Below are 144179 nucleotides of genomic sequence, written 5' to 3'. Positions count from 1 at the left end.
AAAAGAAAGGGAATTACATCTAAACCAACAACATGCTTAACCCAGAAAATTACATGATTTACCCACGACATCTTCTAAGCACTCGACCTGCTATGGAGTCCATAACATAAAGCCTTCATCTTCATGTTGGTTCTCCACAGAAAACCTGCATGGTACTTGAGGTGATTGGGGAGAGGCTTCAAATCTGGAGTGGGAGCTTGCAAAACAAAGGGTAAAGGCCTCTTGTTAGAAACTGGTAATGCAATATAAAGAATGTTACCTGACTACTGTAACTGTGGAATATCATTCAACGCTACAACAGTTTCCTGCAAATCAAAACTCAAGCCTAACTTCTCATTCTCTTTCTCCAGATGCTTACTAATGGCAACTTCCAATTCATCTTTTCCATCAAGTTCAAAAACTTCCTATTTTAAAGAATCAATCACATCAATAGAATAAGTAGGATTATCATCACCAGGATATTTCATGGCATCATAAATGTTAAACTTAACAATTTGAACATCAAATTCCATTGCAAGTGTGCGACTATGAACATCTATCTTAGTCTTGGATGTCTTTAAGAATGGTCTTTCTTACAAAGTAGGAGCAGTTTGGTCAACAATTTCCATATCAAGCACATAGAAATCAACAAGAAAAATCAAATCATTAAATTGCACAAGAACATCCTCAACTACACCCTTAAGATAGGCATTATATCTATCAGCCAATTGAATCACATCACCAGTTTTATTCAAAGGTCCAAGTTTCAAAGAAGCATATATTGAATATGGCATGACATTAATCGAAGCTCCTAAATCTATCATGGCCTTCTCAAATCTGGTGTGACATAACATACAAGGGATAGTAAACATACCTAGATCTTTGCATTTCACAGGGAATTTTCTTTGAATAACTACAAAAATATTCTCCCCTACTCTCACCTTCTCACATCCTTTAAGTTTCTGTTTCCTCTTAATTGTGCACAGTTCTTTCAGGAATTTAGCATAACGAGGCACTTGTTTAATAACATCTAAAAGTGGAATATTTACCTCACATCTACGGAAAGTCTCATATAAATCTTAATTTTGCTCATCTATTCGAGAATCTGTTAAAGCATGAGGAAAAGGAGGAACTAGTTTATAATAAAAAAGAGGTGGAAACTTACGCTTAGGTATGTTATCATCATTGGGAACATTCCTGTCTGCAGTGATGTTTTTTCCTTTTCTTGCTCCAACAATATAGGGGCTGCCTTTATCGGAATCTCAACTTCTTTACCACTTCTCAAAACGACTGCACTTGCATTTTCTCTTGAATTTATTACTGTTTGAGAGGGTAATTTCCCCAAAGTTTGTGCCTCTAGCCGACTAATTTAGTTGCCATTTGGCCCTTCTGATTGTCCAAACTTTGAATACTGGCCCTTGCCTCTTGTTGAAATTGCAAAGTATTAGTGGCTAGAGACTTAACAATATCTTCTAAAGACCTACCAGAATTGGAAGTTTGACCCGATTGTTGTCTAGGGGGATATGACTGCTTAAATGGCTGGTTGGGTGATTTTGAGTTGTAGGCTGATTAACTTGTGGATTCCCATAGCTAAGGTTGGGATGATCATATTTTCTTTGTAGTTGTCCAGGAAAACCACCCGCCGCATTCACTTGCTCAATGGGCTCCTCTTGAAGAGTTGGGCACATATCAGTTGGATGCCCTACTACTGAACAAAACCCACAAGCCTTCATCATTTGTGTTTTACCTACAACCATTTGATGAACAAAAGAAGTTAGACTCACAATTCGTTGTTCAAGGGAGGAAATATTTACCTCATTAACATTCTTAGATGGAAGGTCAAGCCTAGTGCCAAATTGTTGAGAATTGGTCGCCATATTTTCAATCAAGTTTCTCACGGCCTCGGGAGTTTTATCCACCAAAGCTCCTCCACTAGAAACATCAATCATGCTCCTATCAGTGGGTAGAAGGTCCTCATAGAAATATTGGATAAGAAGCTGCTTGCTAATCTGATGATGGGGGCAACTTGCACATAATTTCTTGATACGTTCCCAATATTTGTGTAGGGACTCTCCGTTATGCTGCCTTACACCACAAATTTATTTCTGAATGTTGGCCACCTTTGAAGTTGGAAAATATTTCTCCAAAAATAATCTCTTCATCTCGTTCCATGTGGTAATACACCTGAAGGGTAGATAATAGAGCCAATCCGTAGGGACTGCAAGCTCTTGCAAAGTTCAATTTCAAGCCATGACTTCCTTCCCCTCTAAATCAGATTCACTATAAAATGGGAAATCAAGAGCTAGATCGTTCTCTTCAGAATTCATCTGAGTTTCTCTCCTAAACCTACGCAAAATTCTCTCTATTTCTGGATCACACTTTAAATCACCTTGATTTGAAGATCGAGATACAATCATAAAATATCAAGGGAACTGTTATAAAACATGAAAAACAAATCAGGAAAAATTTAGAATAATGAAAACAAATAAAAATTTCTACGCTAAAACACACACAAAAAAACGAAATAAGGATCACAAGAAGCACAAAAATCAACACGAATCACTCCCCGGCAACGACCAAAAATAAAACCTATATTCCTAAAAATATAAGTAGCAGTGCGTGCAAGGATCGTTCCCTTGAAGAGTGATTAGTCTAATTTTATGCTCCGTAAACAAGGATGGGGGGGGGGGGGGGGAGGGGGAGTATAACGAAAACACTTTTAAGAAAAACAACTAAAAAACAATTCAAATTCAAGGATCGAAGTCAATCAAAAGAACAAACCTTGGTCTAAGTCAACATCCTCCATTGGAATTTCACAACTGATCATCGATGCAAACTTATATCAATTCACACTTGAGTATTCACCATTAAAACTATCTTCCTATCTCTCCTTAGTTGTAGTTAATTAGAAAACAAACGACCCAATTAACCCTAACTACTAAACAACCCAAGACAAGCAATAAAGGTTTAATCTAGCAGCAACCTTAAGAATTAGAGAGATCAATGAAACTAAACGACACATACACAAGTGGCTGCATTTAATTTAGTCCAGCGTTCTTCTTAATATCTAATAATTCCTAACGTAGCAAATCATCAAATCTCAATTGCTTCACAAGTTAGAGGGATCAAACAATTACAAATTTGACATAACTCAACAGTAGATTGCAATGAGTAATAAACTAGTAGGCCTCCTAGTGATTAAACGAGACAATCATGAAAAAAATTTACAGAAGAACATCTGATACTCAAAACATAAATTGAACGATGAAAACAAATAAGATCTCACAGTTTTATTGATTCCGATGGCTTTAGTTTCCTTTGACCAAGTCTGAAAGTTTAGCCATGCAGGGTCATGAGGAAAATTGAAGGAAAAACTAGAGAAAATAGGAGGAAAAGATGGAGAAGGGAAAAGGGAGTGTGGTTGGGGGGGGGTCTCTCCTTCTCTTCCTTTTTTCTTAAGGTTTAGGGTTTTCCTCTTTTAATTCCCCTCTTTTTTCCCGTTCCAGGACATCACAGTGCACGTGCCGTGACTTCAAGCCAAATTTTGACATGGATGAAACCATTATCTCTCAAAATTCAAAACATAAAAGTTGTAAAAAGTTTTATTGTAGTTACATGTAAACTTGAATTATCTCAACTAGAGATCGGATAAGAGAGTTATGCCCAGATTATGAAGCAAATTTGAAACTATCCAGAATCACCCAATTAACTTCATTTTAAATTTAACTCCTCCATTTGCATCCTAAATCAAAATATGAGAATAATTAGTATATTTAGGCACCAAATAATTATAAGAGCCTAAGCATTAAGGGAGAAAAAAATGACATTTTGCATTCTCATCACTTGGTTATGTGGTTGAAGGGAAGTTCATATGCCGATTAAAAAAGTTCTTATATGGGCTTAAACAATCTCATCAGTCTGTTTTGATAAGTTTAACCAAACACTACTACGTTTTGGATTTCGGCGGTGTTTCGTAGATCATTCGGTATTTTTTAAAGATACCTTCAAAGGAAAAGTGTTGTGTATGTTGTTGATATTTGTTGAATTTATGGACAAGTGAAATACTATTTTGACTTGTTGTGATAAGAGTGCATGAACCTTTATTCATAATAGAGGAAGGTAGTAGAGTCCAATTATAATTAAACTACCTTTGTCCCAATTACACCCAAACTCTAACACTTAAAGATAAGTCCTAGCATAATAAATAACCAATATAAATAGAAGATTAACATAACTTAAACTCCTCTATGAGTCCTGCTTCCACAATAATTGTGGCTCTGTTAGACTTCTTATTGTGTAAGATTTCTTATACCAACTCACGTGATCATGGTGGGTCCCATATGTTATGGGCTTGGGTCCATCTTCCAACTCGCTTGAATATGTGGACCTTCCTTGATCTTATGGGCCTGGGCCATCTTCCAACACACTTGGATATGTGGGCCTTCCTTGGTTGTGTAGGCTTGGGTCCATCTTCCAACATCCCCCTCAAGCTGGAGGTGAGAGAACATCATGAACTCCCAGCTTGCTGCAAGTGATGTATAGGATTTTCTCGTATAAAATGGCAGTCTTCCAACACTCCCCCTCATGTTGGTGCCCTCTTCCACGAGGCCCAACTGGCATAAGACAAGTGAGTGTAAAATCACTCCAAGCTGTATGACATCGCTCCATACTCCAGTCATAACCCATGCTGGATGTAGGGCACACTCCTATCATTCTCAGGTAGTGACACTCCCATATTTCGCAGGTAGTGGGTCTATACACAATGCTCAAAAGTGTAATAAAACTCCTCCATCACCGTGTCCCTCCACAAGATAATGACTCTCAAGTGGTAGGACTAATAAATGCCAATTGAGGGGGGTAACATATATGTAGTAATAAACTCCTCCATCATGGTGTCCCAACTCGGGCGGAGACTCTGATAGGCAGAAATGGGTGATAAATGCCTATCATAAAAATGCTGAACAAGAAAGACGAGTTCCTCGTTTAAAGGTAAATTATAAGCCACTTAATGCGACGGAAGAAATCAAAGCACTAACAGCGGTAAGTTAGCCAGAACTGAAGAACCGCATTTGTTTCTGTTATAAATCAATTTTGTTCACATGATCGTGAAAGACACGCCACTCATCCTTCTTCAAATAAGTAGCATAACTCTGGAAATTCAAAACCTGGTTAAACAGAAGAGTTTCTAACGTGTGCTTAATTTGTTGAACTTTCAGGACTTGATCTACGCAGCAGTAGACAACCCATCAAACGCAGTCGAATGGGCCTTGGCAGAGATGATGAACGAGCCGGACATGCTTCGCAAAGCGGTGGAGGAAGTAGACCGGGTGGTGGGGAAAGACAGGCTGGTTCAAGAGTCAGACTTCCCACTGCTGAACTACGTGAAGGCCTGTGCTCGGGAAGCATTCCGTCTTCACCCTATTGCCCCCTTCAACCTTCCGCACGTCTCCACATGCGACACCACCGTCGCCGGCTACTTCATACCCAAGGGTACCCACGTTCTGCTGAGCCGAATAGGCCTAGGAAGGAACCCCAAGGTTTGGGATGACCCGCTCAAGTTCAGGCCGGAGCGTCACATGGGTTCCGCCGTGGTGGACCTGCTAGAGACGGAGCTCCGGTTCATCTCCTTCAGCACCGGCTGCAGAGGTTGCATGGGTGCGCCCCTCGGCACTGCCATGACCGTCATGCTTCTGGCCAGACTTCTCCAAGGCTTCAACTGGAGCGTGCCGGTCGACTTGTCAAGCATTGATCTCTCGGAGTCCCCGAATCATCTCTTCCTGGCCAAGGCTCTGCTGGCTCAAACTAAACCTCGGCTGGCTGCACACCTCTATACACCCCACTAGAGTGGGTGGGAGCATTTCATTTTGACGATTTTTAACTACGTATATATATATATACATATATATATATATATACATATATATACATATATATATATATATACATATATATATATACATATATATATATATATACATATATACACATATACATATATACATATACATATATATATAATTAGATTAATTGTCTCTTTCTTTGCTTGCATTGGTGGAGAGTAAGAGGATGAACTTCTCTCGGGGGAAATGCGAAGTGATTTTTTTATTTTTGGCAATTATGCTCATTTAATTATGTTTATTTCACTGAAAATTTTAATAAATGTAGAACTTATAAGGATGAATCGTCGATTTGTGTTGGTGAAATTAAACTAAGTCATAGCATCCCACATAAGCGGTCAAAGCTTACATGTCACTTTTGACTGTACATATGTGCAATTGATCGGTCAAAGTTGGGTATTTGTGATATTAAGTTGAAAAGTTGGTTATTTGTGTTATTATTTTAAAATAATTGGGTAGTACAGTAAAATTCCCTAATTGGAATTAAATTACAAGTCTCATAAACCAATATGAGTTATTTCTTTCAAAGAACTCAAAAAAGATTTATTGAACAATCCTCATTCCCCTCCCCTTCCCCGCCATTGACTTGTTTGAGATTTGTTAGTATGTGTACTAACAATGGGACTAATCTCCATTCCATGTGAAGTATAAATGTGACCCATTTATATGGAAATATAATTTCCATCAATGCTCTTGCTGCAACTAAAGTACCAAGTCAATGCTTGTCGTAGGAAAAGTTCACTTAAAAGGAAGAGGTAACACTATTTGAAGTGGGTAAAATGAGGTGCCATGCTTTCTTGGAAATAAGAAAAGGTTTTACTACATGAATGGCTGAAGAGTTTGAGTACCAAAGACCTAAATTGGTTGTCCCACGTAGATAATAAAAAATTCTTTTACTACCACTAAGTGAGATTCTCTATGATTGGATTGATATCTAGCACATTGGTATACTAAGACCATTATATCTGATCTATGAAAGGTCAAGTAGGGATTCTATCATGCATCCATACAATTTTTTATCTATGGCCCTACGTGAGTTTTCCGAGTAAAGTTTCAAGGATGAACGCATGGGTTTGTAAATTTACTTAAGATTTTCAATGTTGAATCTCTAAAGCAATCCCTTTGTGTTTTGGGCTGAATTATGAATGTGCCATTTTCAGTTTGTGTTACTTGAAGTCCAAGGAAGAATGTGAGTTCACCCATTAAACTCATTTCAAACTCATTCTTCCTTACATTAGAAAATTCTTCATAATGAGAGGGATTTGAAGAAAAAAATATGAAATCATTCACATAAATTTGAATGATACTCAAGTCTTGCTCATGATTCTTACTGAATAGAGTCTTATCTTTGCCTCCTCTACTATAGTCATTCTTTTCTAAGAATTTACTTAGTCTTTCATACCACGCTCTTGGAGCTTTCTTTAACCTAGATAATGCTTTATTCAATTTGTATACATGGTCAGGCTTACTCACATCTTCAAATCCTTTGGAATAACCCTTAGAGACCCATTTAAGGGCCATTTTTAATCTTAACTTTGCAAATGTGGGCATAGTGATCCAATTCACTGCAATAGTATCATCTAATATGAGAAATGTGAAATAACTTATTTTTCTTTATTATGTTCTTCCCAACTTTCCTCTTGGTTGTGGATTTGAGAGACAATGTTTTGACTTGCTTCTCTAAGTCTAAGCTCTTATTCTCAAAAGCAAGCCCATTACATGATAGCTTGTCTATCAATCAACTTTGTCTTGAGGTATTAGTTATGTGGCTTTCATTTGTCCCCTTCAAGACAATTTGCTCTTCCTTGAGCTTTGCAATCTCATGTAATTAATCATTATATTTATTTATATTTATTTAGACTATGAATAGATTTTTCCAAAAGTAATTCAAGTTCATGTTCATAGCCTAAGTCGCTTGGCTCTTCGAAAATTGTAGACTCGTGATCAATTTCTTCAAAAGCCATGAATCCTACATCACTTTCTTCTTCTTCCGATTGGTTAGACTCTTCCTCCATGGCATCCCAAGAAGATATCCAAACTTTCTTCTTGTTTTTCTTTATATATTTGCTTCAGGATGGGGTTCTTTTTTTTTATAATTTAGGACACTTGTTCCTTCTATGTCCTGGTTTACCACACTCAAAGCAAACATCATTTTTATTTTGAAATTTGGAATTTTGAGCTCCGAATTGGCCCTTTTAAGGTTTTTCTTTTTACAACAGACTCCTTGAAGATATATAATGATAAAACTTATTTCATATGAGCTCTCTTCACAACAAATACTTCCTGCACATGTTTTGGTCCTAAGTCCAATTTCTTCTTCTTAGGTTGCTCTTCCTCTTCATCTTTAGGTTCCATCTCCTATGTGATAAGAATTCCATGTAGATTTATGGTTCTAAAGTTAGCATTCTCACGAATGGTTATCTTCCTCATGTCCCATGACTTTGGAAATGCCTTAAGAAGCTTGTCATTTTGCCTATACAAGGAAATTTCTTCTCCTAATATATTCAACTCATTTATAATATGAGTGAACTTTGAGTTCATCTCTGCTATTGACTCACCCAGTTTCATTTTGAATTCATCATATTGGGCTATCAGAATGTTGATCCTAGAGTTTTTTAGTCTAGTGGTTCCTATGTGTGACCTCAAGTTTTTCCCAAATTTTATTAGTGGTCTTACATGTCCACCTTATTGAACTCATTTGGTCCTAAGGCACATAAAAAGAGATTTATGGCCTTGGAGTTTGTTTGGATTTGCTCCTTGTGTTCCCTAGTTAAATCATTAAATACCTTTGCAACTGAGATGACATTTTCAAGCTTTTTTTGCTCAAATGGTCCATTCTTGGTTACAAGTCAAATGTCTCAATCCATGAATTGAAGAAAGAACTTTATTCTTACGATAGAATATCCACAATTGTTTCCATTAAATAGCGGTGGATGGTTGGAAGTTTGTCCTTGGAGAAGGAGCATTTACTCTTGAGATCCTATTTATTGTTTTTCAAAATCAAGGACATTTTGAGTTCAATTAAGTTGTTAGCCCACTCTGATACGAATTGTTGGCCCAGGTGGCATCTCAAGAGGAGGGTGGATTGCGTTCTTCTATTATGATCCTAGGTTAAGTGTTTGGCTTTCCACTACCTAGCAAGTCGGTCTTTTGGGTAGTATTGGCTAGGTCCTTAACATTGATCTTAGCTTGGGATGCTATAAGATGAAGAGTCTAGCCACTTGAAAGAAGAAGAAAACAATGCTGGACTCATGGCAATTGAAGACAATGATGATGAGTCTACCACTTCCGAAGAAGTTTGTCTCCAAGCCAAGGCATAGAAAAATGTTTGGATTTTGGATAGCAGTTGCTCGAGGCATATGACCAGTGATATGAAGAAGTTTGTTGAAATCAATCCCAAAGATGGAGGTTATGTAACTTTTGGAGACAATAACAAAGGTACCATAAAAGGAATTGGTAAAATCGGTACTTCGACCTCTTTCTTATCCTATGTGTATTATGTAGAAGGGTTGATGCATGACTTAGCATTAGTCAATTCTATTAAATGGGAAATAGTCTCATTTTAATAGGACAAATGCTTAGTAAAGAACTAAAATTATGAACTAGTTCTAGGGGGAAAACGAAATAGGAATTTCTATGGAGTTAACATACTTAAGTTTTCCTCAAATAATGTCATTTGTTTGGGTGCAAAGTAATGGCATTAAAGACTTGGACATATAGGAATATATTAGTTGAAAAAATTAGTTAAAAATAACCTAGTAAGAGGACTACCAGATCAAAAAATTGTAAGAGAGAACTTTGTGATGCTTGCCAACTTGGAAAGCAACACAAAACTTCTTTCATATCTAAAAACAAAGTTTAAAGCTCTCATCATCTTTAACTAATCCACATGGATTTAGTTGGACCTACTCAAACCTTATGCCTAAACAAGAAGATGACTATTCAAGGTTCACATGGGAAGATTTCCTAGCTCATAAGTATGATGTTTTTCCAACCTTCACTAAACTAAGTTAAAAAGTTCAAAAATAGCAAAACTATAACATTGTCAAAATTAGGAGTGACAATGGAGAAGAATTTCAAAATGCACATTTCATGGAATATTGCACAAAGCATGGTATAGACCAAAGATTTTCAGGTCCTTGAACTCAAAAAAATGATGTGGTTGAGAGAAGAAATCGAAACTTAATTGAAATGGCTAGAGCTATGCTTTATGTATACAACATTTCACATAGGTTTTGGGCTGAAGCTGTAAACGCCACATGCTATATCATTAATCGACTTAGCTTATGGCCACTTCTAAAAAAAATGTCCATAAGAGTTGTATACGGGGACTCTTCCCAACATTTCATATTTCAGAACCCTTGGATGTAAAGTATTCAAATTGAAAAAACCAAAGCAAAAATTAGGGAAATTTGATTCTAGATCTGATATAGGAATTTTCTTGGGTTATTCTTCTGATAGCAAGACTTGCAAAGTTTATAATAAGACATCTATGAGAGTAGAGGAGTCGGTTCATCTTGAGTTTGATGAATTCGATTCGCTAAATCCTACTCCAACTCCAAATTCTGATGATGAAGAAGGAAACCCCTTCAAATCATCCCCGACATCTCAAAATCAATACCAAAATATGGAAGAGAACCCAATTAACCTGAATAACCAAGAAGAGATACCTATGGAGCCAAAGAACTATAAGTTCACGGCTAATCATCCTCTAGAACAAATCATTGGTGACCCTTAAGGATTTAAATGGTGTTGGAAGATGGGCTCAAGCCCACAAGCTCAAGACAAGAAGCCCACACGTCAAAGGAGTGGCATATGTGTAAAATATGGTACTTTCCATAAAGATGGCATAGAAGTGTAAATATGTGTTCCTTTTATGTCTTTTGTTTTATCAAGTTGTAGCCCTAAGGGTATTGTAAAACTATAAATAAAGGCATTGGCTAAGAGGTAGGGCATTGAAGCACTCTCCTCTCTTTTCACAAATTCGTCCAGCCCTCATATTTCTTTTTGACGCAACCCTCTTCTCCCTTAATCCAAACTCTCTTCTTCCACGTTCTTCTTCTTCTCTTCTCCTTCTCTCTTCTTCTTCTTCTTCTTTCTTGTTGATCTAAAGTTCCTTTCATGAGATCCTAAATTCTACATGGTGTTAGAGCAAGGAGTTTAGGATCTCTTCATGGAGTTATTATGAAATCTGTTCAAGAAGTTGTAAAAGGAGTTGAGTCATAAAGAGATAAGTTCATCATCTTCTTACTTACATTTTTTTTTGTTTCCTTTTCTTATTTACATACTCCTTTTACTGTTTTTCTTTACTTCTTGAATTTTGAGTCACATCAAGTCAAGATAAATCTTTATATGTTGTAAAGATTTATTTCTATGACTAAATTGATGTTATAATCTTGACTCCTTGTAAATCAATTACAAGAGTGATCAAGATCATTTGCTGTTTGGTTCTTATTAAGATTGATGAGTGAAATTCAATTACCTTTTTGTAATTTGGATCCATCTCATTTGAGGTAGAATTCTAGCACATGTTGCTGTATCTTCTCCTACTTAAGGTTGCCCATGGGTTTGTGTTATGCCAACAGCCATTTACCCTTTGTAGTTCCGTTTTTTTTTAACTTCAACAATTGAATTTTTTCTTACGTTGAAGTCTCCCATGAGTTGAAGATAAATCTCTTCCAAGTGTCTTGGTTTGTCGTTAAATCTTTTCTAAATTTTTGTCTATTGCTCGTTTGTGTTGGAGTTTGGATTAAGGCCTAATCGGTTGCATCTATTTTCTTCTCTTTGTTCTTATGAATACAAGAGAAGTTGAGTGATGGTTGGATGTTATTATCACTTTCTAAAGGCACAAATTTGTTGATAATTTGGTGCTTTCCCGTGTGAAAGAAATTGGTTCTTGTTCTCTTTTGTTGGTGATTGATTTGGTCTACGGGTTCTTCAAATTACATAGAGTAATTGTTCTTTGAAGAAGGCCTTTTTCCCTTGACCTCCATATTTTACTTGCCTCATTATGGAGATTGGATACAATAGTAATAAGAGTGATATACTCCGTATTACTACAATTCCACTTAGAGGTATCTCCAATTACATGAGCTGGTCACAATCGGTTCGGAGGGTTCTTATTACTCGTGACCTCTTGAGCCACGTTGTTAACTTTTCTCCGATTGATGAAGAAGATGTGTCCTACCACAAGTGGGTTAAGGATGATAACATGGTGATAAGTTGGCTCATTAATAGCATGGAAGAGCAGGTGGCCAACAATGCGGTCCACTTGGAAACCGCCAAGAACATATGGGACACGTGTGCCAAGCTTTACTCAAGCACTGCTTCATTACAAAAAATATATGATGTCTTTCAAAACATGCTGCATAGGAAACATGGAGATAATATTCATGAATTTTTGGCCCGGTTTCGCGGTCTTCTTCAAGAATGGAAACTAGCTCAGCCATATTCCACTGATATTGCCGTTCAAGAACGACAAAGAGAAGCTTTGGCAGCAGCCATTTGCTTATCGAATATTAAACCATACCTTGAGGTGGCCAAAACTCAACTTCTAAGTTCTTCTGCTCTTCCATCATTTGATGATATTAGTGCTACGTTACTTAGGATACCAGATCCATCCCCTCCTTCTCCTATTGATTCTCCATCGGTGATGTTCTCTGGCAATCGGGGAACATCTTCCTCATTCCGAGGATGGGGCAGAAATATGAGAGGGGGTCGAACTATGAGAGGGGCTGAAAATAGAGGTGGTAGAACGGGTCAGAATTCTTTCCGTACTGAGACTCAACTTTGCACTTATTGTGGCCGTCAGAACTACCTTGTGGCATCATGCTGGAAACTTCATGGCAAGCCTGATTGGGCCACAGCTAACCCAGTCTCAGTTAACGTTGAGAAAATTGAAGATAAGGCTGAATCATCATCCGGAAATGTGACTCTTACGGTTGAGGACTATGCTGTATTTCAGAAAATTAAGTCCTTCATGGAATCATCTATTCCCTCATCATCTATTGCTGCCACTACTATTGCCTCAGGTATGCTTTCTTCCTCATCTTCCTCTTCCTCTTGGATCATCGACTCCGGGGCCTCCGAACATCTATCAGGTAACAAACACTTGTTGCAGTCCTTATCTCCTTGTTATCTTCATAAATTCGTTACTATTGCTGATGGTACCCAAACCAAGGTCCTTGGCAAAGGTTCCTCCTCTCTTACTTCATCTATTCCCCTTCAAGATGTTTTGTTTGTTCCTCAGTTTCTTTTAAATTTGCTCTCGGTTAGCCAATTGACCAAACAATTAAATTGCTCTATCACCTTCTCACCGTCTTCTTGTGTCTTTCAGGATCTCACTACGAAGCGGGTGATTGGTGGCGGCCATGAAAAGGGGGGGTTTGTACTACTTCACTCTTCCACCATTAGCTGCATTATCTTCCACTACATCCGAGGCCCAACTTTGGCACAACCGACTTGGTCATCCGTCTACCCCTTCACTTCGTTCTTTGGTTCCATCTTTAAAAGGACTTTCTAATATTAGTTGTGAGGTTTGTCAATTAAGTAAACATGTCAGGAGTACATATTCTCCTCGTCTCACAACTCCAAGTACTGCTCCATTTGAGCTAATACATTCTGATGTATGGGGCCCTTTATGTGTCTCAAATATTTCCCAAGTTAAATATTTTGTCATTTTTGTTGATGATTTTACTCGACTGACTTGGTTATATCTATTTAAAGAGCGTTCCGAAATTCTTCCTTTGTTTAAAAATTTTCATGCTATGGTCTTGACACAATTTGGGAAGAAAATTCAAACCCTTAGATCTGATAATGCTAAGGAATACATGTCTCATGACTTCAAATCATTTTGTGAGAGTAATGGGCTTATTCATCAAACATCACGTGCCTATACTCCTCAACAAAATGGTGTTGCTGAAAGGAAGAATTGTCATCTTCTTGAAGTTGCTCGGGGCTTCCTCTACTCCATGAAGGTACCCTATTTCTATTGACCTCATGCTATACTTACAGCATGCTTTCTCATTAATAGGTTACCTTCATCAATCCTTCATCATAAAACTCCTTACTCTGTGTTATTTAGTGGTGAAGATTCTTTTTCTCTTCCTTTGAAAGTGTTTGGATGTACATGTTTTGTTCATGTTACATCTCCACATAAAAATAAACTTGATCCTCGGTCTATGAAGTGCATTTTTTTGGGATACTCTCGCACCCAGAAAGGTTATGTCTGTTACAATCCTACCCTTCGGAGGATGTTTATCTCTAGGGATGTGACTTTCTTTGAGGACACTCCCTTCTACTCCTCCCATGATGCTCCTCCAGGATAGACTTGTCCTTCTTCTACTCCTTGTCCGCTTGTGCCGTTCAATCTTGAAGTGGATCCATCCCCTGATACACCGGCCGTACCTTCACCTGTGGAGTTGTCGGATCCACCCGAGGTAAGTCCTTCTTCTCCTATGTATGAGCCTGAATTTGATACTCGGCCTATTGCTTTAAGAAAAGAACGTCGCTCCTGTACTACTTCGCATCCTATCTCAAATTTCCTGTCTCACCATCGCTTGTCTTCTGAGAGTTTTCAGTTTCTTGCGTCCCTTTCTTCTACTTCCGTTCCGTAGTCGTATCAGGAGGCCTTGAGACATCCAGGATGGAAGGCGGCTATGGATGAAGAAATGCACGCCTTATATGAAAACCAAACCTGGTCCTTAACATCACTCCCGAAAGGTAAAAGACCTGTTGGTTGTCGATGGGTTTTTTCAGTGAAACATAATCCGGATGGATCGGTTGCTCGTCTTAAAGCTCGACTGGTTGCTAAGGGCTATACACAGTGCTATGGGATAGATTATGAGGAGACCTTCTCTCCTGTTGCAAAATTGAATTTGGTACGCATCATCTTATCTATTGCTGCTAACTCCTCATGGCCCGTCTATCAGTTGGATGTTAAAAATGCTTTTTTAAATGGTGATATCAGTGAGGAAATTTATATGGTTCAACCACCTGGTTATGTGGTTGAGGGGGAGTCAGTATGCCGGTTAAAAAAGTCTTTATATGGGCTTAAGCAGTCCCCTCGGGCATGGTTTGATAAATTTAGTCAAACACTCCTACGGTTTGGTTTTCATCGGTGCTCAGTTGATCATTCCGTATATTATAAAGATACGGTCAAAGGGAAAATATTATTGGCCGTATATGTGGATGATATTATCTTAACCGGTGATGATGCTTTAAGCATACAAGAGGTGAAACAGATGATATGTCAGGAATTCAAGACTAAAGACTTTGGTATGCTTAAATATTTTTTGGGTATAGAAGTTCTTCAATCCAAACATGGGATAATATTGTCTCAAAGGAAATATGTCTTGGATCTCCTTGAAGAAACAGGAATGAAGGGTTGTAGACCAGTTGACACACCTATGCATACGAATGTAAAATTATGTGCCACAAATGAAGAAGATATTGATATTGGCAAATACCAAAGACTCGTTGGAAAACTGATTTATCTCACGGTAACTAGGCCAGACATATCATATGCTGTAAGTGTGGTGAGTCAATTCATGCACAAACCACAAATTACCCATTGGTAAGCTTTAGAGAGAATATTACGTTATCTAAAAGGAGCTCCAGGAAGAGGATTGCTGTATAAAAAACTTGGGCACTTCAACATAGAAGGCTTCTCAGATGTAGATTGGGCTGGATCTCCTGATGATAGAAAATCTACATTAGGATATTGTACTTTGGTTGGGGGAAACTTGGTTACATGGAAAAGTAAGAAGCAAAATGTGGTTGCAAGATCTAGCGCCGAAGCAGAATACAGAGCTATGGCCTATACCGTTAGTGAACTTTTATGGATTAGGACCCTTCTTACCGAACTAGGTTTTTATAAAAAAGGGTCCATGAATCTTCATTGTGATAATCAAGCAGCCATTCATATCAATTCAAATTCAGTTTTTCATGAAAGAACTAAACACATTGAGGTGGATTGTCATTTTATACGGGAGAAGTTTCAAGCAGGAATAATCTATCTCAAACATGTGTCATCTCAAGAGCAAGTGGCTGATATTCTCACTAAACCCGTTACATCTAAAATCCTATCGTTTATATGTGGCAAGATGGGTATGTATGATGTCTTTTCTCCTCCAGCTTGAGGGGGAGTGTTGGAAGATGGGCTCAAGCCCACAAGCTCAAGACAAGAAGCCCACACGTCAAAGGAGTGGCATATGTGTAAAATATGGTACTTTCCATAAAGATGGCATAGAAGTGTAAATATGTGTTCCTTTTATGTCTTTTGTTTTATCAAGTTGTAGCCCTAAGGGTATTGTAAAACTATAAATAAAGGCATTGGCTAAGAGGTAGGGCATTGAAGCACTCTCCTCTCTTTCCACAAATTTGTCCAGCCCTCATATTTCTTTTTGACGCGACCCTCTTCTCCCTTAATCCAAACTCTCTTCTTCCACGTTCTTCTTCTTCTCTTCTCCTTCTCTCTTCTTCTTCTTCTTCTTTCTTGTTGATCTAAAGTTCCTTTCATGAGATCCTAAATTCTACAAATGGGTACATACAAGAAGAGGTATATATTGAACAACTTGAAGGATTTAAAGCTGTGAGTAAGCTTGACCATGTATAGAAATTGCATAAAGCAATGGTTAAAGGAAGCTCCAAGAGCGTGGTGTGAAATATTAGAATTCTTAGAAAAGAATGGTTATAAGAGAGGAAGCATAGTTAAGACACCATTAAAAAATAACCATGATTAAAACTTGATTATTGTTCAAATCTATGGGGATGATATCATATTTGGTCATACAATTCCCTCTCAATGTCAACAATTTATTATTGTAATGAAGAATGAGTTTGAAATGAGTTTAATGGGTTAACTCATATTTTTCCTTTAACTTCAAGTAATGCAAATTGAAAATAACACATTTATAAATCAGTCCAAATACACTAAGTGTTGGTCGTAGGTTGTCTCCCACATTGATTTTGATGATAAAAAAATTTAATTGTAACTTGCAAATCTAGTATTTCAAACACTTAATTTTCAAGAGCATCTCAAGGTCTAAAACTTCAAAGGAAAAAGGAAGACCTCAAGCAAAATTGAAGAACAACTCTGGAAGAAGCATCCACAAGGAAGAAGACAATAAGAAGACTTGTGTTCAAACATCAAGGCATACATTTAAACCTAATAAATTTATGTAAAAGAGTATTCTAACTTCTAGTCCTTAAGTACTTGTGATCGGAGCTTTAGGATTTAATTTGCATATAGACATGTTTAGAATCATCATACATATTAGTTAAAAACATGTTAAAACACTTACAGAGAAATTCCCATGCTTTGTGAGATATATTTTTATCTGACATTTGAATGATCAATCTGTCGTTGACTATGATGGATCATCCAGAACTATGGATGCCAGAAATATAAAGCATGATCGATCAACCATAGCCACTTACCATTGATCTATCAATCAATAGTCTGTTTTTTGCCAATGGGAAATTAACAACTAGTTCGAGTTGGGGAAGCTATAATACTCCACCAAACCTTGAGTAAAGAAGTGAATGATTATTAATTGGCATATTCTCAAGCCTCAAAGCTTTACGTTTCAAATTGCCACCAAAAGTGTTTTAGAGTGAAAGAGAGAGCGAGTCATACCTTTGAAAATATTCTCTCTCTTTCAATCATCCTTGCGTGCATCATAGTATAAGCTCCTTGATCATTCCACAACATGCTACAAGGAGGAGGTAGAGTGAAACTCAAGGAGGAGCGTCTCTTCAAGTAAGTGTGTAAACTTTTCCTTTTCTTTTAGGAATTTATGAAAGGTTCATCTAGAACTTGTGAATATAGATAGACATGCATAGCTAGAGATAGAATCTAGTAGCAATCTCTTGGGAAGATTGGTTGGTGTAAAAATCGTGTATAGAGCTACATGTGGCAAATGAGAGCCGTAATCTACTTGTATTTTGCAAGCTATTAGAGTGTAATAGAGGAAATTTTACCAAGCAAGGGTTCTTGGGAGATGGCTACCTCTAGGGGAACATCAAGAACAAAAAATCTGTTTGTCCTATGGTGTGTGCATGCTTATGCTTATATAGAATTATTTTTATGCATCATATTTTGATTACATGCACAAATCATTTTTAATTTGAAGATGTTAAGCACCTAGCCAATACTACCCAAATGACCGGCCTGGTAGGTAGCGAAAAGCTAAACACTTAACCTAGGATTATAACATCACACACCCCTTGGAGAAAGAGTTTGCCCTCAAACTCTTACAAGCCGACGCTCAATAAGCACCTCTGTTACGAGCCGACGTCCACGACGGCCTACTCTAGCGACACTACTAGGTTGCCCCCTTCAAGAATTCGAACTCACAACGTAAGTAGTGGCTCTGATACCAAATATTAAGCACCTAGCTAATACTAACCAAAAGACCGGCCTGGTAGGTAGCGGAAAGCCAAACACTTAACCCAGGATCATAACAATCAAGCTGAGTAAAAGCATGATTAAAAGAACGATTAAAGCATCATTAAAAGCATGATTAAAAACATGATTAAAAACATGATTAAAGACAAAATCAAATGAGACCAAATTGGAATGGACCAGGCACAAAGTAAAAAATAAGTAAAAAAGATAAATAAAAGACAAAAAAAGTAAAAGATAAAAAAAGTTGATTTTTTTAAAGAATGAAATAATAAAGATAAAAATAAGAAGTTAATTGAGAAATATCTCAGAAATGGCACAGAAGGATCAACTAGAAGAAATAGATGATGAAGATGATCCCTTAATAAAACAAGAATTATTTGAGAAATATCTTTGTAGAATTCATAAAAAAATCAAACAAGAGAAAAAATTAACAATTAAACCTTATTCTCTTAAAGAAGTTATGAATCACATGGAAAAAGATAACCATACCATAACCATACCATAACCATAAAGAATTTATGAATCGTATTAAAAAACAAGATAAATTTTTATAAAAATATTAAAATGGCAATGAAGAAGAATTTTTTCTCCACTCCATTACTCATGTCCTCAATAAAAAATGACACATAAAAATTCATGTAGTAATAAATGAAGATTATGTACTTCATAATTTACTAGCCTTAGTGGATAGTGGTGCAAATCTTAACTGCATACAGGAAGGATTAATTCCCACAAAATATTTTGAGAAACCATCTCAAGGGTCTTCATAATGCAAGTGGACAAAGAATGAAAGTAAATTTAAACTAAATAATGTTGTAATTTGCAGCGATGAAAATTGCATAGTAGTGGACTTCTTACTTGTTAAGAATTTAGCTCGACAGGTCATTCTAGGGACTCCTTTCCTTAGAAAAATCATGCCAATTACAAGCAACACCAGCAGAGGAATAGAAGGACGTATTAAAGATGTTTCGATATTCTTCCCTTTTGATTCTGGCCCTCTGACTAGTTTCTTCAATGAACTCAAAATTATATCTTTAAAAAAATCAAATCAATTATTTACAAGAAAAAAATTGTTATATGTCAATTGAACAAAGGTTAGCAACTTCTGAGATTAAAGATTAGATAGAATTAATAAAAAAACAATTTACTTCTGAAATTTGAAGTGATATTCCTATAGCTTTTTGAAATAGAAAGAAACATATTGTTTCTTTACCATATGTTGACAATTTTGATGAAAACAATTTTCCAACTAAAACTCGACCAAGTCAAATGAAGGAGTATCTAGTATCAAGGAAGAATATGAGTTCACCCATTAAACTCATTTCTAACTCATTCTTCATCACTAACAAATTGTTGACATTGAGAGGGGATTGTATGACCAAATATGATATCATCCCCATTAATTTGAATGATAATCAAGTTTTAATAAAAGTTCTTTGTGAATAGTGTCTTATCTATGCTTCCCCTCTTATAGCCATTCTTTTCTAAGAATTCTCTTAATCTTTATCACCTTGCACATGGAGCTTGTTTTAACCATATAAATGTTTTACACAATTTCTATACACGGTCAAGCTTACTCACATCTTTAAATCATTCGGGTTGTTCAATATATACCTCTTCTTGTATGTACCCCTTTAAAAATACACTCTTTACATCTATTTGGTACAATTTCAATTTCATGTGACAAGAATAGACAAGGAGGATTCTAATTGATTCTAGTATTGCCACAAGTGCATAGATTTTTTTAAAATTTTTGCCTTCTTCTTGGTTATTCAGGTTAATTGGGTTCTCTTCAATATTTTGGTCTTGAGTTTGAGATCTCGGAGATGATTTGAAGGGGTTTCCTTCTTCATCATCAGAATTTGGAGTTGGAGTAGGATTTAGCGAATTGAATTTGTCAAACTCAAGATGAACTGACTCCTCTACTCTCATAGATGTCTTATTATAACCTCTGTAAGCCTTGCTATGAGAAGAACCAAGAAAATTCCTTTATTAGATCTAGAATCAAATTTCCCTAATTTTTTCTTTGGTTCTTTCAATTTGAGTACTTTACATCAAAAGATTCTGAAATATGAAATGTTGGGAAGAGTGCCCGCATACAACTCTTATGGAGTTTTTTTTTGAGAAGTGGCCTTAAGCTAAGTTGATTAATGATATAGCATGTGGTGTTTACAACTTCAGCCCAAAACCTATGTGAAATGTTGTATGCATAAATTATAGCTCTAGCCATTCGAATTAAGGTACGATTTCTTCTCTCAACAACACCATTTTGCTGAGTTCGAGGAGCTGAGAATGTTTGGTCTATACCATGCTTTGTGCAATATTCCATGAAATATGAATTTTGAAATTTTCCTCCTTGGTCACTCCTAATTTTGACAATTTTATAGTTTTGATCTTTTTGAACTTTTTCACTTAGTTTAGTGAAGGTTGAAAAAACATCATCCTTATGAGCTAGGAAATCTACCCATGTGAACCTTGAATAGTCATCTACGGTGAGGTGAGATACTTCCTATTTAGGCATAAGGTTTGAGTAGGTTCAACTAAGTCCATGTGGATTAGTTGAAGATGATGAGAGGTTGAAATTTTGTTTTTAGATTTGAAAGAAGTTTTGTGTTGCGTTTCAAGTCCGCAAGCATCACAAGGTGTCTTTCTTACAAATTTTTTGTCCAGTAATCCTCTCATATCCAAGTGTGTTAGAAGATGGGCCCAACCTCATAGGACCAAGGAAGACCCACACATCCAAGAGATGTAGATGATGGGCTCAAGGCCCATATATCAAGGAGAAGGCCCACAGGCCCATACAATGATGTCAGGATGGTAAATAAAAGGTCATCTCATAGAGATGACATTATTGTAATTAGGTTAAAGTTCCAGGGTTAAAACCCTAGAACCTAAACCCTAAGTTCAAGGTTATTATTGTAATATAGTAGTTTCATTAATCTATAAATTGAGCTTCAGGGGGAGGGTTAGAAAATCAAGTCCATAACCCTTCTTCTTCTTGTTTTCTTCCAATAAGTCTTTCTCCCTTTTTCTCCATGAGCTAAATTCATGGAGTCCAGAAAATCAACATGGTATTTGAGTTTTGATTTTCAGGATTCCGACTATGGTTTTTCAAGTTTCATTCTCCTCCGTTTAGGGTTAGAAATTTTTTTTCTCTCTTTTATTTCTTAGTCTCAAGCCCTGTTTTTTTTCATTCATGTTTTGATTAAACCGTATCATCTACTGTCCAACTCTCTCTGGCGTCTACCTTACTGTTCTGGGTTCAGCACAACCAAGCTCTTAATCTTCTTAGAAGATCATTGATGTCGGAGCGGCTGATTGAAGTTTATGGTTATGCTATGACACTGCCATGGATACAACAGCAGAGAGAGGCCATGGTTTCTTTTGCCTGGTATCTTATTGATGGTAGTTGCTGCTATCACAACTATTGGGAAAGGAGACCACTTACAAGTTGTCATTGGAGAGTAGAAGATAGTGGTTTTGTGACTCATCCACCATGACCGTATGCCAGAGGCAACCACAGGTGAGTCTTCCATATTGTGCCATTGCAATCGACGTTGTTGAAATATATTTTTGTCAATGAGGCGGAATTCAAGGTCCAAACAGAGCCATCTTCTGCCATTTATTTTATTTTCGTCAGTCGACCCATCCAGCTTACCGTCCTCAATCACTGCCTCCCCATCACCAATGCGGCTACTGCTGCCGTTTCTAGAGCTCCATTAACAGAGAACATCGTTGCTGTTATTTTTTTGGAAGTCATAGAGCTGTCTCTGTCGTTCATACCATAATCTATCGTCAATCCAGAAAATTGATCTTCCTTGGTTTTCGCTTCGGGAGGACGACTCCTCTATTGGCCTTGCTGTCATTGTGTCTACCATTCATTTGGTTTTAGAAGTTGAGGATATCTCGTTTGCCTTGTTGTTCATTGCCGTGGGAAAGAAGGAGACTTTTCCTAATTGTTGCTGTTGTCGATACTTCTGTTATGAAAGTTATCTTGATTTTGTATTGTTGATTTGCTGATTAATTTCACTGAGTTATCGCCAACTATGTGCTCTGTTTGTTGCTGTTTCCGAAGAAGAAGAAGGCGACTACTGGCATCGTCCCGTAATCCCGAGCAAATCGTCCATCCATCCATATTGTTGCTTACCTTTCCCAAAACTTTGACAACTACCACAGTGGCAAGTCGTATCTACTATGTTATTCATTCCTTCAAAAACACCAGTTCCATTGCTACTTACAGAGACACTTCTATTCGGGAGGATTCCATTGCTAGGTTGGTTGTCATCCCTGATCGGAAATTTCCTCTACTGATTCTCTGAGAGAAATATTTCTCTGTGATCGAAAAGTTTCCCTTTGGTTTTTCGCTCTGTTCAAAAGCGGGGAAGAAGATGACAATGTTGCCAATTTCATGTTTCCTAAATTAGGAAACCTCAATTAATCAGTGTTGGCCCACGCCTGTTCTAGCCCAACCGGACCGGGCCGAGTTAACCTAGCAACCCAAGCGTTGCTCCCTTATGTTATGCTGAGTCAACTTGGATCAACTCAGTTCGGGTCAACTCAGGTCCTTGTCAACCTGACTCAGGCCACTTATGTTTTTGCCTCGATATACATGTCTGCCGCGACTCAAGAAAGTATCTTGATCTTAGGGTTACGACCAATAAGAGTTTTAGTTTAAGTTACATTTGTCTTTTATCAATATTGAGTTACCTAATTATGTTAGGACTTACCTTAAGTGTTAGAGTTTGGGTGTAATTGGAACAAGGGTAGTTTTATTGTAATTAGACTCTACTACCTCTATTATAAATAGAGGTTCCTGTACTCTGATTACAACAAGTTATTGAAGTCAATGAAGTATTTAACTTTTCCATAAATTCAACATGGTATCAAAGCAGGTTCTATGAGTTGACTTGGTCAACTCACAGAGGTCATGTGATCCTTTTCTCTAAACCCTAAATCCTAAGTCTAGGTTCGTAGTTATTGTTTTTTCAATCTCTACACCCATAATTTTCTTTGCATTGTTTTACTCTATAAGTAGTTTTTTATATTAAAAAATATATATTGACGGAAAGATAGTTGAGTCTATTTTCCAAAGAAAACCTATTTGTTCCAATAGGACTTATATACAGAGAGATATTGATGTTTGAATAAGTGAAGGTCAGATTAAAAAAATGGTTGGAGCAGCTGCAGAAAGCTTCAACTTCCGAGGTATGTTTTTCTATCTAGAACTTGACTTTATATGGAGATATATATATAAAAAGAAATATCTGTAAGTCTATTCTATTACCTATTCAACCAATTTTTTATTTGAGTTATCTACAAAGATAAATCGATATTTGAAGCAGTAAAGGTCAGATTTAAAAAGAGATTCGAGTGGCAGCAGAAAGCCTCAAATTCTGAGATATTTTATGTTATCATGAAAGAGACTTTATATGGAGAATTATATATCAAAGGAAATATCTGTAAGTCTTTTTTCTTACATATACAACCAATTCTTGGTATGATTTTTTTATAAGGAGATATTGATCTTGGAAGAGTCAATGGTCGTTCTGGAAAAACAGGAGAAACAAAACTTAATTTGGCCATATGACAGAGATCAAAATCTATCAGATTATTTATCTTCTGATATTTATATTTTGTGAACAGATGTTGTACTTGATGAAATGTATTTAATTCTAGTTTCAGAAGGAAAAAATTTCATGTCAATGGGATCTATATTGAAAGATATATTCAAATTGGAAGAATCAAAGGTCATGCTAGTATCCTGTTGTATTGAAAAATACGAATTTATACCGATTGTTTTACATCACTGTTTGAGTTGATATATCAGGAAAATATCTCACTTCTCCCTGGTTTGAGGGCTTATTTAAAAATCTCTGTTATTTGGAATTATTACTACTTCTATGATATTTGGTTCAAGCTAAGATCACTGCCATTACCTCCCAGCTTGAGGGAGAGAAGTAGAAGAAGAACAAGAAAGAGATATTTTATTCCTTATGTTGTAGATAAGTTTATGTGACCAAAATATTCAAGAAAGGGGGAGCACAAAAGATGAAGCTTGTGCATCAAATTTTTTTTTTATATCGGATTATTTCATGGGTTCTTTGACAAAGTTTACTATTTGGTTCGTGTTATATGTATTGGAAGATGGTTGTGTTATATTCAGCTGCAACTATTATGTCTCTTTGGGGACATTATTATTGAATAAGAGGTGGCCTCATGTCATCATTTATTTTACCCCATCAAAAAGATCAAAATTGTTTGTGGTTGGGAGTCCACGACGGAGGAACTTCATCCCCTTCAAAAAGATAAAAATTATTTGTGGTTGGAAGTCCATGACGGAGGAACTTCATCCCCATCAAAAAGATGAAAATTATTTGTGGTTGGAAGTCCATGATGGAGGAACTTATGATTACATCTATGTTATCCCCCCTGTAACGACTTTTATGTCTCCTACCACTAGAGAGTCGTTGCCCTATGGAGGGACACGATGGTGGACACTTCAGAGTGATACCGAGTGACACACTACCGATAGCAATGGAGTGTGCCCTACATCCAACATTAAGACTAGAGTATGAAGCAATGGCTTACCGTCTAGGAGTGATTTTTACTCTCACTTATAATGCCGCAGGGCCTCATGGAAGGATGCAATAGCGTGAGGGGAAATGTTGGAAGATGTGCCATTTTATACAAAAATATTTTATACATCATTTGTAGCAAGCTGGGAGTTCATGTTGTTCTCTCACCCCAGCTTGAGGGGGAGTGTTGGAAGATAAGATCAAGCCCGAACGACCAAGGAAGGCCCACATATGTAAGATTATTATAAGATGGGCCACATGACTAAGGAAGGCCCATAAGATCGGCCCAAGTCCATAAGAAGTAGGACTCACAATGATTACCAAGAGCTGGCATCCTTATCACATCAGTTGGAAGATCAAGAAGGACTCACAAAAGTATCTTGATCTTAGGGTCATGATAGATGCCATATTCTGATATGAGAACTAGGTTAATTATAATAGAATAACCCTTATAATTGTGTTATAGGTGGGTGTTTATTGGTTTTCAAATGAAACGTGCATTTATTGAATTTGGCATTAATCACTATCTATATTGCATATTTTTCTCTCCTGAATTATATTTCATTGCTTTTAGGTTTATTTCTTCCTGAAATACTTTTATGGATTCAATTATGGAATTTCAAGAGAATTTTGGTGGAGAAAGAGATATTTACCAAAATGTCCTTAGTGAAAGGGAGGTGATTTTTTAGGGCAAATCGTATTAAAACAAGGGGATAGTCGACCAAAATGGGGGAGGAGTGTCAACCGAAACAGAGGACCGTCGACCGAAATAGGGGAAGACTAGAGAGGATTTTGCCACCGTTGTTCGGCGCCACTGTCGTCCACAACCGTCCGGCAACCGAGAACAGACCCGAGGAGAGCTCGAGAGAGTCTCCGTCGCGGCGAGTTCGACAGTGCCAGTTTCTGCTTGCCAGGCTGAGAGGTGACCCGAGAGGGCTCCTCCGGTGCCGATTCCACATTCCGACCATCTCTCGGCGTCGATTACCCATTTTCGACCATCTCCGGAGCCATTCCGACTCCGACCGAGACTCGAGAGAGCCGGTTAGAGGACTTCAGCTTGGTTCTGTTCTTCGCTGGTCATCACCTCCGTCCGTGGGCTTCTATCCTTCTTCGCCGGCATCATCTCTACCTTCGGCCACTCACTCTTGCTACCTGAAGCCATCAATTTCGGAAAGTTGTAGCACCCGTGAGAACGAATCTGCTGCCCGAGCGAGAGGAAGGAGAAGGGGAGTAATCCGTCATTTTGGAATTTAATTTTTCTATAGTTTGAACTTAGGTTTTGAATGTTTATTAAATGTGATTTGATAATTAATGTTTATCGAATATTTGTTTTCCGGATATTTGATTAAAAATTAGCTAGTTAGTGTAGGATTATAATTTTGGTTGGATTTTGGTATTTTAATCCGATTTCTGTCTTTCACTCAATGCGCCTAAGAGGGGCTAGACGCAAGGATTGAGAAATCGGATCCGTGCTTACGTGGCGCTCGAGAGGGGCACGAATCACAGTAAAATCCAGAGTTGATAATTTTAGCATCATCACAATAGGAAATTGATTCTCTGCATTCTATTGTAATCCGATCTCTGTCATTAACTCTAGTCGCCCGAGAGGGGTTAGATGCAAGGATTAAGAATCCGGATTCGTGGTTATGTGGCGCTCGACAGAGGCACCTATCACGGTAAAATCCAGAGTTGACGTTTCCTGTTGTGCAAGTAGTTAACCAGATGCTTGCTTGATAATCTAGGATATAATTAGTATTTAGTTCAGATTAATTCATCATATTTGGTTAGGCTAGTTGACTGAAGAATACATAAAATTCAGTCCTCCCTGTGGATATGACCCTCGCTTCCCGTTAGATTATATGAACGATTCGTACACTTGCAAGGTATAAAAGCCGATGTAATTAAATTTCACATCAAGTTTTTGGCGCCGTTGCTGGGGACCACTCATTTGAGTCTGATGATCTGAGTCCTGCATTTAAGATAGAGACTGTTATGCTTGATGACAAATCCACTCTTAAATCTTTTGAGTGTTGCATAACATCTTTAGACATGGACTATTTTGATGAGGAAACATATTTTTGAGAGGTTGACTCTTTACTCAGTTCTGTACCTCTGTTGGAGGAAGCTTATGAGGTTCTCACAACTGATCATCTACAGGATCTTCATCTTGACTTGGAAAAACCTCTTGAAACTTCCAAGCTAGATTTTATGCCACTTCCTCCCACCTTGAAGTATGTGTTCTTGGGGCCCATGAACTCATTGCCAGTCATTATTTCCTCTGATTTGAGTACTGATCTGGAGGAACAATTGACTGAGGTTTTACAAGCACACAGAGAGGCATTGGGGTGGACTCTTGATGCCTTAAAAGGGATTAGCCCCTCCATATGCATGCATCGTATTCATTTGGAGGAGGGGACTAAAGCCTCACGTGAGATGCAACGTAGGTTAAATCCCCATATGCTGGAGGTTGTGAGAGAAGAAGTCATTAGGTTGCTTGTGACTGGAATCATTTACCCTATTTTCGATAGCACCTGGGTGAGTCCAATTCAAGTTGTCCCTAAGAAAGGGGGGATAACGATAATGAAAAATGAGAGTGGTGAATTGATTCCCACAAGAACTACCACCAAGTGGCGTGTCTGCATTGACTATAGAAAACTTAATTCCACCACTAGGAAGGATCACTTCCCACTACCTTTCATTGATCAGGTGCTAGAGCGATTGGCTGGCCACAATTTTTATTGCTTCTTAGATGGATACTCCGGCTACAATCAAATTCCCATTGCTCCAGAAGACCAGGAAAAGACCACATTCACGTGTCCGTTTGGCCCCTATGCTTACAGACGCATGCCTTTTGGTTTATGCAATGCGCCCGCCACTTTCCAACGGTGCATGATGAGTATCTTTTCTGACATGATTGGTGACATTTTAGAGGTCTTTATGGATGACTTTTCTGTGTTTGGCTCTAGTTTTGATACATGTCTGCACAATCTTTCACTCGTATTGTCCCGTTGCATTAAGTCCAATTTAGTCTTGAATTGGGAGAAATGCCACTTCATGGTAAAAGAAGGAATTGTTCTAGGACATGTAGTGTTTGAGCGGGGTGTAGAAGTGGACAAAGCCAAGGTTGACCTAATTGCCAATCTGCCACCACCTACTTCTATGAAGGGGGTGCGTTCTTTCCTTGGCCATTCTGGGTTCTATAGGCGCTTCCTTAAGGACTTTAGCAAAATTTCTCGTCCTTTGACGAATTTGCTTGCTCAAGATGTTGCCTTTGCCTTTGATGATGCCTGTATTCATGCTTTTGAGACACTGAAGAAATATTTGTCCACTGCACCCATTGTCCAACCCCCTACTTGGTCTTTGCCTTTTGAGTTGATGTGTGATGCCTCTGATTATGCATTGGGGGCTGTTTTAGGCCAAAAGATGGATAAAATTCCCTGTGTCATTCAGTATGCTAGCCGCACTCTTCATGATGCTCAATTGAATTACACTACCACTGAGAAGGAGTTGCTAGCTGTTGTGTTTTCCTTGAATAAATTCAGATCATATCTGTTAGGGTCAAAGGTTATAGTGTTCACTGATCATTCTGCTTCGAAGTACTTATTATCCATCAAGGACACTAAACCTCGCTTGATTAGATGGATCTTGCAATTGCAAGAATTTGACCTTGAGATTCGAGATAAGAAGGGTTGTGAGAATATTGTTGCTGATCATCTATCTAGGATCTGTGTAGCACCTCAGGAAGGATTCCTTCCTTTAAATGATCCCTTCCCTGGTGAACAACTTCTCCAAGTATCCCAGTTGCCGTTTGCTGACATAGTCAACTATCTTGTAACTCATAAGATTCCTAATTATTGGAGTAAACAAGATCGGTTAAAATTCTTTTCCCAAGTCAAACATTTTTTTTGGGATGACCCTTATTTGTTCAAGGTGTGTCCTGACCAAGTCATTAGGCGTTGTGTACATGAGCAAGACTTTGCCAACATTCTTGAATTTTGTCATTCCCACGCATGTGGTGGACATTTTGGTGCTAGAAAGACCGTGGCTAAAGTCTTGCAATGTGGTTTCTATTGGCCTTCATTATTTAGAGATGCCCATGAGTTTTGTCGTGTGTGTGATAGATGCCAACGGATTGGTTGTTTGTCTAGGGAGAACATGATGCCTCTTAACCCCATTCTTATTGTTGAATCGTTTGATGTGTGGGGTATTGACTTCATGGGTCCTTTTCCTGTCTCGTTTGGCTATCAATACATCCTTGTTGCTGTTGAATATGTCTCTAGATGGATTGAAGCTATTGCATGTCAGACAAATGATCACAAAGTGGTGGTAAAGTTTTTAAAAGAAAACATCTTTAATCGGTTTGGTACCCCGAGAGTGATCATCAGTGATGGGGGATCTCATTTTTTTAACAGAGCATTTGAGACCTTATTGAAGAAATATTCCATCACTCATCGAGTGTCCACTCTGTACCACCCGCAAACTTGTGGTCAAGTAGAAATCTCTAATAGGGAAATCAAACGGATTTTGGAGAAGTCGGTTCGCTTTGATAGGAAAGATTGGTCCACTCGATTGGACGATGCTTTATGGGCCTATCGAACCGCTTATAAGACTCCTATTGGGGTATCTCCATTTCGGCTAGTGTTCGGCAAAGCATGTCATCTACCTGTTGAGCTTGAGCATAGAGCTTATTGGGCCATTAAGGCTTTGAATTTTGATTTGACTCAAGCGGGTGAGGAGAGAAAATTGCAATTGAATGAGTTGGAGGAGATACGTCATGATGCTTATGAGAATGCCAAACTGTATAAGAAGCGAACAAAGCTTTTACATGATAAATCTATTTTTCTCAAGTCTTTTACTCTTGGGTAGAATGTTTTACTTTATAACTCACAATTGCATTTGTTTCCAGGGAAGCTAAGATCCAGGTGGTCCGGTCCATTTGAAGTTACACATGTGTTTCCTCATGGCGCTATTGAGATCCGCAATCACGAAGACGGGTCGGTCTTCAAAGTTAACGGTCAGAGGCTCAAACTATATCTTGAGAATGTCCCCACACCGGAGGAGGTGATGGTGATTTTCTTGGAGGAACCTGTCATTTCATCTTGAATGCATCAGAGTCTTGCTTACGACTATAAACTTAGCACATTGTGAGCAATCCCGACGTTTCTATCCATTTGTACATTACAATTTTTATTTTTGGTTTATTCATTCTTATTTGGGTTAACCTTTGGTGTACTCTGGTCTTGATTGATTGGAGGTCCCCTGGCGATGCCGACCCCGTCATGGACTCGGGGTACTCTCTTGCCGGCTGAGAGCATAAATGGTTCTGGTTGTCGATGACTAGACTTTTGGTCCCTAGTTTGAGAGGTCTGTACTCAAACAACCGTTCTGGGATTGACCAGTTCGATCATGAAGTATTGAATGAAAACCTTATGGTGAGTAACTTAAGGACTTGTGTTCAACGCGTGATTCCTGTTGTCTTCAGTGGCCAGTCACATGGAGAATTCTTCAAAGTGCGATGTAGGATAGCGGTTTCATCTACGGATGATTACCTACGGGTACGACTGATATGAGTAAACCTTCTTTGAGGGAGACTATGTATCATTCCTGGGGGTCTTTATTGACTCTTCGGTATTATTGTTGATGACCAAACACATATGGTCCCACCTATGGATTTAGGAGCCCTAAGGGAGCTTAACCCTTTGTACCATCCTGCCATCAATGTATGTGGGCCTATGGGCCTTCTCCTTGATTTGTAGGCCTTGAGCCCATCTTCTATATCTCTTAGATTCATGGATGTTCCTTGCTCTTATGGGCTTGGGCCCATCTTCTAATACACTTGGATATGTGAGCCTTCCTTGGTCGTGTGGGTTTGGGCTCTGTCTTTCAACACTCCCCCTCAAGCTGGGGGTGAGAGAACAACATGAACTCCCAACTTGTTACAAATGATGTATAAAATATATTTTTGTATAATATGCCTTCATCTTACAACAAATACCCAAAAATTATTTAAGTAGTCCAAAATCTTTTTTCTTGAACTCTTCACATATCTTTTCCTTGGTTTTCTGAATGCCCTTGAGATCACTATCGGTTAAGACAATATCATCAACATAGAGGCCAAAAGAACTTTTCATTTGGATGTGTGTTTAGGAAACATAGAGTGATCTACGAAACATCTGTGAAATCCGGCCTGTATCAGTACTTGGCTAAATTTATCAAACTATGCATGAGGAGACTGTTTCAGACCATAAAGGGATTTCTTCAATCGACATACTGACTCCCCCTCAGCCACAAATACTAGTGGTTGTTGCATATAAACTTCTTCCTTTATATTCCCATTGAGGAAAGCATTTTTCACATCAAGCTGATAGACCGGCTAGGAAGAATTAGCAGCAAGAGATAATAAGAAACCTCCAGAGTTCAATTTTGTCACCGGAGAGAACGTTTCCTCATAATCGATCCCATAACACTGTGTATAGCCTTTGGCAATGAGGTGGGCCTTAAGGTGAGCAACTAACCTATCCGGACTGTGTTTAACTGTATAGACCCACTTACAACCGACATGTTTTTTCCTGATTGACAAGGAACTAGAGCCCATGTCTAATTCTCATAGAGTGCCTGCATTTCTTCATCCATTACCACCTTCCACACTGGATGTCTCAAAGCTTCATGATAGGACGGTGGGACAAAGATTGAGGAGATAGGTGCAAGAAATTGACAACATGAAGAAGATAAATGATGGTGAGACACAAAATTGGTAATGGGGTGAGAAGTAGAGGGCCTAGTGCAAGCTCTATATTCCTTTCTTAAGGCGGTGGGTCAAGTATCATATTGTGGTCCAAAAGGAACAAGAGAAGATGGACTTACCATGATGCGATCTAAAAACCCCACAGGTGTGGTGTTAGCCGGTGCTATAGGGTGTTGAACAGTTTCCATAGCACGGGACACAATCGGTCAAGTGGTTGGTATAGAGGAGAAACCTGGAGGGGCATTTTTAGAGTAGTGTGAAGACTCTTCAAAAGTTTTTACATCCCTAGACACAAGTAACCTTTGGAGAGTAGGATTGAAGCAAACATAACCCTTCTATGTGCGAGTGTATCCTAAGAAGATACACTTGAAAAATTTTGGACCAAGTTTACTATGTTGTGAGGAGGTAATATGAACAAAGCATGTATACTTGAAGACTTTCAAGGGAAGTGCAATAGGATCACCATATGGAAACAATAAGGAATATGTGGATCTATGGCCAAGAATGGAAGAGTGTAGCCTATTTATAAGAAAGCATGAAGTAAGGATGGCATGCGACCAATAAAAGATATTTTCATGGTATACAATAAGCCGTGAGCTACCTCAAGAAGGTGACAGTTCTTCCGTTCTGCTACACCATTATGTTGTGGAGTGTACACACAAAATATTTGATGGAGAATTCCATTCTCTTGACAAAAAATAGTCAAGATAATTGGAAGTATATTCTTTGGCATTATCAGGTCTATGTAATTTTATTTTCTAACCGAATTGAGTGACCACCATACCATGAAAGGATTTAAAAATTGATGATATTATAGATCCCTCTTTAAAGTGAAACAGCCATGGGGTACGAGTAAAATCATCAATAAAGGTAATAAATTATTTAACTCGGGAAATGTTTGAGACGCTCAAGGGTCCCCATACATTTGTGTGAATCAACGAAAAAGGAGAAACACTTTTAAGTTCAGGACTAGGAGAGTATGTGGTCCTCTGGTCTTTGCTCAAATGACACACTTAACAATTTAAACTTGACATATCCTTAAAGGTAGGAAAAAGAAGATGGAGACATTGTGTGGATTGATGTCTATATGCCATAGACTTGTCTTAGTGTGGTTGAGACGACATTTATTTGAGGCATGTCAGTTAAGTTGTGGAGACTAATTAACGCCTTACAGTGAGTCAATACGCTGGTTGCCCTAATTTTCTCTTTATATTTTGTGGTGTCGTTGTTAGGGTTTTATCACTCGGAGTATTATCATCCGAGGAGCATCATCTATTATGGCTTGAGAGACGTTAGAGAAAAACACTAATAAGTGTATGCGATTTCTCTTGTAAACTATTTCATCTTTATAGTGGATTATTGCAGCGGCGGAAGATAGGATGTAGTCTCACCATGAGGTGAACCTATATAAATCTTGTTGTCTTTTTCGTGCTTGTTTTTCCTTCTTCCATGATTATTATTATCGCTCTTGTTAGTTTGGAATTAAGGCGTTTAATTCCTAGAAATGTCTAGGTAGTAGAGCCCACCTTATTCACGGCCTCACCAATCACCTGCTTCATTGTAAGATCCAGATACACACATGAAGGGGGTGTGAAAGTAATGGAGCAATTGAAATATTGCTTAATTTGATTAAAAAATAAAAGATTCAAGGGAAAGGTAGGAAAAAGAAGGATATCTATGAGCGGAAGAGGTGGATCCTTTCCCAAGAACTTTAGTCTAGGATCCATCAGCTATGGTAAAAAATTTATTCGAGAGAAAATACAAGAAAAAGTGGAAAACATTTTTGTTACCTGTGAGAAGCTCAAAGGCCCCTGAGTCAATTATCTAGGATGAAGAGGAGGAAGTGGTAGAGAGCATACCTGAAGCAGTGGTAGCAACAACAGTTGAGGAGGAACTTGGAGGCGAGACCATCAGAGTTTTCATTTTCTATTGGTGGGACAAACTTGTCCCCCTTTGTACCACGTACTAAGGCTTGATAAGCCTTAGCCCATTCCGGTTTGCCTTGGATTTTCCAACACTGATTGATAATGTGGCCGTATTTCCCACAGTGGATGCATTCTTTCCACCTCTTCCTTGTCCTCCTCTATAATTTCTTCCATGGCCTCGACCGCGGTTGGTTGATGTTCCCCTATGCCTGGCGTACATAGCAGATGATACTTTCGTGGGAGAAGGGGAAGAAGAGTCTGGATTGTGGAGTAATGTGGCACATACATAATCAAAGATGGGAATAACAGAGGCGATAAGGAGTTGAGTTTTAGCAACCTTGAGATATGGATTAATATTTGCTAAGCAAATGCCAGTGGCTAAGGCTTCTTTCTACATGTCTTGGACAGAGACATTGGTGGAGTTAGAATGAGCTAACTTCCATTCTTGAAGAAGGCCTCTAAATCGAGCCAAATATTCATGGATATTTTATTCTTATTTAGTATTGAACATACTTTGGAAAATATTATATGGCCTTTGTAAGTTGTCGGAGATAGAGTAAAACTTAGCACATGTATCCCAAAGTTATTTGGCGGTGTCGAGATGAACAACATGTTAAGTTGGGGAGCCTAATCAATGCCCAACGCTGAGTCTGTAAGCAGAATTTTACTCTGTATCGTGGTTGCCCTAGTTTCCTCTTTACATTTGGGGCACCTCTATTAGGGTTATATTATCATCCGAGGAGCATTAGTTGCGGCCGAGAGAGGTTAGAGAAAAACACTTGTAAGTGTGGGCGATTTTTCTTATAAACTATTTCATCTTCCTATTGGATTACTACAACAACGGAAGACAAAACGTAGTCTCACAATGAGGTGAACCTGTATAAATCTTGTTACATTTTTGTGCTTATTTTTCCTTTCTTCTACATTTTTATTATTTCTCTCCTTACTTTGGAATTAGGGCGTCTAATTCTTAACAAGTGGTATAAGAGCTCTGGTTCATGATTGAGAGCTATCGCTGGCAGAGAAGGATCATCACTTGGAATCAACAACTTTGATGGTATGAATTTTGTGTTCTGGAGGATGCAGATAGAAGATTATCTATACAACAAAAAAGCTGCTCGCACCACTTTTGGATAATGAGTGGAATCTCCTCGATATATAGGTGTTGGGAGTAGTCAGATTAACATTGTTGAAGAAAGTTGCTCACAATGTGACATCGGAGAAAACCATAGCAGGGATGATGAAGATTTTGTCCGACATGTATGAGAAGCCTTCCGCAAATAATATGGTACATCTCATGAAAAAACTTTTCAATTTAAAGATGACAGAAAATATATCAGTGACATCGTATTTGAATGAGTTTAGCACGATTGTCAACCAATTGACCTCCGTTCCAATTAAATTTGATGATGAGGTTCGTGCTTTAATTCTTCTGGTGTCTACCAAATTTTTCGGAGCCTATGAGGGTTGCAAGCAACAACTCTCTAGGAAATGAGAAGTTGATCTTTAATGATGTTCGAGATATCATTCTTGTGAAGTTCTTAGAAAGGACTCAGGAGAATCATCGACATCTAATTCTGCTCTAAGTGTCGATACTAGGGGTAGGAACTTCGAGAGGAATTCCAAGAAGGGTAACGGTAGAGGGAAGTTAAGGAAAGGAAGAAGCAAGTCCAAAATTGGAAGGAATGTGGAGATCTGGAAATGTGGCAAGTCTGGTCACATAAAGAAGAACTGTAGAGCACCAAAGAAAGATAAAAAGAAAAATGATGCTACAAATGCTATGACTGAAGAGGTACAAGATGCTTTACTCTTGTTGGTTGATAGCCCAATTGGCTCATGGGTGTTAGATTCATGACCTTTGTTGATTTTCAGCACTCCATGGATTTAGCTCATGGAGAAAAATGGAGAGAGACTCATTGGGAGAAAACTGGAGGAAGAAGAGGTTATGGACTTGATGTCCTAACCCTTCCCCTAAAGCTCTATTTATAGATTAATCAAACTACTGTATTACAATGATACCCCTAAACTTAGGGTCTGAACTTAGGGTTTGGGGTTTAAGGTTTTAACCCAAGAACTTTAACCTAATTACATCAATGCCATCTCTATGAGTTGATCATTTATTTACCATCCTGCCATCATTATATGTGGGCCTATGGGCCTTCTCCTTGATATGTGGGCCTTGATCCCTTCTTCTATATCTCTTGGATGCATGAGTCTTCCTTGGTCTTATGGGCTTGGGCCCATCTTCCAACACACTTGGATATGTGGGCCTTCCTTGGTTGTGTGGGCTTGAGCCCTATCTTCCAACAAGCTTCTTTTCACACCATCGCACATCGTGACATCATGGAGAATTATGTTGTTGGAGATCACGGGAGGTATATCTTGCTGATGGAGAACCTTTGGATATGGTCGGTATTGTTAATGTTAGTTTGAGGATGTCAAATGGGTTAGTGTGGAAAACTCACAAGGAGAGACATGCACCAAAATTTATGTATAATCTGATCTTAGTAGGGCAGCTTGATGATGAAGGTTATAATGTGATTTTTAATGGTGTTGCCTGGAAAGTCACTGTGAGAGCCATGGTTGTTGAATTAGGAGTTAAAAGTGGAACTCTTTACATCACTTCTAGTTGCAGAGACACGATTGCAATTGTTGATGTTGTTACTGATTTTGATTTGTGGCATTATAGGCTTGGTCACATGAGTGAGAAGGGAATGAAAAGGCTTCAATCCAAAGGGAAGCTACCAGGGTTGTAAACTGTAAACAACAGTTTGTGTGAAGCCTGTATTTTTGGTAAGCAGAAAAGGGTAGTTTTTCTAAGGCTAGAAAGGAGCACAAGACAAAAAAATTGGAGTTGGTTCACACAGATGTGTGGGGGCCTTCAATTGTTACCTCCCTTAGTGGTTCAAATTACTATGTGATATTTACTGATGATGCAAGAAGAAAGGTATGGGTTTATTTATTGGAAAAGAAATCTGATGTCTTTGATACATTCAAGAGATGGAGAGCAATGGTTGAGAATGAGACAGATTTGAAGGTGAAGTGCTTGCAGTCAGATAATGGGGGAGAATACATAGATGATGATTTCAAGATGTACTATGCTGATAGTGGAATCAAGATGAGAAAGACCATTCCTAGAAAACCTCAACAGAATGGTGGAGCTGAGAGGATGAACAAGATCTTGAACGAGCATGCTCTGAGCATGAGATTACATGCAGGATTGCCAAAGATGTTCTGGTTTGAGGCTATTAGCACTACTGCCTATTTGATTAACAGAGGTCCCTCAACGCCATTGGAATGCAAAATACCATAAGAGGTCTGGAGTGGCAAAGAGGTAAATCTTTTTTTTTTTGAATTTTTTTGGTTGTTTTTCTTATATTCACATTGATTCTATTGTTAGAAGTAAACTTGATGCTAAATCTAAGATATGTTTCTTTATTGTCTATGGTGGTACCGATTTTGGCTATCACTTTTGGGATGACCAAAGTCGTTAGGTTATTAAGAGCAAAGACGAGATCTTCAATGAAGGTACCATGTATAAAGACAGGTTGAGAATAGAGTCTGAGATCACAAGTGATGATGCCAAAAAGTCTGAAGCGATTCAGTTGATAGATCTTTTGGCTATTGAGATGGAGAATATTGCTCAGGAAGACCAGGAAAACATACCCCAAGAAATAAATCAGAACATTCCTATGACTGAACTTAGGAGATCTGCTAGAACTAGCAGACCACCACAAAGGTTCTCCCCTGTGGTTAATAATATTTTGTTGAATGATAACGGTTAAGCAGAGAGTTATTAGGAATCCGTGCAAGTTGGTGAATCAATCAAGTGGGAGTTGGCCATGAAGGATGAAATGGATTCACTGTTATCCAATCAGACATGGCAGTTGATCGAATTACCACATGAGAAGAAGGCCTTACAGAATATATGGTTGTCCCTAATAAACAACAAACATGATGGCAACAAGCAGTACAAGTCAAGACTGGTTGTAAAGGGCATTCAACAAAAAGAAGTCATTGACTACACCGAGATTTTCTCTCCAGTAGTGAAATTGACTATTATTAGAACAATGTTTGGACTAAGGGCAAAACAAGAATTGCACTTAGAGTAGTCGGATGTAAAGACAACTTTTCTTAATGGTGATTTGGAGGTAGAAATTTACATGATGTAGCCGCAGGATTTCAAAGCACAAGGAAAGTAGAAAATGGTGTGCAAACTTTAAAAGAGCTTGTATGGTCTTAAACAAGCTCCAAGAAAACAACATTAGAAGTTTGACACCTTTATGAGTAGTAATGGTTTCTTGAGGTGCCATGTAAATCATTGTTGTTATGTGAAGATGTTTGATGACTCATATATCATTCTACTGCTACATGTTGATGACATATTGATAGCACGTGAATACAAACATGAAATAGATAACTTGTAAAGGGATTTGTCCAAGAAGTTTGCGATGAAGGATTTGGGTGTTGTAAAAAAAATTATTGGGATGAAGATTACTAGAGATACTAATGTCTTCAAACTGTCACAAGAAGAATATGTGAAGAAGGTGTTGAGCAGATTCAACATGAATGATGTAAAACCAATGAGTACTCAGGAGTAGTCACCTTCTACAGAGCAAGACCAAGCCCACATGGCCAATGTGCCTTATGCTTTTGCTATTGGTAGTCTCATATATGCTATGGTGTGCACTAGACCAGACATAGTTCATGTTGTGGGAGTTGTGAGTAAATATATGAGTAATCCGGGTAAACAACATTAGGAATCAATGAAGTGGATTCTCAGGTATTTGAGAGGCACTACAAACTCAGCCAAATGTTTCAGAAAGTTAGACTTGAGATTATAGGGTTATGTAAATGCTGATTGGTTGGAGACATTGATGGCAGGAAGAGTATCACTGGATATGTATACACATTGGGTGGTACAACAATTAGTTGGGTCTCTAAGTTGCATAAGATAATTGCTCTTTCCACTACTTAGGCAAAATATGTCATTGTGACCGAAGCCAACAAAGAGATTGTATGGTTGAAGGCATTCTGGAAAGAATTAGGTTTCAAGCATGTGAAAAATGTGTTAAATTGTGACAGTAAGAATGCTATTAATTTATCAAAGAATCATGTTTACAATGCCAGAACAAAGCACATACAAGTGCGTTATCACTTCATCAAATCGGATCAGGAGGATGGAGTATTAGCATTTGAGAAGATATTTGAGAAGATTCAAGGAAGTCAGAATCTGGCTGATATGCTGTCAAAGACTATTATGATTGAAAAACTGAAGTTGTGTGCAATTTTAGTTGGACCTCTCTCTAAGGATTGAGAAGTTATTACCGCTGCAGAGGAGATATTGATGATGGATTAGTCTCTGTTGAATTTATGGAAAAGTGAAATACATCATTGACATCAATAACTTGTTGTGATCAGAGTACATGAACCTCTATTTATAATAGAGGAAGGTAGTAGAGTCCAATTACAATAAAACTACCCTTGTCCCAATTACACCCAAACTCTAACACTTAAGGTAAGTCCTAACATAATTAGGTAACTCAATATTGATAAAAGACAAATATAACTTAAACTAAAACTCTTCTTGGTCGTGACCCTAAGATAAAGATACTTTTATGAGTCCTTCTTGATCTTCCAACTGATGTGATAAGGATGCCAGCTCTTGGTAATCATTGTGGGTCCTATTTCTTATGGGCTTGGACCCATCTTGTGGGCCTTCCTTGGTCGTTTGGGCTTGATCTTATCTTCCAACAGTCTCCAAGTGGGAAATTGTTAAGTTGTGGAGCCTAATCAATGCCCTACGATGAGTTGGTACATATAATGATCTTCATGGTAAGGTTTCTCTTGGGGTTGGAAGGGGGCTGGAAGCCCCCTCCTCGGGAGCGTGGGGGCGGAGCCCTGGCCTAGTCCACGATATATTAACTGCTTTTTCATTAAGGTTGATTTGGAAATTTTACTCTTGCATGGATGTTGCCCGAGTTTCCTCTTTATATTTGGGGTGCCACTATTAGAATTTTATCATCATCTGAGGAGCATTAGTTGAGGCCGAGACAGGTTAGAGAAAAACACCAGTAAGTGTTTGTGATTTCTCTTGTAAACTATTTTATCTTCATAGTAGATTACTGCAACGGCAAAAGATAGGATGTAGTCTCACTTTGAGGCGAATCTGTATAAATCTTGTTGTGTTTTCCGTGCTTGCTTTTCCTTCTTTCGTGAGTTTAGAATTAGGGTATCTAATTCCTAACATAACAATGTTAGATACAATTTCTTCCATGCCGTTGATGAGCCAACTAATTACCAAAGTGTCATTTTTAACCACTTAGCATAAGCAACATCTTTTTCATCAATGGGTCACCCAAGTTTGGTTTGGTGACAAAGTAGGTCCCTTGAAATAAGAAAACCTCGAACCGATGTGAACGAGCTCAAGTAATTTGATATCCCTCGCAAGGGTATGGTAATAATCTTGAGAATATCATTCTTGCTCCCCATGTATTTTTTTGCAATAAGAGGCAACTCAAGGGTAATAATGTACTCAAATGTGAAGTAGCCTAAGTAAGAGGCTGGTAGAATCAAGTGAAGCCAAGACTAGCTTGGGCATATGGGAGGAGAACCTGACCTTATGAAGCCTTTTAGGCAAGGTGGAAACCCTCTTAGGCAAGTAAAATTGTTGGCCAAAAATTGATTGTCTAGTCTTCCTTTTAGAGAATAGCAAAAATCAATCAACAAGCATGAAATCAAGTAAGGTGAGGTTGCATTCCAAGTTAGATCTTTCCAAGATCATTCCAAAAATATATTTCAATCCAGCTTTGAATAAACCAGTCTAGATTCAATACCTCGTGATTTAAGTAAGATATGATTGGTTGAAAATTAATAAATTAGGCCTAATCAAGAAGATATTGATTGAGTGTGACATCTAAAAAAAGCAACAATATTTCTTCAAACAGATTGTGCCAACTAGACTTTCCAAAGGACCACTTCCTTAATTATTTTGTGCTTACTTCATTTTATGTAAAACACAATATTCCATTATTGATTTTTCAAGATCAAGCAGCCAACTTGTGGCTTTGAATCAAACAAGGTCTGACCTCCCCATTTTTAAAAAAACTTTGCACAACATTTTGCACAAAAAAACAACCTTCTTCTTTCAGCTTTCCCTTTCTTCTTTTTTTATTTCAAAACTGATGAACCTTGGCATGAGAGATGAGCATATCTCTATAATACTCATATGAACACCGAAACCTCAAAAAACAATTCTCCAAAAAAAGTCACAAAAACGAGTGTTAGGAATTAAACTTTCTAATTCCAAACTAATGAGAGCAATAATAATAAACACAAAAGAAGGAAAAAGAAAGTATGAGAACAAACAAGTTTTATACAAGTTCGCCTCAAGGTGAGACTACATCTTATCTTCCACCACTGCAGTAATCCACTATAAAGATAAAATAGTTTATAAGAGAGATCGCACGCACTTAAAGATTTTTTCTCTGACCTCTATTGGGGGTTGCAACTGAAGATACTCCTACGAATGATGATAAAACTTTAATAGCAGCACCCCCAAATATAAAAGAAAATTTAGGACAACCACAATACAAGAATGAATCCCCAAGAGTAAGGCGTTGATTAGGCTCTACAATTTAACAATCTCTTGATTGGACACTAATCCATCATCAATATCTCCTCTACAGTAGCAACAACTTCTCTATCCATAGAGATAAGTCCAACTGAAGTTTCACACAACTTTAGTTTCTCGATCATAACAGTCTTAGTCAGCATATCAGTCGGATTCTGACTCCTTTGAATCTTCTCAAGTGCTAAGACAAATAGGATTCTTTACTAAATGAATAGTAGTCTAACGATCACAATACAACACATTCTTCCCATCTTGAGATCTAATTCTTCCAAGAAAGACTGCAGCCATGTCATCTCTTTGTTGGCTTCGGTCACAATGACATAATCTACCTCAGTAGTGGAAAGAGAAACAATCTTCTGCAACTTAGAGGCCCAACTAACTATTGTACCACCCAATGTGTATACATATCCTATGGTACTCTTCCCGCATCAATGTCTCTAGCCATGTCAGCATCTACATAACCCTGTAATCCCAAGTCTGACTTTATAAAACATAAGGTTGAGTCTGTAGTGCCTCTCAAATACCTGAGAATCCATTTCACTGCATCCTAATGTTGTTTACCCAGATTACTCATATATGTTCACAACTCCCACCGCATGATCTATGTCAGGTCTAGTGTACACCATAACATACATGGGACTACCAATAGCAGAAGCATAAGACACATTGGCCATGTGGGCTCGCTCCTGCTTTGTAGAAAGTGGCTGCTCCTTAGATATCCTAAAGTGACTAGATAATGGATTACTCTATGGTTTTGCATCATTCATGATGAACCTACTCAACACTTGATTCACATATTCTTCTTGTGACAGTTTCAAGACATTAGTATCCCTACTAATCCTTATTGAATTTGTGGAAAAGAGAAATATTTTTTGACTTATTATAACCAAAGTACATGAACCTCTGTTTATAATAGAGGAAAGTAGTATAGTCCAATTACAATTAAACTACCTTTGTCCCACCCAAAACTCTACCACTTATAGATAAGTCCTAGCATAATTAAATAACCCAATATAACTAGAAGACTAACATGACTAAAACACTTTTAAAATGAAACTCTTCTGCGAGACCTGCTTCCATAATAATTTTGGCTCTGTAAGACTTCTTATTGTGTAAGACTTCTTATGCCACCTCACATGATCATGGTGGGTCCCATATCTTATGGGCTTGGGCCCATCTTTCGACACTCTTGGATATGTGGGCCTTACTTGGTCTTATGAGCTTAGGCCCATCTTCCAACACACTTAGATATGTGGGCCTTCCTTGGTCGTGTGGGCTTGGGCCTATCTTCCAACACTTCCCCCCAAGTTGGGGATGAGAGAACATAATGAACTCCCAGCTTGCTGTAAATGATGTATAGGATCTTCTCATAAAATTGGCAGTCCTCCATATCTTGCAACACTCCCCCTCTCACTGGTGCTCTCTTCCATGAGGCCCAACTGGCATAAGATAGTTGAGAGTTAAATCACTCCAACCCATATGGCATCACTCCATACTCCAGTCATAACCCATGCTGGGTATAGGGCATACTCCTATCTTTCGCAAGTAGTGAGTCTATATGCAGTGCTCAGAAGTGTAGTAAAACTCCTCCATCACCATGTCGCTCCATAGGACAACGACACTCAAGTGGTAATAGTAATAAATGCCAATTAAGGGGAGTAACATATAGGTATTAATAAGCTCCTCCATTGGGCACCGACTCTCACAAGTAGAAATGGGTGATACATGCCTGTCATTCACAAGACATCAATAAAACATGTGATACATGATGAATGCCTATCATTCACAAGACGACAATAAAAGACGTGATAAGTGGGCAATGTTTGTCATTCACAAGACGACAATAAAAGACGTGATAAGTGGGCAATGTTTGTCATTCACAAGATGGAAAAAAAAGACCCATGGGTATATATATAAGTTTCAAAGGACTTAAAGCACCCAACCATGATGGACTTAAACTCCCAACCGAAGCAACATGCAAAAGGTTGGCCCAAAGAGGTATGTGAGAGTCAAATAAAGGATGGTAGGAGAAAGGCTACCAAATAACCAATGGGTAATTGGTAAAGAGGAAGATAGGATACAAAGGCCACCACTCCTTCAATAATAATGTCTCATCCAAAGAGACACAATAGTTGCAACTAAAATGGGCCTGTGCCCATATAACACGAACGAAAATAATAAAAATCCTTGTATAGGGACCCATGAAATAATCCGATGCGAGTAGCTACACCAAATAATATGTTGACCAAGGAATATGTTGTGAATGCCTCAAAATAATAATTTAGATAGAGAAATAGAATTGAGTCAAGTCAAGTCAGGTATCATCAATAATTACCACAATTATTACTGTGAATTAGGACTCTTGATCTTCAATTTTATTTGCTGCAAAAAACAGATTTACATTCTTGATCTCCAGCCACTCCTATTCGGAATGTGTTATCTTGCTTCCATTGCCCGAGCCAAATTCATATATCGTCCCAAATCAGTAGGCGCATGGAGCTCCACCTCCAGCTTCAACGAATAATTAAGCCATGTTGTGAATAGATTTACATGTTGGTCTCTTCGAACTAGGTAGCTTGATCGAGCTAATTTTTCCTAAAATTGAATTTGGTATGCTTCCACGGAACCGGTCTGTCTTAACAAGGCCAAGTCTCCCAAAGGGTTGCTGTAAGCTGGCGGTCCAAACCGTATCGTGCACAGCTCTTTAAACTCTTCCCAATCCGTGACCAGGCAGTCCAATTCCACTTGATGGAACCAGATTTGTGCTTCATCCAGCAAATGGAAAGCAGCAAAGCTCACCTTGTCCATGTCAAATGTGCATTGGTGGGCAAAAAACATTTCACATCTGTGTAGTCAGATTAAGGGGTCGACAAACCTGGTGTTTGGTGTACCCGGGTACTGACTCTCCACCTTGTGCCAGTAGACCATTGCGCCCAGAATGCAGTTCTCCTTGGTGTGGTGTTTGGGCCTCAGTTTAATCCGGCCACAATTTCAGAGACTTTGCTTGTGATCTGCTCCATGATTTCTGCCATTCGAGCTACATTGTTTGCTCTTCACTTCTGTTCTGGAGTGGGACTGGACAGAAACTCCCTGAGGTGCTTGACCAGATCTGAACAGCAGCACTCTGCTGTTCTCGACTGGGACTGGGTATCAACCCACTGGTGTGCTTGGTTATAGGGCAACAGTAGTCTGCTGGGCTCGGCTAGATCTGGACAGCAGCACATTGCTGTTCTCAGCGGGAGCTGGGTAGCCACCATTGTTATGCTCGATTACAGAACAGCAGTAGACTGCTGGGCTTGACGGGATCTGCTGCTGTTCTTGGTGGGAACTGGGCAGCAACTGGGCAGCAACCCACTGGTATGCTGGTTCAAAACGACAACAACACACTGCTGCTCACTGGAAGGGACTGTAATCTCACTGCTTTGCTAGACTAAAACCGAACAACAGCATACCGCTGTGCTGTTTGGAATGGAATGGTAAGCCCCCTGCTCTGCTCGACTATAAACCGAACAACACCACCTGAAACCTGTGAATGTGTCAGTGCTTCTGTTCTGGGCTGAACTCTGTAAAATGGAAAAGGGAAGGGGGGAAGAAGACGAGATCAGAGGGATAACTAGAGCTCAATGGGGAACTACAACCCTGAGCTCGTCAAAGGAGAACTCGGATCCTGTTTTTGGCCAAAATAATACTTGCCTCTTCATATTCCATCTTCCTTCCTACATAAGCTTGACGCCGACCATAGTTTAGGGAAAAAATTACAAGAATGCCCCTGTGGCATATTTACTCCTAAACTGATATAAAATGCAATAATATAAAACTTAGGAACTCAGTACTCAATGACTTAGCCACGGTGCCGCTGAGTTACACGGCTTGCTATCGAGTTCATAACATCACTCCCCCTTGGAGAAAGAACTTTTCCTCAAGTTTGAAGGTAGGATAGGCCCGTCGAAATGTCTCCACATCTTCCCATGTGGCTGCCGTTGCATCTGTGTCAGCCCACTAGATGAGAACCTCCCACTTGTTATGAAGTTGGTGGACTTGCAAGGTTGTGACGGGAGAGAAAATAACACGCCCTTCCGTTACTGGCGGTAAGAGCGGAGGCGGAGGTGGTGTGGGACGCCTGAAGGGTTTGAGGAGGGAGACATGAAAAATGTTATGCAATTGACCGCCTGGCGGAAGCAACAACTGGTATGCCACTTGGCCAATGCGCTAGAGAACCGAAAAGGGCCCAAACAATTTTGGAGATAGCTTGTGGTAGGGGCCAGCCAGAGACTGTTGATGGTAGGGTTGGAGGCAAAGCCACACATAATCACTGGGGTTTTACGTCACATCTCGGTGGCCCTTGTCATAGTATGCTTTCATCCTGGTCCAACTTGGCCAATGCGCTAGAGAATCGAAAAGGGCCCAAACAATTTGGGAGATAGCTTGTGGTGGAGGCTAGCCAGAGACTGTTGACGGTAGGGTTGGAGGCAAAGCCACACATAATCATTGGGGTTGTACGTCACATCTCGGTGGCCCTTATCATAGTATGCTTTCATCCTAGCCTGAGCTTTCTGGAGACGTTGGGTGGCTGCTTGAAGTACTTGATCATGGTCTAGTAGTGCTTGGTCAAGGGTGTCAACTAGGGTGGAACTGGCCATATAGGATAGCAACCTGGGTGGATCCCTTTCGTAGAGAACCTTAAATGACGTGACTTGCAAGGTGGTGTGGAAGGTTGTATTGTAGCAATATTCGGCCCAAGGGATCCATTCAAGACACCATTGTAGGTGGTCGTTGTTAGGTTCTTCCCGAGCCATGGATCGAGTCACCCTTCTTTCCTCTCTTCCCTCCATATTTGTTCTTGACATTGGAAAAAGAATCTTGTTTCTGGAACGTGGAATGATGGAAATCGAATAGAATGATGGAGCTTTGAAGGAAGCTCGACCTGGACCTCAGAGGGAGAATCCAACCTAGACCTCTGAGGGAGAATCTGACCTATTTACTCTAATTTTCTCAATACTTGATTTCTCCTTCCCTTGACATCCCCCTAAATAGGGTTGCAGCTGGAATTACAAAAGTGACCCATAGGTCAAGTGGTTCACGCCACATTACATCTAAACCAAACCAAACCAAATGAAATTACATTAAAAGTAAATTGACATAATTTAATTCCTATGCCTATGGGTAACTCATGATGCTATGGAGTCCATAACAGTCGCCCACGAAGCTCCGTAAGTACATTTCTACTGTGTGGTTAACAACCTCAGTCTGCCCATCGGATTGCGGGTGATAAGAAGAGGAAAAGTTCAGCTTGGTACTGCATAATCTGAAGAGGTCTCTCCAAAAGTGGCTTGTGAAGACCACATTACGATCGATCACAATGGACTCCGGAATGCCTTGCAAACAAACAATATTGTCAAAAAACACTTGTGCGACTCGCGAAGTCGTATATAGATGAGCCAAAGGGATAAAGTTAGCATACTTTGAGAATCTATCAACCACCACCAATAGGACGGATTTTCCGGAAGCTTTGGGAAGGCCATCAATGAAGTCCATGGAAAGATCATCCCAAACCTATGTGGGAAGGGTGAGTGGTTGAAGGACGCCAACTGGGGATAAATGTTCAGCCTTGTTGCATTGATAGGTATGACACGAGGCAACGTACTAAGCAATTTTGGACTTCATGCCTTGCTAGTAAAAATCAGCCCTGATCCGATGCAACATCTTTTGAATGCCCTCATGAGTTCTATCATGGTAAGTAGATAAAATTATGGCAACCAATGGAGAGGAGTGTGGTAAATAGATGCGATTGCCATACATAATGGTGTTGTCATGAATAGCCCACCTGGAGTCCATGGTTCCCGCAATGATCTTCTGAGATAGCTTCCGGAGTGTTGGGTTAGTCATGTTGGTCCTCTATAATGGAATCAATCAAGAGAGACCTTAGCTGGCTAACCGCATAGACTTGGTGTGGTTCCTCCATACGTCGGGATAAGGTATTAGTCACCTTGTTCAATTTTCCTGGCTTGTGTTCCACTGTGAAGTCAACCCCCAATAATTTGTTGATCCAGTGTTGTTGTGGTGACATCGAGATGCGTTGTGCTAGCAGAAATTTGAGGCTTTAGTGGTCAATGTGGATGAGGAAAGTGCATCCGCACAAGTAGGGTTGCCAGTTTTGAACCGCCTTGGCCAACCTAATCAGCTCGCGCTCATAAGTGGGTAATTTTTTATGATGTGCTGCTAGTTGCAGGCTAAAATATGCAATGAGGTGTTGTGCATGCTATAGTACTGCCCCAATACCTCCCCCTGAAGCATCACACTCCACCACAAATAGGGTCTCAAAGTCTGGCAATTGCAAGATTGGAGTGGAAGCTAAAGCCTGCTTGAGTGCCATGAAAGTTTTCGTTGTTGCATCATCCCAAACGAAGGCGTTGCGCTTGAGAAGATTGGTCAATGGACTGGCCAGTGGACCATAATTCTATATAAATTTTTGATAATAACCCGCTAGCCCAAAAAATCCTCTTAAGGCTGAAATATTGTGTTGTTGAGGCCAGTTGGTGATTGCTGTCATTTTTTCTGGGTCCATTGTGACACCCTCTGCTGAGATGATGTGGCCAAGATAGGTGACTTGGGCTTTCCCAAATGAACATTTGGAGCGTTTCACGAAAAGATGATGTGCTCAGAGGAATTGGAAAACAACCTGTAAGTCTTCGAAATGATGTGCTCTTGATTTGCTGTAAAAAAGAATATCATAAAAGAAAACCAACACAAATTTGCAAACATAATCACAGAATACCTCATTCATCAAAGCCTACAAGGTGGACGATGCATTGGATAACCCAAAAGGCATCACCACAAATTCGAAGTGTCCATGGTGATTATGGAATGCAGTTTTCTTGATATCTGGCGGATGCATTCTGATATGGTGAAAGCCCGATCTCAAATCCAGCTTGGTAAAAATTGTTGACCCATGCAATTCGTCCAATAGCTCATCCACCACTTGTATGGGAACTTGTCTATGATGTTTTTTGCATTGAGCTCCTTGTAGTTCACACAGAATCACCATGTGAAATCATGCTTCTTAACTAGTATAAACGGCGATGAAAAAGGGGAACAACTGCTGTGGATAAGGCCCTATACCAGCATGGTCTTGCACTGCTGTTTGATTTCATCTTTTTAGAGGTGTGGATACCTGTAAGGTCTAAGCACCACTACATCTGATCCAGATTTTAAAAAAAATCGGTGGTCACAATGCCTCAATGAAGGAAGGCTAGACGGCTCCCGAAACAAGTCAGTGAAATCCTCTAGTAACTTGTCTATGTTGCTGCCCGATGGTTGCTGCTCGTGTAATAGGTGGACATGGGGGGCGGCTGCAGCGTGACTAGTCCTTAACAGCACTGATTTACCTTCCGACATAAAGCTAATTGTTAACGCTGAGAAGTCCTACAAATTTGGGCCTAATGTTTGCAACCACTTAACCCCGATCACCATATCAAATCCGGAAAAAGGAATGACAAAAAATTCAGTGGTAAAGTGAGTGTTACCAATTGAAAATTGTACTGCCTTGCTGACCCCATAGCTCGAAACCTTCTCATCATTGTCGACTGAAACCATGGCAATTGGGTGAGGTTGGATCCCAAGTCGGAGTTGTTTCACCGTTGTCACTCTGATGAAGTTGTGAGTGCTGCCCGAGTCCACTAACCCCACCAGTTCCTAGTCAGTAACCTTGGCTTGCACTTGCATGGTTTTGGCCGACTTTTGTTCGGTAATGGCATATAAGGAAATTTCTGGTTTAGCCTCTACTGGAGTATCCTCGATTGGTTCTTCTTCCTCTGTCCATGCTTCCAACTCCAACCGAAACAATCTTTTACATTGGTGGCTAGCCCGGTAAGGTTCGTCACAATTATAGCAGAGGATCTTCGCTCTTCGGTTGGCCATTTCCATCCCGATTAATTTTCGGATATATTGGGGCGGTGAGTTGCTGGTTCTAGTGGTTGCTGCCACAGTATGGTCAGTAGTAGTTTTGGGTGGTGGCGCTGGTGGCCTTGTGACCGAAGGCGAATAGTTCATCTCCCTTGCCACCAAGGCGCACTGGTTCTCCCCTCTGGCTAGCCACTCCTCCTATTCTGAATGTGCTATCTTGCTTCTATTGCCCGAGCCAAAATTCATAGCTCACTTCAAATCAGTAGGTGTGTGGAGCTCCACCTCCAACTTCAACGAATCATTAAGCCCTGATGTGAACAAATTTACATGTTGGTCTCTTCAAACTAGGTGGCTTGCTCAAGCTATTTTTTCCTGAAATTGAGTTTGATATGCTTCCACTGAACTGGTCTGTCTTAACAAGACCAAGTCTCCCAAGGGTTGCTGTAAGCTGGTAGTCTGAACCGTATCGTGCACAAATCTTTAAACTCTTCCCAATCCATAACCAGGTGGTCAAATTCCACTTGATGGAACCAGAGTTATGCTTCATCCAGCAAGTGGAAAACAGCTAAGCTCACCTTGTCCATGTTAGATGTGCCTTGGTGGGCAAAAAATATTTCACATCTGTGTAGTCAGATTAAGGGGTAGATGGACCTAGTGTAAGTGGGGAAATCAAGTTTGGTGTACCTGGTTACTGACCCTCCACCTTGTGCCGGTAGACCATTGTGCCCTACATGTTGTTCTCCTCCTCTACTATAAGAGTGCTCTTCCATCTTTCGTGTGGTGTCTGGGGGTCGGTTTAATCCAGCCACAATCTTAGAGACTGTACTTGAGATTTGTTCCATCATTTCTGCCATAGAGCTGCATTGCCTGCCCTTCAATTCTCTGGCAAGATTTCTCAACTCTTCACTTTGGAACGGGTCTCCCATGTTACCCTGCTCTGATACCAAGATGTTAGGGTCCCTAGTCATAGATCGTGTAACACGGCGTGGGAAGGATAGATCCAGAGCTGAGAGAGTAATTTCTTCCACTTCTATTCTAGACTGGGACTTGATAGAAATTCATTGAGATGCTCGACCAGATCTGAATAGTAGCACTCATGGTGTTCTCGCTGCTGTTCTTGGCTGGGACTATGTATCAACCCACTGGTGTGCTTGGTTATAGGGCAGCAATAGACTCACTCAACGAAGGGGGCAACAAAAACTCACTCAATAGGATTTATTTCTTATATTACTTTGAGTAGGATTTATTTCTTATATTGTTTTAAGTAGGAGTTATTTCTAATTACTTTTATATTTACGGGCATTATGGGGAATTATTGTAACCCTAACCCTAAAACTCCATGATGTGATCTATTTAAGGGAAAGGAATGAATGAAATAGGTAAACATTGGGATTTTAGAATAACCTAGTGTAAACAGGTTGAGATCACCTCTTGATCTCGAGTTTAGGGTTTACTCCAAAAATCCAACCTACCCTTCATCCTCCATTGCCATCCATCTTCACCCAACTTCATCCATCATCATCCATACTAAGAAGCAGAGCTTCTTGCCCCTTTTCCGAGCCCAAAGAGGAGGTCTGTCCTGCTTCTCGACAACAACAGCAAGAGGGGCCTCAATTCCTCCCTTATCGAGCAAAAAAGTGAGGATCTTCATCCTCAGATCTTGAGCAATCCTGGTGCAACGTGGGAGCCGATCACAGCACCAAAGAAGAGGAAATAATCCATCCCCAAAATCGTATTTCAAGTTAATTCAAAAAGAAGGATTGCACTCTTAGCTAGAGCAACAACAAAGAGGGCCAAACCCTCTTTGCCGTGAGCAAGAAAAGAGAACAGCTTGCTCTAGCAAGCTCAACGTTGTTGTGGGGTATCCTACCTATCACAACAACTCGTTAGGACCATCAAAAGAGGAGCTTTCCTCCTGGCCGAGCACTGGTCAAAGAGAAAGACTCATATACAGACCCTTGACGTGAAGTGAGCTTAAATTCTGAGTGTTGGAGTCTCAAGTTCCATGCCGTGTTACTCAATCCATGACCTGGGACCATACGAACTTGGTATCAGAGCAGTGTAACATGGGGGATAATATCAACAATGAAGAAATCCAAATCAGGATACAAAAGATAGAAGATAGCCTTGAAACAGCACAACCAGTGTTGGGGAAGGTTTGTGGTTTGGAAGAAGAGATGAGCCGAGTCATCAGCATGCTAACAGAGTTTAGGGCTGAGAGACATCAGAGTCCAGAGGTGAGAGAGGTTGCTCAACTATATCACAGAAGAGGGGAACAGTGGCCTGGGCGAACTGCTATCCAAGGACCCCTGCATGGAGGCATAGTTCCAAGGTACACCAAGTTAGAGTTTCCCTCTTTCAAAGGTTCAGTTGATCCCTTAATTTGGTTGCATAGATATGAAATTTTTTTTTGAACCAAGGGACTACTGAATGGGATAAGGTGCAACTAGCCTCGTTCCATATGATAGATGAAGCCATGTTATGGGTTACTCAAGTAGAGAAAGAGAGACCAGGGATGACTTGGGGAGAATTTAAAAATCTATGCACAGTTAGATTTGGGCCTCCCGCCAACAGAAACCCCTTGGGAGAGTTAGTCCTATTGCAACAAATAGGTTCGATGGAACAATATCAAAAACTGTTCCAGGAAAAGTTGGCTCGTGCTGGTGAGAGGGTATTGGTTGACCAGCAGGTCTCCTTATCACAGTAGGTCTCAATGAGTATTTACAGCTAGAGGTAGAACTCCTTACGCCTACGGATTTAGCTCATGCAATGAATATGGCACTAGCAATGGAACAACAACAACAGTTGCAGCAATGTAAGCCGGGTTGGTCGGGTGAGAGGAACACTTCCTCCACGTGGCAAGGGTGCCGCTATACTTCATCTCAGGGAGCATCTCCAGTAGACCCTTCTAGACACACTCCGACTACGACTCGGGTAGCCGATTCCCGCCCTGGTAATCCCCTACCGAGCTTTATAAAAAAATTAACGAGTGCATAGATGGCAAAAAGGCCGTCCAAAAATTTATGTTATAACTGCGATGAGCAGTATCGTGTAGGACACCAATATAAATGATTATTTTGGCTCGAGGTGGAGGATTCAAAGGATCCAGAGGATATTATCGAGGAGGAACCACCAGAGATATCCTTGCATGCTATTACTGGCCAGAAATCACCTAATACAATGCAAGTCTGAGCTCATGTCATCGACCAAGAACTGGTGGGACTAGTCAACTCGGGGAGTAAAAATAATTTTTTGAGTTTGACAGCCGCACAAATCTCCAGCTCCAGATACACACTCATCCGATAGCCACCGTCTCAATGGCCAATGGCGAGAAGGTCCCTAGCTATGGGATTAGTAAGGCGATAACTTTTTCCATTGGCTCTACTTCGTTTAATGCTGAATTTTTTGTTAATCCCTTGGTGGGATTTGATATGGTATTAGGCATTAAATGGTTACAAACGTTGGGGCCCATTCTATGGGACTTTTTGGCTTTAACCATGAGCTTTGATTTGACCGGGAGTCAGGTGCTCTTACAGGGCTGTCAGGTGGACAGGGCCGACCGCATGCACACTTTGCAAAGACAGGAACAACCTAACAGTACTATTGAGGGTCTGGTTGAGAAGTTCTCTAACCTCTTCCAGGAGCCTTCGGGTTTGCCTCCCCAGAGACACTGTGACCACATGATCTGTCTGAAACTAGGATCTGAGGTAGTGGTTGTGCGACCGTACCGTTACCCACACTTTCAGAAGGGCGAGATAGAGCGTCAATGCTAGGAGATGTTGAAATAGGGTCTTATTCATCCCAGTCGCTCCCCGTTCTCTTCACCCGTCTTACTTGTGAAGAAACATGATGGGACATGGAGGTTCTATGTGGATTATTGTGAGTTGAACATGTAGACAGTAAAAGACAAGTTTCTGATTCCGGTAGTGGATGAGCTCCTGGATGAGTTACATGGGTCGTGGCTATTCACTAAACTCGACCTCCATTCGCGATACCATCAGGTCCGCATGCACCCCTCTGATATCGAGAAGACGGGATTCCGCATGCACCATGGCCACTTTTAGTTCGTCGTCATGCCGTTCGGGTTATCTAATGCATCCTCCACTTTTCAAGCTTTGATGAACTAGGTATTTAGCCCCTATCTTCGAAAATTTGTTCTTGCATTTTTCGATGATATTTTGATATATAGCAAGTCGGTTGAAGAGCACTTGGCACACTTGAGGATTGTTTTCGACTTGTTACGAGCACATCAACTCTATTTGAAACATTCCAAGTGTTCTTTTGTGGCTTCACATGAGGGGTATCTGGGACACATTATCTCACATGAGGGGGTTACAGTGGATCCCGAGAAGATCCGAGCTATTCATGAGTGGCCACAGCCATAGTCGTGTTCTGCATTATGAGGTTTTTTGGGTCTTGCAAGCTACTACCGCAAATTTATTCAGAACTATGGGCCAGTGGCAGCACCATTGACCAGTCTACTCATGAAAAATTCCTTTATTTGGAATGAGGAGGCCACCAAGTCGTTTGTGGCACTCAAAGCTGCCCTCACATCCGCACCAGTATTACAACTTCCCAACTTCGACGAATTGTTCGTGGTAGAGTGCGATGCTTCGGCGTGGGCATTAGGGCCGTTTTACAATAGCTGGCCCATCCTATTGCGTATTTTAGCAGACAGTCGGCAGTCTGTCCTCACAAGCTGGCAGCCAATGAGCGCAAATTGATTGGGTTGGCCAAGGCAGTCCAACATTGGAGGCCTTGTCTCTGGGGCCGGGATTTCTCATACGCACGGATCACTACAGCCTTAAATTCCTACTAGAACAATGTTTGACGACGTCGCCACAGCAACACTGGATTAGTAGGTTGTTGGGGTTTGACTTCTCAGTGGAATATCATGTGGGGAGATTAAATAAGTTGATAGACGCCTTATCAAGGTGTTTTGAGGATCAACAGTCGGTCTATTCGATCAGCCAGCAGAGATTTCTCATTCTGGACTTGGTGAGAGACGCACATGCCATTGACCTTGCACTGTAGGAACTGCATCAGAAGATTTCAGAAGGACAATGAATTTGAAGTGGTCCATCCAGGATTCACTTATTTATTACAAGCAGCGGTTTTTCCTTCCACCTGAGTCTGAGTTGATTCCAGCTATTCTCTCGGCCTACCATGACAGTACACATGAGGGGATACAAAAGACCTTGCACAGAATTCGAGCAGATTTTTACTGGCAAGCCATTAAACACTCTATTGCGATTTATGTGGGAGACTGTCAGGTCTGCTAGTGCAACAAAGTCGAGAACTTGAGTCCAGCTGTCTTCTCCAGCCTCTGACCCTTCCTACGCAGGTTTGGGCCAACATTTCGATGGATTTTGTGGAAGGTCTACCCTTGTCCTCCGGCAAATCTGTACTTTTCATTGTGGTTGATAGATTCTCCAAGTACGAACATTTTATATTGCTGGCTCATCCTTATACAGCAACACGGGTTGTTCAGACTTTCCTAGAGCAGATAGTCCGCTTACATGGCATTCCAGAATCCATTGTGAGTGACAGAGAAGCAGTTTTCACGAGCACCTTTTGGCAGAAACTTTTTTGCTTGAGCGGGACTAAATTGAAGTTCTCATCTGGCTATCATCCACAGATAGACAGGCTGACAGAGGTGGTGAACATCACCATCGAGATGTATCTACGGTGCTTGGTGGGCGATCGTCCGCGACAATAGGTTCAATGGCTTCCGTGGGCCGAATACTATTACAACACTTCGTCACACTTTGCCTTGCAATCCACTCCTTTTCGGGTTATAAATGGCCAGGACCCACCTTGCCTTCTCTCATACAACCTAGGGTCCACCCGCTTGGACGCGATTGATCTGGCACTCATGGACTGGGATCTGCTGCTACAGAATATTACAGAACGGCTATGACGCGTCCAAGCTTGGATGAAGGATGTCTACGACAAAGGCCACCGTGAGGTCTCCTTTGAGGTTGGGGAGTATGTGTGGCTACGGCTCCAGCCCTACCGTTAGAAGTCTCTTGCGGGACCTCCACATCAAAAGCTCTCTCCCCAATTTTTTGGGCTGTTTCCCATTCTTTGACGCGTGGGACCAGTCTCCTATCAACTCAAATTACTGGACATGGCCAAAATTCATGATGTGTTTCATGTCTCTTTTTTGAAGCCACATTCCGAGGCGTATCCTACATCCGCTCCATTCCTACCACCGGTTGATCACGGCGAGGTTATTCTTACCTCAGCCGCTGTGTTACGTGCACGGCTGACCAATGACCATTGGGAGATTCTCTTTCAATGGACGGACACTGACCCCGACGCTGCCACATGGGAAAGTGTCGACATCTTCAAACAGGTCTACCCAGATTTTGAGATTGAGGACAAGCTCTTTCTCCATGGGGAGGCGGATCTTGTGGACTCAATAGCACACCGAGTCACACAATGAAGGAGGCAACAACAACTCACTCAATAGGATTTATTTCTTATATTACTTTGAGCAGGATTTATTTCTTATATTGTTTTAAGTAGGAGTTATTTCTAATTACTTTTATATGTAGGGGCATTATGGAGAATTATTGTAACCCTAACCCTAAAACTACATGACATGATCTATTTAAGGGAAAGGAATGAAAGAAATAGGTAAGCTTTGAGATTTTAAAATAACCTAGTGTAAACAGGTTGAGATCACCTCTTGATCTCGAGTTTAGGGTTTACTCCAAAAATCCAACCTACCCTTCATCCTCCGTTGCCATCCATCTTCACCCAACTTCATCCATCATCATCCATACTAAGAAGAGGAGCTTCCTGCCCCTTTTTCGAGCCCAAAGAGGAGGTCTGTCCTCCTTCTCGGCCGCAGCAGCAAGAGGGGCCTCAATTCCTCCCTTATCGAGCAGAAAAGTGAGGATCTTCATCCTCAGATCTTGAGCAATCTTGGTGCAACGTGGGAGCTGATCACAACAGCAAAGAATAGGTAATAATCTATCCCAAATTCGTGTTTCAAGTTAATTCAGAAAGAAGGATTGCACTCTTAGCTAGAGCAGCAACAAAGATGGCCAAACCCTCTTTGCCATGAGCAAGAAAAGAGAGCAGCTTGCTCTAGCAAGCTCAGTGTTGTTGTGGGGTATCCTACCTACCACAACAACTCATTAGGACCATCTAAAGAGGAGCTTTCCTCCTGGCCGAGCACTAATCAAAGAGAAAGACTCATATACAAACCCTTGACGTGAAGTGAGCTTAAATTCTACGTGCTGGAGTCTCAAGTTCCACGCCGTGTTACACGATCCATGACCCGGGACCGCAACACAACTAGTTGACACACCTATGGATATGCATATAAAATTATGTGCAACGACTGGAGAAGATATTGATATTAGTAAATATCAAAGACTTATGGGCACACTGATCTACCTCACAGTAACTATACCAGACATATCATATGTTGTGATAAGCCCCCTTTCCATGGATAAGCCACCAGACGATTTTCTCTTCGTTCCGGATCGGAAGACATGAGGATAACCATGCTTTCGAAGGAAGCTTGCACCTTAGGCCTCATGCGAGAGAGAACCCGATCTCATTTACTTAGACTACTGATCAATGCTTGGTCTTTCATTAATCAGACATCCCTATAAAGGGAATTAGGGAATGATACCAACAAGGGCCCAAGCAAGAGGCCATCAGTTTCAACGGAATTACAAGAAAACCCACTAATGAATTAAAAGTGCAAATTACATAATCCACCCTCTACGTCAACTAGTTAATCTAGATGTTATGGAGTCCATAACATCACTCCCCTCCTGGAGAACGAGCTTGCCCTCAAGCTCGAATGTAGGTCTGCTTGCATGTGCCGACGTCTCGATCCATGTACAAGTGTCAACCGCGGTAGCTGTTAGTGTGTCAATGCCCATCTCTCACAAGTTACCGTAAATGTAATGTATTCTCTGGCCCCCAATTATGAAGAACGCCAATATTAATAGTGAGTAAATTAGTTATTGGTTCCAGCTTAGATGCTGATGAGGTCAAATTGTGACAGCAATGGTTATTTTTTAAGAAAATGTAAAATGAATAAGGAAGACAGGGGTTCGGGGCATCAACCCCGACGGGGTCCAAGGGTGCTGGCCCCCTGGCGGCGGGGTCCGATGGTATGCCCTTGTCATGATTGCATCGCCCAAGTTAGAACTAGGGAAGCTTCATGAAGGTCAACTGGATTGCGTACAACAACCATTGATTGAAGTAGCCATAGCTTGTAGCAGCCATTGAGTGCTACAATGCTTATAAATAGAGGAGTTCTTCAGTAGCATGAACTATCCAGAATCAAACCTCTTCCTTGTTACTCTATTTTGTTTTAGTTTGTTCTCTTGTATTTCTGTTCAGTCCATAAGCCATTGAAGCTCTTCTAAGAGCATGTGGTGGGATGAAACCTTCTTGTATTTTTAATAGATCAGTGTTGGCTTTCTTCTTAATTGTTGTTTAGACGTTCCTGGGTTGAGCTTACTCTGTTTTATAGTTGGGTCAGCCCTCTGGACTACAAAAGTAGAGCATCCAACAGAGGAGCAAGAGACAGCATGGAAGGCTGTGACGGTTCCCATGAGGCTGCAGCAGTGTCAGTCTCCATCCACGGAACGAAAACCTCCCATGAACCGGTATACGACGAGCCTGCTGATGTAAGAGTTCCTACAATACTAGCTTCAGAATCTACTACTACGTCGTGGTTGTGCTGTGTCTTATTGCCCTTTAGACCTGTGATAACTGAACCAAATAATCCCTTTAGCCTAGCAGTACTACTAGGGGTTGAACTGGTGGCTACATTTTGCACAGGAATAGTGTTCTGGTAAAGTAGGCTAATGAATTCCAGCTTTCGGTATATGTCATTCCTAGACAAAATAGAGATGAAAAGGATTTCTTGATCTGTGTTCACAAAAATGAGTTCTCCTTCCGAGGCCAACAAAAAGATAAATGCAAAGTTGAGCTTGATTTTGAATTTGAAACAATCAGATCCCTCAAGGAAGTGTCCAATAGTAAAGAAAAATCTGGAAGAGACTTTATTTCAATTTTGCCACTTGTAAATAGAAGTATTAGACCAATATCAGAACTCGGAGTGGAGACTGTTAATGCCCACCAGCAAGTCCCCTAAAACTTTTTCGTAGTGTGCACTTTCTTAACCCCCGGCTCCAAATGAAGTAAGGAATACAAATGTGCAGCTTTTTCATAACAAACCAACACAAGTGATTGCTTTGATATTGTTTCGTTACTCATCTGTCCTTGGTTCAAATGTGGACTTGAGGCAATGTATCCATGGCCAGATGTATCTTGCTCATCGAGAAGGTGCAGGAAGAGTGCTGTTGTAGAATTTTTATAGTGGACCCCACAACTGCTGAGTGGATTTTCAGCGTCTCCATCAAGGGCCAAAATGGATGAATCTTTCAGGGTTACCAGCAAAATATTTTGTTGAGAGCCATTGGAGCTGCAATTCTCAAATTTTAAAGCACCAATAGATGGTTCACCTGAAAAGCATCTCTGAGACAATATGGTAGGCCCTTCCATCTCAATTATCAAATCCGATCCTTCATTAGATCCAATGACAAGTTTTCCTACAATGGAGTTCATATGGATGGACATTACAGCTCCTATAACCTTTAGAAGCTTGATGTCATGAATGTTGCTGCTGCATCCTTGTTGAGTACTTACTTGCTCAGGTTTGAATGTGAAATTGCGGATCATTCCATGCTGATCTTCAGAAACAAGAACCTGAGAACTGATGTCAAAGAACAAAGTGTCACTAGAACACTACTCAAAGAATGAGTAGCATCCGTATCACCCAAAAAAATTAACACAACATGTTGACATGGACTGTAACCGCTGGCGAAATGACCCAAACCAGCCACTTGGTTTCTGTAGCCATTCATCAAAATAGGCCCTTGTGAAAAACAATTGTTGATGGCAAACATAGGTAAGGCCCCCGGCTGCTTGAATTGGAAGATGGGCATGATTCCAGAAGGATTAATTAACCACGTTGGCTTTGCCGACCAGCCAACAACATCACGTTGAGGCATTACTTCAAACAACTCCCCAGCATTAGGAGTCCCATTGACGCATGGAAAAATAGGTGCATAGAGAGAGAGGGATGCACGCTCCACTGTAAGAAAGGGTGGAACGGCAATTGCAGACCTGATTTTGTGCCTAGCAACCACGAATGGAAGGCCGTTTACAGCACCCCGAACAAGGGCCTCATCTTGTTGAAGCCATTTCAATTTGAAATCTCTGTGCGAGACCTCTCTTCTTTCGCCAAGACCACGATTTCAACTTCGAAATCAAAATCTCAGGGTTTTGGTGGGTGTCGGTTCATAGAAGCCGGCAATGGTGCTCGTCTGTAATTTTCAAGCCCCATGCCAACTGCTAGCCCATCGAGCTTGAGATGTTGTGGACGACGAACAGGATGAATGAGTGGCCTAAATTGAGAACATTTCTGCTTCTCGATGAACATGTGTCGAGGTTCCGCTACGACAGAGTAGGTCTTCGGTTTGGAGGTCGCCTCGCCATCTGATCTCGGACGCTCGAGGAGTTTGGCCAAGACAACGAGCTCTCGGATTTTTGGCATCTTCTGTTCAGGAGGACGTATGGCGTCCAGGGAGAAAGGGTTTGACGGCAAACCCCGTTCCATTTTTTCTGACGAAGTTGGTGGGGAGGATCCTTCCGATTTTGGACATGTGGATTCCCAAATTTCGGACGTTGCCACCGCTGGAAAAACATAGGGTTCTCTGATTTCTGGAGTTGCCAATTTATATGATTTCATTTCTGCGGCACTACCCGGAATATCATAAGTCCAAGAAATATTTGCATCAAATCGAAGAGTGAGTTTACGAATATGCTCCTGAATTTCCTTAAGACTAGTGTGGAGTGCGGCGTAGTGGTTCTGTGTTTCGATCAGAAATTCCTTCACTAGAGTGAGGCAATCATTTAGAGAAGATGAATCGTCGACGGTGGTCCACTCTGATACCAAGTTGATAAGCCCCATTTCCATGGATCAGCCACTAGACAATTTTCTCTTCGTTCCGGATTGGAAGACGTGAGGATAACCAAGCTTTCGAAGGAAGCTTGCACCTTAGGCCTCGTGAGAGAGAGAACCCGATCTCATTTACTTAGACTAATTATCAATGCTTGATCTTTCATTAATCAGACGTCCCTATAAAGGGAATTAGGGAATGACGCCAACAAGGGCCCAAGCGGCTATAAGTTTCAACCGAATTACAAGAAAACCCACGAATGAATTAAAAGTGCAAATTACATAATCCACCCTCTTCGTCGACTAGTTAATCAAGATGCTACGGAGTCCATAACATGTTGTAAGCATGGTGAATCAATGCATGCATAACCCATAACATACCCACTAGCAGGCATTGGAGAGAATATTACAATATGTAAAAGAAGCTCAAGGAAGAGGATTACTTTATAAAAAACATGGCCACTTCAACATAGAAGGTTTGTCAGACACAGATTTGGCTGGATCACTTGATGATAGGAAGTTTACATCTGAATATTGCACTCTTGTTGGAGGGAACCTAGTTACATGGAGAAGTAAGAAGCAAAATATGGTTGCAAGATCTAGCACCGAAGCAGAATACACAACTATGGCCCACACAATTAGTGAACTCCTATGATCTACACTATAATAACCAAGCAGCCATTCATATTACTTCAAATTCACTCTTCCATGAAAGGACCAAACATATTGAGGTGGATTGACACTTTATACAGGAGCAATTTCAAGCTGATATAATCTCCCTCAAACTTGTTTTATCACAAGAGCAAGTAGCAAATATTCTCACTAAACCAGTTACATCTACCTTCATATCCTTTATATGTGGCAATCTGGGTATCTATAATGTTTTTTCTCCTCCAACTTGAAGGGGAGTGTTGGAAGATGGGCACAAGCCCACAAGTCCAAGGCAAGGAAGCCAACACGTCTAAGGGATGTCATATGGGTAATATAGGATGTTTCTCATAAAAATGGCATTAAGATGTAAATACTTGTCCTTTTTATGTCTCTTCTTTTATAAAGTTATAGCCCTAAGGCATTGTAAAAGCTAGAAATAAAGGCATTGGCTAAGACGTAGAGCATTGAAGCTCTCTCCTCTTTTCTCCCAAATTTGTCCAGCCTCCATCCTTCCCTTGGTCAGCGCACCTCTCCTTCCTCCTAGTCCAATCTCTCTCCCTTTTGTAGTTGATCCCTTCTTCCTTTCTTCTCCTTCCTCTTCTTCTTCTTGGTTGATCTAAGTCCTCTACATGGGATTCTAAATTCTACAAGCCTCAGACCAGAACATCTTTGGCAATCCCGCATGTAATCTCATGCTCCTAGCATGCTCGTTCAAAGTTTTGTTCATCATCTCAGCTGTACCATTTTTTTGAGGTTTTCCAAGAATGGTCTTCTTCATCTTGATTCCATTATCAGCACAGTACCGCTTGAAATCATCATCTATGTATTCTCCCCCATTATCTGACTGCAAGCACCTTCAAATATGTCTCATTCTCAACCATTGCTCTTCATCTCTTGAATGTGTCAAAAACATTGGATTTCTTTTTCTGGAAATAAACCCATACCTTTCTGCTTGCATTATCCATAAACATCACATAGTAATTAGAATCACCAAGGGAGGTAACAGTTGAAGGCCCCCACACATCTGCGTGACCAACTCCAATTTTGTTGTCTTTTGTTCCTTTCCAGCCTTAGAAAAGTTAACCTTTTTCTGCTTGCTAAAAATAAAACCATCACATAAACTGTTGTTTAATTTTTTACCCTAGTAGTTTCCCTTTTGACTGAATCATTTTCATTCCCTTCTCTCTCATGTGATCGAGCCTATAATCAGTAACAACATCAACAATTGAAATCGTGTCTCTGTAACTGGAAGTGATGTAAATAGTTCCAGTTTTAATTCCTCATGCAACAACCATGGCTCCCTTAGTGACATTCGAGGAAGCACCATTAAAAGTCACATTATGACCATCATCATCAAGATGCCCTATTGATATCAGATTACGCATCAGTTTTGGTACTTGCCTCACCTTGTAAATTTTCCACACTAACCCGTTTGACATCCTCAAACTGACATTACCAATACCCACAATATCCAAAGATTTTCCATCAACAAGATACACCTTCCCGTGATCTCCAGCAACATAATTCTCCATGATCTCATGGTACGCAGTGGTGTGAAAAGAAGCTCATGAATCTAACACACAAGAGTCAATAAGGCTATCAACCGACAAGATTAAATCATCTTTTACTTCTTCAATCAACACATTTGCAACATCATTTTTCAGGAAGATGTTTTTCTGTTATCTTAAAATTAAAGAGTTTTTTCATGAGATGTACCTTATTGTTTGCGAAAAGCTTCACAAACATGTCGAAGAGAGTCTTTATGATTCTTGTTGTGGTTTTCTTCGACACCATGTTGTGAGAGACATTCTTAGATAGTGTTAACTGGACTACTACCAACACTTGTCTATCAAGGAGATTTCACTCATCATCTTTCATACCTTCTGGTTTCATATCCAGAAGTGGTGAGTGCAGCTTTTTACTGTATAGATAATCTTCAATCTGCATCCTCCATAACGTAAAATTCATACCATCAAACTTGTTGATTCCAAGTGTCGATCCTTTTTCACCAGACATTTCTCTCAATCATGAACCAAAGCTCTGATACCAGTTTTTAGGAATTAGACGCCCTAATTCCAAACTAATGAGAGCAAAAACAATAAACACAAAAGAAGAAGAAAAAACAAGTACAAAAACAAACAAGATTTATACAGGTTCACCTCAAGTTGAGACTACGTCCTGTCTGCCGCCATTGTAGTAATCCACTATGAAGATGAAATAGTTTACAAGAGATATCGCATACACTTACAAGTATTTTTCTCTAACCTCTCCTGGGGGCCACAACTCAAGATGCTCCTACGAATGATGATAAAACCCTAATACCGGTGCTCCCAAATATAGAAGAAAAATTAGGGCAACCACAATGCAAGAGTGAAATCCCCAAGCGTAAAGCGTTGATTAGGCTCCACAACTTTGCACCAAGTAGAGTTCCAACTCTTCAAACAACTCGATTAATGGAGAAGCTTAGCATAGAATCTAAGTAATTAGATTTCCGAAATCCAATGGATAAACAACCACTCATAATAGGCTCAAGAACATTGTTCTTCATTAGAAAAATCTTGTTCCCAAAAAATAGTAACTCTTCATGCAAAAAATCTCAACATAAACCGATTTTCAGCCAAGAACTTGCAAACTGTAAAAACAGCCTTGGTAAACTTCTTCTAATCCAAGAAGCAGAAATCTTATTACTTTCATATGATGAAGAAATTATAAAATAATCTCTAAACCATCTCCTAGAGTTAAGAAAACCAAGAGCATGAACTCATAATAACAAGAATGAAAAAAATATCTCAACATGCTTCAATCTTGCTTTTCAAAGTGCCTTTTGCGAGTAGCTTTGATCATAACTTTTTAGAGCATCCTTTTGATGTGGGGATCCTAAATTCAATGCTCTTCTACCATGTTGAATTTAGGACACTCTGCTTGAAACCTCGAGCAAGATGTGAGAGGGAGAAGAGAAGAAAATAGCAAGGAGAGAGAGCTCAGGTAGAGAAGAGAGGAGAGAAAAGGGAGAAGAGAGGCTTCAGGCTGGGAGAGAGATTCTTCCAAAAATTTGAGAAGAGGAGAGCTTGATGGAAGCTTTCAACCAAGACCCTTATATATACTATTTCCATTATATATTTAGGGAAACTCCTCAATCAATAAGGATCCCTAATTACATCAATCATGATTAGCTAAATTATATCAATTAAAGGATGATCAATCAGTTAAATTAATCAAATAAGATTTCCAAATCTTCTAACTCATGTGGTGAGGATTCCACCTAATGTGATTACATTTTTACCACCTCATGTGGTGACTCCTCATGCCAGCTCGTGTGGGCATGGTGGGTTTGGTCCCACCTTCTAATAGAACACATTCAAGGTCCATACACCCCAAACAAAAAAGAATTTTCTTCATCCAAGCATTAGAGTTGTCACTACGAAAGGGATTTCAAATATATTATCAGATATTATCAAAGACTAAAAAATTTTAAATAAATAAAATAACTAAAAAATATTTTTATCACACAAATTGAAGCACATTATATCACATGTATATGGTACACTTACCAATGTAAGTTGTACCTAAATAAACATGAATCGACATATCATTAAAATAAATTTGTGGAAAATATTTTAACACACAATTGATTCATAATTAAAGTGTATTATTAAACTATAAAATTATTTATATTTTGAAATACTTTTAGGCTAATTAAGAAATAAAATAATTTCCCTTACTGTTGAAAGACATAACAAGCTTAGATGTCATTATTATAAATATCTTATAATTTTTGTTTTTCCTCACTCTTTCTAAGGTGAAGAGTATACTTGTAATTTATGTACTCTTGACATATATAAATAAAGCTTAAGGGGGAGGGTTTGGATATCTTCCAAAAGCCCTAATTCTCTTATTCTCTTATTCTCTCTCCCTCTCTCTCTCTCAGTCATTCTCCTCTTCTCTTCTCCTCTCTCTCTCCAACACTCTAGTTGAAGATCTTAATAGTATGAAATCCTAAAATCAACATGGTATTAGAACTGTGATTTTAAAATTCTAATTATTTGTTTATCTACTCGAATTATGATTCATGAAGGAACTAAATGGCGTGGAGGAGCTGCATGACAAAGATATGTTCTTTCTCTTATTCTTAGATCTAAAACAGTAGATACCCCATTCTTCCCATTGATATTATAACTGATTTTCGTTGCTATTGCTAATCTGCAATTTTTTGCTTTTCGTTGTTGCTGCTAATCTGTTGCTGGTATCGATACTATTGTTGGCTTCCGAGCAAGCTAATTTGCTGCTAATCTATAACTTTGTACTCATATTATTTTCTTCTATTGTCATTTACTAATGTACTCTGCCATGGATCTTCAGTAAAGTTTTTTTCCCTAAGAATCCTATGTTGAGTTTTTCAAGTACGTTATGAAATTCCTCCTAGCAAAAAGAGCACATTGTGAAGAGTACAGAAGATGTTGAGCTTGGTTTAAAGAAAGCTCTGCCCGCTGCACATCTTTTCTATATTTTTCAGAGACAATGGTGAAGCCTCGACAAGAAGAGAACTGAAGATGCTACCCTAGCAATTTCCAATAATCCAGTAATCTGCATGCCTAAGTTTGGTCAAAGGAGGAAAGTGTTACGGTCCCGGATCTAACACAGTGATTCGTAGGGAAGAAGAAGAGAAGAAAATCAACCTGAAGGGAAGCTTGAGACCCTAGGTTCGTTGAGGAGAACGCACACACCTGAGCTCGTTTAGAAGAACTCTAAACGTTATTTGACCTAAATTCAGACTTCCTTTCCTATTCCACTCTTCCCCCCTTAAGTAGGGTTGGCACCAACCGGAGTTCAAAAGAAATAATTACAATAATTCCATTATGGCATACTAACTCAACAATTGAAATAAACTAAAGGAAAAACACATTGAAAGAAAAGCAATTAACTTAATAACTTCATGACTCAGCCACAACACCTCTGAATGACTCGGCCTACTATTGAGTCCATAACATCACTCCCCCCCAGAGAAAGAGTTTGTCCTCAAGCTCGAGTACTGGACAGGCCCATCGGAATGAGGTAACCACTCCAATGTAGCACCACAGACAGAGAAGTTGCACCCATGAATGAGCCTATGAGAAACTCCTTGTTGAATTTAGGATCCCTTTTCCATAATTCCGATAAAGAGAAAGAAGAAAGAAAAAGAAGAAAAGAGAAGAAAAATTAAAATAGCAAAGAGAGGTTGCGCCAAGCAAAGAGAGAGAGGGAGAAAATAACTCGAGAATGAGATGTGTAACTTGATAATTCAGAATTAAAACTCCTCTATTTATAGTATAGGAGGAGGTAGAGTCCTTATACAATTAGCCTTTCAATCCTAATTACATTCCAACTCTAACTCTCTAAGATAAGTCTATCCAAACCAATCTACTAGAAGACTAATATGAGTTGAACTAGGACTCTTTCTTCATTCACGTGGCCTTATCCTTGTGGGTCCCTCATGATGTTCCAACTCATTTTGATAAGGTTGACAGCTCGTGAGATATTTGTGGTCCCACTTGATCTTCAAGTCTTCTAACTCAATTCAACTTGTGCTTCTTAAATCCTTTACTCGTGCTTGCTTGGGTGTTATGGACCCAATAGTGAGCCGAGTCAGGCTGAGTCAATTACTCTGACTGAGTTAGCTATGTAGCCATTTAGTTTATTTTCAAGTTAAATGTCATAGAAGGGCAAAATTTTAATTCTCTCTAGAACCGTAGATCATGAGTCCTATTTAAGGGACATCAGGGAATGAAATTGAAAACAAAAACAGGGCAGGTTCTCCTCCGACGAACCAGGTTACGGTCTCCCTCAGAGCCGGATTATCTTCTACCCTTCACTCGATTTTGAATACACATTTCTCCCACCTTCCTCACGTTCTTCGACCAGAAATCAAAAACATAGGAAGGTCAGGACGTCAACAACACTCTGGTGTAGGACCTGAGCTGGATGCAGACCTCTGTTGTGGACTCAATAGCACACCACGTCACACAACGAAAGAGGAAACAACAACTCACTCACTAGGATTTATTTCTTATATTACTTTGAGTAGGATTTATTTCTTATATTGTTTTAAGTAGGAGTTATTTCTAATTACTTTTATATGTAGGGGCATTATGGAAATTATTGTAACCCTAACCCTAAAACTCCATGATGTGATCTATTTAAAGGGAAAGAATGAATGAAAGAGGCAAGATTTGAGATTTTAGAATAACCTAGTGTAAACAGGCTGAGATCACCTCTTGATCTCGAGTTTAGGGTTTACTCCAAAAATCCAACGTATCCTTCACCCTCCATTGCCATCCATCTTCATCCACCTTCATCCTCCACCATCCATCGCTGGAAGAGGAGTTTCCTGCCCCTTTTCTGAGCCCAAAGAGAGGGTCTTCCCTCCTTCTCAGCATCAACAGTAAGCAAGGTTCTAACCCTCTTGATGAGCAGAAAAAGGAAAGTTTTCCTGGTTCTTCCACGTGAAGGACTGGTGCATCTCTTCCTAGCTTGGAGGCATCACGGAAACATAGCAACAACGTCCACCAAGGTGAGCTGAAGGCTACCCATAAGCTAGGACTTCAATCCAAGCACGAGCAGCAACCAAACCAGGGTTGAAACCTTGATTTCCATGAGCAACAAAAGGTATCTCTTCCAGTTTTTTCTCCATGTGAATTAATTCATTTCTAGCTATAACTTTAGCACTAGAATGGATTCATAAAAAGGGGGACTGATCATGTGTGGAAGACCAATCAAAGAAGGGATCTTTAACCCTCCTTCCGAGTCCAACAACTCAGTACCAGTGCTGGATTCACAAATCCCATGTCGTGTTACTCGGTCCATGACCCGGGACCGTAACAACGTGGTATCAGAGCAGGGTAACATGGAGGATACTCTCAGCAATGAAGAAATCCAAATCAGGATACAAAAGATAGAAGATAACCTTGAAACAGCACAACCAGTGCTGGGGAAGGTTTGTGGTTTGGAAGAAAAGATGAGTTGAGTCATCAGCATGCTAACTGATCTGAGGATAGAGAAACATCAGAGCCCAGAGGCGAGAGAGGTGGCTCAACCATATCACAGAAGAGGGGAGCAGCAGCCTGGGCGCACTGCTATCCAAGGATCCCAGCATGGAGGCATAGTTCTAAGGTACACCAAGTTAGAGTTTCCCTCTTTCAATGGTTCAGTTGATCCCTTAATTTGGTTGCATAGGTGTGAAAAAAAAATTAAACCAAGGGACTGCTGAATGGGATAAGGTGCAACTAGCCTCTTTCCATATGAGATGAAGCCTTGTTATGGGTTACTCAGGTAGAAAAATAGAGACCAAGGATGAATTGGGGAGAATTAAAAAATCTATGCATAGTTAGATTTGGCCCTCCCACCAACAGTAACCCCCTGGGGGAGTTAGTCCTATTGCGACAAACTGGTTCTGTGGAACAATATCAAAAATAGTTCCAGGAAAAGTTGGCTCGTGCTGGTGAGAGGGTATTGGTCCACCAACAAGTCTCCCTATTCACAGCGGGTCTTAATGATTATTTATGGCTAGAGGTGGAACTCCTTATGCCTACGGATGTAGCTCATGCAATGAATATGGCCCGAGCAATGGAACAACGACAATAGTTGCAGCAACGTAAGCCGGGTTGGTCGGGTCTGAGGAACACTTCCTTCACTTGGCAAGGGCGCCACTATACTTTATCTCAGGGAGCATCTCCAGCAGCAACATCCTCTAGACACACAAAGACTACGACTCCAGTAGCCGATCCCCGCCCAAGTCCCCTACCGTACTTTATCAAAAAATTAACTAGTGCGGAGATGGCAGAACGGCGGTCCAAAAATTTATGTTATAACTACGATGAGCAGTATCGGGTGGGGCACCAATGTAAATGATTGTTTTGGCTCGAGGTGGCAGATTTAGATGATCCAGAGGAGCCGAGGATATTATTGAGGAGGAACCACCAGAGATATCCTTGCATGATATTATTGGGCAGAAATCGCCTAACACAATGCAAGTCCGAGCTCATGTCATCAACCGAGAATTGGTGGGACTAGTCGACTCGAGGAGTACACACAATTTTTTGAGTTTGACAGCCACACAGCACCTCCAACTCCAGATACACCCTCTTCCGACAGCCACCATCTCAATGGCCAATGGCGAGAAGGTCCCTAGCTATGGGATTAGTAAGGCGGTAACTTTTTATATTGACTCTACTTCATTTAATGCTGAATTTTTTGTTATTCCCATGACTGGATTTGATATGATATTAGGCATTAAATGGTTACAAACATTGGGGCCCATTCAGTGGGACTTTTCGGCTTTAACCATGAGCTTTGATTTGGCCAGGACTCGGGTGCTCTTACAGGGCTGTCGGGTGGGCAGGGCCCTCCGCATTCACACTTTGTAGACACAGGAACAACCTGACAGTACTATTGATGGTCTGGTTGAGGAGTTCCTTGACCTCTTCCAGGAGCCTTCGGGATTGCCTCCTGAGGCACTGTGACCACAGGATCTGTCTAAAACCAAGATCTGAGGTAGTGGTCGTGTGACCGTACCGTTACCCACACCTTCAAAAGGACGAGATAGAGCGTCAGTGCCAAGATATGTTGCAACAGGGTCTTATTTGTCCCAGTCACTCTCCGTTCTCTTCACCCGTCTTACTTGTGAAGAAACATGATGGGACATGGAGATTCTGTGTGGATTATCAGGAGTTGAACATGCAGACAGTGAAGACAAATTTCAGATTCTGGTAGTGGAAGAGCTCCTGGATGAGTTACATGGGTCGTGGTTATTCACTAAACTCGACCTCCGTTCGGGATACCATCAGGTCCAGATGCACCCCTCTGATATCAAGAAGACGGCGTTCCGCACACATCATGGCCACTTTGAGTTCGTCATCATGCCATTCGAGTTATCCAAAACACCCTCCACTTTTCAAGCTTTGATGAACGAGGTATTTAGCCCCTATCTTCGAAAATTTGTTCTTTTATTTTTTGATGAGATTCTTATATATAGCAAGTCGGTTGAGGAGCACTTGGCACTCTTGAGGATTTTTTTCGACTTGGCACATCAGCTCTATTTAAAACATTCCAAGTGTTCTTTTGCGGCTTCACATGTGGCTTATCTGGGACATATTATCTCACATGAGGGGGTTATGGTGGATCCCGTAAAGATCTGAGTTATTCATGAGTGGCCGAAGCCATAGTCTTGTTCTGCATTACAGGGTTTTTTTGGTCTTGCGGGCTACTACCATAAATTTATTCAGAACTATTAGCCGGTGGCAGCACCATTGACCAGTCTGCTTAAGAAAAATTCCTTTATTTGGAATGAGGAGGCCACCCAGTCGTTTGCGGCACTAAAATCTGCTCTCGCATCCGCACTAGTATTACAGCTTCCCAACTTTGACGAATTATTTGTGGTAGAGTGTGACACTTCGGGCGGGGGCATTGGGCCGTTTTACAGCAGCTGGGCCATCCTATTGCGTATTTTTGCAGACAGTTGGTAGTCCGACATCACAAGCTGCAGCCTATGAGTGGGAATTGATTGGGTTGGCCAAGGCGATCCAACATTGGAGGCCTTATCTATGGGGTCGGGCTTTTCTCATACGCATGGATCACTATAGCCTTAAATTCCTACTAGAACAACATTTGACGACGTCGCCACAGCAGCACCAGATCAGTAAGTTGTTGGGGTTTGACTTCTCGGTGGAATATCGTGCGGGGAGATTGAATAAGTCGTCGGACGCCTTGTCACTGTGTTTTGAGGATCAGCAGTCAGTCTATTCGATCAGCCAGCCGAGATTTCTCATCCTTGACATTGTGAGAGATGCACATGCCATTGACCCTGCACTGCAGGAACTGCATCGAAAGATTTCAAAAGGGACTATGAATTTGAAGTGGTCCATCCAGGATTCACTTATTTATTAAAAGCAGCGGCTTTTCCTTCCACCTGAGTCCTAGTTGATTCCAGCTATTCTCTCGGCTTACCATGACAGTACACACGAGGGGATACAGAAGACCTTGCATAGAATTCGAATTGATTTTTACTGACAAGCCATCAAGCCATCAAGCCCTCTATTGCGACTTATATGGGCGATTGTCAAGTCTGACAGCGCAACAAAGCCGAGCACTTGAGTCCAGCCGGTCTTCTCCAGGCTCTGGCCCTTCCTACACAGATTTGGGCCGACATTTCGATGGATTTTGTGGAAGGTCTACCCCTGTCATCCGGCAAATCCATATTTTTTGTGGTGATTGATAGATTCTCAAAGTTGGGACATTTTATACCACTGGCTCATCCTTATACAGCAACACGGGTTGCTCAAACTTTCCTAGAGCAGATAGTCCGCTTACATGGCATTCCAAAATCCATTGTGAGTGACCGAGATGCAGTTTTCACGAGCACCTTTTGGCAGGAAATCTTTAACTTGAGTGGGACTAAATTGAAGTTCTCCTCTGCCTATCATCCACAAATTGACGGGCAGACAGAGGTGGTGAACCGCACCATCAAGATGTATCTACGGTGCGTGGTAGGTGATCGTTCACGACAATGGGTTCAATGGCTTCCGTGGGCGAAATACTGTTACAACACTTCATTCCACTCTGCCTTGCAATCCACTCCTTTCCGGGTTCTATATGGCCAGGATCCACCTCGCCTTCTCTCGTACACCCCAGGGTCTACCCGCGTGGATGCGATTGATCAGGCACTCATAGACCATGATCTGCTGCTACAGAATATCATAGAATGGCTATGACGCGCCCAAGTTCGGATGAAGGATGTCTACGACAAAGGCCACCGTGAGGTCTCTTTTGAGGTTGGGGATTATGTGTGGCTACGGCTCCAGCCCTACCGCCAGCAGTCTCTTGCAGAACCTCCACGACATAAGCTCTCTCCCAGATTTTTTGGGTCGTTCCCCATTCTTCGGCACGTGGGACCAGTCGCCTATCAACTCAAATTATCGGACATGGCCAAACATCATGATGTGTTTCAAGTCTCTCTTTTGAAGCCATATTTTTGGGCACCGCCTATATCCACTCCATTCCTACCACCGGTTGATAATGGTGAGGTTATTCTTACCCCTGCTGCGGTGTTACGCTCTCGGCTGACCGATGACCATTGGGAGATTCTCATTCAATGGACGGACACTGACCCCGACGCTACAACATGGGAACGTGTGGACATCTTCAAACAAGTCTACCCAGCTTTTGAGGTTGAGGACAAACTCTTTCTCCGGGGGGAGGCAAATGTTGTGGACTCAATAGCACACTGAGTCACACAACGAAGGAGGCAACAACAACTCACTCAATAGGATTTATTTCTTATTTTACTTTGATTAGGATTTATTTCTTATATTGTTTTAAGTAGGATTTATTTCTAATTACTTTTATATGTAGGGGCATTATGGGAATTATTGTAACCCTAACCCTAAAACTCCATGATGTGATCTATTTAAAGGGAAAGAATGAATGAAAGAGGCAAACTTTGAGAGTTTAGAATAACCTATGTAAACAGGCTGAGATCACCTCTTGATCTCGAGTTTAGAGTTTACTCCAAAAATCCAACGTATCCTTCACCCTCCATTGCCATCCATCTTCATCCACCTTCATCCTCCATCATCCATCGCTGGAAGAGGAGCTTTTTGCCCCTTTTCCGAGCCCAAAGAGAGGGTCTTCCCTCCTTATCAGCGTCAATTGCAAGCAAGGGTTCTAACCCTCTTGACGAGCAGAAAAGGGAAGGTTTTCCTGGTTCTTCCACGTGAAGGACTGGTGCATCTCTTCATAGCTTGGAGGCATCACGAAAACATAGCAGCAACGTCCACCAAGGTGAGCCAAGGGCTACCCATAAGCTAGGACTTCAATCCTAGCACGAGTAGCAACCAAACCAGGGTTGAAACCCTAATTTTCGTGAGCAACAAAAGGTATCTCTTCCAGTTCTTTCTCCACGTGAATTTGTTATGCACGTAATAACATTATTATTTTAGTGTTTTCTTTAATTTACTTTATTTATTTCAGTTTTAGGCCACAGGGTTATGTTTTGGAATATTTTATTTATAGGGGTATTTTTGTAATAATTTATCTTAAACCCTAACAGGGTGAACCCTAATTAAGGGGTATGAGTAATGAGAAAGGAAAGCATTGAAGTATTAAGAATTAGGTTAAATCTAGTGTAAAGAGGTGAGATTCGAGGTTAGGGTTTTCCTTAAAAACCCACGTATTCTTTCATCCTCCATTGATCTTCGTCTTCCCCATGTCTTCCTACTACCCCTATAGTAATGCTTGGAAGACCCGTAACCCGTGGCAGATTGCAAATCCTCCCAAAAAATTCTTGTGTCAGATCCGGGACCGTAACAACTGGTATCAGAGCAGGAACACAACGGGCTATTCATTTTCCCCAAAAGGATGGATTAATCTGGACGAGGTATACGATTTAATGGAAAAAGTATGCAAAGATATGGGAGAAATATGTGCATCGTATGAATCTTCCATTGAACTTGCTGCAATTGAAATTTCTACAATTCCCATTGAATTGCTGTAATTGAAGTTACTACAATTAAGAGGGCTGCCACCGTCGACACTGGCTCGGACAAGCACGAGAAGCAAGCAATCAAAGACCTCTCTGTATCTCCGGCGGCGGCGACCTCCAAATTTTGGGATTCAGAAATTCCAAAAACGAAAAGGTATTCAGCATACCCTTCGTCAGAAAATCGGGAATGGGAAAACTCCAAGCAGAAAACTCCAGCGATGGCCCCGTCAAAATTAATTTCCGAATCATGGAAATTTGACGAGCAAGACCCTGAACTCCTGAATTTGAAATTGATATCAACTCCGAAATCATCAGCACTGGACGATTTGGGGGCGACCTCAACTCCGAAGACCCGTCGGCAAAATTTCTGCCCTGTTCGGGGCCGTGTGGACGGAAGACGACTATCGCACGCCTTCGTCGGTGGCCTAAGGGAAGGAGCAGTTGTCGACAAGGTTTCCGCACTTACTGACGACCGTTATGCTCGGGATCAGCAGGAGGATACGGTAGGGTTCCGATTTTCGAAGACCCGTCGGTGAAATTTTTGCCCTATTCGGAGCCGTGTGGAGGGAAGACGATCGTCGCCCGCCTTCGTCGGCGCCCTGAGGGAAGGAGAAATTGTCGACAAGATTTCCGCACTTACCGACGGCCTCTATGTTGGGGATCGGCTGGAGGATAAGGCCGAATTCCTATTTTTGAAGAATCGTCGGCGAAATTTTCGCCGAAGGAAGAAGATGGGTCCAATTCAAATTTTCCTAAGTTAGGAAAATTTCATCAGCGACCAGGATTCTTGAACCGAGTCATCCCAGGTTAACTCGGACCGAGCCAAAAAAAAAATAAAAAAATAAAAAAAATTGGGTGTCTAATGGGGGGGTCATCGCTATCGCGGATGCTACTTCGGCTCTGGTGGAGACGTCGGCATACAAACACTACTTCTGAGCTTGAGGACAAGCTCGTCTTCCAAGGGAAGTGTAATATTATGCACGCAATAACATTATTATTTTAGTTTTTTCTTTAATTTACTTTATTTATTTCAGTTTTAGGCCACATGGGTATTTTTGGAATATTTTATTTATAGGGGTATTTTTGTAATATTTTATCTTAAACCCTAACAGGGTGAACCCTATTTAAGTGGTATGAGTAACGAGAAAGGAAAGCATTGAAGTATTAAGAATTAGCTTAAATCTAGTGTAAAGAGGTGAGATCCGAGGTTAGGGTTTTGCTCAAAAACCCACGTATTTTTTTATCCTTCATTGATCTTCGTCTTCCCCATGTCTTCCTACTACCCCTACGGTAATGCTTGGAAGACCCATAACCCGTGGCAGATTACAGATCCTCCCAAAGAATCCTTGTGTCATATCCGAGACCGTAACAGAATTAATTCAATTCTAGCTATAACTTTAGCACTAGAGTGGATTCATAAAAAGGGGGACTGATCACGTGTGGAAGACCAGTCAAAGAAGGGATCTTTAACCCTCTTTCTGAGTCCAACAACTCAGTACTAGTGTTGGATTCACAAATTCCACGTCGTGTTACTCGATCTATGACCCGGGACCATAACAACCTCTCCCTCCATAGAGTCACTCGATCCATGGTCAGAGACCATAACATTGGGTGAGGACTCTTCTTAGTGTCTCACGTCCTCATTGTGGGTCCCACCAGCTCGAGTACCATGGTGGGTCCCACATTGTAACACCCCCCCTCAAGCTGGGGGTGAGAAGACATCATAAATGCCCAGATTGCTGCATATGGTAGACATAATCTTGTGAGTGACCAGCTTGGTGAAAATATCTGCAACTTGACTTTGTGATGATAAATGCTTCAGAGATAAGAAACTAGCTTGGAACTTTTCTCGCATAAAATGACAATCTACTTCAATATGCTTTGTCCTTTCTTGGAAGACACAATATAGATCTATTGGAGCTTCTTTGTAGAATCCCAATTCAGTGAGAAGAGATCTTATCCATATGAGTTAACTAACAATGTGTGCCATGACCCTGTATTCTGCTTCTGCACTCGACCGTACTACTACATTTTGCTTTTTGCTTTTCCATGTAACCAAATTCTCTCCAACCATCGTATAAAATCCAGAAGTAGATTTTTTGTCATCTAGGGATCTGGCCCAATCTGCATCTGAGAATCCTTCAATGTTGAAGTGACCATGGTTTTTATAGAGAAGCCCCCTTCCTGGAGCTCCTTTCAAATATCGTAGTATTCTTTCAAGTGCTTGCCACTGACTAAGTTGTGGCTTGTGCATGTATTGACTTACCACACTTATTGTGTATGAAATATCTGGCCTTGTTACACACGGGTAAATAAGTTGTCCCACTAGTCTTTGATATTTCCCAATATTTACATCTTCTCCAATGCCTCCACATAATTTTGTATTTGCATCCATAGGAGTGTTTACTGGTTTGCATCCCATAATTCCTGTCTTTTCTAGTAGATCAAGGGCATACTTCCTTTGAGATAGTACAATTTCATGTCTGGATTGTAATACTTCAATACCCAAAAAATATTTGAGAAGTCCAAGATCTTTCATCTTGAATTCAACATATATTTTCTCCTTTGTTTTCTTAAAGCTCTCAGAATCACTCCCAGTTAAAATAATATCATCAACATATACAACCAGAATCACCTTACCTCTCTGTGTATTTTCAATAAATAATGAGTGATCTACAGAGCATCTGTGAAAGCCGAGTCGTATGATGGCTTTACTAAATTTCTCTAACTATGCTCGGGGGGACTGCTGTTACGGTCCCAGATTTGCCACGAGTTATTGTAGGGAACCAACGTGGAATCGTAGGAAGGCATGGCGAGGGAGACGAAGATCAAGCCAAAGAGAAGCTTGAAAACCCTAGAACTCGTAAGGTGAGCTCCAAGCCTGTTTAACCTAAAAGTAACCTAAAATCAATGATTGCCTTTCTCATTACTCTTACCCCATAAATATAGTTCACCCTTTTAGGGTTTAAGATAAAATATTACAAAAATACCCCTATAAATGAAATATTCCAAAAATGCCCCTGTGGCCTAAAACTGAAATAAAATAAAGTAAATTAAAGAAAAATAATTAAAATAATAATGTTATTGCGTGCATAACATTACACCCCCCTGGAAGAATGAGCTTGCCCTCAAACTCAAAAGTAGGGTCTGTATGCCAACGTCTCCCTCCAATCTCACGTGTCAACCGCGGTATCTATGGCAGCCCGTTGGAAGACAAAACTAGAGCATCCAACCAGAGCAGCAAATTTTTTTTTTTTTTTGGACACTGTCTCATCATTACTTGCGGTAGCACACCCCAAGACGGTAAAGCACCATGATCTGGAATGCAGGAAGGACTTCCTCAAACAGCGCTTTCACCGCAGCCAAAATTGCAACCGGTTGATCAATGCATGCCCCTTGAACAAGGGTCCACAGCAACAAAAACAAAATTGCAAAATACACCCAGAAATGGTAATACCGTCAGCACTGCAATTGAAATTCTCATAAAAAGGATTGCACAAGCACCAGCACCTACTCGGCTCGAGTTACCAGCAGTGAGTGTGACATCCTTCTTGACACCCATCCATCGCGTAGCCCGGTCGGACACAAATGCATTTTGAAAACAGCCATCATCCACAAAAAACCCAACATTCTTGTCCCCTTGAATTTTAGTGTCAATGATCTTTGCCGCCAATGATGTAATTGTTACAGCAGCTTGGTTATGGGAGAGAACAGCCAAAGAGTTATTTAGGTGTCCAGCATGAACCACACCTCCTTCATTCAGCACTGTCACTACATCACTGTGTGCGTGGTCGTCGGGCAGTATTGAGTTCTGCACTGCCATAGCAGCACTGTGTCCTTAGCAGTTTGGCAGCATGGTGTCCTTGGCACAACAACACTGTTTGCGGTGGAAATTTTCAGGATTATCTTTGCTATCAATTTCATCTCTGGAACGTTTCAAGCCAAATGTAGAACTTTCCAGCAAACTTCTGGAACGTTTCAAGCCAAATGTAGAACTTTCCAGCAAACTGTAGTCTATTTTTCCTGACATAGAAATAGGTAATGAATCCAATGAGAAGTATCAACTTGGAATCATTACTGGTTGTAACTTCTGGACCAACCAATTTTTGATGGCCAAACCCAATCCTTCACATGCAGAAATGCTATCATCATGATAGCAATGTTCTTTACAGAACTTATCCTTCCGACTCATCACAAGGAAAGCCACCAGAAGAGTGAAGTCTCCTTGATTTCTTCAAAAACCAACTACAACAGCATCAACCACATCAGTATGTCTGCATAGAACACTTTCAATCTCCTCCAAAGCAACACGCTGTCCATTAACTTTGATTATCCGATCTAACCTACCCAGAAAGATAAAGTCGCTACTCTTTAACTTTCTTGCTAAATCCCCAGTCCTATAGAATATTTTGGGACCAAGATCCTTAGCAGGTGTATGAGGAACACCACTGTCTATATTCAAAGTCACATAATCTGAAGATTTTGAAAATAAATGAACAGGATAATGCAAGTAACTTACAGATATGCAGAAACCTCCAACATGTAATTCACCAACATCAGGCATGTCTGAGTCACCAATAAGTAATATGTCACAGTTTGAAATTGGCAACCCAAGTGGCACTCTGTTTAGTTTGTTAGACTCTAAAATCTGAGACAAATATTTGCAAACAAAATATAAGCAATCACCAGACACCTCAGTACTTCCATACAAGTTCAGGATAGAAGTTCTGGGAAATAATAGGTTAAGGCTTTGCCAGAGTGACACATGTAAAACTTCCCCACTCAGAATGAATACTTGTAACAATTTCTGAACTCGCATATGTGATGGCCTTTGCAGGACAGGAACAATAGCTTTCATAAGTGATGGAATAGTTGTCAGCCTCGAGACACCATATGCCTTGAGAAAGTCAACCAGACAAAATGTGTTTTCGTTCAACTCCTCATGAGGAGGTAGTACAAGAAGAATACCAGATAGCAGTGCACTGAAAAACTCGCGCAGATGGTCAATAAGATTGATCGATGTCTTGAAAAGTAAAATCTCCCTTCATGCAACGGAAATAAGCTTTGCATCCAACAAAAGCGATTCAAGATACCCTCCTCTGTGCCGCAGACACCCTTAGGCTCTCCAGTTGACCCAGATGTGTACATCACATAACAAAACATTCTCTGCTTGCTGCCTTCACAAGGATTTCTATCACATAGATGAGAACGCTTGATGATAAGCCGAATTTTTGAGAAAGAAATAATAGATAGAACTTTTTCCATTGGCCAGAAAGGATCCAGAGGCAAGAATGCTTCCCCACAGCTTAAAACAGCTAGCACAGCAAATATGAACTCAATAGAAGGAAACATATATATGCCCACAATGCCTGGAACACCAGGCATAGGAGTTAGCCCAGAAGCCTCTGTTGAGATATGTTCATTTTGAAATTTTGGATCCAAGGCAAAATGAGTGCCAGTGGTTAAACCATTAAATACCCCACAAGCAGCATTAATTACAGCATGTTTCTGCAATCCATTCAACATGGTACGGTCCACTATGTACTTCCCATGAACTTCTTTGTAAAGATCAATCCTTGCACCAAATCTCTCACGGTGAATACATGTTGTACATATTACATCATATTTAGCCACCATTTCCATCAGATCTGTGCTTTCTTCCCACTCTATCCCCCTAGATTTCAGGTATTCCTTGATATCATCATTCATCTTTACTACATCAGGATCCAAAAAGTAGAATTTCGTATCACGGTACTTCCCGAGTAGATAAGCTAATGAGTGAACAGTTCTGCCATTTGCCAGATCTCCCACTAATGCAACACGAATGCCATCCACTTTGCCTATCTCTCTTCCAATCGTATACACCTCCAACAAAGCCTGTGTAGGGTGCTGGCTTGAACCATCCCCAGCCTTAATAACAGGACTTCCTGCTGTTGATGCAGCTCTTCTGGCAGCATCGCTTGCAATTCCACGATAAAAAAATGCAAGTGCAACCCTGCCCTGAATACCCAACAAACTTCATCACCAAAAGTCACACCTGGGTGAAGAATTTTGACAAACAGTGGTCGAGCCGCATACAAATCATCCAAAAGATTAAACACAAGGTTGCCAAAATGATACGGAACATTCACACTGTTGTTGTTCATGTCAATAGAAAGATAAAACAGCATCCAAACAAATATTTCTATCCTTCCCAACATCCCCAAAAAAATTTCCTCTCGGAAGTCATACACACCAGTCGGAATTTCATGCAATGTGCACTGTTTCTCTACTACTTGTCTGAAATGTGCAGGAATTTCAATCACGTCCCTTCCAACATTCCCTTTCCCCGACGGCAAACATTAGCCCATTGAAAATTCCCGAAAGATGGAAGAACAATTTCCCCATATTCCCATAAGATTGAATGAAGTTAGTAGGTCGCAGACACTTACCCCAATATCTGTGGAAAATGGGCTCCCGCTGGTTTGCCGAGAGGTAGAATGAGTGTAATAGCTGTCGGTCGGAAGCCAAATCCCATTGGAGTTGTTTCCGACGGCGCCTACGGAGCCTCTTCCTTAGTTTTCGGTGATGAATAGCAGCCCTTTGTGGCTTGGCTACTTGTATATTTTTTGAGATAGTAGAGGGGCGGCCGAACTGATTCGTCGGGACAAAGTCGGAGAGGGATTTTTTCATCTGCAGTTCTGGAAGACATTCTGCTGGCCGGGAGTGATTTTTTTAGGTCGAACCCAAATCAACCCTTACCGCTCCGTCGCCGATTTCCCCAAATCTTCATAGCCGTTGTTCGGCTTTGGATTTCCTTGTGCGGAAATCTTGAAATTTTCTTAAGCACGGCCTTTTTGCCCGTCTGGATTTCAGGTCGCACCCAAATCTTCCGCAGGGACTTCAGCCGGTAAACATGATATATTTTTTTAATTTTTCTGGCCTGCGGTCTGTTTTCCCGTACGAGATAACTTCTACCGCTTTTCCTTTTGTGTTTACGTCTTGCTCGGAGATTTCAGGTCGTATCACCTTTTATGCGGTAACATGTGGCTCCCTTTGCCGAACGTTCAATGGAAGATTCATACCATGCTCGTATTGCTCCTATTTCTTTGCATACTTTTTCCATTGAATCGCGTACCTCGTGCAGAATAATAATTTCATTTTGGGATAGAGAATAACCCATTGTGTTCCCGCTTTGATACCAATTATTACAGTCCCGGATCTGTCATGGGTTAATGTAGGGAACTCACGTGGAATTATAGGAAGGCATGGAGAGGAAAACTAAGATCAAGCCAAAGAGAAACTTAAAAACCCTAGAACTCGAAGGAGAGCTCCAGACCAGTTTAACCTAAATTTAACCTAAAATCAATGTTTGCCTTTTTACCCCTTAAATAGGATTCACCCTTTTAAGGTTTAAGATAAAATATTCCAAAAATGCCCTTGTGGCATAAAACTGAAATAAAATAAAGTAAATTAAAGAAAAATAATTAATATAATAATATTATTGCGTGCATAACAACTGTTTTAGACCATATAGAAATTTTTTAAGGTGGCATACGGACTCCCCCTCAACCACATACCCAAGTGGTTGTCGCATGTAAATTTCTTCTTTAATATCACAATTCTGCATCCTAGGTACAAGTTGATTCGTATATCTATCACAATTCTGAAGTCGTTTATAGTGTACTCCTAGTTCATGAATCACTCATTGACTGTACAATCACATGCAAAAATGCACATGCAGAAGCAAGCACTTCTGCCATATTCCTTAGGTCTTTCTTGTCATCCAAGACAATACCCCCAACAAAAAGAAAAAGGTCCCTAAGGTCTCCTCTAGAAGATGGTTCCAAAGCATCGGAGAAGTAAAAGTGTTGAATTTAGGATCCCTTTTCCAATATTTTGAGCAAGGGAAGAGAGAAAGAAAAAAGAGAAAAGGGGAAGAAGGCTCTCGAGTAAAGAGAAGAAGAGAAGAGGAACAAGGTGTGCGCCAAGCAAACAGAGATAGATTTACTCAAGAGAGAATTGTAGAAATTTATTAATTCTGAATTACAACACCTCTATTTATAGTAGAGGATGTAATAGAGTCCTTATACAATTAACCTTTAAATCTCCTAATTACATTCCAACTCTCACTCTCTAAGATAAGTCTATCATGAAAGGATAACACAATCTAATAGTGTTCTAATATAATTTGAACTATAACTCTTCTTCAATAACGTGGAAATAAGGGGGGAGGCCAGCTCGTGGCCTTATCCTTGTGGGTCCTACATGATCTTCCAGCTCATATTGATAAGATTCTAAGTTTTGGTATCTTTGTGGGTCCCACTTGATCTTCAAGTCTTCTAACTCATTTCAGTTTGTGCTTCGTATCTTCTTTACTCGTGCTAGCTTGGGTGAGGACTCTTCTTTCCATCCCATGTCCTCATGGTGGGTCCCACTAGTTCGTGCACCATGGTGGGTCCCACATTGTAACACTCCCCGTCAAGCTGGGGGTGAGAAAACATCGTAGATGCCCAGCTTGCTACAGTGGGATTATAACAAATATAACCCTTTTGTGTACGAGAGTATCCTAGAAAGATACACTTGATAGATTTAGGATCAAGTTTACTGTGCTTTGGGGAGGAAATATGGACAAAACCCGAAGATTTTCAAGGGCAGTGAAAATGGATCATCATTTGGTAACAATATAGAGCAAGGAGATTTATTACCAAGAACGGAAGATGGTAGACGATTGATAAGAAAACATCCAATAAGGACTACATGAGTTCAATAAAAGTATGGAACTTTCATAGCATATAATAAACCTCGAGCTACCTCAAGAATATTACGATTTTTTCGTTTGGCTACACCATTTTGTGAGGAGTGTAGGCACATGATGTTTGATGGATAATGCCAGTTTCTTTACAAAAAGAGTCAAGTTCTTTGGAAATGTATTCTTTGGCATTATCAGACAGAAGTATTTTTTTTGTTCTAGCTAAACTGAGTGAGTACCATAGCATGAAAAGACATAAAAATCAACGGTATCTCATAATGTTCCGTAAATAGAAACAACCAAGTGGTACAAGTGAAGTCATCAATAAATGTAATAAAATACCTGACTTGAGAAATATTTGAGACGCTCGAGGGTCCCCATACATCGTTATGAATTAATGAAAATGGAGTAATACTTTTGACTTTTGGAAGAGGTGAGTTTGTACTCCTTTGTTGTTTACTCAGTTGATAAACTTCACAATTAAACTCGGACCTAACTTTAAGAGTAGGAAACATATAATGAAGAGATTGTGAAGATGGATGTCACAATATTTATTTTTGGCACATCCAGGTAGTATAGTGTTATGCATGCAATAAAATTATTAATTTAGTTGTTTTCTTTAATTTACTTTATTTATTTCAATTATAGGCCGTAGGGGTATTTTTGTAATATTTTATTTATAGGGGTATTTTTGTAATATTTTATCTTAAACCCTAACAGGGTGAACCCTATTTAAGGGGTATGATTAATGAGAAAGACAATCATTGAGAATTAGGTTAAATCTAGCGTAAACAGGCTTGAGATCACCTTCTTGATCTCGAGGTTAGGGTTTTCCGCAAAAACCCACGTATTCTCTCATCCTCCATTGATCTTCGTCTTCCCCATGTCTTCCTACTATGCCTATAGTAATGCATGGTAGACCCGTAACCCGTGGCAGATCCAAGATCCTCCCAACGAATCCTTGTGTCAGATCCGGGTGAAGTATTTTTTATCAACAGAGCAATGAGAGGCAGTCGATCGAGAAGTTGTCCTGAACGAGCAGGAAACTCCAGCGACGGCCCCGTCAAAATTGATTTCCGGATCATGGAAATCTGACGAGCAAAGCGTAAGAACATATGGGAAAGCAATAGAAGTCTCGGACGGGGAAACAAACCACGAGCCAGAAAAATCAAAATGTTCATCCAAAGTCTCTACGGAGGATTTGGGAGCAACCTCAGATCCGAATGAACAGAAGACGCAAGAACTCGAAGAGTTCTCTATATCTCTAGCGACATCAGCAGTTCGAAATTCAGAAATTCCAAAAAAGGGAGAAATTCTGAAATCGTTGGCACTGGACGATTTGGGGGCGACCTCAAATCCCGACGGACTGAGAAGCTTGGCGTCACAAAAAATCAAGATTTTCGCTCACGGAAATCCAAAACCGAACAACGACGACGATTTGGGAAAATTAGAGGGGTATTCCCCAAACCCCTAATCACGGGCAACCAGAAGTCTTCCACAGGGGACACAAATCAAATCGCCCAGCGGAGAAGCCCCTAAGGGGTGTTGTTCGCCGTCGGAGAAAGTTCAGCGGGCACCCAACCACAACACCTTTCCATCGAGGTCCGTCGATCTGACAGTCGGCATGGCACGGAGAACATGGGAGAAAGGGACACCAAAACGCCTCTCGAACCAGGCAACAAAAAATTCTTTAGCAGGGACACCTCGACGTCCTCCTGTGGGCCACCGGAGGAAGAGGAGGCTCTGTCGGCGTCGTCGAAAACAACTCTGGTGGGATTGGATTTCCGGCCAACACATCCCACTCGCAATCTACTTCTCGGTAGACCAATGCAAACCCAAATTCCAATTTGGGAGGGAGAGGGGGGAGGGGTAAGCGTCTCGGCAATTTTTTTTTTAAGCAACTCTGTTTTTCTGTTTATGCGCACAATACCAGTGTGTATGTTAATTTGCCTGCTGGAATGTGTTGAAGAGATTTGAATGAGATTGATTTTAGGATCAAAGAAGGTTTCACTTGTCGAAAACTCCCTCGAATTTTAGATCAAGATAAGTTTTTCAAGGTGTTGATGTGGCTCATAGGGGCTGAGGAGCAGCAACGCTGTTCGAAAATTGCGGATGAATGGTCTCTGTTTGGTGAAGCAGCGAAACAGTGCCCAAGTGCTGGAATTTCAGATTGGGGATATGCAGTTCGAGCACTGTTAGTGGGGACCTCTGAAAAAAAAATTCGGGTGGCTTGGTTGTTTTGTGGATGATTTAATTGCTGCTCGGGCACTGTTAGTGGATACGTTTCATTTCAGTGGGAGTGCAGAATCTTTTCCATTGCTGCTCGGGCACTGTTAGTGGATACGTTTCATTTCAGTGGGAGTGCAGAATCTTTTCCATTGCTGAATTTTTTTTGTGAGGGGCTATATTTTGCTATTGATGAGCATAGTCACTATGCGTGGGGTCGTTACTCAATTGACAAGGCCGCAGCAACTGCTCTTAACTGTTGTAGTGCTACATTTTTTGGGTCTCGTCAGGCCAGACGAAGATGGGAAATTCCAATATTTTGGATGTGTTAATTTTGAGAATGCTGCATGTTTCTACTATTAGAAGTGCCTTTGTTGAGACTGCAGAAATGAGGTGCAGCTCAACCAACTCTTTCTGGAATTTCTGTGGACTTCAAGCAGCCACAAGTGTGCACTGTGAATCAGAGATGTACTTCTTGGGAAAGGAGAGCAGTGCTGCACTTCAACATTCCATTGTTCTTATATTTCAACCTGCTGAGGTACAAGGAACAGGAGCTTGGAACATGCTCCAAGAAGAGGAGTTGGACAATGTAGAGGCTATATTGGGAATTCACTTGGGGTTTCACTATCCCACAGGAGTAGTGGCTTTAAAAGCTTAAAAATAATGGAATAAATAACACACAAAAATTGACAACGAAGCAAAAAAAAAGCCAAAATCAAACTTTCTACTCCAATGCCATGAAAAGTTTCTATGCGAAAATGAAAATGAAAATGAAAGGACCAAAAATCACAAAATAATTTTAAGTGGTTCAGCCCTAGGAGTCTAATCCATGGACCAAAAAAGAGAGAAATTTTATTGAATCAGAATGAATTTTTACAATCAATACAAGCCTATTTAAAGGCTAAAGAGGAATTGTTTAATTCCTTAATTAAAGATTTAATTTTTTATTTTAATACATAAAAAATAAATAAATATTTTCTCTTGATTTTAGGAAATCATGATAAATCAATTACTTGATTGATTTGTCATTAATTTTATAAATTATTATATAATTTAATTTTTAATTTTAATTTCATAATTAATTAAATTTCTCTCTTAACAACACAAAGCAAATTCTTTCAAACAGAAGACCTTAGTTTTCTTAAGTAATTGCTTGGGACAAAAGTGTTTCAATCACAACACAATATTATTCTATCACAAAAGAAGTATATGTTGGATTTATTGGAAGAAACTAAAATATTTGGGTACCTATTGAGACTCCTACGGATCCAATGTTAAATTATGTATTGGACCAGGTAACGAGGTATATGATGGTAAATTTCAGCGATTTGTTGGTAAATTAATTTATTTTATCGTAACAAGACCAAATATTTCTTTTGTTATAAGTGTTATTAACCAGTATATCTATCAACCTCAAGTTTCTTATTGGCAAGCATTGGAGAGGATACTCTATATCTCAAAAAATCTTGGTTAGCTATTATTATTTAAAAATCATGGATAATATTATTATGAAAGGTCTTGCATATGCCAACTTGGTTGGATCTCCTGATGATAGAAAATCCACTTCTAAATATTGTACTACAGGTGGAGGCAATCTTATTACCTGATATACTACAAAACAAAATATTGTTTCTAGGTCAACCATTATTAGCATTATTAGCATATCATATTCCATGAAAGAGTCAACTAGTAGATATATTTACAAAGACGATCATGGTCTAGTCTCTTCAAAATGTGTTCCAATCTAGTATGCCCTTTATGCACCATCTTAAAGGAGGGTGTTAAAGATGTAATTCCTTACCAAGATGTCAAAGATGTAAATACTCAATTATTTTTTACTCTTTAGAATCTCCCTTCTCTCCTTCTCTCTCCTTTCCCATGAATTTTCGCCTCTTTTGCTTCTCTCTTCTTTCTTATCTTCCTCCTATTTCACAATCAATATGATCAAGAGGTACTAGAATTGTTTAGATACTAATGTAAGGGTCTAATAGAGCCAATGAGTGAGTGGAAATTAGTGGTATGTTAGAGTGCTCTTGTAATAAATACTTAAAATAATATCTATTCTCAGCTTCCATGTTTACTTGGTTACTTCCATAACGATTGTTGCCAAGTTATTCATACCTATCTACTTAATATTTATTTACTCCTAAGAAGCAAGTATTTGATACCAATGTGAAATAGTTGTGAGTTTGTAAGATTTGGTTTGGATCACTTCTAGTGTTAATTTTTCTATTAATCCTAATAATTATCCCAAAAACATTATAAACCTTCCCCCCACCCACCATCCTTTTTTAAATTTAAATTTATTTTTAATGTATTAATGAACTAGTTATTTTTTTAGTATTTTGTCATCATAAATAAGGAACAAATGATCAATTCTACCTCACTTCCAGCCTAACCAAAAAAAAACAAAAACACAAGGTGCAGTAATACAAGCTGAAAACAGTAAATTGATTCCTTTGTTAGCTCCCAAATCGGAACCTGCCTGCCTTGTATTTTTCTTCATAGACAAGAGTAAGACCGCAGGTGAGATCAACAGGAACAAGTGCTGGAGATTAAGAGGGAATCGGATAAAATCTCTCCTCTATTTATCTTTCTTGAGATATAATCCTACAATAAAAATATTCCCTCTTTTTTTTTCTCTAGGATTCTCTTCAATGACATCTTTTTACTGTGTTCCGCTAAACACAGCCTTTCTGCACTGGTAAACAGCCTTCTCACTACAAGTACAGAGAGAAAATCCTATAAATAAATAAATAAATTTCTCTTTTTTTTTCTTTAGGATTCTCTCCAATGCTTTGTTTCTCTTTACGCTCCATGTGCTGCTGCTAAACACAGTTTTAAGGTTTCTCTCTGAAAGCAGACTATGGGCAGTGATGCTCTGTACACAAATACCTCTTTAGATTGCACAGGTACCCTTAGAATAAAAAAAAAATTGTCATAAATATAAGCTTACCACATGTAGTTATTGGAGAAATTGAAGTCACAAGATGTAGTTTTTGTTTCAAAAAAAGTTGCCTCTGGCGAATAAGAAAAGAAGCCGAGTTATGCTGACTGGAGGCAAATACCATCCAGTAACACATTTTGCATTGCTCATTTCTCAGCAAAAAATGAACCCATACAGAACCGGCTTTGGGAGCACTGCATGTAAGGAGGAGAAAAACTTTGAAGAACAGGGAGACAGACGACCCTTCATGCCATAACTTCACCTCCCATCATCTGCATCACGATTAAACACCTTGTATTAAATCATACAAAACTTATGTGTCTGCCATCATCCAAATACCATTCTCAATGTAGCAAGGGAACTGAATATGCACAATAAAATTATAATCAAAACAAATCTCCATCAAGATTAAATATAATTAAAGCTTTGGAAGACACGATTTCATACCAAAAAAAACCATTTATCTGCAACTTAAAAACAAAGTCAAGGCCTAATACATAATTTCTATTGTAAGTACACATTTTCATAACAAAAATTATTTAGCTATATGTCAAAAACAAAATTCAACGCCTAATACATCTTTTAGTCATTTCATGATCTGGTTTCCCTCTTCTAAAGTTACTCCAGTTACCGTGCTCTCTCCTTTTATATAGTTTGTGCATTTGAAAAGAAATACTCATGTAACAGAAAAAGGTGATACATGAATATAGCTTGCATAATCTCAACATACAACAAACAGAATGTTTAAAAAATATAAAATAAAATGAAGGATTCAGCAAACAAAGAAAACCTCTGTAAGTAAGATTTTACAAGTTCTGGATAAGAACTTGTGAGCATTCAATTACAAGTATTCAGATACTAGGGAACAAAAGAACCAAAATAAGCATTGGCAAACAGGCACATAACATCTACAAATTTTTGTCTAAGAATATGGGGAAGTTGGTTACCTTAAACAAATCACCAAACATGCCAAGCCCACTTTTACGCCTTACTCCATAGAATCTCTCCGCAATTTCATCTAGTAACTAAAGAATCAAAAGATAGGTTACAGTCAACATATGCAATAGCTTCCTCAAAGCTAAAAGTACTTAATAGAACAATAAGTGCAAGAGAGACTACTAATGTCCACAATGATGAAATAGTTAATAGTAGGGTTAAAAAATTTCATAGCTTATCTAAACAATTATTAGCTACAACATTTTCAAGTTTGTTAAAAATAAATTGATCCAACCTTAAAAGATCTTGTGCTTATTATGTGATTGTAAAATCATAAGATTAGAGTTCGAGAAGGAGAAAATTGAGAGGAAAAAAAGAGAAGAAAGCAGCAAGAGGCTGCATTGAGTTGAAGGCTCAGAATTCAAGTTCTTCTCTTTTAATTACTTCACTCAAGTGATAATCACATAAAATAACATCATTGCCCCTCATTACAATATCCCTCATAACTCTCAAAATACAACTCAGAATTAAATGAAAATCGAAACATAGACTTATAATATGAAGCCTAACTTACTCCAACCCTAACGAGAAACTTATACTCATAGGAAATGCCAAACTACCCATATGTGTGAATTCTAACTCCCCCTCAAGCTAGGGAATAATTATCAAACAGACCTAGCTTGTCACGCCAAATGTTCACATCTTCCAAGGGTTTAGTAGATATATCTCCAAGTTGTCTGGATTACTTCACTTATGGTCTAACAATTTTCCTTGAGCATCTCTGGTAAAATGGCAATATACCTCAATGTGTTTGGTCCTTTCACAGAAGACCAGATTGTTGTCTGATTGTCACATTTCATAATCATAGGCTCTCTAATGTGAAACTAGAGTTCAACGCGGACGAATTTCACCCACATAAGTTCACTCATTGTGTGAAATATTGCCCTATACTCTACTTCAGCATTGGATCGGGCCACTACAGCTTGTTTCTTACTCTTCCAACTCACAAGATTACCTCCTACAAAGCAACAATATCACTAGTGGACCTTTTATCCATTTTGCATCCTTCATAATCTGCATCAAAGATCCCAAAACATCAATCTTCCCATGAGAAGTGTACAATAGACCTTTTCCAATAAGACCTTTTAAATACTTCAGAATTCTTTCAATGGCTTCTAAGTGTTTTTTCCTTGGGTTTTTCATAAATTGGATAACCACTCCAATTGCAAATGATATATCTGGTCTCGTAACCATAGCATAGATTAACTTTCCCACTAAGGGTCTATACTATGTCTTATCCTTAAGTTCAAGACTTTGGGGATCATGAAGACTGATATTAACTTCCATGGGAGTATCCACTGGGCATGCACCTAAGAGACCATACTCTTGTAGTATATCTAAAATGTATTTTCTCTGAGATAAAGCAATACCTTGCTTACTTCGAGCTACCTCGATACCCAAAAAATATTTTAATTGTCATAAGTCTTTTGTCTGAAAATATGTTGCCAAATAAGTTTTTACTTGTTCGATTCCTGCAGAGTCACTTCTTGAAAACACAATAGCATCTACATATACCACCAGAACAACAATCCCAGACTGTCTTTTCAACATAAACATGGAATGATCACAATAGCTTCTACAAAACCCAAATTTATATGCAAATCCTGAAAGACACAAGAAGAAAGAGAACAAGTTATAGAACAATAGAAAGATTTTGTTTTATTACTATCAGACAAAAGATATACAAGAAAATGTGGAACAAAAGGGATTGATTTCAAGGGTATTTGAGGAGTAGATTGAACAGTACAGCACCCCCCCCTCTCGAATAGGGGAGGTGGACCTATCTACCAAAGTACCAATACAATATGATTGAGACGGATTTATAGACTGCAACAATGATGACATACCTGACATGTGTAGAGACACCTGAATAAAAAATCCAAGAGAGAATGGGACACATTCAATACTTGCATACCTATGCTCACCATGATACCACTTAGTACGGAGGGGGAATCTAGTTCTTTGGATGCAATGGTGGCAGGTGTAGAAGTCAATTGACCTCACCTCTGAAGTAGTTATTGAATTTCTTCTAGTAGACCAGAATATGGAGAATTTTCTGTACCAGTCATAGTAAAATTTGTCCATGCTGGCTTCTCAAACTTGTCCCAACATTTATCAGAAAAATAATTGGTTCTACCACTACCACAGTGAATGCATTTTCGATCACTTCTATCACTGCCTTCATGTCCTTTGGTAGAGGAATCTCTACCATGACCTCTACTACTACCCCAATGACCTCTAGCCTTGAACTTATTAAATGAAGAATTGAGGTTAAGGGAAGTAGCATCAACAACTTTGGTGTCAGTACTTCTATCACTGCCTTCATGTCCTTTGGTAGAGGAATCTCTACCATGACCTCTACTACTACCCCAATGACCTCTAGCCTTGAACTTATTAAATGAAGAATTGAGGTTAAGGGAAGTAGCATCAACAACTTTGGTGTCTGTTTCATTTTACCAACCACTACACCTTCTGCCCAAATCACACGATTGAATGCTTGTTCAAGAGTAGTTACATCATCATTGACCAATAATTGTGCTCGAATGACATCATATACTCAAATCCAAGGCCATCTAGAAATCTTGCAACTTGAATTTGATTTTTCTGCTTACCAATATCATCTCCATTTTTAGCAAATGTATAGAAAGTATTAATTTCTTACTGAACACCTCACATCTTGGTAAAATAATCAGCATATTAAAATATCTCACATACAGCGCATAAATCCTGGATAGAAAACATTCCTGAGATAAAATAGATGCAAGTAGATTCCATATCTCTTTGGAAGTTCCACAACTCAAAATCTGATCACTGAACTTGGATTTCATGCTATTGGCCAACCAAGTCATTACTTGATTATCTTGTACCTCCCAATCACCGAGTATCAAATTGAGAGGACCAACCCTAATGTACTTGACTTTTCTCTTTGCCTTTAAGAACATAAGGACAGATCTTGAGTAATTCATATAATTCTGTCCATTTAACTTTATAGAAGTAACCTGAATAGAATGAGAGTTTCTACCATCTGAACTTTCAAAGCGCTTAATAGGAGCCACAATTTTGCTTGAGTCAATCATCTAAACTCCCTAGCAATCTCAAATATACCACAACTAATGACAGAATGATAAGCTAAATCCAAAAATAACACTGAAGCAAACTATCAACCTGTGCCAGTAAAGTGGGCCCCACACTTCTCAAATTGGGCATAACCGAACTAATCAAATCTGAACAATATCACTGACAGCCTCCAAATCCACCAACTCCATTAACAATTTTAACAAATAAACCACAAAAATCAGCAATTAGGGCTGACACAGAATAGGATCATGATGACGCAAGCACAGAGAAGGTGACGCAGGTATAGATTCAGCATAACATTAGTAAAGAAACCTCTAGGGGCAGTATAAACAATAAACTGCTTAATTACCAGTAGAGGCCATCAACCAGACGGTTATGTCAGAAAAATAAAGATGGAAAAATTGGATTTTTACCCAACCAGTAGAGGAACTTTTTGAAGAAACCTCCTGTAGGAACCAAGAACTTGTAGAAGAGCCTCCCTAGTTGCAATCTGATGCTTTGATACCATGTAACATCATAAGATTGGAGTTTGGGAAGGAGAAAATAGAGAGGAAGAATAAGGAAAAGAAAGAGAGGAAAGCAGCAAGGGGCTGCATTGAGTTGAGGGCTCAGAATCCGAGCCCCCCTCTTTTAATTACTTCCTTATAATGACATAAAATAACAACATTGCCCTTCATTAAAATATCCCTCATAACTCTCTAAATACTACTCAGAATTAAATGAAAATTGACACGCAGATTCAAAAACTGCGTGTTGTATTGGGACTATTTGAACTGGCTTCTGGTCAGAATATTAACTGGAAGAAAACCACCCTCCTAGGCTATCATATCAACTCACCGGTGCTTCAGGGTATGGCCGACTATTTGGGGTGCTCAGTGGGAAATTTGCCAGCTACATATCTTGGACTACCACTCTTTGACTCTCAGCCTTCGGCGACGCTTTGGTCCCCCCTCATTGAGAAATTTGAAAAGAGGTTAGCTACATGGAGGGGCAAGTTTTTATCTACTGTTGGGCGACTCACTCTCCTCAAGTCTTGTTTGGCAAGACGGCAAAACTATTTATTATCATTCATGCCCTGTCCGGCCTCCGTTTGCAACAGGATTGACTCCAATTGTCGATGTTTCCTCTGGAGAGGATCAGAGGACACCTTCAAATATCATTTGGTGAGTTGGAAGGATATTTGCATGCCCCACAATCGGGGTAGTTTAGGCATTCGGCCTACGAAGGAGATGAACAATGCCCTTTTGCTCAAATGGATATGGAACTTCAACATCAAGCATAACAGCCTATGGGGCGATATGGTTAGGTTCTATCTTCAACCTTCGGGTACTTGGTGGAAGGAGGATGGCGCTACTCGCCTCCTATCCCCGATATGGAAATCAATTCAAAAACTCCTCCCAATATTCAGCGATGCAACTTCCTTTCACACAGGCAACGGAAGGATCCTCCTCTTTTGGTCGGATGAATGGTGCGGCCCCCGCCCCCTTTCCGAGGATTTCTCGGGACTCTCTAGGGTGGCAAGGGACCTCTCTTGCTCAGTGGCTGATTCTTGGAGAGATCACTCATGGAGTCTTACGTTTCGCCGAGGATTAAATGATGAGGAAACTATAGCTTTTTGCTCTCTCCTCTCCAGACTCAGCAGCACTACTATTCGTGAGCATGCAGTTGATAAACTGATATGGATGCCTAGCATTAATGGCCGATTCACAGTTGCATCCACCTACTCTCACATTAGAAAACAAGATTACAGCATGTATGAGCACAAGGCAAACCTGGCATGGAAGCTTTCAGCACCTAGCAAAATCAAATTCTTCATGTGGACGGCCATCAGGGAACAGATCCTCACCTCAGACAACCTCCATAAAAGAGGTTACACAGCCCCCGATCGCACTTGTCCCCTGTGGTGTGTGCGAAGAGACAGTCCAGCATGTTCTCTTACATTGTGACTTTTCTTGGCAAGTCTGGATGAAGATATTTTAAAAGATTGGTCTCCAAATGGGGCTACTTTAGGACCTTTTCGGAACTGTTGAGATGGTTATGGGGATATGCCTTCCTAAGTTGGGCAAGATAATTCTCTTGGCATGCCTTGCGCATGTCCCATAGTGTATATGGCTCGAGTGAAACAACCGGAGATTCAACTCCAAGGCTAGCAACCCTGATAATATAGCTTCTCAGGCAGTGGGTCTTATCTAAAGTTGGCTACATTCTAGGAAGGAGTTCGCTTATCTATTGGGCGTCTCCCTTCGAGAAAATTGGGGATTGATTGCGCACATGGCGGGCCCCTGTAGGAATTTGATTATGGCCACTTGGGATCCTCCCCCTTACGACTGCACCAAACTCAATTTTGACAGCAGTGCTTTAGGTTGTCCTGAGCCGGCTGGAGCTGGTGGTGTTTTCAGAGATAGCAGTGGAGACCCTATTCTATCCTATGCAGGGCCAGTGGGTATTGTTGATTCAAAAACTGCTAAAGTGAGTGCTCTTCTATTCGGCATCCAAATCTTTAAAGAGCGGCTTCATGGCAAGCTAATTATCGAAGGCGACTCAAAGACTATCATCAGCTGGTGTTCAAAAGATAGCTCCCCTCCTTGGCGCCACTGGCCAATCACTGATTGTATTGCTGACATTGTGTCATCCATTCATTGTAATTGGAACCTCATTCCAAGATTAGCCAATTCTTTGGCTGATAAATTGGCTAAATTCGGAACCTCCCAGCAATCTCTCATTGTTTAGGAAGGTTTCCCCTCTTGTAATCTGCTCGTTTGAGCCCTCATAATAAAATTCAGCATCATTTCAAAAAAAAAAAAAAAAAATTATGAGTTATGACATTTTCAAGTTTTTTAACGATTAATTGATCCAGGGTCAAAAGATCTTGTGCTTATTACATGAGAAGAAGCCACCTAACATTGGCTAGCCATTTTAGTATGGACTTAAAATCAACTTTAACATCGCTTCAAAGTATTAGTGCTTGAGCTTCCACCCAAAATAATCTTGTGGTAGCAATAAAAAATGAACAACATGTGATGGTGTTAAAAATAATTCCACATTGATCTAAGATGAAAAAGATCATGTGCTTATTACTCAAAAAAGAACATCCAAACTTCACCTAGCCATAGTACAAAGTTTCTTACTCTCAACTCCTCAAATATGTGTACATAAACAAAAAGATCCTTCAAAAAATAAGAAAAAGAAATACAAACAACTCTTAAACTTCAACCAAAGATTGAAAAATTAAAATTAAAATACATTTATTTCCAGTTTTTTCTTTTTCTTCTTTTTCTGAAAAGATTTTACCCGATAAAGGTAAGTCATTAGAGACATAAGAAATGAGAACAAGGATAAGAAGCAACACCTCATCAAAAGCAGGTTCTCTCTCGATGCTTGACTTGAAATTCTGTCTCAATATCCTAAAAAGTGGCAAAGCATCTCTTTCCAACCTGCATAAATTATTATTTGAAGTATACCACCATTTATATTTCTCCTTTACAAGAAAAACACATATTTTCAAATCGCCAGTTAAACCTTCAGCACATTTTCAGATAATACTAACAAAAAGATAAACTTGACAAAGGAAAGAGCAGCAAGTGAAAAATCCCTACACTTCAGACTTCACTGACATGGACATATAGCAAGAAAGAAAGAGAGAGAGAGTGAGAGAGAGAGAGAGAGAGTGCAAGGTTGACATCACCCATCAGTTTCAGTCAACACCTAAAGCCAGCAGTTGCACATCCAAGTGTACAAGTGGCTGCATCATGTAGTAGTAGATCCTACAAGAGACCCATCATGTGGATGCGGCAAATCAAAATTGCAAGCTCGTCATTTCCCTCTTCTGGTATACATATCTGGAGATAGCTATAGGTTATGTTTTATGTTAGGAGCTTAGGGTCCATATTTGGTGAGATTTGGAGTTGTATTTATTAAGTTATGAAGGAAGAGGTTATGAGTGGCATTATTGTAATCTAGTAACATGTCTCACTTAAGTTAAAAAATAAGGAGAGCTCGAAAATCTCCTTCAACGATTACTGCATTCACGCAGTCTTCCTTTTCTCTTCTCTCTCTCTCCGTCTTCTCCAATTTCTTACTTTTTACATGGTATCAAAGCAGTAAGATCCTGTTTCAAACCTTCGTAGGTGTTTTTCTTCACTCTTCTTGAAGTTTGCACATTCCAAGGGGAATTTCTAGATTTTTGTCTCATTGGAGTTAAAGGTGAGGCCTTTTTCGTTTCTTTCTACCATAACGTAAGGGTTAATGGTTCCTACTGCTGATTAAATCAGTTCTAGGAAAAACAATTTGCTCTTAAAAAATCCAATTGTTGGGGTTATCCCAATTTCTGCCTGTGAAGACCCTGTATTTTTTTGCATCACTACTCTGAAAGGGTAACATCATCCCTATTTTCCCTAATGGCAGTGTTATTGATTGGATTTTGGTCTACTGGTGGTTGAGTTGGTTTCAAATAAACTTGTTTGCTATTTTCCCCCCCAAATTGCCTTATGTGGGGCCTTGACTTTTGTGAGACTTTAAGATGGCTGATCCATGAAGTGTTTACACCGACTAAGGAGACAGATTATTCAGATGGAAATGACACAATGTAATAACTACAGAAAAGTTGAATGACTAGAATTACATAAGCTGGTCAAAATTAGTTTAGATATATTTAAAAGCCAAGAACAAGACTAAATACTAGAGCGATGATCCTCCTATTCCAATGAATGATGATTGGGAAGCTGAAGATAGCAAAGTAATGACTTAGTTCCTTAAAAGTATGGATGCCAAACTTAGGAACCAAGTCATGAATTCTGACCGCAAAGGAGATCTAGACATCGCTAGAGTCCATGAATGCACAGGAATGCAATTCATCAAAGATTTATGAGCTATATACTAGATTGTTTGGTTTGAAGAGGGGTGAGACAAAGGTTATTGATTACTATAATGAGTTGTCCTATAGGAGATCAGTGTATATCACCCTTTCACCTCTGATGAGAAACAACTTGCAATGCAGCAAGGACAGATTTATGTTGCAAAATTTCTGGAAGGTCTTGAGCCTGAGTATGATGCATAGCTCGCTTCATATGAGGTTCCTTTACTCCCTAATATATTTAATAGGGTCATGCATGCAGAATCAGCCGTGACATTACATGGTAGTAATGAAACACTTACTGTTGAAGTTGTTGCCCTTAATATTCAGCATGGGTCTAGTCGGTCAAAGGCCAATCATGGCCTTAGTGGTAGCAGTAGAGAACAAGGCCAAGAGGGCTCAAGACATGGTAAAGGTAGAGGTGATAGATGGTGTGTCCATTGTGGACGTACCAATCATCTTTCAGAAAAATACTAGGAGAAGTTTGGTAAACTAGCGTAGGCAAACTTTGGTGTTTTTGGAAGTAGTGAAACATTTGTAACTCCTAAGGGTGATATTGTGCATGTTACTCAAGATGAGATGCAACAGTTAATTCAAAGGATGACCCAATTGACTTCAGCATCTACATCTGTACCTCAATCCACTCCTGCTATAGCTACCCTAGCTTGATTAGGTGAGTCAGCTTTACATGTGCATCCAATGTCTATATGGGTTAATGATTCCGGTGTCTCATCTCCGATGTCAGGTACATTTTCGTTGTTTTTAATATTAGTCAATCCTCGTCATGTAAATAACTTACAATTGATGATGGCTCATCTTCTTTGGTTAGAGGAGTAGGCTATATTAAGCTCTTCCAGTTTTTATTAATTCTTAAATTATTTTTGTCAATCTTCTCTCTTCTGTAAGCCAAATCAAAAAAGTTTTTGAATTGCTTACTAACTTTCAATCCTATTCATTGTGAGTGTCAAGGCCTCCAGATAAAAGATGATTGGTTCAAGGTGTGAGAGAGAGAGAGATTGTATCACTAGGAAGGTTCATCATCATCACATGCATCTCCAACGCTTCATATCAATGGTGCACCCAATGGCATCTTCAATTAGGTTTTTTTTTATTTTATTGTATTCATTTAGGTTATCCTTCTCTACTGAAGTTATCCAAGTTATTTCCTACATTGTCATCTCAATCTGAGTTTCAGTGTGAGCCCTGTCAACTAGGGAAGCATCAGAAAGCAACATTTTATTCCAGTCAGTCTCCTTTTTTTTTAAATGATGTAAAAAATTTCTTCCAGTCCAGTCAGTCTTCTAATTGTAGTTTTTGATGTATGTGGACCATATCCTGTTGTCTGTACCTTTTTTTTTGTAAGTATTTTGTGTCGTTTGTTGATGATTTTAGAAGATCTACATGGGTGTATCTCCTAAGGGAGAAGTCTAAAGTCTTTAATGTATTTCTAAATTTTTAGAATGAAATAAAAACTAAATTTGGTGCTTCACTCCGTGTTTTGCATACAAACAATGAGCTTGAGTTCATGAAAAAAAAACTTACTTCCTTTTGCCAATCTACTGGCATCATTCATCACTCTTCTTGTGTGTATATTCCACAACAGAATGGTGTTGCATAAAGGAAATAACGCATTTGCTTAAAGTAGCACGCACATTGTCATTTCATATGCACCTCCCTAAATCTTTTTAGGGTGATGCAGTTCTCACTACATATGTTCTTATTAATACGATGTCTTCTTCAGTGCTTGGTGGAAAAATTCTATTTCATATTCTCAAGCCTAATACTGAGTTATTTCCCTGGAGTCCGCTTTGTACATGTCCTTGGTCTAACAATGGACAAAATTTTTCCTAAAGTTGCAAAATGTGTTTTCTTAAGATATTCATGAACACAAAAGATTGTATAAATGTTATTGTCCATCTACAAGAAAAACCTTTGTGTCATCTGATGTTACATTTTTTGAAGATACTCTATATTTCTGCATGTCTGTTTCTTTACCTAGTGCTACCCTTCATCTAGATCCTTTTGCTCCTAATCTTGTGGAGGACATTCCAAGTCCCATGCCACATGTTCTAGTATCCACACCATTGCAAGTGTATCAACACAAAACACATATGAAGACACCGTAGAAGACTCTCTCTCCACAACCCTTGTGCTAGCACCTTCTTCGTCTAGGGCACCTAAGGTAAGTGATCTATATCTTCCAGTTGTTGTTTATAAAGTGTCTGTGAACGTACATGGTATCCTATTTCTCACTTTGTTTCTTTTTATTCCCTCTTGGGGTCCTTTAAAAAGTTTGCTCTATCATAGTCTTCCTGTACTATTTCTTCATCAATGCAAGAAGATCCTTTGTGGAAACCAACTATGGACATAGAGATGGATGCTCTATTGGACCATAGGACTTAGACACTATGTGAGTTCCCTCCTAGTGCTATAGTTGTAAGATGGCATTGGGTACACGTAGTGAAGTACAGCGTCGATAGACCTATTGAAGGGTATAAAGCTCATCTTGTAGCTAAAGGATATACCCAAGCTTATGGCATGGATGTGTTTGATGCTTTCTCCCTTGTAATGTAGTTATCCTCTATTCAAATTCTTGTTTCAATGGCAATGATGTAGGGTTAGCCATTATTCAATTAGACATTAAAAATGCATTATTATATATAGTGACCTAGATGAGGAAGTGTATATGGAGCAACTTCCTAAGTATGTTGCTCAGGAGGAGACTTAGAAGTTGTGTAAGTTGAATAAGGCCATTTATGGACTTAAATGAAATCCCCTAGCATTGGGTTTTTTTAGAAGTCATTGTGATCGTTCCTTATTTATTTTGAAAAGACATATTGGTGCTATGTGTCTATGTTGATGATATAATCTCATCTGGTAGTAATAAGCAAGGAATTGAAAAGGTGAAAGTGCATCTTGCTAAACATTTTCAGACTAAAGACTTAAGGTTATTGAGGTATTTTTTGGGCATTGAAGTTACCAAAAGTAAAGCAAGAATGATATTAACTCAACGGAAATATGTGATGGATATATTACAAGAGTATGGGCTACAAGTGGCAAAACCTTCAAAAACTCTTATGGAGGTTGACCATAATCTCCATGAAAATGATAGTGCAAAACTTAGAGACAAGACCATGTATCAAAGGCTGGTAGGTAAGCTTATTTATACTACCACCACATGTGCAGATATATCATTTGCAATATGGTCAACCACTTCATGGAATGTACCATAAGGTTCATTTGGAGGCAGCTCAAAGGATTTTACAATATTTAAAAGGAGCACCAGGAAAAGGTTTATTGTATGAACCCCATGGTCACTTAAAGATTTAAGGCATATTTAGATGAAAACTGTGGAGGATAAAAAATGGATACAAAATCCACTATTGGAAACTGTGTTTTTGTTGGTGAAAACCTGGTGAGTTGGAAGAGTAAGACAAAATGTGTAGCCCACTCAAGTGCAGAAGTTGAGTACACAACAATGGCTCAAACTGTAGTGAACTTGTGGGTCAGATCAATACTAGAGTTGAGTTTTCATACTACAGAGTCCATAATCAGGCTATCATCTTCATGGCTAGTAACCCCGTGTTTTATGAATGAAAAAAACGTGTAGAGGTTGATTATCATTTAATATGTGATGTTGTGATGAGTGGAGCAATAGCTATGTATTTGGTTTGCTGATCGGATTGGTAATCTTTCACTAAAGCCTTGGGCAAGAAAGAGTTTAGGACTTTCTAAAACAAGCTGGTGCTTCTTGATATATATGCTCCAGCTTTACGAGTGTTAAAATCTATGTAAGGGTATTTTTATCATTTCTATCTCCTGGTATACATATCTAGAGATAGCTATAAGCTATGTTTCATATTAGGAGCTTATGGTCCAAGTTTGGTGGGATTTGGAGTTGTATCTATTAAGTTATGAAGGAAGAGGTTATGAGGGGTATTATTATAATCTTGTAACATGTCTCACTTAAATTCATTAAAGAGGGCTCAAAAATATCCTTCAATGAGGACTGCATTCGTGCACTCTTTTCTCTCTCCTCTTTATTTTCTCTTTCCCTTTGTCTCTTTCTTCTCCAATTTCTTACTTTTTATACTCCTCGTACACTCCTAGTCATAAAATCTTCTTAAAATTCCCCTAAAGACAGTCCATTCAACCACCTGTAGAATATATCTACATGTGTACTTTTGTACTATCAGATTGCTCATAACTCCTGGCTCCATCATGCTCCAGAGGGTAACACTGAATCCTACTTGGCAGCCATCTAAGGTCCCTTTCACCCTCTTGGCGTGTGTATGTATACATATCAGAGAGAGAGGTGGGGTAAGATAGAGGCTCCAAGAAAAGGGAACTGGTCAGAAGATAATAAAAACTAAAAGAATTCTAGCAATGGTGAATAGGGTGTGTCAATGATGGACAGAAGAGTATTGAATCCTACCCTTGGAGTCGCCTTCTCAATTTTCTGAGCTCTGAGGGTTAGAACCTCCCCAATTCTCCCATATGCCGCCTCCCCTCTCCCCTCTCCCACTCCCTCTTTAATTTTCTTGCTGGTTTGTCATAACGAACTCTGTCCTATGAAGGACAGAGTTCTTGCTGCTCGGTCAGGTCTCCAAGATGGGCCCTGCCTCACCCAATCCTTGTTGTCCCTCTGTTTTTCCTTTCTTGCACCTTGTACCGTATACTTGAGTAATTCAGGGTCTAACATCACAACCCCCCCCCCCCCCCCCCCCCCCCCCCCCCTTCCCTCTTTCTTGCTGCTCGTTGGGGTCTCTGAGATGGGCCTTGCCTCACCCAATCCTTGTTGTCCCTCTGTTTTTCCTTTCTTGCCCCTTGTACCGTATACTTGGGTAATCCGAGGTCTAACACCACCCCCTTCCTCCAATGAGTGTCACCTTGTCCTCAAGGTGAAATGATCATTTCCCACGAGGCTTCTGATTCAGGAAGGTCTTTCCAAAGGGCCGGGAGGTTGACAGGTAAGGAGGATCTTCTCAGGCTGAACAGCGAGTACCACTTCATCGGTCAAGCAAGCTGGAAGGGGGAATTGGAGAGGAAAATTGGGTGGCTTTTGGAGCGAGGAGGGAGGTCAAGCCTATAGGCTACAGCTCCAATCTTTTTCACTATCCGGAATGGTCCATAGAAGTGAGGGCACAGCTTCACATTAGACTTGCGGGTGAGGGACTTGAGGTGATTGAGGAAGACAAAATCACCCTATTGAACGTCCCAACAGTGCTGGATAGCATATTGTTGCATCTGTGATTGGGCTTTGTTCAGGTTGACCTTAAGTTCCTGTAGGATGTGGTCTCATTGCTGCAACAATTGATTAACCTCTTCTATGGGGGGGTCTCTCCCGTAGACGGCCATAAAAGGGGTCATTCCTGCTGCCTTTTGAAAGATAGTACTGTACCAGAATTCCGCCCATGGGATCCATTTGGGCCACGTCTTGGGGTGATCCCGCACAAAACACCTGAGATAAGTGGTGAGGCATCTATTGGCGACTTCTATTTGGTCGTCTGTTTGCAAGTCATAGGCGGAGCTCATATGGAGTTGGGTAACCGTGTGTTTGAAGAGCTCCTTCCAAAAGAAACTGATGAAGACCCAGTCTCTGTCAAATGTGATGTATCGGGGAACCCCGTGCAGCCCGATGCTCTCTTTAATAAAAAGTTTGAGCAACTTGCTTGGCAGTGTATGGGTGACCAAGGAGAATGAAGTGGTTGTATTTGGTCAATCTGTCCACCACTACCAAGATGGTGTCTCGTCCATGCGCCTTGGGCAGCCCGCCCAAAAAATTGAGGGAAACGTCCTCCCAAACTCAGAAGGGAATGGGGAGCGATTGCAGCAATCTGGCAGGTATGAGGGCACTATACTTGTTCCTTTGACAAACATCGCATGCTTCCACGAACCATTGCACATCCCATCTCTGTTTGATCCAGTGCAATAGGCTGGAGATTTGTTTATAGATACGAAGATAGCCCGAATGACCTCCACAAGGAGTAGAGAGAAACTCTCAGAGAAGCTTCAAGATGTATGACAAGGTAGGTGGAAGCACCAGATGGTTCTTGAATAAAAGACATCCTCTAGTAATGCTGTAGTCCAGGTGGCTAGAAGTGTCAACCAACAAGTTTGTACGAAGATAGCCTGAATGACCTCTACAAGGAGTGGAGTGAAACTCTCAGAGAAGCTTCGAGATGTATGCCAAGGTAGGTGGAAGCACCAGATGGTTCTTGAACATAAGACATCCTCTAGTAATGTTGTAGGCCGGGTGGCTAGAAGTGTTAACCAACAAGTCTTGTTGGATTTGTCAAAGCCACTCGTCATTCTGAATCTCTTGCTCCACATCGGCCAAACCTTGTTGCTCCTCGACCAGTAGCCGCTGATCCATTTTTGTTGCTCCTCGACGTCTTGCCAGAGCATTGCTGCACAGAATTCTGGCCACGAGTCCATCAGGGCCCTGCGTTCCTTCATTTGGAACCAGTTGAGCACCCTCCCCTTCAAGCTATTGGCCTACCTTCTCCATCGATTCGACACTACCAGCCCCGACACTTCCTTCTCCATTGATTTGACTCTTCCATCCATCTTTGTCTTCCCCATGTCCTACTCCAACCAAGCTCTGATATCACTCTGATGGACAGAAGAGTATCGAAGCGTACCTTTGGAGTCGCCTTCTCAATTTTCTGAGCTCCGAGGGTTAGAACCTCCCCAATTCTCTGATATGCCGCCTACCCTATCCCTCTCCCTCTTTATTCTTCTTGCTGGTTTGTTGTAATGAACTTTGTCCTTCATAGGAGTTAGTGCTGCTAGGTGGGGCCTCCGAGATGGGCCCCGCCTCACCCAATCCTTGTTGTCCCTCGGTTTTTCCTTTCTTGCCCCTTCTAGTGTATACTTGGGTAATCCAGGGTCTAACAGTCAACAATCCCAAGGACTTTTTACAAACAGAATAATCAATGCCGCCACCTCACAATTATTTCCCAGGAACTGCCTATATCAATACTTTTATCCGATAATTTCCTCAAAGCATCTAGAAAATATCATGAAGCTGCACAGTGAATCCGAGTTTCATGAGTTCTTAGGTACCATGTCCCCTTTTAGACATAGGTTTGCTCATTTTTTCCAGTAAAAACCACAAATCATTCAGACTTATTTCTGACACAAGATACCCTTTCTTTTAAATGGCTAAAAAAATCCTTACTAGATCTAATGTACACATTCAATGAATAAAAAGCAACCAATTAACCAACCAAAGATTCACATCAAACTTGCATTATTTTTCTAATGATTTCTGATTATGAATAAATCCAGCCTCGTGTGGATTAGGTGGCTCAAGGACCACAAGGGGGTTCTAGTGTAAGGTATTGGGTTAATGTCTCACTTAGTATTGGATTCGAGTCTAACCAGAGTATTGAATTCGAGTTTCACTAGGATATTAGGATCAACATTCAAAATAAATAAATAAATAAATAGAGACACTGTTGGAAGCCTACATGACACAGTGATAGAAAAAAAGAATGAGGTAACTTACGTCTGCAACAGATAGAGAATGAACTTGATGAGATCTGAACGAGGGAATCCAAGGTCTTTTATTTTCAATTGTTTCCTGACCTCATCCAGGAGAAAATTAGCGTCTCTCATATTCCCCAAAGACAAATACCTACCAGCAGAGGTACACACAAAATGAAAAGAATTAGCAAGTCCACGATATTATCTCTGTGTGAAGTGCATTACCTACAGTTGAAAACAGCCACAGCTATCAGTCATAGGAAGTAACAATTGCATGTGGGTTTATCCAGAGGCACCCCTAGAATGGATCTTCTACGAGTAACCAATATCCCAAGCCAATTTCAATGACTTGCAACTAATGGTATATGAACTTTGCTTCTTTTTTCCTTATACTAAAAATAATAATAAAAAATAAAACTGGAGAGAACCTGTTGCCCACTTCTAAAATATGAATGCCACCTCATGGAAAGACTTCTGAATAATGAACATTGGCATGTAATGCATACTGCTGATTCCGACCCTCACAATTAGTCTCAAGTGTGTTAACTTTCTTCAGTTATATATGTGTGAAATTACATAGAAGTTCTAACTTGCAGTTGAAAGTGACTTTGAATCCCTAGTTTATAAAAGGACTAATATTTGCTAGCCTGCACTTGATATTTAGTTTCCAAATCTTTATTTCTTCACCTGTTGATTACACAAGCGCACTACACCCCATACCCTCAGTTAAACTTGAACTCAAGACCTTACAGGAGCTCCCAGTGTGGCCATTGAACTAAAGGCCAATCCACTGTAAAAAAGTCAAACAAAATATGAAATCTTACAGGAAAAAAAAGAGCAGTTTGAAAAATAAAATAAAATAAAATAAAATAAAAAATAACAAGCAAGAATGTTTACCCCTAAAAATGAAAATAGAAGCATACACAAATGTTTGACAAACCATTAGAGGTAACTTACATTAGGACAGCCCGTGCTATGGCCAGATCGTCTTCCCCTGGATAGCACTGGAAGATTACAGTTGGTCAATCACAAAATTAGAAAAAGTGCTTTAGGAGAGATAAGAAAAAAAAAAGATTAAGAAAACCCAAACATATATCTCATAACTTGGTTTTTTTCTTTTTTTTCTTTTTTTGAAATGCGTATGTCACAACTTTGAGAGGGTAAGTTTATGCGGAAGCAGGAATGTTTTCACTCAATAACATATAAATGGTAAAGCATTGCAATCATTACATAGCCAGTGAGCAAAAGAGTGTGTGTGTGAGAGAGAGAGAGAAAGAGAAAAGAGAGATTAGCATATGCTTCAATCTGAGTGATCGATGTGCCTCTTTGTCACTGTCTGCCATAAAATGGGACTGTTTATGCAGAAATTGGCATTTCAAGCATTCAGAAAAGAGAAGGGGAACCTCTACAGCACAGTTATTAGACCAAACATGCTTTATTGTGCAGAATGTTAGAATTTAGACAACAGAGAAGCAAATTAACCGAAAAGCAAGATGCCGATGACGAAAATATCTAATGTGGATATGTGGGAAAAACCAGGAAAGACAAAATTAGAATGTACGTCCTATAGAACACTAAGGAATAGCAAAAACAGATGAAGTCAAGAAAGGCTTAATACCGAACCACTGATGACTTGTTATTGAGAGACTAAAAAGAAATAGCAGAAAGACCAAATACGAGAAAGAATACATATATATACACACATATATGCATGCATTTGTGTGATTATATATAGAGAGAGAAAGAGAGAGAGAAAGAGAGAGAGAGGGAGACAGGGCATGAACCCATGAATAGTAATGTGAAGGGGTGGCAAACTAACAGTCCAAAATATGTAATATACAAGCAAAGAGTCACATTATATAACGTGAGTCCAACCATACCCATAAACCTACATATAGTGTTATGGGGCAAAAAAGCAATACAAGTCTGAAATTGCAAAATAAACAATCATCTTCACGACCGTACAATGTATGGTTTTGATATGGGCCCCAGGGAAAATGAAAATAAAAATAAAGGTTCAAATATATAGCTCAAGAAAACAATATAGCTGAAAAATAAAGGTTAAAACAACCAATTCTCATCATTTATGAAATCAGTGACATGTGATTGACTGAGCCTTTGGCTTAGTGGTCACATGGAAGGGTTTCAGTTATTGAGTTCAAGTCTCACCTAGAGGTATGATGTGCAGTGTGGCACATGAAATCAACATTCAGGAAAAAAAAACAAAAAAATCAATTGTATGTAGAGCTTCTGCAAGTTCTAACCAATCCATGCTTTGCAGCCAATACCTCTCATATCTCAATTTTCTTTTACAGCTCATATACTTTCTTCAATGCTCACTAACTTTGTTCCATAGAGGCTTAATATATTATCTCATAGATTTACTGAAGGGAACCAAATTTGAAAGATAGGTATGTTCTTCCAACAATCTGTAAATTATAATGAGAACCTCAAGGAGGCAACTGTGGAGCAGAAAAGGAAACTTACAGACGTGGTTCAAAGGAATGCATGTTAAAAATGTACTAGCTGCCTGGGGATATATGTTTATCATGTGAACGGTACAAAATTTACTGCAAAACCCTTATGATCAGCCATGCCACTAACACACTGAAGTAAAGTTCCTGAACAGAATTGGATCCAAATACACTACACTTTTTTTGTAGTTGAAAACATGACCTCTACTTTTTTTTTTTTTTTGTTTTTTGGAGGGAAGACGAGGGGAACTTCAGAAATGGTGCTAACCTTGCCCATAAAATTAACCAAAGTAGAGGCAAACTTCTCTGGATGGTTCCCTCTGACAAAATGAAGCGAAACCTTTGTCATATCCTGCAAGAATAGATATATAGATTTTTCCAGTTGAATAAACCACCAATAAACATGTAAAGCATCAACCAGGATGAATTCCAAGAAAGAATTCAAGATATCAGTGATATGGGAATGAGATTCTTTTTTTAACACCCAACACACCCAGTGAAGCTTGCAACCCAAGACCTCACACTAGAAACTCCCACATGTGGCCACTCGGCACCAATCCACTTTTCCCCTTTTTTTACTAACTATTTGAAATACAAAACAATGAGCTTCTTGAAGAATACCATCTCAGGCGATTCGGAATAGATATATTCAGCTAACATATCATGTAGTTCAGGAGATCCATTCTGAGGTGCACCAAACTCTGCAGACCACCTGAGCAAGAAAATGCACTTAGAATTACACTAAGACACAGGAGTATCATTCAATATTTAAAACTTACAAAGTTACCCCACACCAAACTCTGTAATAGTAGTCTTAGTAGTAGTACAACAAAAAAACGACTTTATCTTTTTGCTCTGAAAAAATCATAAAATGTACTCAAAGTTAAATGCATGGATAAGTATGTAAGATTAACTCATTTAAGTGTTTAATGCAGATCCATCAAGTATAGAAAACCACAAGTAGCATAGACAAACACACCAAATGATTGAATAATGTTAATGTGGCTATATATGCTGGCACATTAATCTAACCCACGTCTATACAAGAAAGATTTTTTTTTTTTTTTTTGATATAGTGCTGTATACGAGAAAGAATTTTGCTAATCTTTTCCACTAAAAATAAAAATTTTAAAAAAAACTATTGAAGAATAAATATGGAAGAATCTTACATGACTCTCATGGAAAGAAGTCTTATGGGAAGAAGTTGTAGCCAAGGAGGAATTTTAATATTACCAGACTTCTACTTTGTTAGAGTTGTTTTAATTGTTGCAGGACTTATCTTTTTAGAGTTGTACTTTGGGTGTAATTATGATATGAGTAGTTAAATTTAACTCAAATTTTATGCATTCTCGCTATTATAAATAGGGATTTTGTGTATTCATCAATCAATGAATTATTTTCTTTCTCCAAAAATTTAACATGGTACCAGAATAGGTTATGTGAGTTGACTTGGCCAACCCACATAGACAATGAGTTTCTTTTCTTATTTGTCATCTTTGTTAGTTTTGTTTTGCTTTTTTCTCTCTAGTCTTCTTCTTTCCTTGGAGTTCGCACTTCGTACTACACTGTCCATATTGCAAATTATATATTGACAGTTAGTTTCCAACTCAAGAAGAATTTTGACAATTAGAGTTTTTTATAAAGAGAAATCAATATTTGAAGCAAGAAAGGTCAGGTAGCAAAAAAGATTTGAGCAACAACAAAAATATTTGTTTTTCGAGATGTTTTGTGGCATCAAGAACGAAATTCTATATGGACAATTATATCTCAAAAGAAAGCTTTGTGCGTCTATTTTCTAACCCAATAAACCATTTCTCAATCCGATGTTTCTATCAAGAGATATCAATGTCGAAAGAATCAATGTCATGTTAGCAACCTGCTACACATGGAAATCCAATAGCCGATTTTTTCCTTCTCTTTTTGAGTTGATATTCTTACTTTGCCCAAGTCTCCTATTTGCTTTCAAACTCTAGTGGAAGTCTCAATCTAAATGAGTTTTATTTTTTTGAAAAAGTTCTCTTTTTTAAAGTTTTCTTATTAAATTTGGAGTTTATGTCATTTTTTCTTTCAGGAATTAGTCGCCTAATTCCAAACTAACGAGAGCAATAATAATGATCGTGGAAGAAGGAAAAACAAGCAACGGAAAAAACACAACAAGATTTATACAAGTTCGCCTCAAGGTGAGACTAAATTCTGTCTTCCACTGCTACAGTAATCCACTATGAAGATGAAATAGTTTACAAAAGAAATCGCACACATGTACAGGTGTTTCTCTCTAACCTCTCGGGCTACAACTTATGATACTCCTCAGATTATGATCCTTGTCAAGGTGATAAAACCCTAACAACGGCGCCCCCATATATAAAGAGAAAATTAGGGCAACCGGATTACAAGTGTAAAATCCCCAAACTACCCTTAATGACACAGCAGTCAATATATAGTGAATCCGCCCGAGGACTCCTTGCCCCCTTCCAACCCTCACAGCAACCTTACCGCAAAGGTCAATCTACGACAGAGTGTAAGGTGTTAATTAGGTTCCACAACTTCACAGAAAGTTCCCTGTTAGAGTACTTAAAGCAACTATCAGTGTTTTGTTTGTTGCATATCAAAGTCCTTTTTGGTCCTTGTTTACGAGATCTTAGTCAAATTTGAGTGATTTATTCCTAGTATATGTTAATGGTTCTTGTCTAGCTCTTTGCCTCACTACAAGTTTGCCAATGTTTGATTATATGTTTTGTCTATCTCCCATGACATCTTATACTGTGAATTGACTCTCCTTTACTTATTAAAGATCAAACTCATTATTCATTTATGAAGCTCCTTTTTTTGTTTGGCAGGGCTAGTATTCATCTATCTTCAAACTTTGTCTTGAAAAATTGTCTCATGTTTAAGAAATTGTGTGTGTCAAACCCTTTTATTTGAATGCCTTGAATTTTATTTTATTTTATTTTTTGAGAAAGTGATGGATTCATTAAACCAGAAACAAACAAACAAGATTAAGCAAGCCTCCCCCTAACAAGAGGGGCAAGGAGGGAGGCCCCCTACTTAGCACACGTGTCTACAACAGAGTTTGCAGATCTAGGGACATGAGACCAAATACAGGTAATATGGAGAAGAATATCCATAATGGAATAGTACACATCCTAATGGTACCACGACGGGAAAGAGGGGGAGGAGAACCATCCAACAATCACCGCAGAGTCCCCCTCAATGTGGAGCGGACCGAAGAAATGCTCACGAAAGATGATGAGGCCTCTGAGGAGAGCCTAAAGCTCAGCAACAGTGGGGTCAACGTCCCGAAAATGACAAAAGTTGGCTTCTATCTGAATCACGAAAGACACCACCATATCTGGCCAAGCCAAGATTGCCAAGGGAGCTACCATCAAAGTTCATCTTGATGTAGCTCGGATCAGGGGGTTGCCACACTTGCATCGTTAGAGACTTCAACGGGCCTCCCATCTGAACAATAGTGCTTCAGTTCTCCCTAAGTGCGAGCCCCGAAAGAGTGGAAAACTCCTTTTTGGGGTAGAGCCAGGAAGATGTGGCCAGTAATACGGGAAATGACTCGGTCTCAAGGAAGATGCTTGAAGTTGAAGCGCCTATTATTGTGTTCCGTCCGGATGCCCCAGGGGATGAAAGAAACACAAGCAGAGATTATCATCTTCCCTAATTTAGGAGAGGGATCCCGAGAAGTAAACGACCGACCAAGAGGATGTCCTCTGGCTGGTAAAGCTGAATATCAAACCGGCTGAGGATGCTCATCCAAATGAACCACGAATAGGGGGCAAGCCACAAATAGGTGGCGAGAGGTCTCCTCCTCAAGGCCACAAAGGGGGCACGAGATGCGCACTCGGAAATTTCCGCAGCGGTGGAGGTTAATAGCAGTGAGGATTTTGTTAAGCCCAACACTCCAGAGGAAGAACTTAACATTTGGGGGAGCAGAGAGACGCCAAATAAAATCCACCTCATGGTTGGGGGAAGCCAAGGTCCATCCCTTGATGAGGAGTAGGCAGACGAGACCAAGAACTGCCCACTAGCCTTGGGCCAACAAATCATCAAGTCTACCAAAGAATCACGAGGCCTTGAGGCGGAAAGCACCTCCAATAGCCAAGAGGCAAGGAGGGCATCAACATCATCCAAGCACCACCGCAGACGAAGATCCCAATCACCCAAAACCCAAGCATCTGCAACTGATAAGCAGCATTGAGAGGAGGCTCTCCAAATGCTGCCAAAGGAGGCCTTAAGAGGCCCAGAGCTAACCCACCAATCTTTCCAAAAGCGGATCGAGCGACCATTCGCAACATGGAGGCATGTGCCAGAATGGAACAACGGAAGGAGAGGAAAAATAGCTCTCCTTCCCCCGAGCTCAACCAAACCGCATGCCAATTGAGCTTTAACGACATCATTGATCTCCAAAGATTGTTGTCAACATTGTTGAATTTCCAGATCCATTTGAGAAGCAATGCCATATTCATATCTTTGGAGAGCTTAACACCCAAACCTCCCTTGGATTTGGGAGTGCATATGTCCTTCCACCTCACCAAATGGTACTTGAAATCGATAAAGGTACCTCACCAAAGGAATATCTACATCAAGTTGTCAATTTGGTGGCAAATCACAGTAGCGTAGTGCATAAACGAGAGAAAGTAAGTTGGGATCCCGGCCAAACAAGACTTAAGAAGGGTAAGCCTTCCCGCTTTAGAGAGGAAGCAACCTCTCCAAGTAGCCAAACGAAAATCCAGGCTCCAAAGGTCTTTGCTGATGCGAGAGGTAAAAAAAGGGAGTCCGAGGTAGGTGGCAGGAAGGGTAGAGATAGAGCAGCCCAAGAGATCCGCCATGCACCAAAGCTCATCCGTGTTGATATTGAACCCCACCAAAGATGTCATCTGCCAATTGACTTTCTACTCCGAAGTAATCTCACAGAGGCCCAGCAAGGCCTTGATCTTCACTATATACTCCATGAAACCGACCACGAATAGTAAGGTATCATCCGCATACTGAAAAAGAGGAACATCGAAAGCCTCAATGCTGCTAATCGGATCAAGCCAATCAACCTCCTTCCCCCTATAGGTCATGGCTGAGAGGAGCTTAGCCACAATGTTGAATAAGAGGGGGGAGAACGGATTCCCTGGTCGAATACCCCTGGATCCCTTAAAGAAACCACAAACCGACCCATTGAAGAGGAGGGAAAAAGGAGGCTGAAGAGACACATCACCTGATCCAGAATCTCCAACGGTCACCAAAACCCATCTGCCCCAAAAGATAGTCTAGGAGTTCCCTATTCACCCTGTCGAAGGCCTTCTCAAGATCCAACTTCAAAGCAAAGCGAGGAGCGCTAAAGTGAGAGAAGTGGTCAAAGAGCTCATGAGCTGCCATGGAGGTGTCAAGATTGCTCCTTCCCTAAGGAAAACACCTTGACCATTGTGAATGACCAGGGGGAGGAATTCTTTAAACGTCGAGCGAGGAGCTGAGCAATAATTTTGTACAAGCTGGAGATGAGAATGATGGGTCGAAAGTCGCCAGCCTGTTCAAAATTAATCTTCTTCGAGACTAAGGCAATAAAGGAAGCTTCCATGCTTTTGAAGGTGATCTAGTCCTTGTGGAAGCCCCGAACCAGACTATATATGTCTTGTTTAATAATGGACCAAGCTCTATGGTAGATATCTCCGTTAAAACCATCCAGACCTGGCGCACGGTCACAGGCAAGACCAAAAACAGCCTTCTCAATCTCCAAATCAGAGAAAGGAAGCTCAAGGAAAGAGGCGGTGGCTCGGAGATTTTGGCAAAGCGTAGGTGTTGGAGCTTTGGCCGACTGGAGCATTCTTCGGAATAGAGACCTGCATAAAACTTGATCAGAGCATCAGTGATGGAGGATCTATCCAAGGTTACCTCATTGTCCACACACACAGAGGTAACTGGGTTAGTCCTCCACCTCGCCAAGGCAATGGCATGAAAAAAATTTATATTGGCATCTCCCTCTTTCAACCATCTGAATCGGGCATGTTGCTTCCATCTCACTTTCTCTAGGTGAAGAAGAGCAAAGAGACGAGTCTGAAGAGCAGCACGGGAAGAGAATTCAGTATTTGAGAGGTACCTTTGTTTTTCAGCCTAGTCAAGAATGTCAATCTGGGAGGTGAGAGAAGCTCTCTCGGCACCAAGGGAGGCCTTCAGGTTGGAGGCCCAAGACTATAACTTGCCTTTGAGGAATTTAAGCTTCTGGGGGAGATTCCATTCAGCGCGGACACCACCGATAAAACTAGACCACCAATCAATCAAGAGGCAGTCGAAATCCACATCAAGTAACCACAAATTCTCAAAGCGGAACGAGACGAGGAGAGAATGATCGGCCAATGATCAGATCCCACCCGATTGAGAACCCTACCAGAGTCATTACCGTGCAGCTGGAGCCAGTCACCACTCACAAAGAATTTGTCAAGCTTGGAAAGAATGGGTTGCCTATGCCCATTGGTCCAAGTAAAAGTCTTCCCTGACAAAGGGAACTCAACAAGCTTAGCGCTTCCGATGAAATCTGCGAAGCTACTCATGGAAGAGGAAATACAGGTGGCAAGAGGGGATTTTTCATTACATTATCTGATTGCACATGGCACTGACCAAAGCTGGAGCAAAGTAAGAAGTTCCTCCTAGAAGGAACTATGCTGCCGATATCTAGTGGGCCCATAGACCCCAGCGAGCCGCCAAGTGCACCCTAAGCAGCAATCATGAAAGCTAAGACCAACCAAGAACGGGCCGAAGCAGATATCTGTGAGGTCAACCAAGCTAGAGTTCCAAAGAACAATCAAACCACCAAAGTGACCCACCGCATCAATAGCACGCCAATCCAAGGTAGGGCAGGGCCAGATTTCTCGGGCAACGGTCTCCTGAATAATCACAATCGAGGGCTTGCAATCAGCAAGAACTCAGCTAATAACGGCTCACTTTCTAGGCGAGCCAACTCCTCGAACATTCCAGGAGAGCACAATCATTTATGGGGTTGGTTGTGCACTCCTAAGTCATCAACACTAGGCATATAGCCCTTGTAGACCACTCCCATAAGTCATGCAAGATTCATCATATGTTGCCAGGTATCATCATCATATCGGTGCCGCTCTGACTGAAGGTTGGCCAAGAGGGGATTTATGTTGGGGGGGGGGGGGGGGGGGGGGGGGGGGGGGGGGGGGGACGGGAGTGAGTTTCTGGCTGTTTGGGGGTTGGCGAGAGTTGTTGGGTAACATAGGGTATGATCTGAATGGCCCAACATCCAAGGGTGGGTGTCCTGGTCTGGCAATGATCTGGCCAATCAGATTTTGAGAATGAGGGTTGCTGTAGTGGGTGGCACCGATCCCCCCACCAAGTTCTCAGCGCCATCCAAAGCAAACAGATCATCAAACACCACCTTCGTCCAATAACTTTCATCACCAATCGATAGCCTGAGGGATTGAGACCACACCCAATGCTACTTTGAGGTGATGAAAAACCTTCCCACGTCCATCCGAGAGCATGAGTCAGTCTCCGGAGCTTGGCAAAGGAGCCTATCAAAGCAAGCTGTGATCCGCTGCAAAGTGTCCTCATACCAGAGCTTGACAGGGATACCCCAGATCGAGATCCACTGCCCATATTGGGTCAGGGGAGTCGACAGGTCCTAGTCGCTAATGCTAGCAAACAGCGACTAGCAACGTGATAGAGAGTTTAAGGCATTAGCCTTGTCGCCGATGAAGGCAAAGGAGATCAACCAGACCAACGGCCCAAGATAGGAGGCCTGTGGCAGGTAATCGAGACAAAGCCGATCTCAGAACTAGATTGCGAGGCCCATGGAGTTCCATATTGGATCAACCATGGTTGCCATCACATCAGTAGCTCGTAGAGACCTCCCATGCACGAGGGAATCTGGTGGGAGAGAGATATCCAAGGCCCGCAACGACTCAGCAGGGTCTCTGAGAACAAAAGCGGCATTTGGAGCAGCCTGCGCACAACTCAGCAAGGACAGGGTCGCAAGCGCATCCCTTGATAAAGTCAGGAAGGTCGCCGTCTCGATTGGCGGAGATATGGGAGTCAACGCACTGGAGTGAGGACGTGACTAAGCTTTTTTGGGCGTTGCGGTCTGGGAGCTCAGTGTAATAGGGAAATAATCTCTAAGGACCGCCCAGAATGCTGTCCAACCAAAGGAACCTTCTGATTCCAGGATGTAAATCTGAGCCATGATGAGAAAAGAGAAGCATTCCACCTCTGGGAAGGAAACGAAGGCTCGTTTAACATCATTGAGCACTGTTTGTCACGGGGTCAGACGAGCCTAAACTCGATTAGGCTAGCGGAACTCCAACTCCCATGATGGCTTACCTTAAATCCGTCAAAGGTAGTATAGCCTCTCGTCCCTTAGATCAACGTTGCAAACTCCTTCCTCTCAAGTGAAGTACGAACAATGAAAAGGTAGAAAGACAATGAAATGGGGAGAGAAAGTAACCTTGTATTAATGCTAGAAAGATTACAAGGAGTGGCCGTCCAAGGTGGAAGGCCAGCTTTATCAAAAAAAGGTGGAAGGTCAGCACTCTACAAAAACTCTCCCTTACGTCTATGCTTTACAAGCTATCCAAGATATGGTGAATGAATACGAGGGTCGTCAGCCATGGTATTTATAGGTTTTGACCCCTCCTTTTTCTCATGCTTCCGTCCAATGAGAGCGAAGATCCTCCCTTATCAAATCTCTTTGATTTGATCCTTTTCTCATGCTTCCGTCCAATGAGAGCGAAGATCCTCCCTGATTTGATCCTTCTTATCCAAATCCCTTGATTTGCTCCACCCTTATCAAATCTCCTTGATTTGATCCTTCTCTCATGCTTCCGTCCAATGAGAGCAAAGATCCTCCCTTATCAAATCTGCCTCATTGACTTAGTTCCGTTTTTGGGCCATTATACACTTGGCCACCAACTCACCCCTTAGGCCATGTCATAAAAGAGTCCTAGATGCCTTAGGGGTCGGATCTGAGTGGCCCATGACGGGTCCCACTCGAAAAGGGTAAGTTCCAAGATTTTGCCACGAAACCATATTCATAGTTCTGCATAACTCGGACGGCTGCACTACTGCCTGGACAAGTGCGCACACGCGCGTGCTCTACTTCTGTGCCGCGCACGCATCTTACCTTCAGCAACCCCATGTGTGTTTCATCCGCCCGCTGCTTGCGCGCGCTGCCTCATGAGCTTGCGCACCCACAGCTTCCGCGTCGCGCGCACGTTTCACCTTCGGCAACCCCACATTCATCCTTCTGCTTGGAGCGCCTTCGTGTAACCCCAAACGCCAATGCGCCCTCTCCCGCGCCACGCGCACGTCTGTTGCGTTTTCGGTTTCTGTCTCGGCCGGCTGTGGGGGCCGTTGCGCGTCTTGGTGTTTGGCCATCCGTCTGGCCAACTCAAGTGCGTCTTGTTCTTCTGCAGCAGCAGCCGAGCTGGCCATATGTGTACGCCCCTCTAGGCCGTGTCATTGCATTTGGCCTTGGCCGTTGTTGCTGTTGCTATGTACTGGACTTGCACAGTCTTTGGTCTTGGTGTTTGGCCACACCATGGCTTCATCGTCTGTCTCATACTCCCACCACCATAATAAGGCAGGCGCCTTCGTTTGCGTCCCTTGGCGATAGTGGGTCACCTCCTTTTCGAACTGCCACAACTCGGCAATGTCTTGCCATGTTGCCTCGCTTTCCGGTTGACCCTGCTACTTTGCCAAGTATTGCGTCCTCCGGGGCTTACCCCTTTGGCGCTCCTCTCAGTCTTTATGCGCTCCGTTTGGCCGTCAGTCTGAAGATGAAAACTAGTGAAAAAATTTAGAGTAGTTCCCAATAGTTTAAATAACTCGGTCCAAAATTTTCCTGTGAACTTGGGGTCTCGATCACTTATGATTTTTGCGGGCACGCCCCAGTGCTTCACCACCTGTGCCATGAATGCTCGAGCAGCCTCCTCTGCTGTACAATCACTTGGCACTGTTACGAATGTTCCGTACTTCGTAAACTGGTCCACCACTACCATGATAGATCCCTAGCCCCTTTTTTTTGCGCACCCCAAAAATGAAGTCCATTGAAATAGACTCCCACAGCCGTTTTGGAATGGGCAAAGGCTGTAATAAGCCTCTAGGCTTTCTTTGTTCGATCTTATCTTGTTGACAGATAAGACATGTGCACAAATTCCTCCACATCGCTCTCTGAGTCTGGCCAATAATACTGGCTAGAGAGCAAGGCCAACGTCCTTCTTTGACCTGGATGTCCTGCCCATAAGGTATCATGGCATTCCCTCAAGAGGTCACGCCGTAGGTTATCGTACTTAGGCACATAAAGTCGATTACCTTTGGTCTTGAGCAATCCGTCGTCAAGCCAGAATCTTCTCATCTCGCCCAAGGCTGCAGCTTGCACAATGCTGTAAGCCTGGGCGTCTTGGCGAAGACCAATGCGAATCATGTCTAACAATGAAGCACTAACCTGTGTAATTGTTGCTAAGGCTTGTAATCGCAAAGTCGCAATGTCTGTTTCTGCGCCAAGATGGTCCTCCATGTGCGCGGGCACGCCTTGCGCAAAGCGCATGTCTCTTGCGCCTACGCGCGCGCCGCGCGCCTCTTCATGTTCTGCTACTACCGCACCACGCGTGGTGCGCGTGAAGCAAGTGTCGGGGCGTGCACCGCGCTTATATCTGTCTCGCGCAGCCGCTACGCGCATCACGTGTGATGCGGGTGAAGGGTCTGCCGCCTGCTGCATCACATGTTGAGGTTGCTGAGCGTTGTTCGCATAGCGCCATGCGCGCCTCTGCCTCTGCCTCTGCCATGCGCACACATTCCGTTTCTGAGCGTGTTCCAGCAATGCATTCTAGTGTCATGCACTGTATGTGCGCCAATACCCTTTTGCCCTTTTCTCCATCAAAAGGTGTAGCAAGATCCGTCTTTCTGCTTAAGGCATCTACAGCAACATAGGCTTTCCCCGCCTTGTACATCATCTCAAAGTCAAACTCGGCCAAGAAAACTTGCCACCGAGCTTGCTTCGGACTGAGCTTGCTAGTGTAGAAGTATTGTTCCACTTACCATAGAAAATTATCTATGACTTTCACGTCTCTCTTTCCGTTGAAAGACTTTGGCTCAGGCACTTTTATCTTGGCGTTCCCTTGGGTGTTGCCTCCACTTGCAAGAGCACGTTCATGGAGAGAAAATCGTGAGCACAAATCAACCATCCTCGCGCTCATCTCTTGCACAGTTTCCTTGAGATCAACACGCCTCACAGCTAGTGAGCCCTCACGTCTTCTTCCAAGCCATAGAGCCATTCCGGGCTTGGATATCTTTCTTCCAATGCTCGCCTAATGCCCTCCTTGACTTGTCTGGACAGAAGGTCCTCCGAAGTCGCCTGGAGGCGCATAAGACCAGAAAGACGATCTTCAATGGAAAGAAATCGGTTTTTGAAGTCACTTACCGATTGTCTTGTTCTTGAAGTGTCTTCCCCACTTGTTGAAGCCATAGATTACAACGAACGCTCTGATACCAGTTTGTCAAGTGGTCAAACGAGCTTAAACTCGATTAGGCTAGCGGAACTCCAACTCCCGTGATGGCCTACCTTAAATCCGTCAAAGGTAGTACAACCTCTCATCCCTTAGATCAACATTGCAAACTCCTTCCTCTCAAGTGAAGTACGAACAATGAAAAGGTAGAAAGACAATGAAATGGGGAGAGAAAGTAACCTTGTATTAATGCTAGAAAGATTACAAGGAGTAGCCGTCCAAGGTGGAAGGGGAGGTTTATCAAAAAAAGGTGAAAGGCCAGCACTCTACAAAAACTCTCCCTCACGTCTATGCTTTACAAGCTATCCAAGATATGGTGAATGAATACAAGGGTCGTCAGCCATGGTAATTATAGGCTTCGACCCCTCCTTTCTCTCATGCTTCCGTCCAATGAAAGCGAAGATCCTCCCTTATCAAGTCTCATTGATTTGATCCTTCTCTCATGCTTCCGTCCAATGAGAGCGAAGATCCTCCCTGATTTGATCCTTCTTATCCAAATCCCTTGATTTGCTCAACCCTTATCAAATCTCCTTGATTTGATCCTTCTCTCATGCTTCCGTCCAATGAGAGCAAAGATCCTCCCTTATCAAATCTGCCTCATTGACTCAGATCCGTTTTTGGGCCTTTATACACTTGGCCGCCAACTCACCTCTTAGGCCATGCCAACTCAGCCCCTAGGCCTCACCAACTCAGCCCTTAGGTCATGTCATAAAAGAGTCCTAGATGCCTTAGGGGTCGGATCTGAGTGGCCCATGACGGGTCCCACTCGAAAAGGTTTAAGTTCCCAGATTTTGCCACAAAAACATATTCATAGTTCTGCATAACTCGGACGGTTGCACTACTGCCTAGACAAGTGCGCGCACGCGCATCTTACCTTCGGCAACCCCATGTGCGTTTCATCCGCCCGCTGCTTGCGCATGCACACGTTTCACCTTCGGCAACCCCACATTCATCCTTCCGCTTGGAGCGCCTTTGTGCAACCCCAAAAGCCAATGCGCCCTCTCCCTAGGCCATGCGCGCGCGTGTTTTGCTTGTTGTGCGCCGTGTGTGCGTCTATTGCATTTTTCATTTATGTCTCGACCGACTGCTGGGGCCGTTGGCGTCTTGGTGCTTGGCCATCCGTCTGGCCAACTCAAGTGCATCTTGTTCTTCTGCAGCAGCAGCCGGGCTGGCCATATGCGTGCGCCCCTCTGGGCCGTGCCATTGCACTTAGCCTTGGCCGTTGCTGCTGTTGTTGTGTACTGGACTTGCACAGTCTTTGGCCTTGGTGTCTGGCCACACCATGGCTTCATCCTCCATCTCACTGTTACTCAAATCACAGGACCATATTTGCCCCGAGTTCAACAAATAACCAGACACGAGTCGCTGAAGGAGAAGGAAGTTTCCGATGATCTGAAAGCTCTCCCCCCCCCCTTCTGTTTCTCCTCAACCGAACTGCAGTCCAGCCCTTCCCGTCACGATTTTCATCCAGTTTGGAGTCATGGGAGGGGTCATCCACCAGAATAGTTGTAGATGATTCTTCTATTCCCATCGATAGATCTCGGGCCGGGACGTTGGGACACAGAAACTAGAAGCTGCTCTCCCCCTTCTCGCGACAACGCTCGCAAACCTCCTTTCGAGCAAAAAAATCGGAGAGGGAGAGAGGGGGTGCAATATTCTCCCCTCTTAACTATCTCTTTCCCAATGGAAATCCTCGTCGGCACAACTTTTGAGCCTCCAGTGGGGTCACCGGAGGTCGACGCCAGTCCTCATCCCCCGTTGGAGGAAGCTACGACTCCCCGAGTCACCGAGACCTCCCACAAACTCTCTTGCTAGCTCATTTTTTTCTGGATTTGAGTGCCTTGAATTAATCTTCTAATTTTATATGGCTGACTTTGTTATGTGCTAAGTGACTTGTTTGATACCCTTTGATATGGGTAAGCTTTTATTACTTGAAAGGTGTTTAAGGATGCTACGAGTAGCACCTTAGCCTATTCAAGTAATTTTCAGGGCCCTAGTGTTGGCTTCGATTTTATCTGTCCCCAATCCTTCTTTTTGGCCCTCTTTTTTGGGTTTTACCTACAAGTAGGGTTTTTGAAAGTCATTGTCTTCACTTATTTTCTTATCTATTTGATTTCAAGGTAGTGTATTATTTGGAGGGAGATGCATGCATTTTCTTCTTTCATCCAAGTTGGGGTCGGTAGTTTTGCTCCCCAGCTTGAGAGAGAGAAGTAGAGGAATAAGGTGGTTTTAGCTGAAAATTATTCTAACACGGAACATGAAGAATTTGTATTTATGAAGAATTTTTCGGTGAAACAAGATTGAAAACCAAGAATCTTTTTCTTTGCAAGCTAAAGTTACAAACCCAACTTGAAGGGGCGTGTTGAAGAATAAATATGGAAGAATCTTACATGACTCTCATAGATATAAGCCTCAAGGGAAGAAGCTGCTACCAAGGAGAAATTTTATTAATATCAAACTTCTACTTTGTTAGAGTTGTTTAATTGTTGTAACACTAATCTTTTAAGAGTTGTACTTTAGGTATAACTGAGATATGGGTAATTAAATTTAACTCAGATATTATATATTCTATCAATTATAAATTGAGACTCAATGTATTTAATTTACATCAATTAATGATTTATTTTCTTTCTCCAAACATTCAACAATGAGAATTCAGTCAAGAGTTTCAACATGTCACCTAGAAGCTCAGATTTCTTAGTATATCAATAAACAACTTTAATGTTGTTGGGTTGAGCCCGGTTCCATCCAAAAATGACTAGTCATGTAGGAAGCTTATTGTTCAACTTTATAACCCATTAACATTTTATAATGCTTTTTAATATAGGATTTTTTTCCCACTTAACACTACCCTCACATCTAGGTTTACACATAATGGGCCTAAAATGTAGGCACAAACTCCCAACAAAGCCCACAGCACACAAACTCTCACCTTATGGAGTCCAAAATACACAAATACCGTAATCTCACCTCAAAGAGACCATAACACACAAATAATTTGGGGAACACAAATTAGGTTTTAACCCACAAACACAACTTGCTCTGATACCACCGTTGGAATTTGAAGGAAGAAAAAAAATGGAGAGATCAGGGATTACAAACCTTTTTCCCCTATTTATAATTAAAATAATATAAAAATTACATCAATGTCCTTGCAACCTGTTCCCCAGGAATCAAGTTTCTAAAGGAAAACCTAAATAAACTCTAATTATACTTTCCAACACTTCTCCTCAAGATTGAGCATACAGCTTTAACTTGTTACAAATTTCTCTCAATACCCATTTTAATCATAAAAAAAGAAAAACACAATGGTCTTTAACAACAAAATGACTAGCTACTCAAAAAGCCTATTGCCCAACCTGTAGCCCATTAACTTTTCTTAATACTTTTCAATGTGGGACATTTTCCCTCTCAACAAATGCCTCAAAGAAATAAGAAGAATGTAAAGAAAACTTGAACCAATAGAACAGTCTTATGCATTAAGCTTGCAAGCATTCGCAAAAAAATATCACTGGTCTTTCAATTGATAAGACATCATAACCAACTAACCTACAATAAGTCAAGACATAAGCATCTTACCTTAGTGCAGCCTTCAAGAATGACGAGCAGCCTTCAACACGAATCTTTGCAGCTCCCAAAGCTTCTGAAAGCTTTTGCATGTCCTCATCGACACCTACCTGTTGGGGTAGAGAAACCTGTGGAAACTCTTTGTAGATTTTCTTGATTCGACCTACAGATGTAAACAATTGTGTCAAAGTCTGAAAATTTGTTAAATTATACGAAGGAAGAAAACATCCAAATATGCCAAAAGCTGGATATGTTTACCAAGCAAGCAACTTCTAACAAAAGAATTGATCTAAACTATAATATTTTCCTGAAAAAAAAATCTAAATATAACCATCACATTTTCCAAACAAAAATAAGGCCAAGCAAGGTGGTGCTTAGAAGATTCAGATTGTCATTTGATAATGGACAATAGACACAGTTTGGCGTTATGCAATACATACTAAGTTTTTTTTAAAAAGAAAATCACAAAGAAGGGCTCCCAAGTGGAGAGGCAAGAAAACAGAAGGAAAACACTAACTCAAAAGCCTGGCTTGACAGTTAGAAAATAACACAAAGCAATGAAGACCAACAACTACTCAAAACTCTTACAACCAATTTTTCAAGCGATATACTTACCTTAGTGAGACCATTGGCCACAAAGCCGACCTAGGAGTATGGCTTCAGAGATGGACAGTTGTTGTAATAAGTCAGAATTTTCTTCCCTTCGAGGAGAACTTCCAAAGCAGATCAGAGACATTTTTGCATGAAGAAATCACTGAAGCGGAATCACCTTTAAAGAATGATAGAAATACTCTTTGACAATCCTATGCCATGGAGGACACCACTAGTCTCCACAAAGACACAGTCACCAACACCCAAAGGCCTGGTATATGAGACAATAACTTTCCTATCAAATTCCTAAAATAACCCACCAAAACCAGCAGGACCCAGGTTTCCACGAACACTACCATCAAAGATTAACTTACGAACACCAACACAAGGAGGGATCCTAGAGGCAAAAGATTGACATATAACAAGCTTAAGCATGACAATAGAGAACCAGTACTCTCTAATGTAGCTTGATTGACTCTGAAAGAAATCTTAGCACATGAAGAGCCAAGAGAGTAGTGCAAATAACCCAATCCAACACCTGACCCACCGAATCTGATTTACCACTGCTCGATTGTTTCAGTCGGTCCAAATACAGCAAGGAAGAACCGCCAACAAAGTGTTCATAGCATCTTACTGTAGTGAGGACGAGACCAGTTTACATGCTGACGCTTATATTAAACATAAGAAAACATGATTAAAGGGGAGAGAACCCTCTCAATACAAAGTACATAATCTATGAAAAGGTATACTTTGTTTTGGAAACAAGAATTTTTTTAGTTCTGAAAAAGCGAAATTATTTTGCAAAGGCAATCAAAAAGACAAAACTAGATGGGGAGAAGTCTCATACAATGAGAGATTGAAGGTTCACCCCCTCTTTAGTCAACAAATCAGCAGTGAACTCTATAGGAAATAAAGGTACAAGCATAGTCTTAAACATAGTCCCTTGTGTTTACCTCTGAGAGCAAATATTTAATTTGATATTGGGTTAAGCCTTTCTAGTGTAAGGTTTTGGGTTCAAGTCTCACCAAGGTTTATGGGGTGTAGTAGGCATGATCAACATTCAAAAAAAAAAAAAAAAAAGAACCAATCAGCAGTTCAAAAAACAAAAGAAAAACGAAAAATCACAGTCCAAGCAGTTTATTGTGACAAGCACATAGAAAATATGTAGTAACCAAAACATGGAAAAATGATTGAACATCCAAAGGTTTTTAACAAATATCAGTTAAAATCATTTTGCCTATCAGTAGGTTATAAAGAATTAAAAGATGTACCTAGCATGTCCTCATTGCACTCAAATTTCCCTTTTACTAGTGTGTCCACAAATAGAACAGCAAGTTCAGCTCCACATGTAACCTGTATGTAGTTCAGCATCCATGTATAAAGCAACTGTTGAAACTGTTTTTTTTTTTAAATGATGCTGATTTTTATTAAGACAAAAGCTCAAAAGAGCAAATTACAAAGGAGGGAAGCCTTCCCGAACAATGAGAGATTGCTAGGAAGTTCCGAATTTTGCCAATTTATCAGCCAAAGAGTTGGCTGATCTAGGAATGTGATTCCAATTACAATGGATAGATGATACAATGTATTTACCTCAAGTTATATGATAGGAATACATAATTCCATGTATTTTTCCATTATATAAATCCAGAATACTTAATCTCTGAAATTGCTGTACATGTGAGATTGAAAAACAAAGAGAGAGAGAGCGGTCCGGAACTATCTTTTACCCTTGCAGTCGGAATTGGAAATCTAGAAGTATGAGAAACAACTCTTAATTATTTTTTCAAATGCTACTGGAATTTATGTTGATAACAAGGAGGTCCCGATTTGCTGAAAATATAAGTTTAAGGTTTTGCTTCCAAACACATGAATCCAAAGCAAAATTTATGAAGTCCAAATATTGCCTGGTATCCATCTTTTTTCAGTTTCCTAGCTCAGTTATCTAAAAGTTAGAAAAGAAACTACATGAAAACAACCTGTGCTTGCTTCAGCTGGAGGGAAGCACCTGACTGTAAGATGTCCAAGGCTTCAGCAAATTTCTGGGCTGACACATATCTGTCGAACACAATGAATGTTTTTATTGGCACAGAGACTCAAGTTCATATTATCATAAGTTTCTAAACACAGAAACATTGTCTCAAAGAGAAATATGTTTTAAATGGATATTGCACTTGGCTATAAAAGAAAGAAGAACAAAACCTTGCTGTGGTGGACTTGTACATCTGTTGGGCTTCATAAGAATTGCCATCTTTAACAACTTTCTCAAGTTTCTCTATGGTCTGTATATTGATAAAAGGGAGTTAAAGAGACAATCAAAGAAATATTAAAATTTTACATCACGAACTAAAAACCATTAATAGAGGTGACAAAAACAAGACCATAAGAAAGCATTGAAAAGATAAATATTCGTAATTGTAGAATCTAATCTTGATTTTTTTGTTGGGGGAGAGGGATGGTGCGAAATGCATTAAGAGAAACAATGTACAAAGCAGGAAAAGCCACCCTCACAGCAATAATACAGAACAAAAGGCCAAAAGTGAAAAACGCAAATGAAAAGGCCAAAATTGAAAAACGCAAAAGAAAAAGAGACAGCAATGAGAAGATGAAGGTTTTCCTTTTCAAAAAAAAAAGAAGATAAAGGTTCACTCCATATCTTGATAAAGAATCAGGCAATGAATTAGCATCTTGTGGTGTATGAATCCACTTAATCTCGAACTGTCACAACACTCCACGATCTCATAAAAACATAAAGAAGTCTCCAAGAAGAAGATTTCCCAGTGAAACCAAGAAACTACCAAAGGAGATGTCCTGAATTTTTTACACTGCATGCTTCTGTAATAAAACTAGCTGAAAAACTATTTACTATATATTCATATATATATATATATATATCCGGGAAGGAATAATTAATTCATATACTATGAGAAATTAATGTATAAAAAATGTTGAAAGGAGCTTCACACATATCAACATAAGAATTTCAGTTCATTCTAAATTAGAAATGTAAATTTATAAATAACTTGACCCATACCAATAAATATATAGTGAAGCATACCATGAATTTTTGACACCTCAAACCCCATTATCAAGATGTTAGATGCATTTTGTTCTTCTACTTTTAAATGCTTTTTTACTTCAGTAACAGTTTCATAAACAATTTTGCTTGTACCGATTCTCTTCTTTTCTTTTCCAAATGTTAATTTCGAATGCACATACAAAACTCCAAGACCTGGTTGCTCATACCCATCCCCAGTAACAGTTTATCACATAAACCTGAATTGCTTCAACCAAATTAGCACCATCCACATGAAATGATACATGTATCTTTAGACTCTTTTTCTTCTGACTGGATTGAAGGCATATATAAATGGTTGGGAATGATAACCAAGATCAAATGAGAATTTGCAGAACAAAGGCAACTCTAATCTTCTTTTTCACATCAATCCTCTCTTCTCGGAGGTTTCAAAAGAGAGAGAAAGAGAGAATACTAACTTACAGCAATGAATAAATTCCAAATTCATACTATATGCTGGAAAGAGTACATTATTCAAGTTCGTAAAGATACGAGAGTGAAAGGAAATCAGAAGGGTTTCCACTTTTTAGGAAGTACAAAATTGACTCCTTGAGTTATATGCATCCCAAAGTTGCTCAGAAGAATCAATACTGTAAAGGCATTTTGGTAAAACAATGGTGCAGAATAACTGAAAATGGGGATCAGCTTTTCAAGAGAAGTATGGACATAATTTGCAACAAATAGAATAAAAGCGTGCACCAAAAACAATTGTTCTGCTCAGTCAAGCACTTTCCTCTAAACTTGTTCTAGATAAGAAGGCTCAATAGTATCAAAGAACGGCAAGAGTTTAAGCATACGAATTGCGTGAAGAAAATAACGACCAAAACTAGACAAGCCAATAATGACATCTGTGAAGTTGGTCCAAGGCCCATCCCAAATGACTAGCCAACTTAGGAAGCCTTTTTCCCAACTAATAAACTCAAGATATTTGTACTCATTAATCTATGTGGGACTATTCTTTAACACTCTTCCTCACGTGTAGGCCCTCTTTTTGTGTCACTACAAGTGGATAATTTAGGTGTAGATCCTCTTTTGTGGCTCTACAAGTAGATAATTTAGGTAGGCCCTCTTTTGTGGCTCTACAAGTGGATAATTTAGGTATATGCCCTCTTTTTTGTGGCTCTACAAGTGGATAATTTAGGTGTAGGCCCTTTTTTATGACTCTACAAGTAGATAAGTTTAGGTGTAGGCCCACATAAGAATAATACCTGCTCTGATACCGTGTGAAGTTGGATCCAAAGCCCATCCCAAAATGACTAGCCAAGTTAGGAAGCCTATTTCCCAACTAATAAACTCAAGATCTTTGTACTCACTAATCTATATAGGACTATTCCTTAACAACATCAATAGAAGTTGTAAAGAGAACTTTAAAAGGCAAACCTAGCCATAAATTTGGTATATAGGGTTTTAGGGAGGAGGAGAAATAACTATGTAGCATCATTAAAGAAAGCAGCCTATGGTGAGAATCCGAGGACTTCTTTGGCTACCATTTGGTCAACTGGAATGAGGTCTACTTACTACTCATTCTTGGCAGGCTTGGTGTCCATCCCACAAAAGAAATGAACCAAGCCCTCCTACTGAAGTGGCGCTGGAATTTTAATTCGCAAAGAGACTCCTGTGGGAAACCCATGGTGGCTTACAAGTTACAAGGGCCTCGACATTGTTGGCTTGAGGGGGGGAGACACAGAAGCCTATCTCCCATATGGAAGTCTCTTCTTCCCCTGCTCCCTCAAGAGTGCCACCACCTATGCAGGAAATGGTCAGAGACTTCTTTTCTGGCGTCATGAATGGTGTGGAAACAAACCTCTTATGGAGGCCTTTAGCTCTCCCTTTGCCGTCACTTCTAGGCAGGATGCCCTCATTGCATATGTTTGGTGTGACCAATCTTGGGATTTTCACTTCAGGCGGGGCCTCCACGATTGTGAGACCAACGATCTATGTGATCTTCTTGCTAATTTGCCCCTATTGTGATTCGAAATTACATTCCAGATAAGATTGTTTGGAAGCCGAACAAGAGTGGCCTCTTCTCAGTGGCCAGTGCATATTCTCACATCAGAGGGTGGACGCCCAACCCCCAGAGCAAGATGTTGTGACTGCATGGAAGATCTCTGCGCCGAGAAAAATGGAATCTTCATGTGGACAGCTATAAAAGGGAAGATTCTTACCACCAACAACCTTATCAAGAGGGGCTTTGCAAGCCCAAATGTGATCTGCCCTCTAAGCGATACATGCAATGAATTAGTTGAGCATGTCCTCCTCCACTGCAGTAACTCTTGGAAAGTCTAGATGGGTGTCTTTCAGAAGATAAATCTTCAACTCCTCCTCTTGCATGACCTCATTGGAACCATACAGATGGTCAGAGCTAATCAACTTCCCAAGCTAGGAAAGATCCTCCTCTCTGCCTGCCTTGCTCATAGTCCATGGTGCATATGGCTTGAGCCCAACAATCGACGCTTTAACCGCAAGTCAAACAGCATTGAGGGATCCATTGAATTGGTTGTGGGTCACATTACCAGCTGGCTTCATTCTCGACGCGAGTTTTCTTCCCTCATGGGAATGCCACTTCGCAGCAATTGGCGTATCGTCGCCCACATGACAGACCCAAACAAGGCTCTGGCATGGTTGAGCGGTCCCCCCCCCCCCCCCCAAAACCCCTAGAGCAAGATGTCGTGATTGCATGGAAGATCTTTGCGCCGAGAAAAATGGAATCTTCATGTGGACAGCTATAAAAGGGAAGATTCTTACCACCAACAACCTTATCAAGAGGGGCTTTGCAAGCCCAAATGTGATCTGCCCTCTAAGCGATACATGCAATGAATCAGTTGAGCATGTCCTCCTCCACTGCAGTAACTCTTGGAAAGTCTAGATGGGTGTCTTTCAGAAGATAAATCTTCAACTCCTCCTCTTGCATGACCTCATTGGAACCATACAGATGGTTAGAGCTAATCAACTTCCCAAGCTAGGAAAGATCCTCCTCTCTGCCTGCCTTGCTCATAGTCCATGGTGCATATGGCTTGAGCACAACAATCGACGCTTTAACCGCAAGTCAAACAGCATTGAGGGATCCATTGAGTTGGTTGTGGGTCACATTACCAACTGGCTTCATTCTCGACGCGAGTTTTCTCCCCTCATGGGAATGCCACTTCGCAGCAATTGGCGTATCGTCGCCCACATGACAAACCCAAACAAGGCTCTGGCATGGTTGAGTGGTCCCCCCCCCCGGCAGCATCAAACTAAACTTTGATGGTAGCACTTTGGGATGCCTAAGTCCTGCTGGTTTTGGCGGCGCTTTCCGTAACTCTTCGGGTGTGGTCATTCTATCTTATGCGGGTCCTCTGGGTCTTGTGGATTCTACCACGGCTGAAGTCTCTGCTCTCCTCCACAGTCTGAACATTTTCAAGGAGCGACTATCTGATCATCTTCTCATTGAAGGCGACTCTAGTGTTGTTATTAGTTGGGGATCGGGATCAGCCCCTCCCCCTTGGCGCTACTGGCCCACCTTGCACTCCATTTCTGATGTTGTAAAAAGTTATTTCTCATTCATGGAACCATGTAATCCGTTCGACAAATTCTTTTGTCAACAATTTAGCTAAAACTAGGACCTCCCTCCAATCCCTCAAATTATAGGACGGTCCCCCCCCCCCCCCCCCCCCCCCTGAATGTAATTTTCACTACTTAATACAATTCTCAGTACTTTTAAAAAAAAAAAAAAAAAAAGCAGAATGACAGATACTTGTGCCAAGTTGGAGAGAGACTTTCATGCTAGATATTTTCTTCAAAAGTCACACTCAAAATATGCATCCTTGACACTAGAAAGACTCAAGTTGGATATCTAAAGAGTAACTGAAGTGATATGCCGGTGGAGGCTGAGCCAAAGAAGGACACGGCCAAAGTGGGACACACAAACAACACCATCGAAAAGGAGTTCCCATAGTGTTAAGACAGCCTCTAGTCATAAAAAATGACCTACTGAAGGCAATAGCAGCATTAGACGTCTCAGCAAGGCAAGGCAGCACAGTCGTTGGCATAGCATTGCTACTAGATGTAGGTGTGCTGGCGCACAACAATAGAAGGTGTGCACACATGCATGGAAGGGCTCAGGCACACGTGTGAGTGAGGCACTCAGAGAAGCAGGCTCATGGGCAAGGCGCTTGGTGAAGCGCACACACAAAAGAAGGGCTTGGCAAAGCGCCCATGGGGCCTAGGTGCATGGCTAGGTAGCAAGCGCGGGCAATAGGACCTATAACAAGAGAGATCTGGCTGCCTAGCTAGTTGACTTATACAAAATTTGAAATTCAAATTGGCCTTGATCCAATGGATTTAAATTGGATTTTTAAAATACTTTACAGCATGTGAGATAATGCCTAGTTTAATTTTGAATAAAGAGGCAATCCTCTCGCTTAAGTGGCAAGAGCCAATTGGACTGTGTGAGATAAAGGAGAAGGGATGATTATCCTTAGTTTGCCTATAAATAGGTTATGTAAAATCTTGTAAACCATCTAAATTTCGTGCAAAGAAGTTCCCTTTATTGTGAAAGATCATCTCTTCCGTTTTAAGTTTGTTTTTCTTGATGTGAGAAGCTAACTAGGCTACTTTCGTCCTAAGGGTCTAAGAGTGATTTCTCGTCCAATCCAGTAGCATGACAACCGGTATCAGAGCTCATTCAAGTTCAAAGGAACCGGTATCAAAGCAACTTCAAGATGGGAGTAACTTGTGTCAACACAGATCAGCCATGGCATCTTCAAAACCACTTTAAAAGTACAACCTACCAAAGGTAAGAAGAAAGCATCTGAATGTGATTCTCCTTTTGCTTCTTTGATCAAGGCTAGAGAAGGTGGAGTGCTAATTTAGGAGGAGAAGATCCAATAAGTGGCAGACACTCAACAACACAGCCCTGATGAGATTCAAGGGCTAGAGGAGGATATTCATATTGTGTTGCAATAATAATGTCAAACAAGTGCAACACCATAGATGATATGTGGACCGAGTTGGAGGAGATTTTGATGACGACGGAGTTGGATTAGATGCGAATGAGGATGGCTATTATGGAGAATTGCTTTCTGAATGGGGGTGGTCTTCCTTTACAAATGAATATCAAAGTGCTAGAACCTAAAGCCTACAACGGTGTGTGGGACCTGAAGGTCATAGACAACTTCTTGTGGCAGGTTGAGTAGCATTTTAAAGCTTTTAAACTCATTAATGAGGAAGTAAAGGTTAATATTGCCTCAATGTTCCTTATTGATGATGCTATTCTATGGTAGAGACATAGAGTTGGTGATGTTGAATACAAGGAGAGTTTGGTGGAGACAAGGGAAGATTTTAAGCTCAAGTCGAAGCATCATTTCTTTCAAGAGATTACCAAGCAAGAAAAGAGTTACGAGCATTGAAGCAAAAAAGGACAATTTGTGGATACATTCAGTCTTTTACCTCTCTAATGTTTTGTATTCCTAATATGACCGATGAGGATCGATTATTTTCTTTCTTAGGGAAACTTCATCCTTGAGCTGAGCTTGAGTTAAGGCGTCAAGAGGTGAAGACCCTTGCAACCACCTTGGCCACAATAGAGAAGCTAATGGATTTCGAAAGGAAATTCAATAAAAATGCCAACAAGTCCCCAAAATCCGATAGAAAAAATCAGATAAGGAGAACCACAAGCAGAAGCCTACTTGCAATCGAAATTCCTAGAATGATGAGAGGAACTCCAAGAAGAAGAAAAACCACTCAGGTAAAGGTAATTTCACCACCCCAAAAACTCAAATGTTTCTTTGTGATGGTGATCACATGGAAAGGAATTATCTAAAGAAGAAGTTTTTAAATGTTGTCAAAGGAGATGAAGCTATTGAGCAATCGAGTGACAAGCCTAGAAGGGGCTCAATGATGTTGTTGAATTCCATCCAAGCCCACATCGAGAAGTCTATGATACCATCAATATGATCTAAACGTGAGTTACTCTACCTTGATGTGTTGCTAAATGACAAAAAGCTGAAGACGATGATGATACCGAAGCTACCCACAACTTCACTTCAGAAGAAGATGCAAGATGACCACAGTACGTTGAGAATGAGAAGACAATTGAATGAAAGTTGTCAATTACGAAGCAAAGGCGGTGCTTGGAGTGCCCAAACACACTTGTGTCATCGTTGGAAAATGGATAGGCCTTCTAGACTTCACTTTAGTTCCCATGGACAATTTTAGTGTAATATTAGAGATGAATTTTCTATATACATGTAATGCATTCATAACGCCCTACTAGGGAATGGTAGGTTAGAGACAAGAAGAGCCCATGTATGATATCCAAAGTGAGGGACAATGTAAAAGGGAAAGTTATCATGTTTTAAGGTCGATAACTTAAGAAAGTTCTTAGGAGTGGGGAGTCAACTTTTCTTATTTCTTTGGTAGGAAACGAACAATGGACTAATGGTCATCCAATACCGGTCGAAGTGGAGAAAGTCCTATAGAAGTTCCAAAACTTGATGTCGAAGGAGTTGCCAAAGAGATTACCTCCAAGGAGGAAGGTAGATCAAATGATCGAGCTAAAGCCGAGAGCCAAACCATCAGGCATGGCACCATACCGCATAGCCCCAAAAGAGTTTGAAAGAACTTTAGAAGTAGCTTGAGGAAGAGGATGAAAGACGGATTCATCCAGCCCTTTAAAATTCCGTTTAACCAATGATCTGATCTTCCAAAATTGGCACATTACTGACTGTGTCGAGTGATTGTACAACAGAGGAGGCTTTAGCAGTGGGAAGGTAGCCTCTTATGCCACACAACGTACTTCCATGCAAGTCTAGGAGGAGCCCAGCTGCCTTGTAGATAGCCCAAAGATGAAAGAAGCCCATCAATTTAGCACATGTTTCATTGAAGCCTATCAGAAAAGCAAAATGACAAAGACGTCTACATTATTGTTGGGGGACCATGATACACGGGCTGATGTAGCATAGACAACACAGCCGAAGAAGGACATGGCACAGCCAACACCGCCAAAAAGGGGGGTTGCTAGAGCGTTACGGCAACCCCAAGTCATAAAAATGACCTACCGTAGGCAACACAGCAAGGCAAGGCAAAATAGGGGCAGGCATCACAGCTGTTGCACGCACACACGGATGAGCAGCAGTACTGCCATGCGTGCAGGCAAGGTGCATGGCAAAAGTTTAAACCCTGGTAGGATTGATTTCCAACCAAACACACTAGCAATCAAAACCCATCTCCCCCTCCTCCCCCCCCCCCGGGGAAATTCTAATTGATCGACTATACAATGGGCGGAATAACGGACAAACCAACAAACCATGCCAGCGAACAAGTTTTACGCAGTATTCCTAAAAGTTAAATTAAGTTGATAATTCAGATGCATTCAGAATCCTTCATCGTATAAACTATCCGCAAAACTGCTGGAGAAATCTACAAACCAAAAAATGAAACGGTCCTTTGCTAATCGATTAGAAGCGCACGGTCAAGTTTTCTACAAAATACTCATGAATTTCGAAACGAAACGACTACGACAACATCAATCCGAACAAATTCACTTCTTACAGGATTTAAATTTTCAATTTCATCATCTTACCTCCTGGGCAGGAGCCAAGACGCCCTTTCTGACTCTCTCTCGAACCATGGCCAGGAACCAAAACCTTTTTCGTGAAAAAGAATGGAGGATTCAAGGATGCTGCAAATAAAGATTGGAGAGAGACCGAAACAGATCGATAGAGGTGCCGAGTCGGTGGCACGGAGGGAAAAGAGGCACGATGGATGGGTGCTCGGTCGCTGCATTTTGTGGACCAACGAGCTAAGTCTAGCACCCACTGGGCCCATTCATGTTGAGTTTGACGTGAAACGGATACTACTTCTGGCGTGGATGCTGCGTTTGACCGGCGGGTCCGTTTTTTAGCTCCTTGTTCCTCCCAATTTCTTGGGTACAAAAGTGGCTGCAAAATACTGGAGGATATTGTTCTCAACATTCTTAGGCAATCTAATTTTGCTCATAACAAATACTTAGAATTAACCACCCTTGGATAAAGTTTTTAGTAGATTTGTAAATCAATTTTTTGTTTTTGTTGCACTAGCTGTTGGAACAATATGTTGGGTGTATGAAAGATGGAGTAAAAGAAAACAGCAGAAGTCTAAGGTCTAAGGTCTGTTTGGAACCCCAAGAAAATAAATTAAAAATTTGACCATTATTATTCCCAAAGATAGTTAGTAAAAATGAGATAATAATTAAATTCTCTTTTTCACTAATAATTTTTAAGAATAATAATGGTCAAATTCTCAATTTCTTTTCTTTTTTTTTCTTTTCCATGGGGTTCCAAATAGACACTAACTGCTCTAATAATATGTTAACCATTTCATTCAAATAGTCTAATTATAGAAAGCAAAAAAAAAAGCACATAAAGTGTAAGCTTTAAAGAATGTGTTAACCATTTGAATAGTATAGTTATACAAAAGTAAATAAAAAAGTATGACTATTCAAAGAGTATGTCAACCATTCAAGTAACCTATCAAATAGAATATTCAAGAAGCTCAAATCATTCAAAGAGTCCCCCCAAACATTCGAACGATGCATGAAACAACCCTATTGGAAGAAGAACTATTTGAACATTCCACCCAATGTTTCAGTAGTTGAAACAAAAGGTTGCAGAAGTTTGAGCATTTGAACGGTGACAATAGTATTTTGACAGGTGCTTTGACAGATATTTTTGAAGAACTAGATTGTCCCAATAGTGTCATAACCATTTAATAGTAGAAACCCAAAAAGCTACAAGAGATACTTTTGAGATTTGGTCATGTTAGGTCTCCAAATAATGTATGTGATTTACTATTGTGTTTAGCAGCTCAAGCCAAGAATTTTAAGCATATAGTTAAAAAATTTAGAATGATTTTAGTTAGATTTTACAAAAGGAAAAACTTAATGTTTTTTTTTCAATTTTATTGTCTCTGTGTTGGAATGTTGAGATCTCCTTTATTGAAGAAATTTTTGGTTTATTTGAAACAAAGAGAACAATTACTACAATGAACTAGGACCTCTCATAAATACTTTTTGACTTTTCAATAAATTGTGGATATCTAATTTCTCATTGAAAAGCCATCTTTCACTAGCTCGAAAAAGCTTAACTACAACTTTTTATTTATTTTTAAATTTTTGATTGTGCATGGTGAAGTCAAGTTCAACTTGTGGAAAATCAAATTTCAAATCATCCATTACTATGCAACCATCATTATCAGCTCGTTTCTTTTTTTAAAAAAAAATTACATATCAATTAAGTTGATTTATAAGAGTTACACTTTAAAATCATTAATTGAATTTCAAAAGAGCCTTTTATTTTCAAATCTTATTATTTTACATGCATTTAAGCTATTCATCATTATTGGAAAGACACACATATGATTGGGTTTAATTATTTTGAATTTCATTATGGTATTTGCCAAATTGAGAGGTGTTTAATGTGCTCAATTTATATTGCAAGTAACTCTTGCTAGTGTGGTAGGTCAAGCTTTGTGTAAGCAACTCCAGAATTTTAAGTCATTTCAATTGCAAAAAGCCTTTGTGAATGAGTTTGAATGGCTAGAGCTATAGTGAGTTGTGTACTCACTAAAGACATGCTTCTTTGTTGCCTTGTAAAGCCTTTGTATCTTTTTGTTATTGTGGCCTTTATGGCCTTAGGTTATTTTTAGCTTTCGTAGCCTATCTGTTGTAATTGGCTTTTATAGCCTTTGAATTGTATGTGCAATTAGGTAACTAATTAGTGGCTAGAATAAATTGCTGAGTAGATTGACAACTTGAGTTCAAGTTGTGAACTACTATAAATCTTTGTGTTTCTTGGTGTGATTGATTTAAGTTATGTTTTATATGACTTTGGTTTTTCAATTGCACATATCAACAATTGAGTTACAATTTAGTAAACCTATTCCAACACCCTCCCACCCACTTCTTCGTGTCGATTTTGTATCTTGTTGGAACCTAATAGGAAAGAGGTTGCCCAATTTGACATGAGTTGTTGATTTTGTTGAAGGAATCCTCTAAACTTATCAAAGAGAGAGTTTTGTAAACTAATTGTTTGATTGGGTATGCTACTCAAGTTTTCTTTTATTTTAGGGTTCTACTGCCAAGTAGATGGTGTGAGGAATTAATTCTCCAAAAAAAAAATTATTTGAACTACTATATAGCTATCTAGCTTATACTTTTTATGTGAGATAAGTTGTGTCCTCTATTTTTCTATGTCTACAGTGTGGAATACACAAAATAGTAACCTCGCTATGTGGAGGTTTATCGTTGGATTGAAATTTGGTGAGTATAGAGGATCCTAGGGATGTTATAAATTTTGCAAGTGGACAATTCTCTAAAGGAGGACAACTCTAGAGAATTACAAGTGTGAAAGTTGATGAAGAAAATTACCTACTGTTAGAACAAAGACAAGTACATCTACAAAAATCCCCCTTCAGCAATGCTTTCAAGTGGAAGTCTAGAAATCTCCTTGTTATGTCATGGTTGTGTAATAACATGGAGTTTCATATCAATAATCAAAAATATTTTATTATGAAACTGGTCGGGAGCTGTGAGTGGCCCTAAAAAGAGGTTTTTGAAGAAAATAATATGCCTCACATCTATGAGTTGCATACTAAGTTTCATATAATGGAAAGGAGAGATAAGTCATTGAGGCAATTTGTAGGAGAACTTGAAGGGGTGCGGCAACAAATTATTAAATATCATTTTTATAATTGGATATGGATAAGTAGGAAATCCAAAGAGAAGAAATTAAATTTACAAGACTTTTATAAGTAGAAAGTAAAGTAAGAAGACTATTGCATGCCATTGGACTTCTCAAAGAAGTGGTTAGGGTGCAAATCCAAGAATATAAAAACTAGACTTCTTTACGAAGCAATTAGGGTGACAATCCGAGAATATAAAAACTATCTTTTAAAGACATGGTTTCACATTTGATGTGTGTTGAGTCAATAATGCCTAGCATAGAAGTAAAAAGTGATGCTTCAACCCTCATTGTTGACTCATCCCCTACTTCCTCATATAGTGAGGTGGACAATAAGGGCCAAGTAGAGAATAAGGGGCAAATAGAGGAAGTATGACATTTTGGATGTTCAATCACTTTCCAAAAAGTTTTGGGATAATTTGGGTAAGCCCCCAATGGGCAAACCAAGCTATCCAAGGCAATGGAGCCTATGTGGTATCTATGAGTAAGGATGAACTCCACCGCTTTGTGAAACATTTACTAAAGTACCAGTTGCCCCTTGTGGGGAACGACGTCTTCGTCCTCCAATGTTGTTGCCTGTCTTGGTCACTAGATACTACAATCCGTCTAGTTTCCCCATAATCTTCGTTGTGGATTGTTGGTTTGAAGCATCAGCTCATATATTAGGTACTTCCTCTTCCTTTTCTCAGTTATCTTATTCCAAGGATCTTGACTCTGTCACAATTGCCGATGGTTTCCCCTCAGTTGTTGAGGAACTGAGGCTAAAGGAAAGAAAGGAGTAGTAGAAATTTCCCACGAAGAGCAAATGGAGAGCCACAAGCATGCATACACTATGAAGCACTAACATTGTGGTTGAAAGTTGTTGAAAACTACATGGATAACTAGACTCGACCATTGCTAATAAAGCCACAACTACATCCATATCAAAAGTGTTAAACCAATAATAAAATCATGTTGGTCTCCATTCTTTGGTGATAAAATATGAATAAATGGTGTTACTAGCGTATTTTAGACACATGCCTTCTAGCACAAGTTGCCAAGCCAAGACTCAAAGCAAAAACTCATTCAAGATTGTTGTTGTGAAAAAGAACTTACATAAAGAACAAGATTGAAGATTTAAAGACCAGAAGTCAAAGTAAAATAGAAAATATAAAGAACACTAGCTATGTAAATGGATAGCTAGCCAAATTCCAATTCTCAAGCGCAAATATTCATTGAAGCATTAGGATATGAATTGTTTTATAAAATCATGTTTTATCGATACATATAAATATTTTGAAGCCTTTAAATTAATAATTTGTGGCCTTAGTTATGCTACAAACTTAATGGTATATACTACAAATCAGCATGATTGGTCAACTTTTATAAGACATGTTAGATCAAGCCTTGGTAGGATCCATCTATATAATGATTGATTGATCAACTTGTTGGCATGATCGATCAACCAGTGTGAAGATAGAAAGGTTTATAAAGTATAAGCCATCAACTGATGTGTAGATAGAAAGGTTTACAAAGCATATTTGTCCACACCCTGACACCTAAACCCTAAATCCAGGCATGATTAATCAACCAGAATCTTGCCATGCCACTTTATAAAGCATAATTGATCAGCCCTCTTAATACTTGATTGATCAACCAGAATCATGTCCGGCCACTGTATAAAACATTATTAGCATTATGGTAAATAGTACAACTCTTTAGTAAGAGGTGGCATGACCTTGTAATTGTTTGAAGATAGGCCCAAGCCCACACGACCAAGGAAGACCCACATATCTAAGAATATTATAAGATGAACCACACGACCAAGGAAGGCCCACAAGATGGCCCCTAGCACATAAGAAGTAGGAGCCACCATGATTACCACAAGTTGGCATCCTTATCACATAAGTTGGAAGATCAAGAAGGACTCACAAAGGTATTTTTATCTTATGGTCACATCCTAGAAGAGTTCTACTTTGAGTTATGTTTGTTTTTTATCTATATTGAGTTATTTAATTATGCTAGGACTTATCTTTAAGTGTTAAAGTTTGGGTGTAATTAGGATGAAGGTAGTTTTATTGTAATTAGACTCTATTACCTTCCTCTATTATAAATAGAGGTTCATGTACTCTGATTATAATAAGTGAATGAAGGCAATGAAGTATTTCTCTTTTCCATAAATTCAACAGTAATTATGCAAGCTAGTGTATATCTTGTTATGTCTTTCTTCTCTTAAGAGGTGTAGCCCTAAGGGCATTGTTGATATTGTAAACATCTCTGTACAACTATGAATACAACCTAATGGGCATAGAGAAAAGCATTAAACTCTAGCCTCTTGAGTTTCACTGCACTCTTGGAATTTTTCCCTTTTTTTTTTCTCTCTCTCACCCTCGAACTCCTATCCTTCTCTAGAGGTCTCTTGTATTTATCTGAAGGCCCTAAAGTTCAACATGATATTAGAGTGGGCAAATTTTTGACAAGGGAAATGAGAAGAAGATGGAGAGGAAAGGGACGGAGAAGAAGAAGAAAAAAAAAGTGGAATTATTTTGTTTTCCCTTTAGTATTCTTCTTTCCCAAATCCTATTTTCATTGGATTTCATACTCTTTTACCATATTTTTCAAATAGAAAATTATATATCTTTGGAAAGATATTTGAGTCTAGTTTCTAACTCAAAATGAAATTTTAGAATTAGAATTTTTTGTAAATAGAAATCAACATATGAAGTAGCAAAGTTCAAACAATAAAAAAGTTTCAAGTTGCAGTAAAATGCCTCAACTTTTTGGATGGTTTGTACCAACATGATTGATAATTATATATAGAAATTTAACTGAATAGAAAGATCCGTGTGTCTACTTTTGATCCCAATAAACCATTTTTGAATCCAATCTTTATAGAGAGAAATATTCATAGAAGAATCAAAGATCTTGTTGATAGTCTGTTGCATGCGAAAATCCGAATTAAAGCCAATTTTTTGCTTCACTTTTTGAATTTCTAATCTTAATTAAATTTTCTAATTATTTTCAAATTCTAGTCAAGATTTTACTAACTTGAGTAACTTTCCTTTATTTGATCTCATATTATATTATTTTCCTTAAGAGAAGTCTTTTCCAAAATAAGTTTAATTTCTTTTTTGACAAAGTTTGAAATTTTTTAATTAAAAACCATTATTTCCTGATTTTAAATTTCAAATTTTAGTGTCCTAAATTTCCATTATTCCAGAATATCTCTCTTGAATATTTTCTTTCCAAATTGGTCAAGTTGTGTTAAAAAGTAATTGTCTTATATGAGAAGTCTATTTTGAGAAAGTTTTCATTATTATGTCCGTTTTCAAAACTTTCTTATTAAAGTTTTTTAAAGTTATTTCAGTCATCATGTTCATATAAAAACTAATTTTTATCTCCCACTCAAGTCAAACCTGGTCACTTTTTATCCTTCTATTGGTCTAAAAACTCCTCACTTGGAAGTACGAAAAGCAATATTGTGTGTTTTCTTCCATTTGAAGTATGAGAGCTACTAACTTTTTATTCACACCATTTATTCCACAAAGTACGTTCTTCAATTTGTGTTAATTAAAAAATCACTTCAAAGCAATGGTTGTTGACTCAATACTTGCAAATATCAAGAGTGTTCAATTCTTTTTTATCCAAGTGGTATTTTGAGCTACCCTTTAAAAAGCGAGTAGACTCTTTTCATTGCCCTAGAATGGGCCAAACCGCCTTTAAATTTAAGGGGACATTTTAGACTAGAGTTAAAGTTTTATCATTGGGCTAGGGGTGATTTTCTTCTCTCACCATTATTTTGTGCAATTTAGGTATCTTGGTAAAGAACAAAGAGATCTCACTTGAGGGAGAGAAGTAGAAGAAGAAGTACAAGAAAGAGGTAACCAACAATGAAGAATTCCACCATATTATGGTAGTCAAATTTTATGTGACTAGAATATCCAAGTAAGGGGGAGAATAAGATGGGAACAAGAAGATTACAAGCAATATATGAACAAGAACAAGATAAAATAAAGCAAGACGATCAGATTTTTTTTAATCCACACAAGATTAGAGCTTCTTTTCAAGAACACAAGTTTCTTGACCAAGAATTTTATTCAAAGCGAAGTTACAAACATTAGCTTAAAAGGGAGTGTTAAAAGACACCCACGTGTCTAGGGTGGTATTATGATAAATAGGACAACTAGTTTTCAATAAGGGGTGATATCCTTTTATGTCTTTCTTCTCTTAAGAGGTGTGGCCCTAAGGGCATTATTGACAATGTAAATATCTCTCTACAACTATAATTACTGTTATAATATACGAGTGAACTTGGGTGCATTGTTGTAAATAATCTATGATCTTTGACTTTTATTCTCACCTATTAAGGTGAAGGGCATATATGCAATATTTACTTTGATCTCTATAAGTAAAACATAAAAAGGAGGATTAAGGACAAGCTCACAACCCTAATTCTCTCTTCCCCTTCCAACAAGCGCTCTCCTATCCTCAACTCAGCTGTCCCTCTTCTCTCCTTCTCTTCATCTCTTCTTCTTCCCTTTCCCTCTCCTTCTTCCTTCCTTCTTTCGTTGCCTCATATTATAAACTTAATTACAATGGAATTTGTTGGAAGATGGGCCCAAACCGACATATCCAAGTGTGTTGGAAGATAGGCTCAAACCCATAAAATATAGGACCCACCATCATGACGTGAGGTGGCAAAAGAAGTCTTACACTATAAAAAGTCTTATAGAGCTAGAATTATTATGGAAGCAGGTCTCACAGAAGAGTTTCAGTTTAAAAGTATTTTAGTCATGTTAGTCTTATATTTATATTGGGTTATTTAATTACGCTAGGACTTATTTTTAAGTGTTAAAGTTTGGGTGTAATTCGGACAAATGTAGTTTAATTGTAGTTGGACTTTACTACTTTCCTCTATTATAAATAGAGGTTCATGTACTCTGATTATAATAAATCAATGAAGTTTTTATCTTTTTTATAAATTTAACATGGTATTAGAACAGGATCTATGAGTTGACTCGGTCAACCCATAGAGGTAATGTAATATTTTCTAATTTATTATCTCTAGCAATTTAGATTCGTATTTATCTTTTTTTCAATCCTTATACCTGTTATTTGCTTTATATTTTCACCTCTATATTTTAAATTATATATTGAAGAAAAGATATTCGAGTCTACTTTCCAATGAAAAATGATTTTTTTCTAATTGGAGTTATATACAAATAGAAAATGATATTTGAATATGTAAAGGTTAGATAGCAAAAGAGGTTCGAACAATAGCAAAAAGCTTCAAATTCTGAGCTATTTTATGCTATCTAGGATGAGACTTTATATAAAGAATTATATATTAAAAGAAAGATCTATAAGTTTATTTTCTTACCTATTCAACCAATCCTTGATTTGAGTCTTTTATATGGAGATATTGATCTTGGAAGAGTCAATGGTCAAGTACTTAGTTCGGCCAGATCACAGAGACTAAAATCTATCAGATTATATATCTCAATAGAAGTATATTTTATGAAGAGATATTATACTTGGATGAAAAATATTTTAGTCTAGTTTCATAAGGATAGAATTTCATGTCAGTCTGATCTATATTTAATGATATATTCATATTATAATAATTAAAGGTCATACTGGTATCCTATTGCATTGAAAAATCCGAATTTACGCCGATTATTTTGCATCACTTTTTGAGTTGCTATTATTGATCAACTATATCAGGAAAACAACTCACTTACCCCTTTTTGTTTACTACATCTATGTTATTTGGTTCATGCTGGAAACATTGCCATTACCTTCCAGCTTGAGGGGAAGAAGTACAAGAAAGAGGTATTTTATTCCAGATGTTGTGGTAAGTTTTATGTGACCAAAATATTCAAGAAAGGGGAAGCACAAAAGATGAAGCTTTTGTTTCTATGAATAATTTTTTTGCAGCAAAGAAAATTGAAGATCAAGAATCCTGACTCGAAGTAATAATTGTGGAAATTATTGGTGGTACCTGACTCATCTCGACTTGATTCTATTTCTCCAGTTGGATTATTATTTTGAGGTATTCACAATATATTCCTTAGTCAATATATTATTTGGTGCAGATACTCGCATCCTATTATTTCATGGGTCCTTTTACAAGGATTTTATTATTTTGGTTCGTGTTATATGGGCCCAGGCCCATTTCAGTTGCAACTATTGTGCCTCAACATCCTATCTTCCTGTTTACCCATTACCTATTGGTTATTTGACAACCTTACTCCTACCATCCTTTATTTGACTCTCATATATATATTTACCCGTGGGTCTTTTATCGCCATCTTGTGAATGACAGGCATTACCCACTTATCAAGTCTTTTATCGCCATCTTGTGAGTGACAGATATTTATCACCCATTTCTACCTATGAGAGTCGGTGCCCGGGTTGGGAACCGTGATGGAGGAGCTTCGTTACCCCCCTCCATCCTTTAATTGGCATTTATTACTCTTACCACTTGAGAGTTGTTGTCCTGTGGAGGGACATGGTGATGGAGGAGTTTTTATTACATTTCTGAGCACTACATATCGACCCACTACCTGGGAAAGATAGGAGTGCCACTACCTGAGAATGATAGGAGTGCGCCTTACATCCAGCATAGGTTATGACTGGAGTATGGAGCAATGTCATATGATTTGGAGTGATTTTACTCTCACTTATCTTATGCCAGCTGGGCCTTATGGAAGAGAGCACCAACGCTCGGGGGAGTGTTGGAAGATATGAAGGGCTGCCATTTTATACGAGAAGATCCTATACATCATTTGCAGCAAACTGGGAGTTCATGATGTTCTCTCAACCCCAACTTGAGGGGGAGTATTTGAAGATGGGCCATGCTCATAAGATATGGGACCCACCATGATCACGTGAGGTGGCATAAGAAGTCTTACACAATAAGAAGTCTTACAAAACCAGAATTATTATGGAAGCAGGTCTCACAAAAGAGTTTCAATTTAAAGGTGTTTTAGTCATGTTAGTTTTTTATATATTGGGTTATTTAATTATGCTAGGACTTATCTTTAAGTGTTAGAGATTGGTTGTAATTAAGACAAAGGTAATTTAATTGTAGTTGGATTTTACTGCGTTCCTTTATTATAAATAGAGGTTCATGTACTCTGACTATAATAAGTCAATGAAGTTTTTCTTTTTTCCATAAATTTAATAAAATCCTAAAAACAACATTGTATCATAGCAGTGTTTTTAGGATTCCTCATCCAATGTATTTCTCTACTTGTTCAGTTGTCGTGACAAGCATTGATGCACTCGGGAGGAGTAGTTCAATCTGCATTCAAGATAAGTTTTTTTAGAATTTATTACTGAAAATTTGAGTTTATGTTGAAGCTTAGAAGTTGTTTGTTTATGTCCATTTCATGCATGGAATTCATATGTTGTTATTTCACATGAAACAACATACCTTTCATGAAAAATATTTCTATTTCCCCTTTTTACTGAAAGTTTCTGACCAGAGTATATTTTATGCATCTTTATACTGGATTTTCTTCAAAATTAATCTGTTAAGAAGCTAAGTTGAAGTGCTTTATGGTATCTAATGTTTGAGAATATATCTACTATTGAAACTGCAATTTTGGGTTGCTTCAAGTGATAAAATAAGAAGACAACAAATGTAGTTTTTCTTTCTTTCGGTGAAAAGTTGTTGTTTGGTTCTCCCTTGGTTTTCCTTCGATATTACTACAGCCTCCCCTCCCCCTCTTTGAGTCTTGGAGCTCAGAACATACCTGGATGACGAATTAGATCTATGAGATGGTTGATTCTCACGTTGCTGATTTCAGAAGTAAGCTATTTAAGTTCAGCAATTACAACCATAAATAGGAAAGTTTCCAACGTTGAGTTGTTGTTGGAGATGCTTATGGTAAGAAGACAAGATTAAGAAACTTGCCTTCACTCAATCTGAATTCATAAAGTGTGCTTGGAAGTTTCCTTTTATGAGTAAAGGCTGAGGTATAACAAAAAAAGGAAACTTGCCAATCTAAGATAAGTCTGAAATCTGGCCAGATTTATTTGTTGAAACTCACCTCTTCTTGCTTATTGAGAGTTTCCATCAATTGAACATTGAAATTGCCACGTGGTTACTTTTTGTTAGAAAATATGAATATGTTGGAGTGTCATTGATGTAATAAGTTTACGTTTTTTGTCTTTTATTCACTCTTACTAGGTTGGAGGGCATTCTTGTAATATTGGTATTTTTGGACTATATAAATAATGCTTAAGGGGGAGGGTGTGAAAACCATCTACCCTAATTATTCCTTCTTTTTTCTCAACGTGCTCCCTCTCCCTCTCCTTGGTTGTCTCTTTTCTTTTTCCTTTTACTTCTCCTTCTTTCTTCTATCCATTACATAACAATGTGATCTATGGAATCTTGAAAAATCAATATGGTATCAGAGCAATGATTTTCAGGAATCTAATTATTTTTCATTGCACGAATTATGCGTCATGAAGGCATTATTATTTTGAAGAAAGCTGATTGAGAATAGTCTTCTACTCTATTTTGTTTACTGGTACTCAACGGGTGATCAACATGATGATCAATCTATCATTTTTTTTTGTCTTTGTTGCCCTAGCATTTTGGTTTATGGATCTTGGTTTCCAGTAACCTTACCGTCGTGGATAAAAAAAAAATCTACTGCATCATGGTAGCTTTTCTTGTTGAATTTAGGACCCCATGACTGCAATCTTGAGCAAGGTGAGAG

General features: G+C 39.9%; 2 protein-coding genes and 1 pseudogene across 3 annotated transcripts; 1 reads left to right on the top strand and 2 right to left on the bottom strand.

Annotated features, from left to right (window-relative positions):
- The first annotated feature begins 4820 nt into the window (after window positions 1-4820).
- On the top strand, window positions 4821-5822 carry LOC137942852 (tyrosine N-monooxygenase-like). The gene is made up of 3 exons (XM_068788584.1): window positions 4821-4836; window positions 4946-5019; window positions 5196-5822. The coding sequence occupies exons 1-3, from the start codon at window positions 4821-4823 to the stop codon at window positions 5820-5822; spliced, it is 717 nt and encodes a 238-aa protein (XP_068644685.1).
- A 70331-nt stretch (window positions 5823-76153) lies between these two features.
- Window positions 76154-80161, bottom strand: LOC137941155 (putative acyl-activating enzyme 19; annotated as a pseudogene).
- A 6874-nt stretch (window positions 80162-87035) lies between these two features.
- Window positions 87036-132500, bottom strand: LOC137941141 (protein GET4-like). Of its 2 annotated transcripts, XM_068786432.1 has the most exons (12): window positions 132333-132500; window positions 123898-123977; window positions 123675-123753; window positions 122970-123051; window positions 121120-121270; window positions 106646-106736; window positions 106293-106376; window positions 104508-104554; window positions 103573-103701; window positions 94557-94641; window positions 88081-88158; window positions 87039-87405 (listed from the first exon to the last, which is right to left on the bottom strand). In XM_068786432.1, the coding sequence occupies exons 1-12, from the start codon at window positions 132378-132380 to the stop codon at window positions 87379-87381; spliced, it is 981 nt and encodes a 326-aa protein (XP_068642533.1). In that variant the 5' UTR covers window positions 132381-132500; the 3' UTR covers window positions 87039-87378. The 2 variants fall into 2 exon arrangements, with proteins under 2 accessions (XP_068642538.1, XP_068642533.1); XM_068786437.1 differs by lacking the exon at window positions 103573-103701 and having other exon boundaries at window positions 87036-87405.
- Window positions 132501-144179: the final 11679 nt, after the last annotated feature.

The sequence above is a fragment of the Aristolochia californica genome, unplaced genomic scaffold (genome assembly GCF_029961685.1).
Source record: "Aristolochia californica isolate CCGP_79_NKW_82.1479 unplaced genomic scaffold, dmAriCali1.0.hap1 SCAF_10, whole genome shotgun sequence".
NCBI classification, from domain to species: domain Eukaryota; kingdom Viridiplantae; phylum Streptophyta; class Magnoliopsida; order Piperales; family Aristolochiaceae; genus Aristolochia; species Aristolochia californica.
Note: the sequence above shows the minus strand (reverse complement) of the source record. Positions and strands in the feature narration are given on the sequence as shown.

Bases quoted from the DNA above. Each gene is read 5' to 3' on its own strand.
- LOC137942852 (XM_068788584.1), top strand. The intron at 5,020-5,195 runs GTAAGTTAGCCA...TTGAACTTTCAG, and splicing joins AAATCAAAGCACTAACAGCG to GACTTGATCTACGCAGCAGT.
- LOC137941141 (XM_068786432.1), bottom strand. From the start codon at position 132,380: ATGGTTCGAGAGAGAGTCAGAAAGGGCGTCTTGGCTCCTGCCCAGGAG. The intron at 123,052-123,674 runs GTTGTTTTCATG...AACTACATACAG, and splicing joins TCCAGCTGAAGCAAGCACAG to GTTACATGTGGAGCTGAACT. The intron at 94,642-103,572 runs GTAAGTTACCTC...TAATTTATGCAG, and splicing joins ATTCTCTATCTGTTGCAGAC to GTTGGAAAGAGATGCTTTGC.